We start from the raw sequence: 121,568 nt of genomic DNA on the forward strand, positions 1-121,568 counted from the left end.
AGAAAAATAATATGACTGTAAAAATGAAACCTACTGACTTATGATGGCGGTAAATGCACAGTCCTGGTGGTTTGGTTATGTTTTAGTGCATAGCATAGTAAAACTGTTACAAAACAGGATGGACAAATAGACAGGTAGTTGTAAAGGTAATCCTGCTGTCTGTACCTGGTTTACTTGGGGTGTAGAAATACGGACAAAGCTCTTGATTGAGGATGTCTTGAACACTCTGTAGTAGAAATGCATGTGAAAATCTCATTAACATACTGAATCCTATGTATGTGTGATTGGCTTAACCAATGAATTAATTCCATCTACTTGGAACAAAGGGTTGCATATTGCAAAGACTTCTGATATGACAGATTCTGTTCTGTCAAGGGGGTGGTGAGGATTTATTTGCCAGCGATAAAGTTGGTTACATTGCTCATTTGCAGTGTGAGGTTTTACCATTGTGGTTTGGGCAAGGTCAAGTCTAGGATCACAATACTGCTGCTGAAAGAAGTCTTTAGGTAGGGCATCTGGGGCATACGCCTCTGGGGGCAACTTCCAGAACTCCGAAGGGCATTTTTTAACACAGACCTGCAAGCCAATGCACAAACACACAGAGTGAAGGAGATCTTATTTGAGCAGCTAAACACAGTGTTGCTTTTCATATTTATATCTACACTTCATTGTTCATTGCATGATACAGAAAAAGGCTCCTAAGCCAAGCAACAAAAAGATACCCAAGCCCCCAGACTTACAAACTTGCATTCACATACTACATAATAAACTGTTTTGTAATAAATGAGTCTCATGTGCAGATTTCTAATAGGCTACATTCAAACGTGTTCAGCCTCTGTACAATTTCAACAGGAAATCTTTGTGGAAATCTCACTTGAGTGGTTGGACACTGGAGACCCTCTAGAGTGGCATCCATTTCTGTGGTTGCTCTGGCACACTTCAGAACGTCAAAGTAGAGGACATTTGGTTTGTCACTGAAACACAAGAGGATGCTGGAAACAAATGCAGCTTGACACATGAATATTAGCCAATTAAAGAAACTATTTTTATTCAGTTTTTTGAGCATGTGTATCAGGCTTCAGTGGTGTAGTCACACCATTACTCCCCTAAATGTTCTTTCTTCTAGGGTGAGTTTGATTGGGGTAAACAATAAACTCCGTAGTGTTGTGACACTCCTAGACCTGAGTTTGGACCCTTTGTTTTAGAGGCAATCATTAAACATGTGTGATTTGATTGGGTCCACTTGTTGCTGTGAATTGCCAATCATGAAAATATTTAACCTAAAATCTAACCCATCTTGCACTGTTGCTCTTTAATGTATCCACATGATTTGAACCTGCACAGCTCCACTGTAATGCTAGTTCTACTCATTTGAGAGAATATTGACAGTGTTCCTTACATACTGAGTGTGCTGTTTTGGTATTCCTGTGAAGACATAAATACTAATCCAGTATGTGAGGGACTTACAAATTGACTCCAGATCCACAGAACATCCCAGTGGAATTCCGGGGCAACAGGACATGACGAGGGTCTCCATACAACAAAGCTGTGTTAGAACCTCTGTTAGAAGGATATCTCACAAGCCATACATGTGTAAAAGACCTTTCTTATAAGCCCAGAATAATCATTTTTCCATGAAAGTGTAGTTGGAAATGTTTCTTACCCAGGATGCCAATAAGCATATAGCTGACAATGGCAGCCACAAAAGCCATACAGCAGATAATGTCTGTACAACTCCTGAAGAAAAACAAGAAGTATTGCTACACACTTGTATCATTTCAATTATGTAATAAAGTTATTTAGCTAAGTCAAATGACTTTCAAATAAGTTTTAGTAGATCTATGGCCTTCATATATTTCTTGTATAGAGCTAATAACAGACATTCTGTGATCCATGATGTGTGTGCTTTAAATAGTTTACTAAAGTCAACTGATATGAAGGAGTAAATGGGAGGAACATTGAGAGATTTAAGGACTCACCTCTTGCTAACTGGTCCCCTGAAAAAAGGCTCATATGGGAAAGGTTCCCCTGAGAACATAGAATATAATGAGTTTAAACCTATGAAAAACATACATTCAGTCAGGTGTGTCTGAACTTTTGACTGGTACTCTATATTTTGTCTAACACATTTTATATACAGTTACATATTTTTATGACACCTTCTGTACACATATGCTTTTGATCTGATACATAGTTACAGATCGTACACTACATGAATGTTTTTAATATGAAATAGACCTAGCAAGTATGTAAGAGCTATTATAATTTTAACATGAAATGTACATGATAGTTTTGTACAATGTTTATTTGTTAACCATTGCATATGGCGTATGGGATTCTCATAAAATCTTTGGCATATGGATGGATATATCTGAAAAAACAAACAAACAAACAAAAAAAAAACACCTCACCATTATAATGCGGTTTCCTGACCATCGTACTCTTCCTCCTTGCACTTTCGATCACACAGAGTCCGCAATGTGTAATGTTACAGTAAAAAATATTCTTACATATGATACTCTGTTCTTATGACGCACACATTCCAGGTTATGGACACATTGTGACGTGTGAAGTCACAGCACGTTCTCATTCTCAGCTCATCAACAAAGGCATCTTGGTCGCGAGCACCTGCCTTCCATGCTGTGCGATGCTCACACTCTGCTTGCTATGTCATGCGTCGGATATTTAGGCCTATACGCTTAAACTGTCCAAGGTTACTGTGCTTTTAACGTACTAAAAAAAGCTAAACAAATAATAAAATAATCTTTACATAATAATGTAACCTTAGGCTTGTCACCAAGATATAACCTGAGGCTAAATGACACGCACCCCGTCCCCTCCCAAAACTACGTCTATGCGACTGACAAATAATTTTTTGACAATTCTGAAAAAAACTTTAAAGTCTGTAATGTATGCCAGAATAAATGAATGCTCCCAACTCCAATTTTTATCAGGAAGGACATGGACCCTGATTGATTGTTTATTTGAGATAAATAAAAGTCTGCAGTCAGTCTGCGCTTAAAAGAAGACTCTCCCGCCCCCAATCGAGTAACACTTTTAGTACATTTTACCGTCATTCATCGTCGAATCACAGGACGATCGCCGTGTGATTCGTCTGTTCGTCTGTCACTCAGAGCTGATCCATTTCTACGTGTGTTATTGATGAATTTGTGTGTCAATCTGTGTGAAACTAAACAATAAACAATCATGAAATCATTACGGCGTTCCCTTCACGTCGGATACATTTCCAAAAATGTTGTAAAACAAGTTTACAGCTGCTGAAGTTGCAGCAGTTTTGGAAAATAGCGGCGAAGGTAACGGAGCTTTAGAGCCTGAGGGTTTGATCCCTTTGATGAAGAAGAATACAAAAATAAAAGATATCGATGGCTAAATTTATATGATTTTACAATGTTGCTAACGAAACAACAGTGGATTAAGATAGCTACTATATATACTGCTTCTGTGAAAAATTAATGAAATTGATTTCTGATACACTTAGCACAGTAAAAATAATACAGTAAAGTACAGTGGGAAAACAAATCACACACACACACACACACACACACACACACACACACACACACACACACACATATATATATATATATATATATATATATATATATATATATATATATATATATATAATTATTGTCAAAGGCAACAAAGAAAGTAATGCTTTCTGAAATTAACTTAAATTTCTTCTTTCATTCCAACAGATGAGAGGTTATTTTAGCCTTTGACTGAAGATAAGGCACATGCACTACACAAATTTTACTTCCTCAGCTCTAGTATATTTGTAGAGAAAGACAAAGAGAGAGTGTGTGTTTGTGTGTATGCATGTGTGTATCTGTCTCACATCTGTGGCCCTTTCATGCTCGGCAATCGGGCCTTCTACCAGAGGTCTGGAAGTTTTAGCTTTGCTGCTCCCAGGTTTGCACTCTTGTGGACTGAGATTGACAATGTCATTCTTGAGATCTGTTGAAGCTACTCCTCGAGCTTAGGAGTCACTGCCCCAGGTTCCCCTATCACCACTGGGACAACCTTGATGCTAACCCTCCACATTCTCTCTTCTTTCAGTCCCTGGTATTTTTGCAATTTCTCATATTGCTTCCTTTAGATGTTTCTATCACCACTACTGTTTTCTCTATCTTGTCCACTGTCTCAAGCATGACTACTGCAACAGCATATACCAGTTTCTTGGTTCCAGTTACACTGGTTACTGGTAATGTGCATATTGCAGCTTCATATCTGTTAGCACACTGTCTGATGACAACCAGTGACATCACTCGTCAACTTTCTGGAATTTCCAGAGCGACATTTTTGGGGTTTTTCCTTCAATTTACTTCAGTGAACATGTTATTTTAGTTTTAATTTACATGTGCTTTTATTGTAGTATCTAAGATAATGTGAACTCTTTAGGGAGGTCTATTAGGTGGTGCTTGGCCTTTAAACCTATGACAACAAAGGAGACATTCTTATTTTTGTGACATGCTTTAAGATCTCGCCTATGGTAACTTTACCCTGGTAGAAGTATTCTTTCGACTTTTTCAGCCATCAGCAGTAAGTCGTAGTCAGTGTCTCATTGACAGTCTTTGTGCTGCCTGTACAGGATGAAGCCCAATGACTTGCTAGAAGAGGTGCAGCTGCCTGTCCAACATTTTTCCTTCCGGAGCCCCGTCCTAAGCTCCGCCCCCACACTTCCAGAGGTGGCTGCAGAGCACAGCCAATCCAAGGACAGTTCCAAGTCCAATGTGTGAACAGCACACGCTTACACAGTGCCACTTTCGTACCCGTCCCGTTTGCTTCCATCTGGGACGACCGCAAATATTTAGCCAAATCACTTGAACCACTCTTCATTAAAAACATCAAATATAAAAGACAAATGCTCAGTACTGTCCAGACCCAACAAGTGCCTGACATATTCATTATCTAAAAATCCAGTGGACAAGCAAAAAAATTAGAATGCCAAATCTGAAGTGCCAAAATGTGCCTCTTACCTGCTGTCACATACTGTCAGTATGTATTAGGACCAGAAATCTTGTATACTGTTTGCTTAATTGAATCTCATGTGAAGTCCCTTGTAGCCAAACTAACATTTGGACACAGCAAATTCAACACTAACTGCCCTGATTCTTTTATACGTTTAGATTTTTTAATTATTATTATTATTTTTTTGACATGTTTCAGTTAAAGACATGTTTCATTGAAAGAAAAAAAAATAATGTAGAAAGCAACTACGTTGGAACTACATCTCAAGAATTCGAAGATGTCTACACAAAGTCCTACTCAAATGCTTTACAGTGTTGCCAAATATACACTGCTTTGATTTTCACTGATATTTTGAACATCAGTGACCAAAGGCAGTTACTGTGGGACCAAAATCATACTGTGTACTGTGGCATTTTATGTATGTTGTCCATAATCTGTATTTAATTTTGTTTTGGTGTCAGTTATGGCCAGAGAAATCCAAAACCCAGTTCCTTTCACTGACCTCTGCAGAATACCTCTGTGTGTAAGTCTGGTGAAGAGATGTTGAAATGAGGTGTGGTGTAATCCAGATAGTAAATGGAGAATCTAGAAAAGCACAATAGTTGGTTAGGTAGCACATTTTAGCACATTTTTTCTTGTAAATATTGATGAAGTATCACTGGAAAGGTCTTCAAACTGGAACAGAGCCCTAGCATTCCCCAATTCAGTTTCAGTGGTTCAAGGGAACAACCAACCGGCTCTTGTTATTTAGTTCTACACCTTGTTTACATCTGAAATTTACATCAAGGTTCTTAAACGTGGCTCTCTATTTTGGATTCTGTTCATTTTAGGTGAACTGATCAGAAGGGAAACACCTTTATGCTGGGTAAAATTTTAAAATTGTGTTACATGCTGGAAATTAAAGTTCACATCCATATCCAAGTTATAAATACAATTCACAAGCTGAAGCTAACTATATCTTAGTGCACAGTATAACTAGCCACAGTGATATTAACTATTTTAATTCTTTCAAAACAGATGAATATATGGCTTTGTTCTTATAATTCAGTTTCTACCTTATTGTCATTTAAAATAACCATTGATATTGCTGACAATTTGTTTTTTTTTGCAGCATTGAAATTGTTTTATATATATAATGACTATCAATTACAGACCACAAGGTTCCTTTTTTTTTTAAATAAGAAGATACAATTAACCACTGGTAGAGACTGAGGATCAAACTTGTCCAAACAGGATTGTAATATTAGCATTCACAAGGTGTTTTGTCACAATGTCCTTCACCATAGTATTTTTGCATTTTTCTCATTGCTGTTTTATGTTACATTAATAAATTAAACATATATTTACATTTCTACTATGAATCTTTTAAAGGTGGGCTGGCCATTGTAATGTCTCGTTTGTTTGGCCTAGGCCAAAAACTATTTTTCTGTTGGTTTTACTCTCATTGAACATTTTCAGCATTGGAAACAAAATGGCTCTGTTGCATTTGGTGTTGATATCATTATGGTAGGCTTTAGTGGATGTACTAGTGTATATGTTAACAAATAGATGCACACCACCAGCTGTCCTAAATCTTTGTGTTAAATATTTTACACTGATACAAATGAGCTAGATCCCTTCTAAAGTTCCAGTTATTACTGGCAACTATACCTTTGTCTTTAATTGCAAACCTGTCTTAATTGATTGGTATTAATCCTTATGAGAGAAAATCCAACCAGAAATGAAATATATTGGTTTAAAGTGAAAGTAATGAATGATGTACTGTACATTTTTAGTGCTGAGAACCAGTCTGTATAAATCATTTGAACTGGACATTTTTTCAAGGCATTGTCTTCTGTAAAAATTGCATTGTGTGAAAATCAAAATTACTCTAAGCCTGTTCAGAATGGTGCATGTATTGGTCATAACGGGCCATGTGGATGAGCTTATGACTTCATACGTGTGAAAAAAGAAAGGAAAACAGATTTCTGGGATTTTATATTCTTATTGTTTTTTTATCAACTGTTGTATCACATCATAAATGTATTCTATATGTTGTAAACGTTCACATATTTCATATATAAAATAGTATTCAGTTAATAAAGTAAGAACATTTGCATTTAGCTCAGTCATTCTTACTAGTTTGTATACTCTCTATTATACTCAGAAATAAAAAAATAATATCGTAGCATACCATGGAATGTGATCTTTTATGCATAATCAGGAGTTAGCAAAGAACTAAAACTTCTCATATACCCCAAATTTAGGCACAAGCGTACTCCTACTCAGTGTTTGCCAGAACATCCAGTGTGTGTCTGCTGTTTGGTCAAAACCAAATCAGTCCTGATAGAGGCCCCGTCAGCTGTCTTCTGAATATTACAGTAGCGATCAGAATGCTGAGCAGTTTTACAGCAACAAACAAAAAAAGACTAACATAAATGCTTGTTTGGTTTATTTATGAAAAGTATGGAAAAGGATGTGGTCGAAAGCTGTCTTTTTTTTAAGGCTCTTTAGGACTTATTGAGGATTCGCCACAGAGACCCGGACATGTAGTATGGTCTCAGCATGGTGCCCTCATTACGCTCCAGATCCTCCACTAGAGGAGACAAAAACATTACAGTGGAAGTGAAAACAATGTAGTCCTGTTGATTGGAATATATAGTAGCTTAAGACTGAAATGTGAGCTAATAATATTTTTTATAATTCTACTCTCTCTGAAGTAAAGGGACTGGACCATGCAAGCTTTCAACTGTGTGTGCCCAGTGTCATGAACTGGTGGAATGAGTAGGTGTGTGTGTGTGTGTGTGTGTGTGTGTGTGTGTGTGTGTGTGTGTGTGTAGCTTACAGAAGCAGAGAAAAAGGGTGTCCACACACATGCTGTACACACTGAAGAAGCCCTGAGCGACCAAGTAAGCTCCCGCCATCACCGTCTAAAAAAACAACAGTAGTAGATTTACACGCTGGGCCGTCAGTACTATAACAGGCACTGCTCTACAGAATAAATGTGTAAATCCTGGTTATTGACAAAGTGACTTTACAAATGCTGTCATTAAACCCTTTGGTATCTAAAGAAAGAACCATTTATTCAGTGTACTGAATATGCTGATGTTTTGATCTCACACAGAAGCAAGTGTCAGCACTTGAGTTTGTTCTGAGGTTATCCGACAGTGGAGGCAATACATACGATAACGGGCAACCAGTAGTAATGCAGCAGCTGAATCTGGAAATTGTCATCTGGCAGCCTGATTCTCCCAGAGAAGAAGAAGAAAGCCAGCAGACCTTACAGGGAATGTAGAAAACCCCCAGAGTTACCTTTTAAAGTGTGTTGTACTTTTTAAATGTGATGAAGTGTAGTATGGGTAACATACACATGACTTCACACTGTATTTCTCACCCACTAATCCGACCACCAGCACCATGCTGAAAAACAGCAGTGTGTCTGTAACACATTCCAACACCACCACCCTGTGGACAGAGGGGCATGGTCAAGGACAGTGTGCTAAACTTGAGCTAGAACAATGAAACACATAAAAATGACTGATCAAAGTAGCCCTTTCTTGGCACTCATATTAAAAATATGTATACAAATTATTTTCACATAAGTATGTACTATTAAATTCCTCCATTTAATGTTTTTATATCCAAATATAATTAGTCAAAATATAACCAGTCAAAATATAATTAGAGATGTCTTGAATTAGCATTATGTCTACTCAATCTAATTAGCGATATCTTGAATTAGCATTATGTCTACTCATACTTTAATTAGAGATATATTGAATTTGCATTATGTCTACTCAAACTGTATTTAGCGATATTTTGAATTAGCATTATGTCTACTCAAACTGTAATTTCAGATGTCTTGAATTAGCATTATGTCTACTCAAACTGTATTTAGAGATATCTTGAATTAGCATTATGTCAAATCACTTGAACCACTCTTCATGAAAAACATCAAATATAAAAGAAAAATGCTCAGTTCTGTCCAGACCCAACAAGTGCCTCACATATTCATTACTTAAAAATCCAGTGGACAAGCAAAAAAATTAAAATGCCAAATCTGAAGTGCCAAAATGTGCCTCTTACCTGCTGTCACATACTGTCAGTATGTAATAGCACCAGAAATCTTGTATACTGTTGGCTTAAGATGCTTGGTAACTGAGGACATGCTATTCTCTTCTGCACATGCCAAGTAACTTATTGGTGTGGTAGTTAAGTAATTTAAAAATGTTTTAGCTTCAAACATGTAATGGAAAGTCTGCGCAGGCCTTTGACATGTTACACAGAGAAATGACAATGATTAATTTGGGAAAATATCAGGAAATATAATTAATATATTACAAAATATAGTAATTTCTATATCCTGAAGTGTGTGGTATCATCTAATTGAATCTAATGTGAAGTCCCTTGTAGCCAAACTAACATATTTGGACACAGCAAATTCAACACTAAGTGCCCTGATTCTTCAATACGTTTAGTTTTTTTTTATTATTATTTTTTTTTACATGTTTCAGTTAAAGACATGTTTCAGTGAAAGAAAAAAAAATAATGTAGAGAGCAACTACGTCAGAACCACATCTCAAGAATTCGAAGCTGTCTACACAAAGTCCTACTCAAATGCTTTACAGTGTTGCCAAATATACACTGCTTTGATTTTCACTGATATTTTGAACATCAGTGACCAATGGCATTTACTGTGGGACCAAAATCAGACTGTGTACTGTGGCATTTTATGTATGTTGTCCATAATCAGTATTTAATTTTGTTTTGGTGTCAGTTATGGCCAGAGAAATCCAAAACCCAGTTCCTTTCACTGACATCTGCAGAATACCTCTGTGTGTAAGTCTGGTGAAGAGATGTTGAAATGAGGTGTGGTGTGATCCAGATAGTAAATGGAGAATCTAGAAAAGCACAATAGTTGGTTAGGTAGCACATTTTAGCACATTTGGATTCTGTTCATTTTAGGTGAACTGATCAGAAGGGAAACACCTTTATGCTGGGTAAAATTTTAAAATTGTGTTACATGCTGGAAATTAAAGTTCACGTCCATATCCAAGTTGTAAATACAATTCACAAGCTGAAGCTAACTATATCTTAGTGCACAGTACAACTAGCCACAGTGATATTAACTATTTGAATTCTTTCAAAACTGATGAATATATGGCTTTCTTCTTATAATTCAGTTTCTACCTTATTGTCATTTAAATTAGCCATTGATATTGCTGACAATTTGTTTTTTTTGCAGCATTGTAATTGTTTTATATATATAATGACTATCCATTACAGACCATAAGGTTCCTTTCTTTTTGTAAGAAGATACAATTAACCACTGGTAGAGACTGAGGATCAAACTTGTCCAAACAGGATTGTAATATAAGCATTCACATGGGGTTTTGTCACAATGTCCTTCACCATAGTATTTTTGCATTTTTCTTATTGCTGTTTTATGTTACATTAATAAATTATACATATATTTACATTTCTACTGTGAATCTTTTAAAGGGGGGCATGCCCATTGTAATGTCTCGTTTGTTTGGCCTAGGCCAAAAACTATTTTTCTGTTGGTTTTACTCTCATTTACCATTTTCAGCATTGGAAACAAAATGACTTTGTTGCATTTGGTGTTGATATCATTATGGTAGGCTTTAGTGGATGTACTAGTGTATATGTTAACAATTAGATGCACACCACCAGCTGTCCTAAATCTTTGTGTTAAATATTTTACAGTGATACAAATGACCTAGATCCCTTCTAAAGTTCCAGTTATTACTGGCAACTATACCTTTGTCTTTAATTGCAAACCTGTCTTAATTGATTGGTATTAATCCTTATGAGAGAAAATCCAACCAGAAATGAAATATATTGGTTTAAAGTGAAAGTAATGAATGATGTACTGTACATTTTTAGTGCTGAGAACCAGTCTGTATAAACCATTTGAACTGGACATTTTTTCAAGGCATTGTCTTCTGTAAAAATTGCATTGTGTGAAAATCAAAATTACTCTAAGCCTTTTCAGAATAGTGCATGTATTGGTCATAACGGGCCATGTGGATAAGCTTATGACTTCATACGTGTGAAAAAAGAATGGAAAATAGATTTCTGGGATTTTATATTCTTATTCTTTTTTTATGAACTGTTGTATCACATCATAAATGTATTCTATATGTTGTAAACGTTCACATATTTCATATATAAAATAGTATTCAGTTAATAAAGTAAGAAAATTTGCATTTAGCTCAGTCATTCTTACTAGTTTGTATACTCTCTATTATACTCAGAAATAAAAAAATAATATCGTAGCATACCATGGAATGTGATCTTTTATGCATAATCAGGAGTTAGCAAAGAACTAAAACTTCTCATATACCCCAAATTTAGGCACAAGCTTACTCCTACTCAGTGTTTGCCAGAACATCCAGTGTGTGTCTGCTGTTTGGTCAAAACCAAATCAGTCCTGATAGAGGTCCCGTCAGCTGTCTTCTGAACATTACAGTAGTGATCAGAATGCTGAGCAGTTTTACAGCAACAAACAAAAAAAGACTAACATAAATGCTTGTTTGGTTTATTTATGAAAAGTATGGAAAAGGATGTGGTCGAAAGCTGTCTTTTTTTTAAGGCTCTTTAGGACTTATTGAGGATTCGCCACAGAGACCCGGACATGTAGTATGGTCTCAGCATGGTGCCCTCATTACGCTCCAGATCCTCCACTAGAGGAGACAAAAACATTACAGTGGAAGTGAAAACAATATAGTCCTGTTGATTGGAATATATAGTAGCTTAAGACTGAAATGTGAGCTAATAATGTTTTTTAAAATTCTACTCTCTCTGAAGTAAAGGGACTGGACCATGCAAGCTTTCAACTGTGTGCCCAGTGTCATGAACTGGTGGAATGAGTGTATGTGTGTGTGTGTGTGTGTGTGTGTGTGTGTGTGTGTGTGTGTGAGTGTGTGTGGCTTACAGAAGCAGAGAAAAAGGGTGTCCACACACATGCTGTACACACTGAAGAAGCCCTGAGCGATCAAGTAAGCTCCTGCCATCACCGTCTAAAAAAACAGCAGTAGTAGATATATACGCTGGGCCGTCAGTACTATAACAGGCACTGCTCTACAGAATAAATGTGTAAATCCTGGTTATTTATAAAGTGACTTTACAGTTGCTGTCATTAAACCCATTTATACAGTGTACTGAATATGCTGATGTTTTGATCTCACACAGAAGCAAGTGTCAGCACTTGAGTTTGTTCTGAGGTTATCCGACAGTGGAGGCAATACATACGATAACGGGCAACCAGTAGTAATGCAGCAGCTGAATCTGGAAATTGTCATCTGGCAGCCTGATTCTCCCAGAGAAGAAGAAGAAAGCCAGCAGACCTTACAGGGAATGTAGAAAACCCCCAGAGTTACCTTTTAAAGTGTGTTGTACCTTTTAAATGTGATGAAGTGTAGTATGGGTAACATACACATGACTTCACACTGTATTTCTCACCCACTAATCCGACCACCAGCACCTTGCCGGAAAACAGCAGTGTGTCTGTAACACAGTTCAACACCACCACCCTGTGGACAGAGGGACATGGTCAAGGACAGCGTGCTAAACTTGAGCTAGAACAATTGGTACTCATATTAAAAATATGTATACAAATTATTTTCACATGAGTATGTACTGATAAATTCCTCCAGTTAATATTTTTGCCTTCAAAACAAGGAAATGGAAGTAATTTGTTCCACAACAGCAACATTAAATCATTCACATTCACACACAACCCCATACGTTCAATAATATGTACGAAACATCTCCTCTGTCTGAGGACTTACCGGTTAATATTTCTCCTCAAGAGCATATAAGCATTCTTGCCAGACACATGGAAATTGTTTCCATGTATAGCAATCTGTATATTATCAACCACAAACAGCATGTTGAGTCAGATTGTACACTCAGTAAATTTCACTAGTCATATGGACACAATTACATACTTTGATGCTATTACCACAAAGTGAAAAAAAACCATATCATACTAATATACACCATACAGTTTTTCATTTAGTTTTTATCTAATACTCATACTAACGCTAGACAACCGATCACTGAAGACACATAAAAACAGTTATTTCAGCATCGATCATTTTTTTGTGTGCAGCTAGATATGAGACACACCATGATATAGGTGTTTCTGTGGAAGAATTTGAGGAATTTATCCAGGAACCAAAAGCAGCATTTGAGGGACATCATCACAAACTGACAACAGAAATTCCGGCAGTCTGTGGAGTAGACAATTGTGTCACATTACAGTTACAGACAGGAGAAAGCAGGACTAAGGTCATGAAGGTTTTATATATATTGTTACCTCTGAACCTATGGTCAAGATATTCCAGTAACATCCGAGGGACCTGGAATATGGTAAGGATGACAGCACCCAATGCTAAAGAGCCAACATGACACCTTGAAAAAAAGCAGTTTAGTAGACTTTAGAGGTGGGGAGCAGTTAGGACTCTGTACTAGGTTAGTAGTCACCAAACCAAGGGAATGTACTTTCGGGTGTGGCTGATATCAAAGCAATCGGAGCGGAGCAGGGATGAAACACGAGTGCTATGTACCCTAGTGTCCGGATGAAGGCTTGTAAGAGAGGGTACGGGGGAATGTCTGCTGGTTTACTGAAGGCCCAGTAGAAGGATGCGAAGGTACCGGCTAGTGTACACTGGCCCAGGGCGATGATGAAGTTCACGCACCAGAGGAAAGCCAGCAAATTATAGATCTGCAGGTAGGGTGCGATCCTTGAGAACAAGTCCGTGTCATCGTATTTAAAAAACACACAGCGCACAGATGGACAATCAGGATGGAGAGAAGCACTGAATTCCTGAAAAGAAACAAGAAGAAGACAACAACAACAGTATAAATAAAAGGAAAGAGATGTGAAATGAATCATTACCAGGCTATTGGAACATGTCAGTAATCTGAATGCATCTAAAATAAGTCATTGTGAAGTATGAATATCATATGAATATCATATACATTCACCATATTATGTCTGTATGAAGCTGCAAATAGCAAAATGTGAATGTTATACTATATATTTGAAAGGGAACAATATTACAGTTTGGGTTTATAGTGTGTGGGTGTATGTAGGCGACTGACCTTGGGAATGCAAATCTCTGAGCCTGTGATAGAACTACAGTTGGCTATGGAGGAGTTGAGAGCAGCGACATGGTATACAGGAGCACCTGATGTGGCCAAATACCTGAGGGCAGTAATGGTCAAGGACACAGCCTAACACACACACTCTACACACAAAATACTGACACAAGCACATTTTCAACAACAAACTACCAATACAATCCAAGCTACAGCACTAATTCAGTGGCGAGGACAGATATACAGTTACTGCCTTGCTTTGTTAGCAGGAAGTGAAGGTAGGTGAGAAGAGGAAGTGGCAGAGGATACAGGCTAGTGATTCCCCAGTAGGCCATGCTTATCACCACCAGCAGGAACGTCACCAAGGGGTAAGCCAGTGTGGTCGTCACACAACTCACCGCCCTACACACAGCACAGAGCACAAAAGGCCTCATGTAGCCTTAAGAGCACAAGAGAGCCTTTATACAGGCTGCCCCCGCGAAGTGGCTTTATATGAGTAATAATGTAGGAATGCCAAGACTGCACTGATTTGAAGAAAAATGTTAATGGGTTTCTTGTATCCAAGGTGATTTTCTGTTTATAAACAACAGCAACAACAACAAAAACAAGCAGGACATAGCAGATGGCTGACATTTGTTTAAAGAAATGCTGGCAATGGATATATTTACTACCGCCTATGTGTCTGAAGGCCTAAAAAGCTCTACCTGTTGGACTCTTTGATCAGTGCCAATGCAACAGATATTCTCCTCCCCCGATGTGTCAGGAAGAGTAAAATTACGAATTCCAAAAGACACAGGCTCACCACTGCCACATAAACACAAACACACAAAAATCATTCACATACAGCAACAGTATAAACCAAAGCCATGCATCCATTCTTAGAAAAATTCCTTTCTTTACAACATGTTTGTTTCTACTTTATATACTGTCAATACATGTCTTGTGAGAAAATCTGATAGCCCTTACAGAAGAACAGCCACGTCTCTTTCACTTGAAGGTAGACAGAGAATTCTGAATTATAATATAACAAACATTGGTTTTTATAATGTTTTGTACATTTATTTAAAATAAAAGTCTGAAATACTGCATTAACATACATATTGAGGTCTGTTGTTAAGACACTTTTTATTGAGCTCTGTTGAATCCTACTTCTATCAATGGTCGCTGTAATTTTTTTTTTAACTTCATTAGGGTTCACCTGTGCTTCACTGAATTGACTGAACATAATCAGGGAAGGCAGAAATCTGTCTGTTTATGGACTCACAGTTCATAGTGTCTGAGTGAAAGCCAAGTCATGAAGTTCAGAGAATTGTGTCAAGAATTGTGTCAAGACACAGATCAGGGGAAGGTTACAAGAAATATTCTGCAGCTTGGAAACTGCCCAAGATCACAGTAGCTTCCATCATTCTCCAATAGAAGAAGTTTGAAACCACAAACAGTCTCCCTAGATCTCGCTGGCCAGTATTATATGTAGTATTGTATTGCATATAGTATTGTATTCTATGCAGATTGATGAAGGAAGATCAACTGAAATCTTTCTGTATATATATATATATATAGACACACACACACACACACACACACACACACACACACACACACACAAACACACACACACAGACACACACACACACACACACACACTATACAATGTCTGGGTGTAATACAATCTTGTATAAAACTAACTTACATTAATATCCAATACCATGATGTAGCAAAATCCTCAAAAATCCGTAACCCCACTGACTTAAAGTTGAATCCTGAAACAAGAGAGCTGCAAGCAAAAAATACTGGTCAGCAAAAGCAGCTTATAGATCAACACCAACCATCCATGCATATGTGTGTGTGAGTGTGTGTGAAGGATTACTCCATAGCACTCTTTATGTGCTTGACTGTTTCATCTACGGAAGCGAATCCAGGGAGAGAGAAGTCTGGAGGAACGTCCTGTAGTTCAAAGCTAGGCAGGCATTTCCCTAGTGCTGAGGGGAGAGAGACACAGAGAAACAGAAAAATAATATGACTGTAAAAATGAAACCTACTGACTTATGATGGCGGTAAATGCACAGTCCTGGTGGTTTGGTTATGTTTTAGTGCATAGCATAGTCAAACTGTTACAAAACAGGATGGACAAATAGACAGGTAGTTGTAAAGGTAATCCTGCTGTCTGTACCTGGTTTACTTGGGGTGTAGAAATACGGACAAAGCTCTTGATTGAGGATGTCTTGAACACTCTGTAGTAGAAATGCATGTGAAAATCTCATTAACATACTGAATCCTATGTATGTGTGATTGGCTTAACCAATGAATTAATTTTATCTACTTGGAACAAAGGGTTGCATATTGCAAAGACTTCTGATATGACAGATTCTGTTCTGTCAAGAGGGTGGTGAGGATTTATTTGCCAGCGATAAAGTTGGTTACATTGCTCATTTGCAGTGTGAGGTTTTACCAATGTGGTTTGGGCAAGGTCAAGTCTAGGATCACAATACTGCTGCTGAAAGAAGTCTTTAGGTAGGGCATCTGGGGCATACGCCTCTGGGGGCAACTTCCAGAACTCCGAAGGGCATTTTTTAACACAGACCTGCAAGCCAATGCACAAACACACAGAGTGAAGGAGATCTTATTTGAGCAGCTAAACACAGTGTTGCTTTTCATATTTATATCTACACTTCATTGTTCATTGCATGATACAGCAAAAGGCTCCTAAACCAAGCAACAAAAAGATACCCAAGCCCCCAGACTTACAAACTTGCATTCACATACTACATAATAAACTGTTTTGTAATAAATGAGTCTCATGTGCAGATTTCTAATAGGCTACATTCAAACGTGTTCAGCCTCTGTACAATTTCAACAGGAAATCTTTGTGGAAATCTCACTTGAGTGGTTGGACACTGGAGACCCTCTAGAGTGGCATCCATTTCTGTGGTTGCTCTGGCACACTTCAGAACGTCAAAGTAGAGGACATTTGGTTTGTCACTGAAACACAAGAGGATGCTGGAAACAAATGCAGCTTGACACATGAATATTAGCCAATTAAAGAAACTATTTTTATTCAGTTTTTTGAGGATGTGCATCAGGCTTCAGTGGTGTAGTCACACCATTACTCCCCTAAGTGTTCTTTCTTCTAGGGTGAGTTTGATTGGGGTAAACAATAAACTCCGTAGTGTTGTGACACTCCTAGACCTGAGTTTGGACCCTTTGTTTTAGAGGCAATCATTAAACATGTGTGATTTGATTGGGTCCACTTGTTGCTGTGAATTGCCAATCATGAAAATATTTAACCTAAAATCTAACCCATCTTGCACTGTTGCTCTTTAATGTATCCACATGATTTGAACCTGCACAGCTCCACTGTAATGCTAGTTCTACTCATTTGAGAGAATATTGACAGTGTTCCTTACATACTGAGTGTGCTGTTTTGGTATTCCTGTGAAGACATAAATACTAATCCAGTATGTGAGGGACTTACAAATTGACTCCAGATCCACAGAACATCCCAGTGGAATTCCGGGGCAACAGGACATGACGAGGGTCTCCATACAACAAAGCTGTGTTAGAACCTCTGTTAGAAGGATATCTCACAAGCCATACATGTGTAAAAGACCTTTCTTATAAGCCCAGAATAATCATTTTTCCATGAAAGTGTAGTTGGAAATGTTTCTTACCCAGGATGCCAATAAGCATATAGCTGACAATGGCAGCCACAAAAGTCATACAGCAGATAATGTCTGTACAACTCCTGAAGAAAAACAAGAAGTATTGCTACACACTTGTATCATTTCAATTATGTAATAAAGTTATTTAGCTAAGTCAAATGAGTTTCAAATAAGTCTTAGTAGATCTATGGCCTTCATATATTTCTTGTATAGAGCTAATAACAGACATTCTGTGATCCATGATGTGTGTGCTTTAAATAGTTTACTAAAGTCAACTGATATGAAGGAGTAAATGGGAGGAACATTGAGAGATTTAAGGACTCACCTCTTGCTAACTGGTCCCCTGAAAAAAGGCTCATATGGGAAAGGTTCCCCTGAGAACATAGAATATAATGAGTTTAAACCTATGAAAAACATACATTCAGTCAGGTGTGTCTGAACTTTTGACTGGTACTCTATATTTTGTCTAACACATTTTATATACAGTTACATATTTTTATGACACCTTCTGTACACATATGCTTTTGATCTGATACATAGTTACAGATCGTACACTACATGAATGTTTTTAATATGAAATAGACCTAGCAAGTATGTAAGAGCTATTATAATTTTAACATGAAATGTACATGATAGTTTTGTACAATGTTTATTTGTTAACCATTGCATATGGCGTATGGGATTCTCATAAAATCTTTGGCATATGGATGGATATATCTGAAAAAACAAACAAACAAACAAACAAAAAACACCTCACCATTATAATGCGGTTTCCTGACCATCGTACTCTTCCTCCTTGCACTTTCGATCACAGAGAGTCCGCAATGTGTAATGTTACAGTAAAAAATATTCTTACATATGATACTCTGTTCTTATGACGCACACATTCCAGGTTATGGACACATTGTGACGTGTCACAGCACGTTCTCATTCTCAGCTCATCAACAAAGGCATCTTGGTGCGAGCACCTGCCTTCCATGCTGTGCGATGCTCACACTCTGCTTGCTATGTCATGCGTCGGATATTTAGGCCTATACGCTTAAACTGTCCAAGGTTACTGTGCTTTTAACGTACTAAAAAAAGCTAAACAAATAATAAAATAATCTTTACATAATAATGTAACCTTAGGCTTGTCACCAAGATATAACCTGAGGCTAAATGACACGTCCCCCGTCCCCTCCCAAAACTACGTCTATGCGACTGACAAATAATTTTTTGACAATTCTGAAAAAAAACTTTAAAGTCTGTAATGTATGCCAGAATAAATGAATGCTCCCAACTCCAATTTTTATCAGGAAGGACATGGACCCTGATTGATTGTTTATTTGAGATAAATAAAAGTCTGCAGTCAGTCTGCGCTTAAAAGAAGACTCTCCCGCCCCCAATCGAGTAACACTTTTAGTACATTTTACCGTCATTCATCGTCGAATCACAGGACGATCGCCGTGTGATTCGTCTGTTCGTCTGTCACTCAGAGCTGATCCATTTCTACGTGTGTTATTGATGAATTTGTGTGTCAATCTGTGTGAAACTAAACAATAAACAATCATGAAATCATTACGGCGTTCCCTTCACGTCGGATACATTTCCAAAAATGTTGTAAAACAAGTTTACAGCTGCTGAAGTTGCAGCAGTTTTGGAAAATAGCGGCGAAGGTAACGGAGCTTTAGAGCCTGAGGGTTTGATTCCTTTGATGAAGAATACAAAAATAAAAGATATCGATGGCTAAATTTATATGATTTTACAATGTTGCTAACGAAACAACAGTGGATTAAGATAGCTACTATATATACTGCTTCTGTGAAAAATTAATGAAATTGATTTCTGATACACTTAGCACAGTAAAAATAATACAGTAAAGTACAGTGGGAAAACAAATCACACACACGCACACACACACACACACACACACATATATATATATATATATATATATATATATATATATATATATATATATATATATATATATATATATAATTATTGTCAAAGGTTTGTTTTTAAGCATGACAACAAAGAAAGTAATGCTTTCTGAAATTAACTTAAATTTCTTCTTTCATTCCAACAGATGAGAGGTTATTTTAGCCTTTGACTGAAGATAAGGCACATGCACTACACAAATTTTACTTCCTCAGCTCTAGTATATTTGTAGAGAAAGACAAAGAGAGAGTGTGTGTTTGTGTGTATGCATGTGTGTATCTGTCTCACATCTGTGGCCCTTTCATGCTCGGCAATCGGGCCTTCTACCAGAGGTCTGGAAGTTTTAGCTTTGCTGCTCCCAGGTTTGCACGCTTGTGGACTGAGATTGACAATGTCATTCTTGAGATCTGTTGAAGCTACTCCTCGAGCTTAGGAGTCACTGCCCCAGGTTCCCCTATCACCACTGGGACAACCTTGATGCTAACCCTCCACATTCTCTCTTCTTTCAGTCCCTGCTATTTTTGCAATTTCTCATATTGCTTCCTTTAGATGTTTCTATCACCACTACTGTTTTCTCTATCTTGTCCACTGTCTCAAGCATGACTACTGCAACAGCATATACCAGTTTCTTGGTTCCAGTTACACTGGTTACTGGTAATGTGCATATTGCAGCTTCATATCTGTTAGCACACTGTCTGATGACAACCAGTGACATCACTCGTCAACTTTCTGGAATTTCCAGAGCGACATTTTTTGGTTTTTTCCTTCAATTTACTACATTTTCCTTCAATTTACTACATTCCCCTTACAGGGAATGTAGAAAACCCCCAGAGTTACCTTTTAAAGTGTGTTGTACCTTTTAAATGTGATGAAGTGTAGTATGGGTAACATACACATGACTTCACACTGTATTTCTCACCCACTAATCCGACCACCAGCACCTTGCCGGAAAACAGCAGTGTGTCTGTAACACAGTCCAACACCACCACCCTGTGGACAGAGGGACATGGTCAAGGACAGCGTGCTAAACTTGAGCTAGAACAATGAAACACATAAAAATGACTGATCAAAGTAGCCCTTTCTTGGCACTCATATTAAAAATATGTATACAAATTATTTTCACATAAGTATGTACTATTAAATTCCTCCATTTAATATTTTTTAAATCAAAATATAAGTAGTCAAAATATAATTACAGATGTCTTGAATTAGCATTATGTCTACTCAAACTGTAATTAGAGATGTACTGAATTAGCATTATGTCTACTCAAACTGTATTTAGCGATATTTTGAATTAGCATTATGTCTACTCAAACTGTAATTAGAGATGTCTTGAATTAGCATTATGTCTACTCAAACTGTATTTAGAGATATCTTGAATTAGCAGTATGTCAAATCACTTGAACCACTCTTCATGAAAAACATCAAATATAAAAGAAAAATGCTCAGTTCTGTCCAGACCCAACAAGTGCCTGACATATTCATTACTTAAAAATCCAGTGGACAAGCAAAAAAATTAAAATGCCAAATCTGAAGTGCCAAAAATGTGCCTCTTACCTGCTGTCACATACTGTCAGTATGTATTAGCACCAGAAATCTTGTATACTGTTTGCTTAAGATGTTTGGTAACTGAACACATGCTATTCTCTTCTGAGCATGCCAAGTAACTTATTGGTGTGGTAGTTAAGAAATTTAAAAATGTTTTAGCTTCAAACATGTAATGGAAAGTCTGCGCAGGCCTTTGACATGTTACACAGAGAAATGACAATGATTAATTTGGGAAAATGTCAGGAAATATAATTAATATATTACAAAATATAGTAATTTCTATATCCTGAAGTGTGTGGTATCATCTAATTGAATCTCATGTGAAGTCCCTTGTAGCCAAACTAACATATTTGGACACAGCAAATTCAACACTAAGTGCCCTGATTCTTCAATACGTTTAGTTTTTTTCATTATTATTTTTTTTGACATGTTTCAGTTAAAGACATGTTTCAGTGAAAGAAAAAAAAATAATGTAGAGAGCAACTACGTCAGAACTACATCTCAAGAATTCGAAGCTGTCTACACAAAGTCCTACTCAAATGCTTTACAGTGTTGCCAAATATACACTGCTTTGATTTTCACTGATATTTTGAACATCAGTGACCAATGGCATTTACTGTGGGACCAAAATCAGACTGTGTACTGTGGCATTTTATGTATGTTGTCCATAATCAGTATTTAATTTTGTTTTGGTGTCAGTTATGGCCAGAGAAATCCAAAACCCAGTTCCTTTCACTGACATCTGCAGAATACCTCTGTGTGTAAGTCTGGTGAAGAGATGTTGAAATGAGGTGTGGTGTGATCCAGATAGTAAATGGAGAATCTAGAAAAGCACAATAGTTGATTAGGTAGCACATTTTCGCACATTTGGATTCTGTTCATTTTAGGTGAACTGATCAGAAGGGAAACACCTTTATGCTGGGTAAAATTTTAAAATTGTGTTACATGCTGGAAATTAAAGTTCACATCCATATCCAAGTTATAAATACAATTCACAAGCTGAAGCTAACTATATCTTAGTGCACAGTATAACTAGCCACAGTGATATTTACTATTTTAATTCTTTCAAAACAGATGAATATATGGCTTTGTTCTTATAATTCAGTTTGTACCTTATTGTCATGTAAAATAACCATTGATATTGCTGACAATTTTTTTTTTTTTTGCAGCATTGAAATTGTTTTATATATATATAATGACTATCAATTACAGACCACAAGGTTCCTTTTTTTTTAATAAGAAGATACAAATAACCACTGGTAGAGACTGAGGATCAAACTTGTCCAAACAGGATTGTAATATTAGCATTCACAAGGTGTTTTGTCACAATGTCCTTCACCATAGTATTTTTGCATTTTTCTCATTGCTGTTTTATGTTACATTAATAAATTAAACATATATTTACATTTCTACTATGAATCTTTTAAAGGTGGGCTGGCCATTGTAATGTCTCGTTTGTTTGGCCTAGGCCAAAAACTATTTTTCTGTTGGTTTCACTCTCATTTAACATTTTCAGCATTGGAAACAAAATTACTTTGTTGCATTTGGTGTTGATATCATTATGGTAGGCTTTAGTGGATGTATTAGTGTATATGTTAACAATTAGATGCACACCACCAGCTGTCCTAAATCTGTGTTAAATATTTTACACTGATACAAATGACCTAGATCCCTTCTAAAGTTCCAGTTATTACTGGCAACTATACCTTTGTCTTTAATTGAAAACCTGTCTTAATTAATTGGTATTAATCCTTATGAGAGAAAATCCAACCAGAAATGAAATATATTGGTTTAAAGTGAAAGTAATGAATGATGTACTGTACATTTTTAGTGCTGAGAACCAGTCTGTATAAACCATTTGAACTGGACATTTTTTCAAGGCATTGTCTTCTGTAAAAATTGCATTGTGTGAAAATCAAAATTTCTCTAAGCCTTTTCAGAATAGTGCATGTATTGGTCATAACGGGCCATGTGGATAAGCTTATGACTTCATACGTGTGAAAAAAGAATGGAAAATAGATTTCTGGGATTTTATATTCTTATTGTTTTTTTATCAACTGTTGTATCACATCATAAATGTATTCTATATGTTGTAAACGTTCACATATTTCATATATAAAATAGTATTCAGTTAATAAAGTAAGAAAATTTGCAATTAGCTCAGTCATTCTTACTAGTTCGTATACTCTCTATTATACGCAGAAATAAAAAAATAATATCATATCATACCATGGAATGTGATCTTTTATGCATAATCAGGAGTTGGCAAAGAACTAAAACTTCTCATATACCCCACATTTAGGCACAAGCTTACTCCTACTCAATGTTTGCCAGAACATCCAGTGTGTGTCTGCTGTTTGGTCAAAACCAAATCAGTCCTGAAAGAGGCCCCGTCAGCTGTCTTCTGAACATTACAGCAGCGATCAGAATGCTGAGCAGTTTTACAGTAACAAAGAAAAAAATACTAACATAAATGCTTGTTTGGTTTATTTATGAAAAGTTTGGAAAAGGATGTGGTCGAAAGCTGTCTTTTTTAAGGCTCTTTAGGACTTATTGAGGATTCGCCACAGAGACCCGGACATGTAGTATGGTCTCAGCATGGTGCCCTCATTACGCTCCAGATCCTCCACTAGAGGAGACAAAAACATTACAGTGGAAGTGAAAACAATGTAGTCCTGTTGATTGGAATATATAGTAGCTTAAGACTGAAATGTGAGCTAATAATGTTTTTTATAATTCTACTCTCTCTGAAGTAAAGGGACTGGACCATGCAAGCTTTCAACTGTGTGTGCCCAGTGTCATGAACTGGTGGAATGAGTGTGTGTGTGTGTGTGTGTGTGTGTGTGTGTGTGTGTGTGGCTTAGAGAAGCAGAGAAAAAGGGTGTCCACACACATGCTGTACACACTGAAGAAGCCCTGAGCGATCAAGTAAGCTCCTGCCATCACCGTCTAAAAAAACAGCAGTAGTAGATATATACGCTGGGCCGTCAGTACTATAACAGGCACTGCTCTACAGAATAAATGTGTAAATCCTGGTTATTTATAAAGTGACTTTACAGTTGCTGTCATTAAACCCATTTATACAGTGTACTGAATATGCTGATGTTTTGATCTCACACAGAAGCAAGTGTCAGCACTTGAGTTTGTTCTGAGGTTATCCGACAGTGGAGGCAATACATACGATAACGGGCAACCAGTAGTAATGCAGCAGCTGAATCTGGAAATTGTCATCTGGCAGCCTGATTCTCCCAGAGAAGAAGAAGAAAGCCAGCAGACCTTACAGGGAATGTAGAAAACCCCCAGAGTTACCTTTTAAAGTGTGTTGTACCTTTTAAATGTGATGAAGTGTAGTATGGGTAACATACACATGACTTCACACTATATTTCTCACCCACTAATCCGACCACCAGCACCTTGCCGGAAAACAGCAGTGTGTCTGTAACACAGTCCAACACCACCACCCTGTGGACAGAGGGACATGGTCAAGGACAGCGTGCTAAACTTGAGCTAGAACAATTGGTACTCATATTAAAAATATGTATACAAATTATTTTCACATGAGTATGTACTGATAAATTCCTCCAGTTAATATTTTTGCCTTCAAAACAAGGAAATGGAAGTAATTTGTTCCACAACAGCAACATTAAATCATTCACATTCACACACAACCCCATACGTTCAATAATATGTACGAAACATCTCCTCTGTCTGAGGACTTACCGGTTAATATTTCTCCTCAAGAGCATATAAGCATTCTTGCCAGACACATGGAAATTGTTTCCATGTATAGCAATCTGTATATTATCAACCACAAACAGCATGTTGAGTCAGATTGTACACTCAGTAAATTTCACTAGTCATATGGACAAAATTACATACTTTGATGCTATTACCACAAAGTGAAAAAAAACCCATATCATACTAATATACACCATACAGTTTTTCATTTAGTTTTTATCTAATACTCATACTAACGCTAGACAACCGATCACTGAAGACACATAAAAACAGTTATTTCAGCATCGATCATTTTTTTGTGTGCAGCTGGATATGAGACACACCATGATATAGGTGTTTCTGTGGAAGAACTTGAGGAATTTATCCAGGAACCAAAAGCAGCATTTGAGGGACATCATCACAAACTGACAACAGAAATTCCGGCAGTCTGTGGAGTAGACAATTGTGTCACATTACAGTTACAGACAGGAGAAAGCAGGACTAAGGTCATGAAGGTTTTATATATATTGTTACCTCTGAACCTATGGTCAAGATATTCCAGTAATATCCGAGGGACCTGGAATATGGTAAGGATGACAGCACCCAATGCTAAAGAGCCGACATGACACCTTGAAAAAAAGCAGTTTAGTAGACTTTAGAGGTGGGGAGCAGTTAGGACTCTGTACTAGGTTAGTAGTCACCAAACCAAGGGAATGTACTTTCGGGTGTGGCTGATATCAAAGCAATCGGAGCGGAGCAGGGATGAAACACGAGTGCTATGTACCCTAGTGTCCGGATGAAGGCTTGTAAGAGAGGGTACGGGGGAATGTCTGCTGGTTTACTGAAGGCCCAGTAGAAGGATGCGAAGGTACCGGCTAGTGTACACTGGCCCAGGGCGATGATGAAGTTCACGCACCAGAGGAAAGCCAGCAAATTATAGATCTGCAGGTAGGGTGCGATCCTTGAGAACAAGTCCGTGTCATCGTATTTAAAAAACACACAGCGCACAGATGGACAATCAGGATGGAGAGAAGCACTGAATTCCTGAAAAGAAACAAGAAGAAGACAACAACAACAGTATAAATAAAAGGAAAGAGATGTGAAATGAATCATTACCAAGCTATTGGAACATGTCAGTAATCTGAATGCATCTAAAATAAGTCATTGTGAAGTATGAATATCATATGAATATCATATACATTCACCATATTATGTCTGTATGAAGCTGCAAATAGCAAAATGTGAATGTTATACTATATATTTGAAAGGGAACAATATTACAGTTTGGGTTTATAGTGTGTGGGTGTATGTAGGCGACTGACCTTGGGAATGCAAATCTCTGAGCCTGTGATAGAACTACAGTTGGCTATGGAGGAGTTGAGAGCAGCGACATGGTATACAGGAGCACCTGATGTGGCTAAATACCTGAGGGCAGTAATGGTCAAGGACACAGCCTAACACACACACTCTACACACAAAATACTGACACAAGCACATTTTCAACAACAAACTACCAATACAATCCAAGCTACAGCACTAATTCAGTGGCGAGGACAGATATACAGTTACTGCCTTGCTTTGTTAGCAGGAAGTGAAGGTAGGTGAGAAGAGGAAGTGGCAGAGGATACAGGCTAGTGATTCCCCAGTAGGCCATGCTTATCACCACCAGCAGGAACGTCACCAAGGGGTAAGCCAGTGTGGTCGTCACACAACTCACCGCCCTACACACAGCACAGAGCACAAAAGGCCTCATGTAGCCTTAAGAGCACAAGAGAGCCTTTATACAGGCTGCCCCCGCGAAGTGGCTTTATATGAGTAATAATGTAGGAATGCCGAGACTGCACTGATTTGAAGAAAAATGTTAATGGGTTTCTTGTATCCAAGGTGATTTTCTGTTTATAAACAACAGCAACAACAACAAAAACAAGAAGGACATAGCAGATGGCTGACATTTGTTTAAAGAAATGCTGGCAATGGATATATTTACTACCGCCTATGTGTCTGAAGGCCTAAAAAGCTCTACCTGTTGGACTCTTTGATCAGTGCCAATGCAACAGATATTCTCCTCCCCCGATGTGTCAGGAAGAGTAAAATTACGAATTCCAAAAGACACAGGCTCACCACTGCCACATAAACACAAACACACAAAAATCATTCACATACAGCAACAGTATAAACCAAAGCCATGCATCCATTCTTAGAAAAATTCCTTTCTTTACAACATGTTTGTTTCTACTTTATATACTGTCAATACATGTCTTGTGAGAAAATCTGATAGCCCTTACAGAAGAACAGCCACGTCTCTTTCACTTGAAGGTAGACAGAGAATTCTGAATTATAAGTAATGTCACCGAGGGTGAGTTTGGAGTGTCTGTAGTGGTTATATTCCCGGTAACAGTAGTAGATACCTGAGAAAGACAGAGTAGACAGCTTACATCCTCATTCACTAATCTAACCCCCTGCAATTTGTCTTTAAAATTAAGGGTCCCATGCAGAGTTCATACACTATAGGGCAGCAAATCAGTGCCAGTCATAGAACCATCCACAGTAATTTGGTATTTTCCTTGTTTCAGTGCAGCAGGAGACCATTCATGAAGGGCTTAATTATTACCCAGTGAGCTGGTCGCTAATGGCAGGTATGTTAAAACATGTATTGTACAGGCTTACCATACGCTGCAGCTACGAGCACTCCCACGATGAGAGCCAACAGTAGCACGAACATCAGATATCTCATAAGCAGGAGGAACATGAGGCTAACAACCATAGCAACCACCAGACCTCTGAGAGAGAGAGAGAGAGAGAGAGAGAGAGAGAGAGAAATATTTACTTAAAATGCATACAGAAAGTTTCAAATTTGTTGTGTATTACTCATCTTAAAATTGATTTAACTATTTTTCCTCATCAATCTAGATAAAATACTCCTCAACAAGAAAACAAACATTGGTTTTTATAATGTTTTGTACATTTATTTAAAATAAAAGTCTGAAATACTGCATTAACATACATATTGAGGTCTGTTGTTAAGACACTTTTTATTGAGCTCTGTTGAATCCTACTTCTATCAATGGTCCCTGTAATTTTTTTTAAACTTCATTAGGGTTCACCTGTGCTTCACTGAATTGACTGAACATAATCAGGGAAGGCAGAAATCTGTCTGTTTATGGACTCACAGTTCATAGTGTCTGAGTGAAAGCCAAGTCATGAAGTTCAGAGAATTGTGTCAAGAATTGTGTCAAGACACAGATCAGGGGAAGGTTACAAGAAATATTCTGCAGCTTGGAAACTGCCCAAGATCACAGTAGCTTCCATCATTCTCCAATAGAAGAAGTTTGAAACCACAAACAGTCTCCCTAGATCTCGCTGGCCAGTATTATATGTAGTATTGTATTGCATATAGTATTGTATTCTATGCAGATTGATGAAGGAAAATCAACTGAAATCTTTCTGTATATATATATATACACACACACACACACACACACACACACACACACACACACACACACAGACACACACACACACACACACACTATACAATGTCTGGGTGTAATACAATCTTGTATAAAACTAACTTACATTAATATCCAATACCATGATGTAGCAAAATCCTCAAAAATCCGTAACCCCACTGACTTAAAGTTGAATCCTGAAACAAGAGAGCTGCAAGCAAAAAATACTGGTCAGCAAAAGCAGCTTATAGATCAACACCAACCATCAATGCATATGTGTGTGTGAGTGTGTGTGAAGGATTACTCCATAGCACTCTTTATGTGCTTGACTGTTTCATCTACGGAAGCGAATCCAGGGAGAGAGAAGTCTGGAGGAACGTCCTGTAGTTCAAAGCTAGGCAGGCATTTCCCTAGTGCTGAGGGGAGAGAGACACAGAGAAACAGAAAAATAATATGACTTTAAAAATGAAACCTACTGACTTATGATGGCGGTAAATGCACAGTCCTGGTGGTTTGGTTATGTTTTAGTGCATAGCATAGTCAAACTGTTACAAAACAGGATGGACAAATAGACAGGTAGTTGTAAAGGTAATCCTGCTGTCTGTACCTGGTTTACTTGGGGTGTAGAAATACGGACAAAGCTCTTGATTGAGGATGTCTTGAACACTCTGTAGTAGAAATGCATGTGAAAATCTCATTAACATACTGAATCCTATGTATGTGTGATTGGCTTAACCAATGAATTAATTCCATCTACTTGGAACAAAGGGTTGCATATTGCAAAGACTTCTGATATGACAGATTCTGTTCTGTCAAGAGGGTGGTGAGGATTTATTTGCCAGCGATAAAGTTGGTTACATTGCTCATTTGCAGTGTGAGGTTTTACCAATGTGGTTTGGGCAAGGTCAAGTCTAGGATCACAATACTGCTGCTGAAAGAAGTCTTTAGGTAGGGCATCTGGGGCATACGCCTCTGGGGGCAACTTCCAGAACTCCGAAGGGCATTTTTTAACACAGACCTGCAAGCCAATGCACAAACACACAGAGTGAAGGAGATCTTATTTGAGCAGCTAAACACAGTGTTGCTTTTCATATTTATATCTACACTTCATTGTTCATTGCATGATACAGCAAAAGGCTCCTAAACCAAGCAACAAAAAGATACCCAAGCCCCCAGACTTACAAACTTGCATTCACATACTACATAATAAACTGTTTTGTAATAAATGAGTCTCATGTGCAGATTTCTAATAGGCTACATTCAAACGTGTTCAGCCTCTGTACAATTTCAACAGGAAATCTTTGTGGAAATCTCACTTGAGTGGTTGGACACTGGAGACCCTCTAGAGTGGCATCCATTTCTGTGGTTGCTCTGGCACACTTCAGAACGTCAAAGTAGAGGACATTTGGTTTGTCACTGAAACACAAGAGGATGCTGGAAACAAATGCAGCTTGACACATGAATATTAGCCAATTAAAGAAACAATTTTTATTCAGTTTTTTGAGGATGTGCATCAGGCTTCAGTGGTGTAGTCACACCATTACTCCCCTAAGTGTTCTTTCTTCTAGGGTGAGTTTGATTGGGGTAAACAATAAACTCCGTAGTGTTGTGACACTCCTAGACCTGAGTTTGGACCCTTTGTTTTAGAGGCAATCATTAAACATGTGTGATTTGATTGGGTCCACTTGTTGCTGTGAATTGCCAATCATGAAAATATTTAACCTAAAATCTAACCCATCTTGCACTGTTGCTCTTTAATGTATCCACATGATTTGAACCTGCACAGCTCCACTGTAATGCTAGTTCTACTCATTTGAGAGAATATTGACAGTGTTCCTTACATACTGAGTGTGCTGTTTTGGTATTCCTGTGAAGACATAAATACTAATCCAGTATGTGAGGGACTTACAAATTGACTCCAGATCCACAGAACATCCCAGTGGAATTCCGGGGCAACAGGACATGACGAGGGTCTCCATACAACAAAGCTGTGTTAGAACCTCTGTTAGAAGGATATCTCACAAGCCATACATGTGTAAAAGACCTTTCTTATAAGCCCAGAATAATCATTTTTCCAAGAAAGTGTAGTTGGAAATGTTTCTTACCCAGGATGCCAATAAGCATATAGCTGACAATGGCAGCCACAAAAGTCATACAGCAGATAATGTCTGTACAACTCCTGAAGAAAAACAAGAAGTATTGCTACACACTTGTATCATTTCAATTATGTAATAAAGTTATTTAGCTAAGTCAAAAGAGTTTCAAATAAGTCTTAGTAGATCTATGGCCTTCATATATTTCTTGTATAGAGCTAATAACAGACATTCTGTGATCCATGATGTGTGTGCTTTAAATAGTTTACTAAAGTCAACTGATATGAAGGAGTAAATGGGAGGAACATTGAGAGATTTAAGGACTCACCTCTTGCTAACTGGTCCCCTGAAAAAAGGCTCATATGGGAAAGGTTCCCCTGAAAACATAGAATATAATGAGTTTAAACCTATGAAAAACATACATTCAGTCAGGTGTGTCTGAACTTTTGACTGGTACTCTATATTTTGTCTAACACATTTTATATACAGTTACATATTTTATGACACCTTCTGTACACATATGCTTTTGATCTGATACATAGTTACAGATCGTACACTACATGAATGTTTTTAATATGAAGTAGACCTAGCAAGTATGTAAGAGCTATTATAATTTTAACATGAAATGTACATGATAGTTTTGTACAATGTTTTTTTGTTAACCATTGCATATGGCGTATGGGATTCTCATAAAATCTTTGGCATATGGATGGATATATCTGAAAAAACAAACAAACAAACAAAAAAAAAAACACCTCACCATTATAATCCGGTTTCCTGACCATCGTACTCTTCCTCCTTGCACTTTCGATCACACAGAGTCCTCAATGTGTAATGTTACAGTAAAAAATATTCTTACATATGATACTCTGTTCTTATGACGCACACATTCCAGGTTATGGACACATTGTGACGTGTCACAGCACGTTCTCATTCTCAGCTCATCAACAAAGGCATCTTGGTCGCGAGCACCTGCCTTCCATGCTGTGCGATGCTCACACTCTGCTTGCTATGTCATGCGTCGGATATTTAGGCCTATACGCTTAAACTGTCCAAGGTTACTGTGCTTTTAACGTACTAAAAAAAGCTAAACAAATAATAAAATCATCTTTACATAATAATGTAACCTTAGGCTTGTCACCAAGATATAACATGAGGCTAAATGACACGTCCCCCGTCCCCTCCCAAAACTACGTCTATGCGACTGACAAATAATTTTTTGACAATTCTGAAAAAAAACTTTAAAGTCTGTAATGTATGCCAGAATAAATGAATGCTCCCAACTCCAATTTTTATCAGGAAGGACATGGACCCTGATTGATTGTTTATTTGAGATAAATAAAAGTCTGCAGTCAGTCTGCGCTTAAAAGAAGACTCTCCCGCCCCCAATCGAGTAACACTTTTAGTACATTTTACCGTCATTCATCGTCGAATCACAGGACGATCGCCGTGTGATTCGTCTGTTCGTCTGTCACTCAGAGCTGATCCATTTCTACGTGTGTTATTGATGAATTTGTGTGTCAATCTGTGTGAAACTAAACAATAAACAATCATGAAATCATTACGGCGTTCCCTTCACGTCGGATACATTTCCAAAAATGTTGTAAAACAAGTTTACAGCTGCTGAAGTTGCAGCAGTTTTGGAAAATAGCGGCGAAGGTAACGGAGCTTTAGAGCCTGAGGGTTTGATTCCTTTGATGAAGAATACAAAAATAAAAGATATCGATGGCTAAATTTATATGATTTTACAATGTTGCTAACGAAACAACAGTGGATTAAGATAGCTACTATATATACTGCTTCTGTGAAAAATTAATGAAATTGATTTCTGATACACTTAGCACAGTAAAAATAATACAGTAAAGTACAGTGGGAAAACAAATCACACGCACACACACACACACACACACACACACACACACACACACATATATATATATATATATATATATATATATATATATATATATATATATATATATATATATATATATATATAATTATTGTCAAAGGTTTGTTTTTAAGCATGACAACAAAGAAAGTAATGCTTTCTGAAATTAACTTAAATTTCTTCTTTCATTCCAACAGATGAGAGGTTATTTTAGCCTTTGACTGAAGATAAGGCACATGCACTACACAAATTTTACTTCCTCAGCTCTAGTATATTTGTAGAGAAAGACAAAGAGAGAGTGTGTGTTTGTGTGTATGCATGTGTGTATCTGTCTCACATCTGTGGCCCTTTCATGCTCGGCAATCGGGCCTTCTACCAGAGGTCTGGAAGTTTTAGCTTTGCTGCTCCCAGGTTTGCACTCTTGTGGACTGAGATTGACAATGTCATTCTTGAGATCTGTTGAAGCTACTCCTCGAGCTTAGGAGTCACTGCCCCAGGTTCCCCTATCACCACTGGGACAACCTTGATGCTAACCCTCCACATTCTCTCTTCTTTCAGTCCCTGGTATTTTTGCAATTTCTCATATTGCTTCCTTTAGATGTTTCTATCACCACTACTGTTTTCTCTATCTTGTCCACTGTCTCAAGCATGACTACTGCAACAGCATATACCAGTTTCTTGGTTCCAGTTACACTGGTTACTGGTAATGTGCATATTGCAGCTTCATATCTGTTAGCACACTGTCTGATGACAACCAGTGACATCACTCGTCAACTTTCTGGAATTTCCAGAGCGACATTTTTGGGGTTTTTCCTTCAATTTACTTCAGTGAACATGTTATTTTAGTTTTAATTTACATGTGCATTTATTGTAGTATCTAAGATAATGTGAACTCTTTAGGGACGTCTATTAGGTGGTGCTTGGCCTTTAAACCTATGACAACAAAGGAGACATTCTTATTTTTGTGACATGCTTTAAGATCTCGCCTATGGTAACTTTACCCTGGTAGAAGTATTCTATCGACTTTTTCAGCCATCAGCAGTAAGTCGTAGTCAGTGTCTCATTGACAGTCTTTGTGCTGCCTGTACAGGATGAAGCCCAATGACTTGCTAGAAGAGGTGCAGCTGCCTGTCCAACATTTTTCCTTCCGGAGCCCCGTCCTAAGCTCCGCCCCCACACTTCCAGAGGTGGCTGCAGAGCACAGCCAATCCAAGGACAGTTCCAAGTCCAATGTGTGAACAGCACACGCTTACACAGTGCCACTTTCGTACCCGTCCCGTTTGCTTCCATCTGGGATGACCGCAAATATTTAGCCAAATCACTTGAACCACTCTTCATTAAAAACATCAAATATAAAAGACAAATGCTCAGTACTGTCCAGACCCAACAAGTGCCTGACATATTCATTATCTAAAAATCCAGTGGACAAGCAAAAAAATTAGAATGCCAAATCTGAAGTGCCAAAATGTGCCTCTTACCTGCTGTCACATACTGTCAGTATGTATTAGGACCAGAAATCTTGTATACTGTTTGCTTAATTGAATCTCATGTGAAGTCCCTTGTAGCCAAACTAACATTTGGACACAGCAAATTCAACACTAACTGCCCTGATTCTTTTATACGTTTAGATTTTTTAATTATTATTATTATTTTTTTGACATGTTTCAGTTAAAGACATGTTTCATTGAAAGAAAAAAAAATAATGTAGAAAGCAACTACGTTGGAACTACATCTCAAGAATTCGAAGATGTCTACACAAAGTCCTACTCAAATGCTTTACAGTGTTGCCAAATATACACTGCTTTGATTTTCACTGATATTTTGAACATCAGTGACCAAAGGCAGTTACTGTGGGACCAAAATCATACTGTGTACTGTGGCATTTTATGTATGTTGTCCATAATCTGTATTTAATTTTGTTTTGGTGTCAGTTATGGCCAGAGAAATCCAAAACCCAGTTCCTTTCACTGACCTCTGCAGAATACCTCTGTGTGTAAGTCTGGTGAAGAGATATTGAAATGAGGTGTGGTGTGATCCAGATAGTAAATGGAGAATCTAGAAAAGCACAATAGTTGGTTCGGTAGCACATTTTAGCACATTTTTTCTTGTAAATATTGATGAAGTATCACTGGAAAGGTCTTCAAACTGGAACAGAGCCCTAGCATTCCCCAATTCAGTTTCAGTGGTTCAAGGGAACAACCAAGCGGCTCTTGTTATTTAGTGCTACACCTTGTTTACATCTGAAATTTACATCAAGGTTCTTAAACGTGGCTCTCTATTTTGGATTCTGTTCATTTTAGGTGAACTGATCAGAAGGGAAACACCTTTATGCTGGGTAAAACTTTAAAATTGTGTTACATGCTGGAAATTAAAGTTCACATCCATATCCAAGTTATAAATACAATTCACAAGCTGAAGCTAACTATATCTTAGTGCACAGTATAACTAGCCACAGTGATATTAACTATTTTTAATTCTTTCAAAACAGATGAATATATGGCTTTGTTCTTATAATTCAGTTTCTACCTTATTGTCATATAAAATAGCCATTGATATTGCTGACAATTTCTTTTTTTTTTTTTGCAGCATTGTAATTGTTTTATATATATAATGACTATCCATTACAGACCACAAGGTTCCTTTTTTTTTATAAGAAGATACAATTAACCACTGGTAGAGACTGAGGATCAAACTTGTCCAAACAGGATTGTAATATTAGCATTCACAAGGTGTTTTGTCACAATGTCCTTCACCATAGTATTTTTGCATTTTTCTCATTGCTGTTTTATGTTACATTAATAAATTAAACATATATTTACATTTCTACTATGAATCTTTTAAAGGGGGGCTGGCCATTGTAATGTCTCGTTTGTTTGGCCTAGGCCAAAAACTATTTTTCTGTTGGTTTTACTCTCATTTAACATTTTCAGCATTGGAAACAAAATGGCTCTGTTGCATTTGGTGTTGATATCATTATGGTAGGCTTTAGTGGATGTACTAGTGTATATGTTAACAAATAGATGCACACCACCAGCTGTCCTAAATATTTGTGTTAAATATTTTACACTGATACAAATGAGCTAGATCCCTTCTAAAGTTCCAGTTATTACTGGCAACTATACCTTTGTCTTTAATTGAAAACCTGTCTTAATTGATTGGTATTAATCCTTATGAGAGAAAATCCAACCAGAAATGAAATATATTGGTTTAAAGTGAAAGTAATGAATGATGTACTGTACATTTTTAGTGCTGAGAACCAGTCTGTATAAATCATTTGAACTGGACATTTTTTCAAGGCATTGTCTTCTGTAAAAATTGCATTGTGTGAAAATCAAAATTACTCTAAGCCTTTTCAGAATAGTGCATGTATTGGTCATAACGGGCCATGTGGATAAGTTTATGCCTTCATACGTGTGAAAAAAGAATGGAAAATAGATTTCTGGGATTTTATATTCTTATTGTTTTTTTATGAACTGTTGTATCACATCATAAATGTATTCTATATGTTGTAAACGTTCACATATTTCATATATAAAATAGTATTCAGTTAATAAAGTAAGAACATTTGCATTTAGCTCAGTCATTCTTACTAGTTCGTATACTCTCTATTATACTCAGAAATAAAAAAAATAATATCATAGCATACCATGGAATGTGATCTTTTATGCATAATCAGGAGTTGGCAAAGAACTAAAACTTCTCATATACCCCACATTTAGGCACAAGCTTACTCCTACTCAATGTTTGCCAGAACATCCAGTGTGTGTCTGCTGTTTGGTCAAAACCAAATCAGTCCTGAAAGAGGCCCCGTCAGCTGTCTTCTGAACATTACAGTAGCGATCAGAATGCTGAGCAGTTTTACAGTAACAAACAAAAAAAGACTAACATAAATGCTTGTTTGGTTTATTTATGAAAAGTGTGGAAAAGGATGTGGTCGAAAGCTGTCTTTTTTTAAGGCTCTTTAGGACTTATTGAGGATTCGCCACAGAGACCCGGACATGTAGTATGGTCTCAGCATGGTGCCCTCATTACGCTCCAGATCCTCCACTAGAGGAGACAAAAACATTACAGAGGAAGTGAAAACAATGTAGTCCTGTTGATTGGAATATATAGTAGCTTAAGACTGAAGTGTGAGCTAATAATGTTTTTTTTAATTCTACTCTCTCTGCAGTAAAGGGACTGGACCATGCAAGCTTTCAACTGTGTGCCCAGTGTCATGAACTGGTGGAATGAGTAGGTGTGTGTGTGTGTGTGTGTGTGTGTGTGTGTGTGTGTGTGTGTGTGTGTGTGTAGCTTACAGAAGCAGAGAAAAAGGGTGTCCACACACATGCTGTACACACTGAAGAAGCCCTGAGCGACCAAGTAAGCTCCCGCCATCACCGTCTAAAAAAACAACAGTAGTAGATTTACACGCTGGGCCGTCAGTACTATAACAGGCACTGCTCTACAGAATAAATGTGTAAATCCTGGTTATTGACAAAGTGACTTTACAATTGCTGTCATTAAACCCTTTGGTATCTAAAGAAAGTACCATTTATTCAGTGTACTGAATATGCTGATGTTTTGATCTCACACAGAAGCAAGTGTCAGCACTTGAGTTTGTTCTGAGGTTATCCGACAGTGGATATACGATAACGGGCAACCAGTAGTAATGCAGCAGCTGAATCTGGAAATTGTCATCTGGCAGCCTGATTCTCCCAGAGAAGAAGAAGAAAGCCAGCAGACCTTACAGGGAATGTAGAAAACCCCCAGAGTTACCTTTTAAAGTGTGTTGTACCTTTTAAATGTGATGAAGTGTAGTATGGGTAACATACACATGACTTCACACTGTATTTCTCACCCATTAATCCGACCACCAGCACCTTGCCGGAAAACAGCAGTGTGTCTGTAACACAGTCCAACACCACCACCCTGTGGACAGAGGGACATGGTCAAGGACAGCGTGCTAAACTTGAGCTAGAACAATTGGTACACATATTAAAAATATGTATACAAATTATTTTCACATGAGTTTGTACTGATAAATTCCTCCATTTAATATTTTTGCCTTCAAAACAAGGAAATGGAAGTAATTTGTTCCACAACAGCAACATTAAATCATTCATATTCACACACAACCCCATACGTTCAATTATATGTACGAAACATCTCCTCTGTCTGAGGACTTACCGGTTAATATTTCTCCTCAAGAGCATATAAGCATTCTTGCCAGACACATGGAAATTGTTTCCATGTATAGCAATCTGTATATTATCAACCACAAACAGCATGTTGAGTCAGATTGTACACTCAGTAAATTTCACTAGTCATATGGACACAATTACATACTTTGATGCTATTACCACAAAGTGAAAAAAAAACATATCATACTAATATACACCATACAGTTTTTCATTTAGTTTTTATCTAATACTCATACTAACGCTAGACAACCGATCACTGAAGACACATAAAAACAGTTATTTCAGCATCGATCATTTTTTTGTGTGCAGCTGGATATGAGACACACCATGATATAGGTGTTTCTGTGGAAGAACTTGAGGAATTTATCCAGGAACCAAAAGCAGCATTTGAGGGACATCATCACAAACTGACAACAGAAATTCCGGCAGTCTGTGGAGTAGACAATTGTGTCACACTACAGTTACAGACAGGAGAAAGCAGGACTAAGGTCATGAAGGTTTTATATATATTGTTACCTCTGAACCTATGGTCAAGATATTCCAGAAACATCCGAGGGACCTGGAATATGGTAAGGATGACAGCACCCAATGCTAAAGAGCTGACATGACACCTTGAAAAAAAGCAGTTTAGTAGACTTTAGAGGTGGGGAGCAGTTAGGACTCTGTACTAGGTTAGTAGTCACCAAACCAAGGGAATGTACTTTCGGGTGTGGCTGATATCAGAGCAATCAGAGCGGAGCAGGGATGAAACACGAGTGCTATGTACCCTAGTGTCCGGATGAAGGCTTGTAAGAAAGGGTACGGGGGAATGTCTGCTGGTTTACTGAAGGCCCAGTAGAAGGATGCGAAGGTACCGGCTAGTGTACACTGGCCCAGGGCGATGATGAAGTTCACGCACCAGAGGAAAGCCAGCAAATTATAGATCTGCAGGTAGGGTGCGATCATTGAGAACAAGTCCGTGTCATCGTATTTAAAAAACACACAGCGCACAGATGGACAATCAGGATGGAGAGAAGCACTGAATTCCTGAAAAGAAACAAGAAGAAGACAACAACAACAGTATAAATAAAAGGAAAGAGATGTGAAATGAATCATTACCAGGCTATTGGAACATGTCAGTAATCTGAATGCGTCTAAAATAAGTCATTGTGAAGTATGAATATCATATGAATATCATATACATTCACCATATTATGTCTGTATGAAGCTGCAAATAGCAAAATGTGAATGTTATACTATATATTTGAAAGGGAACAATATTACAGTTTGGATTTATAGTGTGTGGGTGTATGTAGGCGACTGACCTTGGGAATGCAAATCTCTGAGCCTGTGATAGAACTACAGTTGGCTATGGAGGAGTTGAGAGCAGCGACATGGTATACAGGAGCACCTGATGTGGCCAAATACCTGAGGGCAGTAATGGTCAAGGACACAGCCTAACACACACACTCTACACACAAAATACTGACACAAGCACATTTTCAACAACAAACTACCAATACAATCCAAGCTACAGCACTAATTCAGTGGCGAGGACAGATATACAGTTACTGCCTTGCTTTGTTAGCAGGAAGTGAAGGTAGGTGAGAAGAGGAAGTGGCAGAGGATACAGGCTAGTGATTCCCCAGTAGGCCATGCTTATCACCACCAGCAGGAACGTCACCAAGGGGTAAGCCAGTGTGGTCGTCACACAACTCACCGCCCTACACACAGCACAGAGCACAAAAGGCCTCATGTAGCCTTAAGAGCACAAGAGAGCCTTTATACAGGCTGCCCCCGCGAAGTGGCTTTATATGAGTAATAATGTAGGAATGCCGAGACTGCACTGATTTGAAGAAAAATGTTAATGGGTTTCTTGTATCCAAGGTGATTTTCTGTTTATAAACAACAGCAACAACAACAAAAACAAGAAGGACATAGCAGATGGCTGACATTTGTTTAAAGAAATGCTGGCAATGGATATATTTACTACCGCCTATGTATCTGAAGGCCTAAAAAGCTCTACCTGTTGGACTCTTTGATCAGTGCCAATGCAACAGATATTCTCCTCCCCCGATGTGTCAGGAAGAGTAAAATTACGAATTCCAAAAGACACAGGCTCACCACTGCCACATAAACACAAACACACAAAAATCATTCACATACAGCAACAGTATAAACCAAAGCCATGCATCCATTCTTAGAAAAATTCCTTTCTTTACAACATGTTTGTTTCTACTTTATATACTGTCAATACATGTCTTGTGAGAAAATCTGATAGCCCTTACAGAAGAACAGCCAAGTCTCTTTCACTTGAAGGTAGACAGAGAATTCTGAATTATAAGTAATGTCACCGAGGGTGAGTTTGGAGTGTCTGTAGTGGTTATATTCCCGGTAACAGTAGTAGATACCTGAGAAAGACAGAGTAGACAGCTTACATCCTCATTCACTAATCTAACCCCCTGCAATTTGTCTTTAAAATTAAGGGTCCCATGCAGAATTCATACACTATAGGGCAGCAAATCAGTGCCAGTCATAGAACCATCCACAGTAATTTGGTATTTTCCTTGTTTCAGTGCAGCAGGAGACCATTCATGAAGGGCTTAATTATTACCCAGTGAGCTGGTCGCTAATGGCAGGTATGTTAAAACATGTATCGTAGAGGCTTACCATACGCTCCAGCTACGAGCACTCCCACGATGAGAGCCAACAGTAGCACGAACATCAGATATCTCATAAGCAGGAGGAACATGAGGCTAACAACCACAGCAACCACCAGACCTCTGAGAGAGAGAGAGAGAGAGAGAGAGAGAGAGAGAGAGAGAGAGAGAGAGAAAGAAATATTTACTTAAAATGCTTACAGAAAGTTTCAAATTTGTTGTGTATTACTCATCTTAAAATTGATTTAACTATTTTTCCTCATCAATCTAGATAAAATACTCCTCAACAAGAAAACAAACATTGGTTTTTATAATGTTTTGTACATTTATTTAAAATAAAAGTCTGAAATACTGCATTAACATACATATTGAGGTCTGTTGTTAAGACACTTTTTATTGAGCTCTGTTGAATCCTACTTCTATCAATGGTCCCTGTAATTTTTTTTAAACTTCATTAGGGTTCACCTGTGCTTCACTGAATTGACTGAACATAATCAGGGAAGGCAGAAATCTCTGTTTATGGACTCACAGTTCATAGTGTCTGAGTGAAAGCCAAGTCATGAAGTTCAGAGAATTGTGTCAAGAATTGTGTCAAGACACAGATCAGGGGAAGGTTACAAGAAATATTCTGCAGCTTGGAAACTGCCCAAGATCACAGTAGCTTCCATCATTCTCCAATAGAAGAAGTTTGAAACCACAAACAGTCTCCCTAGATCTCGCTGGCCAGTATTATATGTAGTATTGTATTGCATATAGTATTGTATTCTATGCAGATTGATGAAGGAAAATCAACTGAAATCTTTCTGTATATATACACACACACACACACACACACACACACACACACACACACACACACACACACACAGACACACACAGACACACACAGACACACACACACACACACACACACACACACACACAGACACTATACAATGTCTGGGTGTAATACAATCTTGTATAAAACTACCTTACATTAATATCCAATACCATGATGTAGCAAAATCCTCAAAAATCCGTAACCCCACTGACTTAAAGTTGAATCCTGAAACAAGAGAGCTGCAAGCAAAAAATACTGGTCAGCAAAAACAGCTTATAGATCAACACCAACCATCCATGCATATGTGTGTGTGAGTCTGTGTGAAGGATTACTCCATAGCACTCTTTAAGTGCTCCACTGTTTCATCTACGGAAGCGAATCCAGGGAGAGAGAAGTCTGGAGGAACGTCCTGTAGTTCAAAGCTAGGCAGGCATTTCCCTAGTGCTGAGGGGAGAGAGACACAGAGAAACAGAAAAATAATATGACTGTAAAAATGAAACCTACTGACTTATGATGGCGGTAAATGCACAGTCCTGGTGGTTTGGTTGTTTTAGTGCATAGCAAAGTCAAACTGTTACAAAACAGGATGGACAAATAGACAGGTAGTTGTAAAGCTAATCCTGCTGTCTGTACCTGGTTTACTTGGGGTGTAGAAATATGGACAAAGCTCTTGATTGAGGATGTCTTGAACACTCTGTAGTAGAAATGCATGTGAAAATCTCATTAACATACTGAATCCTATGTATGTGTGATTGGCTTAACCAATGAATTAATTCCATCTACTTGGAACAAAGGGTTGCATATTGCAAAGACTTCTGATACGACAGATTCTGTTCTGTCAAGAGGGTGGTGAGGATTTATTTGCCAGCGATAAAGTTGGTTACATTGCTCATTTGCAGTGTGAGGTTTTACCAATGTGGTTTGGGCAAGGTCAAGTCTAGGATCACAGTACTGCTGCTGAAAGAAGTCTTTAGGTAGGCCATCTGGGGCATACGCCTCTGGGGGCAACTTCCAGAACTCCGAAGGGCATTTTTTAACACAGACCTGCAAGCCAATGCACAAACACACAGAGTGAAGGAGATCTTATTTGAGCAGCTAAACACAGTGTTGCTTTTCATATTTATATCTACACTTCATTGTTCATTGCATGATACAGCAAAAGGCTCCTTAAACCAAGCAACAAAAAGATACCCAAGCCCCCAGACTTACAAACTTGCATTCACATACTACATAATAAACTGTTTTGTAATAAATGAGTCTCATGTGCAGATTTCTAATAGGCTACATTCAAACGTGTTCAGCCTCTGTACAATTTCAACAGGAAATCTTTGTGGAAATCTCACTTGAGTGGTTGGACACTGGAGACCCTCTAGAGTGGCATCCATTTCTGTGGTTGCTCTGGCACACTTCAGAACGTCAAAGTAGAGGACATTTGGTTTGTCACTGAAACACAAGAGGATGCTGGAAACAAATGCAGCTTGACACATGAATATTAGCCAATTAAAGAAACTATTTTTATTCAGTTTTTTGAGGATGTGCATCAGGCTTCAGTGGTGTAGTCACACCATTACTCCCCTAAGTGTTCTTTCTTCTAGGGTGAGTTTGATTGGGGTAAACAATAAACTCTGTAGTATTGTGACACTCCTAGACCTGAGTTTGGACCCTTTGTTTTAGAGGCAATCATTAAACGTGTGATTTGATTGGGTCCACTTGTTGCTGTGAATTGCCAATCATGAAAATATTTAACCTAAAATCTAACCCATCTTGCACTGTTGCTCTTTAATGTATCCACATGATTTGAACCTGCACAGCTCCACTGTAATGCTAGTTCTACTCATTTGAGAGAATATTGACAGTGTTCCTTACATACTGAGTGTGCTGTTTTGGTATTCCTGTGAAGACATAAATACTAATCCAGCATGTGAGGGACTTACAAATTGACTCCAGATCCACAGAACATCCCAGTGGAATTCCGGGGCAACAGGACATGACGAGGGTCTCCATACAACAAAGCTGTGTTAGAACCTCTGTTAGAAGGATATCTCACAAGCCATACATGTGTAAAAGACATTTCTTATAAGCCCAGAATAATCATTTTTCCATGAAAGTGTAGTTGGAAATGTTTCTTACCCAGGATGCCAATAAGCATATAGCTGACAATGGCAGCCACAAAAGTCATACAGCAGATAATGTCTGTACAACTCCTGAAGAAAAACAAGAAGTATTGCTACACACTTGTATCATTTCAATTATGTAATAAAGTTATTTAGCTAAGTCAAAAGAGTTTCAAATAAGTCTTAGTAGATCTATGGCCTTCATATATTTCTTGTATAGAGCTAATAACAGACATTCTGTGATCCATGATGTGTGTGCTTTAAATAGTTTACTAAAGTCAACTGATATGAAGGAGTAAATGGGAGGAACATTGAGAGATTTAAGGACTCACCTCTTGCTAACTGGTCCCCTGAAAAAAGGCTCATATGGGAAAGGTTCCCCTGAAAACAGAATATAATGAGTTTAAACCTATGAAAAACATACATTCAGTCAGGTGTGTCTGAACTTTTGACTGGTACTCTATATTTTGTCTAACACATTTTATATACAGTTACATATTTTTATGACACCTTCTGTACACATATGCTTTTGATCTGATACATAGTTACAGATCGTACACTACATGAATGTTTTTAATATGAAGTAGACCTAGCAAGTATGTAAGAGCTATTATAATTTTAACATGAAATGTACATGATAGTTTTGTACAATGTTTTTTTTTGGTTAACCCTTGCATATGGCGTATGGGATTCTCATAAAATCTTTGGCATATGGATGGATATATCTGAAAAAACAAATAAACAAACAAAAAAAAACCACCTCACCATTATAATCCGGTTTCCTGACCATCGTACACTTCCTCCTTGCACTTTCGACCACACAGAGTCCGCAATGTGTAATGTTACAGTAAAAAATATTCTTACATATGATACTCTATTCTTATGACACACACATTCCAGGTTATGGACACATTGTGACATGTGAAATCACAGCACGTTCTCATTCTCAGCTCATCAACAAAGGTAGCTTGGTCGCGAGCTAAACAAATAATAAAATAATCTTTAAATAATAATGTAACCTTAGGCTTGTCACCAAGATATAACCTGAGGCTAAATGACACGTCCCCCGTCCCCTCCCAAAACTACGTCTATGCGACTGACAAATAATTTTTTGACAATTCTGAAAAAAACTTTAAAGTCTGTAATGTATGCCAGAATAAATGAATGCTCCCAACTCCAATTTTTATCAGGAAGGACATGGACCCTGATTGATTGTTTATTTGAGATAAATAAAAGTCTGCAGTCAGTCTGCGCTTAAAAGAAGACTCTCCCGCCCCCAATCGAGTGACACTTTTAGTACGTTTTACCGTCATTCATCGTCCAATCACAGGACGATCGCCGTGTGATTCGTCTGGCACTCAGAGCTGATCCATTTCTACGTGTGTTATTGATGAATTTGTGTGTCAATCTGTATGAAACTAAACAATAAACAATCATGAAATCATTACGGCGTTCCCTTCACGTCGGATACATTTCCAAAAATGTTGTAAAACAAGTTTACAGCTGCTGAAGTTGCAGCAGTTTTGGAAAATAGCGGTGAAGGTAATGGAGCTTTAGAGCCTGAGGGTTTGATTCCTTTGATGAAGAAGAATACAAAAATAAAAGATATCGATGGCTAAATTTATATGATTTTACAATGTTGCTAACGAAACAACAGTGGATTAAGATAGCTACTATATATACTGCTTCTGTGAAAAATTAATGAAATTGATTTCTGATACACTTAGCACAGTAAAAATAATACAGTAAAGTACAGTGGGAAAACAAATCACACACACACACACACACAAACACACACACACACACACACACACACAAACACACACACACACACACACACACACACACACACACACACACACACACACACACACACACACATATATATATATATATATATATATATATATATATATATATAATTATTGTCAAAGGTTTGTTTTTAAGCATGACAACAAAGAACATAATGCTTTCTGAAATTAACTTAAATTTCTTCTTTCATTCCAACAGATGAGAGGTTATTTTAGTCTTTGACTGAAGATAAGGCACATGCACTACACAAATTTTACTTCCTCAGCTCTAGTATATTTGTAGAGAAAGACAAAGAGAGAGTGTGTGTTTGTGTGTATGCATGTGTGTATCTGTCTCACATCTGTGGCCCTTTCATGCTCGGCAATCGGGCCTTCTACCAGAGGTCTGGAAGTTTTAGCTTTGCTGCTCCCAGGTTTGCACTCTTGTGGACTGAGATTGACAATGTCATTCTTGAGATCTGTTGAAGCTACTCCTCGAGCTTAGGAGTCACTGCCCCCAGGTTCCCCTATCACCACTGGGACAACCTTGATGCTAACCCTCCACATTCTCTCTTCTTTCAGTCCCTGGTATTTTTGCAATTTCTCATATTGCTTCCTTTAGATGTTTCTATCACCACTACTGTTTTCTCTATCTTGTCCACTGTCTCAAGCATGACTACTGCAACAGCATATACCAGTTTCTTGGTTCCAGTTACACTGGTTACTGGTAATGTGCATATTGCAGCTTCATATCTGTTAGCACACTGTCTGATGACAACCAGTGACATCACTCGTCAACTTTCTGGAATTTCCAGAGCGACATTTTTTGTTTTTTTCCTTCAATTTACTACATTTTCCTTCAATTTACTACATTCCCCTTACAGGGAATGTAGAAAACCCCCAGAGTTACCTTTTAAAGTGTGTTGTACCTTTTAAATGTGATGAAGTGTAGTATGGGTAACATACACATGACTTCACACTGTATTTCTCACCCACTAATCCGACCACCAGCACCTTGCCGGAAAACAGCAGTGTGTCTGTAACACAGTCCAACACCACCACCCTGTGGACAGAGGGACATGGTCAAGGACAGCGTGCTAAACTTGAGCTAGAACAATGAAACACATAAAAATGACTGATCAAAGTAGCCCTTTCTTGGCACTCATATTAAAAATATGTATACAAATTATTTTCACATAAGTATGTACTATTAAATTCCTCCATTTAATATTTTTTAAATCAAAATATAATTAGTCAAAATATAACTAGTCAAAGTATAATTACAGATGTCTTGAATTAGCATTATGTCTACTCAAAGTGTAATTAGAGATGTACTGAATTAGCATTATGTCTACTCAAACTGTATTTAGCCATATCTGGAATTAGCATTATGTCTACTCAAACTGTATTTAGCCATATCTGGAATTAGCATTATGTCTACTCAAACTGTATTTAGCCATATCTGGAATTAGCATTATGTCTACTCAAACTGTATTTAGAGATATCTTGAATTAGCATTATGTCTACTCAATCTAATTAGCGATATCTTGAATTAGCATTATATCTACTCAAACTGTAATTAGAGATGTATTGAATTTGCATTATGTCTACTCAAACTGTATTTAGCGATATTTTGAATTAGCATTATGTCTACTCAAACTGTATTTAGCGATATTTTGAATTAGCATTATGTCTACTCAAACTGTATTTAGAGATATCTTGAATTAGCATTATGTCAAATCACTTGAACCACTCTTCATGAAAAACATCAAATATAAAAGAAAAATGCTCAGTTCTGTCCAGACGCAACAAGTGCCTGACATATTCATTACTTAAAAATCCAGTGGACAAGCAAAAAAATTAAAATGCCAAATCTGAAGTGCCAAAAATGTGCCTCTTACCTGCTGTCACATACTGTCAGTATGTATTAGCACCAGAAATCTTGTATACTGTTTGCTTAAGATGTTTGGTAACTGAGCACATGCTATTCTCTTCTGAGCATGCCAAGTAACTTATTGGTGTGGTAGTTAAGTAATTTAAAAATGTTTTAGCTTCATACATGTAATGGAAAGTCTGCGCAGGCCTTTGACATGTTACACAGAGAAATGACAATGATTAATTTGGGAAAATGTCAGGAAATATAATTAATATATTACAAAATATAGTAATTTCTATATCCTGAAGTGTGTGGTATCATCTAATTGAATCTCATGTGAAGTCCCTTGTAGCCAAACTAACATATTTGGACACAGCAAATTCAACACTAAGTGCCCTGATTCTTCAATACGTTTAGTTTTTTTTTATTATTATTTTTTTTTACATGTTTCAGTTAAAGACATGTTTCAGTGAAAGAAAAAAAAATAATGTAGAGAGCAACTACGTCAGAACTACATCTCAAGAATTCGAAGCTGTCTACACAAAGTCCTACTCAAATGCTTTACAGTGTTGCCAAATATACACTGCTTTGATTTTCACTGATATTTTGAACATCAGTGACCAATGGCATTTACTGTGGGACCAAAATCAGACTGTGTACTGTGGCATTTTATGTATGTTGTCCATAATCAGTATTTAATTTTGTTTTGGTGTCAGTTATGGCCAGAGAAATCCAAAACCCAGTTCCTTTCACTGACATCTGCAGAATACCTCTGTGTGTAAGTCTGGTGAAGAGATGTTGAAATGAGGTGTGGTGTGATCCAGATAGTAAATGGAGAATCTAGAAAAGCACAATAGTTGGTTAGGTAGCACATTTTAGCACATTTGGATTCTGTTCATTTTAGGTGAACTGATCAGAAGGGAAACACCTTTATGCTGGGTAAAATTTTAAAATTGTGTTACATGCTGGAAATTAAAGTTCACATCCATATCCAAGTTGTAAATACAATTCACAAGCTGAAGCTAACTATATCTTAGTGCACAGTACAACTAGCCACAGTGATATTAACTATTTGAATTCTTTCAAAACAGATGAATATATGGCTTTGTTCTTATAATTCAGTTTCTACCTTATTGTCATTTAAATTAGCCATTGATATTGCTGACAATTTGTTTTTTTTGCAGCATTGTAATTGTTTTATATATATAATGACTATCCATTACAGACCATAAGGTTCCTTTTTTTTGTAAGAAGATACAATTAACCACTGGTAGAGACTGAGGATCAAACTTGTCCAAACAGGATTGTAATATAAGCATTCACATGGGGTTTTGTCACAATGTCCTTCACCATAGTATTTTTGCATTTTTCTTATTGCTATTTTATGTTACATTAATAAATTATACATATATTTACATTTCTACTGTGAATCTTTTAAAGGGGGGAATGCCCATTGTAATGTCTCGTTTGTTTGGCCTAGGCCAAAAACTATTTTTCTGTTGGTTTTACTCTCACTTAACATTTTCAGCATTGGAAACAAAATGGCTCTGTTGCATTTGGTGTTGATATCATTATGGTAGGCTTTAGTGGATGTACTAGTGTATATGTTAACAATTAGATGCACACCACCAGCTGTCCTAAATCTTTGTGTTAAATATTTTACAGTGATACAAATGAGCTAGATCCCTTCTAAAGTTCCAGTTATTACTGGCAACTATACCTTTGTCTTTAATTGAAAACCTGTCTTAATTGATTGGTATTAATCCTTATGAGAGAAAATCCAACCAGAAATGAAATATATTGGTTTAAAGTGAAAGTAATGAATGGTGTACTGTACATTTTTAGTGCTGAGAACCAGTCTGTATAAACCATTTGAACTGGACATTTTTTCAAGGCATTGTCTTCTGTAAAAATTGCATTGTGTGAAAATCAAAATTACTCTAAGCCTGTTCAGAATGGTGCATGTATTGGTCATAACGGGCCATGTGGATGAGCTTATGACTTCATACGTGTGAAAAAAGAAAGGAAAATAGATTTCTGGGATTTTATATTCTTATTGTTTTTTTATCAACTGTTGTATCACATCATAAATGTATTCTATATGTTGTAAACGTTCACATATTTCATATATAAAATAGTATTCAGTTAATAAAGTAAGAAAATTTGCATTTAGCTCAGTCATTCTTACTAGTTTGTATACTCTCTATTATACTCAGAAATAAAAAAATAATATCGTAGCATACCATGGAATGTGATCTTTTATGCATAATCAGGAGTTAGCAAAGAACTAAAACTTCTCATATACCCCAAATTTAGGCACAAGCGTACTCCTACTCAATGTTTGCCAGAACATCCAGTGTGTGTCTGCTGTTTGGTCAAAACCAAATCAGTCCTGAAAGAGGCCCCGTCAGCTGTCTTCTGAACATTACAGTAGCGATGAGAATGCTGAGCAGTTTTACAGCAACAAACAAAAAAAGACTAACATAAATGCTTGTTTGGTTTATTTATGAAAAGTATGGAAAAGGATGTGGTCGAAAGCTGTCTTTTTTTTAAGGCTCTTTAGGACTTATTGAGGATTCGCCACAGAGACCCGGACATGTAGTATGGTCTCAGCATGGTGCCCTCATTACGCTCCAGATCCTCCACTAGAGGAGACAAAAACATTACAGTGGAAGTGAAAACAATGTAGTCCTGTTGATTGGAATATATAGTAGCTTAAGACTGAAATGTGAGCTAATAATGTTTTTTATAATTCTACTCTCTCTGAAGTAAAGGGACTGGACCATGCAAGCTTTCAACTGTGTGCCCAGTGTCATGAACTGGTGGAATGAGTAGGTGTGTGTGTGTGTGTGTGTGTGTGTGTGTGTGTGTGTGTGTGTGTGTGTGTGTGTGTAGCTTACAGAAGCAGAGAAAAAGGGTGTCCACACACATGCTGTACACACTGAAGAAGCCCTGAGCGACCAAGTAAGCTCCCGCCATCACCGTCTAAAAAAACAGCAGTAGTAGATTTACAGGCTGGGCCGTCAGTACTATAACAGGCACTGCTCTACAGAATAAATGTGTAAATCCTGGTTATTTACAAAGTGACTTTACAATTGCTGTCATTAAACCCTTTGGTATCTAAAGAAAGAACCATTTATTCAGTGTACTGAATATGCTGATGTTTTGATCTCACACAGAAGCAAGTGTCAGCACTTGAGTTTGTTCTGAGGTTATCCGACAGTGGAGGCAATACATACGATAACGGGCAACCAGTAGTAATGCAGCAGCTGAATCTGGAAATTGTCATCTGGCAGCCTGATTCTCCCAGAGAAGAAGAAGAAAGCCAGCAGACCTTACAGGGAATGTAGAAAACCCCCAGAGTTACCTTTTAAAGTGTGTTGTACCTTTTAAATGTGATGAAGTGTAGTATGGGTAACATACACATGACTTCACACTGTATTTCTCACCCACTAATCCGACCACCAGCACCTTGCCGGAAAACAGCAGTGTGTCTGTAACACAGTCCAACACCACCACCCTGTGGACAGAGGGACATGGTCAAGGACAGCGTGCTAAACTTGAGCTAGAACAATTGGTACTCATATTAAAAATATGTATACAAATTATTTTCACATGAGTATGTACTGATAAATTCCTCCAGTTAATATTTTTGCCTTCAAAACAAGGAAATGGAAGTAATTTGTTCCACAACAGCAACATTAAATCATTCACATTCACACACAACCCCATACGTTCAATAATATGTACGAAACATCTCCTCTGTCTGAGGACTTACCGGTTAATATTTCTCCTCAAGAGCATATAAGCATTCTTGCCAGACACATGGAAATTGTTTCCATGTATAGCAATCTGTATATTATCAACCACAAACAGCATGTTGAGTCAGATTGTACACTCAGTAAATTTCACTAGTCATATGGACACAATTACATACTTTGATGCTATTACCACAAAGTGAAAAAAAAACCATATCATACTAATATACACCATACAGTTTTTCATTTAGTTTTTATCTAATACTCATACTAACGCTAGACAACCGATCACTGAAGACACATAAAAACAGTTATTTCAGCATCGATCATTTTTTTGTGTGCAGCTGGATATGAGACACACCATGATATAGGTGTTTCTGTGGAAGAACTTGAGGAATTTATCCAGGAACCAAAAGCAGCATTTGAGGGACATCATCACAAACTGACAACAGAAATTCCGGCAGTCTGTGGAGTAGACAATTGTGTCACATTACAGTTACAGACAGGAGAAAGCAGGACTAAGGTCATGAAGGTTTTATATATATTGTTACCTCTGAACCTATGGTCAAGATATTCCAGTAACATCCGAGGGACCTGGAATATGGTAAGGATGACAGCACCCAATGCTAAAGAGCCGACATGACACCTTGAAAAAAAGCAGTTTAGTAGACTTTAGAGGTGGGGAGCAGTTAGGACTCTGTACTAGGTTAGTAGTCACCAAACCAAGGGAATGTACTTTCGGGTGTGGCTGATATCAAAGCAATCGGAGCGGAGCAGGGATGAAACACGAGTGCTATGTACCCTAGTGTCCGGATGAAGGCTTGTAAGAGAGGGTACGGGGGAATGTCTGCTGGTTTACTGAAGGCCCAGTAGAAGGATGCGAAGGTACCGGCTAGTGTACACTGGCCCAGGGCGATGATGAAGTTCACGCACCAGAGGAAAGCCAGCAAATTATAGATCTGCAGGTAGGGTGCGATCCTTGAGAACAAGTCCGTGTCATCGTATTTAAAAAACACACAGCGCACAGATGGACAATCAGGATGGAGAGAAGCACTGAATTCCTGAAAAGAAACAAGAAGAAGACAACAACAACAGTATAAATAAAAGGAAAGAGATGTGAAATGAATCATTACCAGGCTATTGGAACATGTCAGTAATCTGAATGCATCTAAAATAAGTCATTGTGAAGTATGAATATCATATGAATATCATATACATTCACCATATTATGTCTGTATGAAGCTGCAAATAGCAAAATGTGAATGTTATACTATATATTTGAAAGGGAACAATATTACAGTTTGGGTTTATAGTGTGTGGGTGTATGTAGGCGACTGACCTTGGGAATGCAAATCTCTGAGCCTGTGATAGAACTACAGTTGGCTATGGAGGAGTTGAGAGCAGCGACATGGTATACAGGAGCACCTGATGTGGCCAAATACCTGAGGGCAGTAATGGTCAAGGACACAGCCTAACACACACACTCTACACACAAAATACTGACACAAGCACATTTTCAACAACAAACTACCAATACAATCCAAGCTACAGCACTAATTCAGTGGCGAGGACAGATATACAGTTACTGCCTTGCTTTGTTAGCAGGAAGTGAAGGTAGGTGAGAAGAGGAAGTGGCAGAGGATACAGGCTAGTGATTCCCCAGTAGGCCATGCTTATCACCACCAGCAGGAACGTCACCAAGGGGTAAGCCAGTGTGGTCGTCACACAACTCACCGCCCTACACACAGCACAGAGCACAAAAGGCCTCATGTAGCCTTAAGAGCACAAGAGAGCCTTTATACAGGCTGCCCCCGCGAAGTGGCTTTATATGAGTAATAATGTAGGAATGCCGAGACTGCACTGATTTGAAGAAAAATGTTAATGGGTTTCTTGTATCCAAGGTGATTTTCTGTTTATAAACAACAGCAACAACAACAAAAACAAGAAGGACATAGCAGATGGCTGACATTTGTTTAAAGAAATGCTGGCAATGGATATATTTACTACCGCCTATGTGTCTGAAGGCCTAAAAAGCTCTACCTGTTGGACTCTTTGATCAGTGCCAATGCAACAGATATTCTCCTCCCCCGATGTGTCAGGAAGAGTAAAATTACGAATTCCAAAAGACACAGGCTCACCACTGCCACATAAACACAAACACACAAAAATCATTCACATACAGCAACAGTATAAACCAAAGCCATGCATCCATTCTTAGAAAAATTCCTTTCTTTACAACATGTTTGTTTCTACTTTATATACTGTCAATACATGTCTTGTGAGAAAATCTGATAGCCCTTACAGAAGAACAGCCACGTCTCTTTCACTTGAAGGTAGACAGAGAATTCTGAATTATAAGTAATGTCACCGAGGGTGAGTTTGGAGTGTCTGTAGTGGTTATATTCCCGGTAACAGTAGTAGATACCTGAGAAAGACAGAGTAGACAGCTTACATCCTCATTCACTAATCTAACCCCCTGCAATTTGTCTTTAAAATTAAGGGTCCCATGCAGAGTTCATACACTATAGGGTAGCAAATCAGTGCCAGTCATAGAACCATCCACAGTAATTTGGTATTTTCCTTGTTTCAGTGCAGCAGGAGACCATTCATGAAGGGCTTAATTATTACCCAGTGAGCTGGTCGCTAATGGCAGGTATGTTAAAACATGTATTGTACAGGCTTACCATACGCTGCAGCTACGAGCACTCCCACGATGAGAGCCAACAGTAGCACGAAAATCAGATATCTCATAAGCAGGAGGAACATGAGGCTAACAACCATAGCAACCACCAGACCTCTGAGAGAGAGAGAGAGAGAGAGAGAGAGAGAGAGAGAGAGAGAGAGAGAGAGAAAAAAATATTTACTTAAAATGCATACAGAAAGTTTCAAATTTGTTGTGTATTACTCATCTTAAAATTGATTTAACTATTTTTCCTCATCAATCTAGATAAAATACTCCTCAACAAGAAAACAAACATTGGTTTTTATAATGTTTTGTACATTTATTTAAAATAAAAGTCTGAAATACTGCATTAACATACATATTGAGGTCTTTTGTTAAGACAGTTTTTATTGAGCTCTGTTGAATCCTACTTCTATCAATGGTCCCTGTAATTTTTTTTTTAACTTCATTAGGGTTCACCTGTGCTTCACTGAATTGACTGAACATAATCAGGGAAGGCAGAAATCTGTCTGTTTATGGACTCACAGTTCATAGTGTCTGAGTGAAAGCCAAGTCATGAAGTTCAGAGAATTGTGTCAAGAATTGTGTCAAGACACAGATCAGGGGAAGGTTACAAGAAATATTCTGCAGCTTGGAAACTGCCCAAGATCACAGTAGCTTCCATCATTCTCCAATAGAAGAAGTTTGAAACCACAAACAGTCTCCCTAGATCTCGCTGGCCAGTATTATATGTAGTATTGTATTGCATATAGTATTGTATTCTATGCAGATTGATGAAGGAAAATCAAATGAAATCTTTCTGTATATATATATATACACACACACACACACACACACACACACACACACACACACACACACACACAGAGACACACACACACACACACACACTATACAATGTCTGGGTGTAATACAATCTTGTATAAAACTAACTTACATTAATATCCAATACCATGATGTAGCAAAATCCTCAAAAATCCGTAACCCCACTGACTTAAAGTTGAATCCTGAAACAAGAGAGCTGCAAGCAAAAAATACTGGTCAGCAAAAGCAGCTTATAGATCAACACCAACCATCCATGCATATGTGTGTGTGAGTGTGTGTGAAGAATTACTCCATAGCACTCTTTATGTGCTTGACTGTTTCATCTACGGAAGCGAATCCAGGGAGAGAGAAGTCTGGAGGAACGTCCTGTAGTTCAAAGCTAGGCAGGCATTTCCCTAGTGCTGAGGGGAGAGAGACACAGAGAAACAGAAAAATAATATGACTGTAAAAATGAAACCTACTGACTTATGATGGCGGTAAATGCACAGTCCTGGTGGTTTGGTTATGTTTTAGTGCATAGCATAGTCAAACTGTTACAAAACAGGATGGACAAATAGACAGGTAGTTGTAAAGGTAATCCTGCTGTCTGTACCTGGTTTACTTGGGGTGTAGAAATACGGACAAAGCTCTTGATTGAGGATGTCTTGAACACTCTGTAGTAGAAATGCATGTGAAAATCTCATTAACATACTGAATCCTATGTATGTGTGATTGGCTTAACCAATGAATTAATTCCATCTACTTGGAACAAAGGGTTGCATATTGCAAAGACTTCTGATATGACAGATTCTGTTCTGTCAAGAGGGTGGTGAGGATTTATTTGCCAGCGATAAAGTTGGTTACATTGCTCATTTGCAGTGTGAGGTTTTACCATTGTGGTTTGGGCAAGGTCAAGTCTAGGATCACAATACTGCTGCTGAAAGAAGTCTTTAGGTAGGGCATCTGGGGCATACGCCTCTGCGGGCAACTTCCAGAACTCCGAAGGGCATTTTTTAACACAGACCTGCAAGCCAATGCACAAACACACAGAGTGAAGGAGATCTTATTTGAGCAGCTAAACACAGTGTTGCTTTTCATATTTATATCTACACTTCATTGTTCATTGCATGATACAGAAAAAGGCTCCTAAGCCAAGCAACAAAAAGATACCCAAGCCCCCAGACTTACAAACTTGCATTCACATACTACATAATAAACTGTTTTGTAATAAATGAGTCTCATGTGCAGATTTCTAATAGGCTACATTCAAACGTGTTCAGCCTCTGTACAATTTCAACAGGAAATCTTTGTGGAAATCTCACTTGAGTGGTTGGACACTGGAGACCCTCTAGAGTGGCATCCATTTCTGTGGTTGCTCTGACACACTTCAGAACGTCAAAGTAGAGGACATTTGGTTTGTCACTGAAACACAAGAGGATGCTGGAAACAAATGCAGCTTGACACATGAATATTAGCCAATTAAAGAAACAATTTTTATTCAGTTTTTTGAGCATGTGTATCAGGCTTCAGTGGTGTAGTCACACCATTACTCCCCTAAATGTTCTTTCTTCTAGGGTGAGTATGATTGGGGTAAACAATAAACTCCGTAGTGTTGTGACACTCCTAGACCTGAGTTTGGACCCTTTGTTTTAGAGGCAATCATTAAACATGTGTGATTTGATTGGGTCCACTTGTTGCTGTGAATTGCCAATCATGAAAATATTTAACCTAAAATCTAATCCATCTTGCACTGTTGCTCTTTAATGTATCCACATGATTTGAACCTGCACAGCTCCACTGTAATGCTAGTTCTACTCATTTGAGAGAATATTGACAGTGTTCCTTACATGCTGAGTGTGCTGTTTTGGTATTCCTGTGAAGACATAAATACTAATCCAGTATGTGAGGGACTTACAAATTGACTCCAGATCCACAGAACATCCCAGTGGAATTCCGGGGCAACAGGACATGACGAGGGTCTCCATACAACAAAGCTGTGTTAGAACCTCTGTTAGAAGGATATCTCACAAGCCATACATGTGTAAAAGACCTTTCTTATAAGCCCAGAATAATCATTTTTCCATGAAAGTGTAGTTGGAAATGTTTCTTACCCAGGATGCCAATAAGCATATAGCTGACAATGGCAGCCACAAAAGCCATACAGCAGATAATGTCTGTACAACTCCTGAAGAAAAACAAGAAGTATTGCTACACACTTGTATCATTTCAATTATGTAATAAAGTTATTTAGCTAAGTCAAATGACTTTCAAATAAGTTTTAGTAGATCTATGGCCTTCATATATTTCTTGTATAGAGCTAATAACAGACATTCTGTGATCCATGATGTGTGTGCTTTAAATAGTTTACTAAAGTCAACTGATATGAAGGAGTAAATGGGAGGAACATTGAGAGATTTAAGGACTCACCTCTTGCTAACTGGTCCCCTGAAAAAAGGCTCATATGGGAAAGGTTCCCCTGAGAACATAGAATATAATGAGTTTAAACCTATGAAAAACATACATTCAGTCAGGTGTGTCTGAACTTTTGACTGGTACTCTATATTTTGTCTAACACATTTTATATACAGTTACATATTTTTATGACACCTTCTGTACACATATGCTTTTGATCTGATACATAGTTACAGATCGTACACTACATGAATGTTTTTAATATGAAATAGACCTAGCAAGTATGTAAGAGCTATTATAATTTTAACATGAAATGTACATGATAGTTTTGTACAATGTTTATTTGTTAACCATTGCATATGGCGTATGGGATTCTCATAAAATCTTTGGCATATGGATGGATATATCTGAAAAAACAAACAAACAAACAAAAAAAAAACACCTCACCATTATAATCCGGTTTCCTGACCATCGTACTCTTCCTCCTTGCACTTTCGATCACACAGAGTCCGCAATGTGTAATGTTACAGTAAAAAATATTCTTACATATGATACTCTGTTCTTATGACGCACACATTCCAGGTTATGGACACATTGTGACGTGTCACAGCACGTTCTCATTCTCAGCTCATCAACAAAGGCATCTTGGTCGCGAGCACCTGCCTTCCATGCTGTGCGATGCTCACACTCTGCTTGCTATGTCCTGCGTCGGATATTTAGGCCTATACGCTTAAACTGTCCAAGGTTACTGTGCTTTTAACGTACTAAAAAAAGCTAAACAAATAATAAAATCATCTTTACATAATAATGTAACCTTAGGCTTGTCACCAAGATATAACCTGAGGCTAAATGACACGCACCCCGTCCCCTCCCAAAACTACGTCTATGCGACTGACAAATAATTTTTTGACAATTCTGAAAAAAACTTTAAAGTCTGTAATGTATGCCAGAATAAATGAATGCTCCCAACTCCAATTTTTATCAGGAAGGACATGGACCCTGATTGATTGTTTATTTGAGATAAATAAAAGTCTGCAGTCAGTCTGCGCTTAAAAGAAGACTCTCCCGCCCCCAATCGAGTAACACTTATAGTACATTTTACCGTCATTCATCGTCGAATCACAGGACGATCGCCGTGTGATTCGTCTGTTCGTCTGTCACTCAGAGCTGATCCATTTCTTCGTGTGTTATTGATGAATTTGTGTGTCAATCTGTGTGAAACTAAACAATAAACAATCATGAAATCATTACGGCGTTCCCTTCACGTCGGATACATTTCCAAAAATGTTGTAAAACAAGTTTACAGCTGCTGAAGTTGCAGCAGTTTTGGAAAATAGCGGCGAAGGTAACGGAGCTTTAGAGCCTGAGGGTTTGATTCCTTTGATGAAGAAGAATACAAAAATAAAAGATATCAATGGCTAAATTTATATGATTTTACAATGTTGCTAACGAAACAACAGTGGATTAAGATAGCTACTATATATACTGCTTCTGTGAAAAATTAATGAAATTGATTTCTGATACACTTAGCACAGTAAAAATAATACAGTAAAGTACAGTGGGAAAACAAATCACACACACACACACACACACACACACACACACACACACACACACACACACACATATATATATATAATTATTGTCAAAGGTTTGTTTTTAAGCATGACAACAAAGAAAGTAATGCTTTCTGAAATTAACTTAAATTTCTTCTTTCATTCCAACAGATGAGAGGTTATTTTAGCCTTTGACTGAAGATAAGGCACATGCACTACACAAATTTTACTTCCTCAGCTCTAGTATATTTGTAGAGAAAGACAGAGTGTGTGTTTGTGTGTATGCATGTGTGTATCTGTCTCACATCTGTGGCCCTTTCATGCTCGGCAATCGGGCCTTCTACCAGAGGTCTGGCAGTTTTAGCTTTGCTGCTCCCAGGTTTGCACTCTTGTGGACTGAGATTGACAATGTCATTCTTGAGATCTGTTGAAGCTACTCCTCGAGCTTAGGAGTCACTGCCCCAGGTTCCCCTATCACCACTGGGACAACCTTGATGCTAACCCTCCACATTCTCTCTTCTTTCAGTCCCTGGTATTTTTGCAATTTCTCATATTGCTTCCTTTAGATGTTTCTATCACCACTACTGTTTTCTCTATCTTGTCCACTGTCTCAAGCATGACTACTGCAACAGCATATACCAGTTTCTTGGTTCCAGTTACACTGGTTACTGGTAATGTGCATATTGCAGCTTCATATCTGTTAGCACACTGTCTGATGACAACCAGTGACATCACTCGTCAACTTTCTGGAATTTCCAGAGCGACATTTTTGGGGTTTTTCCTTCAATTTACTTCAGTGAACATGTTATTTTAGTTTTAATTTACATGTGCATTTATTGTAGTATCTAAGATAATGTGAACTCTTTAGGGAGGTCTATTAGGTGGTGCTTGGCCTTTAAACCTATGACAACAAAGGAGACATTCTTATTTTTGTGACATGCTTTAAGATCTCGCCTATGGTAACTTTACCCTGGTAGAAGTATTCTATTGACTTTTTCAGCCATCAGCAGTAAGTCGTAGTCAGTGTCTCATTGACAGTCTTTGTGCTGCCTGTACAGGATGAAGCCCAATGACTTGCTAGAAGAGGTGCAGCTGCCTGTCCAACATTTTTCCTTCCGGAGCCCCGTCCTAAGCTCCGCCCCCACACTTCCAGAGGTGGCTGCAGAGCACAGCCAATCCAAGGACAGTTCCAAGTCCAATGTGTGAACAGCACACGCTTACACAGTGCCACTTTCGTACCCGTCCCGTTTGCTTCCATCTGGGATGACCGCAAATATTTAGCCAAATCACTTGAACCACTCTTCATTAAAAACATCAAATATAAAAGACAAATGCTCAGTACTGTCCAGACCCAACAAGTGCCTGACATATTCATTATCTAAAAATCCAGTGGACAAGCAAAAAAATTAGAATGCCAAATCTGAAGTGCCAAAATGTGCCTCTTACCTGCTGTCACATACTGTCAGTATGTATTAGGACCAGAAATCTTGTATACTGTTTGCTTAATTGAATCTCATGTGAAGTCCCTTGTAGCCAAACTAACATTTGGACACAGCAAATTCAACACTAACTGCCCTGATTCTTTTATACGTTTAGATTTTTTAATTATTATTATTATTTTTTTGACATGTTTCAGTTAAAGACATGTTTCATTGAAAGAAAAAAAAATAATGTAGAAAGCAACTACGTTGGAACTACATCTCAAGAATTCGAAGATGTCTACACAAAGTCCTACTCAAATGCTTTACAGTGTTGCCAAATATACACTGCTTTGATTTTCACTGATATTTTGAACATCAGTGACCAAAGGCAGTTACTGTGGGACCAAAATCATACTGTGTACTGTGGCATTTTATGTATGTTGTCCATAATCTGTATTTAATTTTGTTTTGGTGTCAGTTATGGCCAGAGAAATCCAAAACCCAGTTCCTTTCACTGACCTCTGCAGAATACCTCTGTGTGTAAGTCTGGTGAAGAGATGTTGAAATGAGGTGTGGTGTGATACAGATAGTAAATGGAGAATCTAGAAAAGCACAATAGTTGGTTAGGTAGCACATTTTAGCACATTTTTTCTTGTAAATATTGATGAAGTATCACTGGAAAGGTCTTCGAACTGGAACAGAGCCCTAGCATTCCCCAATTCAGTTTCAGTGGTTCAAGGGAACAACCAAGCGGCTCTTGTTATTTAGTGCTACACCTTGTTTACATCTGAAATTTACATCAAGGTTCTTAAACGTGGCTCTCTATTTTGGATTCTGTTCATTTTAGGTGAACTGATCAGAAGGGAAACACCTTTATGCTGGGTAAAATTTTAAAATTGTGTTACATGCTGGAAATTAAAGTTCACATCCATATCCAAGTTGTAAATACAATTCACAAGCTGAAGCCAGCTATATCTTAGTGCACAGTACAACTAGCCACAGTGATATTAACTATTTGAATTCTTTCAAAACAGATGAATATATGGCTTTGTTCTTATAATTCAGTTTCTACCTTATTGTCATTTAAATTAGCCATTGATATTGCTGACAATTTGTTTTTTTTGCAGCATTGTAATTGTTTTATATATATAATGACTATCCATTACAGACCATAAGGTTCCTTTTTTTTGTAAGAAGATACAATTAACGACTGGTAGAGACTGAGGATCAAACTTGTCCAAACAGGATTGTAATATAAGCATTCACATGGGGTTTTGTCACAATGTCCTTCACCATAGTATTTTTGCATTTTTCTTATTGCTGTTTTATGTTACATTAATAAATTATACATATATTTACATTTCTACTGTGAATCTTTTAAAGGTGGGCTGGCCATTGTAATGTCTCGTTTGTTTGGCCTAGGCCAAAAACTATTTTTGTGTTGGTTTTACTCTCATTTAACATTTTCAGCATTGGAAACAAAATGACTTTGTTGCATTTGGTGTTGATATCATTATGGTAGGCTTCAGTGGATGTACTAGTGTATATGTTAACAATTAGATGCACACCACCAGCTGTCCTAAATCTTTGTGTTAAATATTTTACAGTGATACAAATGACCTAGATCCCTTCTAGAGTTCCAGTTATTACTGGCAACTATACCTTTGTCTTTAATTGCAAACCTGTCTTAATTGATTGGTATTAATCCTTATGAGAGAAAATCCAACCAGAAATGAAATATATTGGTTTAAAGTGAAAGTAATGAATGATGTACTGTACATTTTTAGTGCTGAGAACCAGTCTGTATAAACCATTTGAACTGGATATTTTTTCAAGGCATTGTCTTCTGTAAAAATTGCATTATGTGAAAATCAAAATTACTCTAAGCCTGTTCAGAATGGTGCATGTATTGGTCATAACGGGCCATGTGGATGAGCTTATGACTTCATACGTGTGAAAAAAGAAAGGAAAATAGATTTCTGGGATTTTATATTCTTATTGTTTTTTTATGAACTGTTGTATCACATCATAAATGTATTCTATATGTTGTAAACGTTCACATATTTCATATATAAAATAGTATTCAGTTAATAAAGTAAGAACATTTGCATTTAGCTCAGTCATTCTTACTAGTTTGTATACTCTCTATTATACTCAGAAATAAAAAAATAATATCGTAGCATACCATGGAATGTGATCTTTTATGCATAATCAGGAGTTAGCAAAGAACTAAAACTTCTCATATACCCCAAATTTAGGCACAAGCGTACTCCTACTCAGTGTTTGCCAGAACATCCAGTGTGTGTCTGCTGTTTGGTCAAAACCAAATCAGTCCTGATAGAGGCCCCGTCAGCTGTCTTCTGAACATTACAGTAGCGATCAGAATGCTGAGCAGTTTTACAGCAACAAACAAAAAAAGACTAACATAAATGCTTGTTTGGTTTATTTATGAAAAGTATGGAAAAGGATGTGGTCGAAAGCTGTCTTTTTTTTAAGGCTCTTTAGGACTTATTGAGGATTCGCCACAGAGACCCGGACATGTAGTATGGTCTCAGCATGGTGCCCTCATTACGCTCCAGATCCTCCACTAGAGGAGACAAAAACATTACAGTGGAAGTGAAAACAATATAGTCCTGTTGATTGGAAAATATAGTAGCTTAAGACTGAAATGTGAGCTAATATTGTTTTTTAAAATTCTACTCTCTCTGAAGTAAAGGGACTGGACCATGCAAGCTTTCAACTGTGTGCCCAGTGTCATGAACTGGTGGAATGAGTGTATGTGTGTGTGTGTGTGTGTGTGTGTGTGTGTGTGTCTGTGTGTGTGTGTGTGTGAGTGTGTGTGTGGCTTACAGAAGCAGAGAAAAAGGGTGTCCACACACATGCTGTACACACTGAAGAAGCCCTGAGCGATCAAGTAAGCTCCCGCCATCACCGTCTAAAAAACAGCAGTAGTAGATATACACGCTGGGCCGTCAGTACTATAACAGGCACTGCTCTACAGAATAAATGTGTAAATCCTGGTTATTTACAAAGTGACTTTACAGTTGCTGTCATTAAACCCATTTATACAGTGTACTGAATATGCTGATGTTTTGATCTCACACAGAAGCAAGTGTCAGCACTTGAGTTTGTTCTGAGGTTATCCGACAGTGGAGGCAATACATACGATAACGGGCAACCAGTAGTAATGCAGCAGCTGAATCTGGAAATTGTCATCTGGCAGCCTGATTCTCCCAGAGAAGAAGAAAGCCAGCAGACCTTACAGGGAATGTAGAAAACCCCCAGAGTTACCTTTCAAAGTGTGTTGTACCTTTTAAATGTGATGAAGTGTAGTATGGGTAACATACACATGACTTCACACTGTATTTCTCACCCACTAATCCGACCACCAGCACCATGCTGAAAAACAGCAGTGTGTCTGTAACACATTCCAACACCACCACCCTGTGGACAGAGGGACATGGTTAAAGACAGCGTGCTAAACTTGAGCTAGAACAATGAAACACATAAAAATGACTGATCAAAGTAGCCCTTTCTTGGCACTCATATTAAAAATATGTATATAAATTATTTTCACATAAGTATGTACTATTAAATTCCTCCATTTAATATTTTTTATATCAAAATATAATTAGTCAAAATATAACTAGTCAAAATATAATTAGAGATGTCTTGAATTAGCATTATGTCTACTCAAACTGTAATTAGAGATGTCTTGAATTAGCATTATGTCAACTCAAACTGTAATTAACAATATCTTGAATTAGCATTATGTCTACTCAAACTGTAATTAGAGATGTCTTGAATTAGCATTATGTCTACTCAAACTTTATTTAGAGATATCTTGAATTAGTATTATGTCAAATCACTTGAACCACTCTTCATGAAAAACATCAAATATAAAAGAAAAATGCTCAGTTCTGTCCAGACCCAACAAGTGCCTGACATATTCATTATCTAAAAATCCAGTGGACAAGCAAAAAAATTAGAATGCCAAATCTGAAGTGCCAAAATGTGCCTCTTACCTGCTGTCACATACTGTCAGTATGTATTAGCACCAGAAATCTTGTATACTGTTTGCTTAAGATGCTTGGTAACTGAGCACATGCTATTCTTATCTGAGCATGCCAAGTAACTTATTGGTGTGGTAGTTAAGTAATTTAAAAATGTTTTAGCTTCAAACATGTAATGGAAAGTCTGCGCAGCCCTTTGACATGTTAGACAGAGAAATGACAATGATTAATTTGGGAAAATATCAGGAAATATAATTAATATATTACAAAATATAGTAATTTCTATATCCTGAAGTGTGTGGTATCATCTAATTGAATCTCATGTGAAGTCCCTTGTAGCCAAACTAACATTTGGACACAGCAAATTCAACACTAACTGCCCTGATTCTTTCATACGTTTAGTTTTTTTTATTATTATTATTTTTTTTTGACGTTTCAGTTAAAGACATGTTTCAGTGAAAGAAAAAAAAATAATGTAGAGAGCAACTACGTCGGAAGTACATCTCAAGATTTCGAAGCTGTCTACACAAAGTCCTACTCAAATGCTTTACAGTGTTGCCAAATATACACTGCTTTGATTTTCAATGATATTTTGAACAACAGTGACCAAAGGCAGTTACTGTGGGACCAAAATCATACTGTGTACTGTTGCATTTTATGTATGTTGTCCATAATCAGTATTTAATTTTGTTTTGGTGTCAGTTATGGCCAGAGAAATCCAAAACCCAGTTCCTTTCACTGACCTCTGCAGAATACCTCTGTGTGTAAGTCTGGTGAAGAGATGTTGAAATGAGGTTTGGTGTGATCCAGATAGTAAATGGAGAATCTAGAAAAGCACAATAGTTGGTTAGGTAGCACATTTTAGCACATTTTTTCTTGTAAATATTGATGAAGTATCACTGGAAAGGTCTTCACACTGGAACAGAGCCCTAGCATTCCCCAATTCAGTTTCAGTGGTTCAAGGGAACAACCAAGCGGCTCTTGTTATTTAGTGCTACACCTTGTTTACATCTGAAATTTACATCAAGGTTCTTAAATGTGGCTCTCTATTTTGGATTCTGTTCATTTTAAGTGAACTGATCAGTGGGGAAACACCTTTATGCTGGGTAAAATTTTAAAATTGTGTTACATACTGGAAATTAAAGTTCACATCCATATCCAAGTTAGAAATACAATTCACAAGCTGAAGCTAACTATATCTTAGTGCACAGTATAACTAGCCACAGTGATATTAACTATTTTTAATTCTTTCAAAACAGATGAATATATGGCTTTGTTCTTATAATTCAGTTTCTACCTTATTGTCATATAAAATAGCCATTGATATTGCTGACAATTTCTTTTTTTTTTTTTGCAGCATTGTAATTGCTTTATATATATAATGACTATCCATTACAGACCACAAGGTTCCTTTTTTTTTTATAAGAAGATACAATTAACCACTGGTAGAGACTGAGGATCAAACTTGTCCAAACAGGATTGTAATATTAGCATTCACAAGGTGTTTTGTCACAATGTCCTTCACCATAGTATTTTTGCATTTTTCTCATTGCTGTTTTATGTTACATTAATAAATTAAACATATATTTACATTTCTACTATGAATCTTTTAAAGGGGGGCTGGCCATTGTAATGTCTCGTTTGTTTGGCCTAGGCCAAAAACTATTTTTCTGTTGGTTTTACTCTCATTTAACATTTTCAGCATTGGAAACAAAATGGCTCTGTTGCATTTGGTGTTGATATCATTATGGTAGGCTTTAGTGGATGTACTAGTGTATATGTTAACAAATAGATGCACACCACCAGCTGTCCTAAATATTTGTGTTAAATATTTTACACTGATACAAATGAGCTAGATCCCTTCTAAAGTTCCAGTTATTACTGGCAACTATACCTTTGTCTTTAATTGAAAACCTGTCTTAATTGATTGGTATTAATCCTTATGAGAGAAAATCCAACCAGAAATGAAATATATTGGTTTAAAGTGAAAGTAATGAATGATGTACTGTACATTTTTAGTGCTGAGAACCAGTCTGTATAAATCATTTGAACTGGACATTTTTTCAAGGCATTGTCTTCTATAAAAATTGCATTGTGTGAAAATCAAAATTACTCTAAGCCTTTTCAGAATAGTGCATGTACTGGTCATAACGGGCCATGTGGATAAGTTTATGCCTTCATACGTGTGAAAAAAGAATGGAAAATAGATTTCTGGGATTTTATATTCTTATTGTTTTTTTATCAACTGTTGTATCACATCATAAATGTATTCTATATGTTGTAAACGTTCACATATTTCATATATAAAATAGTATTCAGTTAATAAAGTAAGAACATTTGCATTTAGCTCAGTCATTCTTATTAGTTCGTATACTCTCTATTATACTCAGAAATAAAAAAAATAATATCATAGCATACCATGGAATGTGATCTTTTATGCATAATCAGGAGTTGGCAAAGAACTAAAACTTCTCATATACCCCACATTTAGGCACAAGCTTACTCCTACTCAATGTTTGCCAGAACATCCAGTGTGTGTCTGCTGTTTGGTCAAAACCAAATCAGTCCTGAAAGAGGCCCCGTCAGCTGTCTTCTGAACATTACAGTAGCGATCAGAATGCTGAGCAGTTTTACAGTAACAAACAAAAAAAGACTAACATAAATGCTTGTTTGGTTTATTTATGAAAAGTGTGGAAAAGGATGTGGTCGAAAGCTGTCTTTTTTTAAGGCTCTTTAGGACTTATTGAGGATTCGCCACAGAGACCCGGACATGTAGTATGGTCTCAGCATGGTGCCCTCATTACGCTCCAGATCCTCCACTAGAGGAGACAAAAACATTACAGAGGAAGTGAAAACAATGTAGTCCTGTTGATTGGAATATATAGTAGCTTAAGACTGAAGTGTGAGCTAATAATGTTTTTTTTAATTCTACTCTCTCTGCAGTAAAGGGACTGGACCATGCAAGCTTTCAACTGTGTGTGCCCAGTGTCATGAACTGGTGGAATGAGTGTGTGTGTGTTTGTGTGTGTGTGTGTGTGTGTGTTTGTGTATGTGTGTGTGTGTGTGTGTGTGTGTGTGTGTGTGTGTGTGTGTGTGTAGCTTACAGAAGCAGAGAAAAAGGCTGTCCACACACATGCTGTACACACTGAAGAAGCCCTGAGCGATCAAGTAAGCTCCCGCCATAACCGTCTAAAAAAACAGCAGTAGTAGATATACACGTTGGGCCGTCAGTACTATAACAGGCACTGCTCTACAGAATAAATGTGTAAATCCTGGTTATTTACAAAGTGACTTTACAATTGCTGTCATTAAATCCTTTGATATCTAAAGAAAGAACCATTTATACAGTGTACTGAATATGCTGATGTTTTGATCTCACACAGAAGCAAGTGTCAGCACTTGAGTTTGTTCTGAGGTTATCCGACAGTGGAGGCAATACATACGATAACGGGCAACCAGTAGTAATGCAGCAGCTGAATCTGGAAATTGTCATCTGGCAGCCTGATTCTCCCAGAGAAGAAGAAGAAAGCCAGCAGACCTTACAGGGAATGTAGAAAACCCCCAGAGTTACCTTTCAAAGTGTGTTGTACCTTTTAAATGTGATGAAGTGTAGTATGGGTAACATACACATGACTTCACACTGTATTTCTCACCCACTAATCCGACCACCAGCACCATGCTGAAAAACAGCAGTGTGTCTGTAACACATTCCAACACCACCACCCTGTGGACAGAGGGGCATGGTCAAAGACAGCGTGCTAAACTTGAGCTAGAACAATGAAACACATAAAAATGACTGATCAAAGTAGCCCTTTCTTGGCACTCATATTAAAAAATATGTATACAAATTATTTTCACATAAGTATGTACTATTAAATTCCTCCACTTAATATTTTTTAAATCAAAATATAATTGTCAAAATATAACTAGTCAAAATATAATTAGAGATGTCTTGAATTAGCATTATGTCTACTCAAACTAATTAGAGATGTCTTGAATTAGCATTATGTCTACTCAAACTGTAATTAACAATATCTTGAATTAGCATTATGTCTACTCAAACTGTAATTAGAGATGTCTTGAATTAGCATTATGTCTACTCAAACTGTATTTAGAGATATCTTGAATTAGCATTATGTCAAATCACTTGAACCACTCTTCATGAAAAACATCAAATATAAAAGAAAAATGCTCAGTTCTGTCCAGACCCAACAAGTGCCTGACATATTCATTATCTAAAAATCCAGTGGACAAGCAAAAAAATTAGAATGCCAAATCTGAAGTGCCAAAATGTGCCTCTTACCTGCTGTCACATACTGTCAGTATGTATTAGCACCAGAAATCTTGTATACTGTTTGCTTAAGATGCTTGGTAACTGAGCACATGCTATTCTTATCTGAGCATGCCAAGTAACTTATTGGTATGGTAGTTAAGTAATTTAAAAATGTTTTAGCTTCAAACATGTAATGGAAAGTCTGCGCAGGCCTTTGACATGTTACACAGAGAAATGACAATGATTAATTTGGGAAAATATCAGGAAATATAATTAATATATTACAAAATATAGTAATTTCTATATCCTGAAGTGTGTGGTATCATCTAATTGAATCTCATGTGCAGTCCCTTGTAGCCAAACTAACATTTGGACACAGCAAATTCAACACTAACTGACCTGATTCTTTCATACGTTTAGTTTTTTTCATTATTATTATTATTTTTTTTGACGTTTCAGTTAAAGACATGTTTCAGTGAAAGAAACAAAAATAATGTAGAGAGCAACTACGTCGGAAGTACATCTCAAGATTTCGAAGCTGTCTACACAAAGTCCTACTCAAATGCTTTACAGTGTTACCAGATATACACTGCTTTGATTTTCAATGATATTTTGAACAACAGTGACCAAAGGCAGTTACTGTGGGACCAAAATCATACTGTGTACTGTGGCATTTTATGTATGTTGTCCATAATCAGTATTTAATTTTGTTTTGGTGTCAGTTATGGCCAGAGAAATCCAAAACCCAGTTCCTTTCACTGACCTCTGCAGAATACCTCTGTGTGTAAGTCTGGTGAAGAGATGTTGAAATGAGGTGTGGTGTGATCCAGATAGTAAATGGAGAATCTAGAAAAGCACAATAGTTGGTTAGGTAGCACATTTTAGCACATTTTTTTTTGTAAATATTGATGAAGTATCACTGGAAAGGTCTTCACACTGGAACAGAGCCCTAGCATTCCCCAATTCAGTTTCAGTGGTTCAAGGGAACAACCAAGCGGCTCTTGTTATTTAGTGCTACACCTTGTTTACATCTGAAATTTACATCAAGGTTCTTAAACGTGGCTCTCTATTTTGGATTCTGTTCATTTTAGGTGAACTGATCAGAAGGGAAACACCTTTATGCTGAGTAAAATTTTAAAATTGTGTTACATGCTGGAAATTAAAGTTCACATCCATATACAAGTTATAAATACAATTCACAAGCTGAAGCTAACTATATCTTAGTGCACAGTATAACTAGCCACAGTGATATTAACTATTTTAATTCTTTCAAAACAGATGAATATATGGCTTTGTTCTTATAATTCAGTTTCTACCTTATTGTCATTTAAAATAACCATTGATATTGCTGACAATTTGTTTTTTTTTTGCAGCATTGTAATTGTTTTTTATATATAATGACTATCAATTACAGACCACAAGGTTCCTTTTTTTTTGAATAAGAAGATACAATTAACCACTGGTAGAGACTGAGGATCAAACTTGTCCAAACAGGATTGTAATATTAGCATTCACAAGGTGTTTTGTCACAATGTCCTTCACCATAGTATTTTTGCATTTTTCTCATTGCTGTTTTATGTTACATTAATAAATTAAACATATATTTACATTTCTACTATGAATCTTTTAAAGGTGGGCTGGCCATTGTAATGTCTCGTTTGTTTGGCCTAGGCCAAAAACTATTTTTCTGTTGGTTTCACTCTCATTTAACATTTTCAGCATTGGAAACAAAATTACTTTGTTGCATTTGGTGTTGATATCATTATGGTAGGCTTTAGTGGATGTACTAGTGTAAATGTTAACAAATAGATGCACACCACCAGCTGTCCTAAATCTGTGTTAAATATTTTACAGTGATACAAATGAGCTAGATCCCTTCTAAAGTTCCAGTTATTACTGGCAACTATACCTTTGTCTTTAATTGAAAACCTGTCTTAATTAATTGGTATTAATCCTTATGAGAGAAAATCCAACCAGAAATGAAATATATTGGTTTAAAGTGAAAGTAATGAATGATGTACTGTACATTTTTAGTGCTGAGAACCAGTCTGTATAAACCATTTGAACTGGACATTTTTTCAAGGCATTGTCTTCTGTAAAAATTGCATTGTGTGAAAATCAAAATTACTCTAAGCCTGTTCAGAATAGTGCATGTATTGGTCATAACGGGCCATGTGGATAAGCTTATGACTTCATACGTGTGAAAAAAGAAAGGAAAACAGATTTCTGGGATTTTATATTCTTATTGTTTTTTTATGAACTGTTGTATCACATCATAAATGTATTCTATATGTTGTAAACGTTCACATATTTCATATATAAAATAGTATTCAGTTAATAAAGTAAGAACATTTGCATTTAGCTCAGTCATTCTTACTAGTTTGTATACTCTCTATTATACTCTGAAATAAAAAAATAATATCGTAGCATACCATGGAATGTGATCTTTTATGCATAATCAGGAGTTGGCAAAGAACTAAAACTTCTCATATACCCCAAATTTAGGCACAAGCGTCCTCCTACTCAGTGTTTGCCAGAACATCCAGTGTGTGTCTGCTGTTTGGTCAAAACCAAATCAGTCCTGATAGAGGCCCCGTCAGCTGTCTTCTGAACATTACAGTAGCGATCAGAATGCTGAGCAGTTTTACAGCAACAAACAAAAAAAGACTAACATAAATGCTTGTTTGGTTTATTTATGAAAAGTATGGAAAAGGATGTGGTCGAAAGCTGTCTTTTTTTTAAGGCTCTTTAGGACTTATTGAGGATTCGCCACAGAGACCCGGACATGTAGTATGGTCTCAGCATGGTGCCCTCATTACGCTCCAGATCCTCCACTAGAGGAGACAAAAACATTACAGTGGAAGTGAAAACAATGTAGTCCTGTTGATTGGAATATATAGTAGCTTAAGACTGAAATGTGAGCTAATAATGTTTTTTAAAATTCTACTCTCTCTGAAGTAAAGGGACTGGACCATGCAAGCTTTCAACTGTGTGCCCAGTGTCATGAACTAGTGGAATGAGTGTATGTGTGTGTGTATGTGTATGTGTGTGTGTGTGTGTGTGTGTGTGTGTGTGTGTGTGTGAGTGTGTGTGTGGCTTACAGAAGCAGAGAACAAGGGTGTCCACACACATGCTGTACACACTGAAGAAGCCCTGAGCGATCAAGTAAGCTCCTGCCATCACCGTCTAAAAAAACAGCAGTAGTAGATATACACGTTGGGCCGTCAGTACTATAACAGGCACTGCTCTACAGAATAAATGTGTAAATCCTGGTTATTTATAAAGTGACTTTACAGTTGCTGTCATTAAACCCATTTATACAGTGTACTGAATATGCTGATGTTTTGATCTCACACAGAAGCAAGTGTCAGCACTTGAGTTTGTTCTGAGGTTATCCGACAGTGGAGGCAATACATACGATAACGGGCAACCAGTAGTAATGCAGCAGCTGAATCTGGAAATTGTCATCTGGCAGCCTGATTCTCCCAGAGAAGAAGAAGAAAGCCAGCAGACCTTACAGGGAATGTAGAAAACCCCCAGAGTTACCTTTTAAAGTGTGTTGTACCTTTTAAATGTGATGAAGTGTAGTATGGGTAACATACACATGACTTCACACTGTATTTCTCACCCACTAATCCGACCACCAGCACCTTGCCGGAAAACAGCAGTGTGTCTGTAACACAGTCCAACACCACCACCCTGTGGACAGAGGGACATGGTCAAGGACAGCGTGCTAAACTTGAGCTAGAACAATTGGTACTCATATTAAAAATATGTATACAAATTATTTTCACATGAGTATGTACTGATAAATTCCTCCAGTTAATATTTTTGCCTTCAAAACAAGGAAATGGAAGTAATTTGTTCCACAACAGCAACATTAAATCATTCACATTCACACACAACCCCATACGTTCAATAATATGTACGAAACATCTCCTCTGTCTGAGGACTTACCGGTTAATATTTCTCCTCAAGAGCATATAAGCATTCTTGCCAGACACATGGAAATTGTTTCCATGTATAGCAATCTGTATATTATCAACCACAAACAGCATGTTGAGTCAGATTGTACACTCCGTAAATTTCACTAGTCATATGGACACAATTACATACTTTGATGCTATTACCACAAAGTGAAAAAAAAACCATATCATACTAATATACACCATACAGTTTTTCATTTAGTTTTTATCTAATACTCATACTAACGCTAGACAACCGATCACTGAAGACACATAAAAACAGTTATTTCAGCATCGATCATTTTTTTGTGTGCAGCTGGATATGAGACACACCATGATATAGGTGTTTCTGTGGAAGAACTTGAGGAATTTATCCAGGAACCAAAAGCAGCATTTGAGGGACATCATCACAAACTGACAACAGAAATTCCGGCAGTCTGTGGAGTAGACAATTGTGTCACATTACAGTTACAGACAGGAGAAAGCAGGACTAAGGTCATGAAGGTTTTATATATATTGTTACCTCTGAACCTATGGTCAAGATATTCCAGTAACATCCGAGGGACCTGGAATATGGTAAGGATGACAGCACCCAATGCTAAAGAGCCGACATGACACCTTGAAAAAAAGCAGTTTAGTAGACTTTAGAGGTGGGGAGCAGTTAGGACTCTGTACTAGGTTAGTAGTCACCAAACCAAGGGAATGTACTTTCGGGTGTGGCTGATATCAAAGCAATCGGAGCGGAGCAGGGATGAAACACGAGTGCTATGTACCCTAGTGTCCGGATGAAGGCTTGTAAGAGAGGGTACGGGGGAATGTCTGCTGGTTTACTGAAGGCCCAGTAGAAGGATGCGAAGGTACCGGCTAGTGTACACTGGCCCAGGGCGATGATGAAGTTCACGCACCAGAGGAAAGCCAGCAAATTATAGATCTGCAGGTAGGGTGCGATCCTTGAGAACAAGTCCGTGTCATCGTATTTAAAAAACACACAGCGCACAGATGGACAATCAGGATGGAGAGAAGCACTGAATTCCTGAAAAGAAACAAGAAGAAGACAACAACAACAGTATAAATAAAAGGAAAGAGATGTGAAATGAATCATTACCAGGCTATTGGAACATGTCAGTAATCTGAATGCATCTAAAATAAGTCATTGTGAAGTATGAATATCATATGAATATCATATACATTCACCATATTATGTCTGTATGAAGCTGCAAATAGCAAAATGTGAATGTTATACTATATATTTGAAAGGGAACAATATTACAGTTTGGGTTTATAGTGTGTGGGTGTATGTAGGCGACTGACCTTGGGAATGCAAATCTCTGAGCCTGTGATAGAACTACAGTTGGCTATGGAGGAGTTGAGAGCAGCGACATGGTATACAGGAGCACCTGATGTGGCCAAATACCTGAGGGCAGTAATGGTCAAGGACACAGCCTAACACACACACTCTACACACAAAATACTGACACAAGCACATTTTCAACAACAAACTACCAATACAATCCAAGCTACAGCACTAATTCAGTGGCGAGGACAGATATACAGTTACTGCCTTGCTTTGTTAGCAGGAAGTGAAGGTAGGTGAGAAGAGGAAGTGGCAGAGGATACAGGCTAGTGATTCCCCAGTAGGCCATGCTTATCACCACCAGCAGGAACGTCACCAAGGGGTAAGCCAGTGTGGTCGTCACACAACTCACCGCCCTACACACAGCACAGAGCACAAAAGGCCTCATGTAGCCTTAAGAGCACAAGAGAGCCTTTATACAGGCTGCCCCCGCGAAGTGGCTTTATATGAGTAATAATGTAGGAATGCCGAGTGCACTGATTTAAAGAAAAATGTTAATGGGTTTCTTGTATCCAAGGTGATTTTCTGTTTATAAACAACAGCAACAACAACAAAAACAAGAAGGACATAGCAGATGGCTGACATTTGTTTAAAGAAATGCTGGCAATGGATATATTTACTACCGCCTATGTGTCTGAAGGCCTAAAAAGCTCTACCTGTTGGACTCTTTGATCAGTGCCAATGCAACAGATATTCTCCTCCCCCGATGTGTCAGGAAGAGTAAAATTACGAATTCCAAAAGACACAGGCTCACCACTGCCACATAAACACAAACACACAAAAATCATTCACATACAGCAACAGTATAAACCAAAGCCATGCATCCATTCTTAGAAAAATTCCTTTCTTTACAACATGTTTGTTTCTACTTTATATACTGTCAATACATGTCTTGTGAGAAAATCTGATAGCCCTTACAGAAGAACAGCCACGTCTCTTTCACTTGAAGGTAGACAGAGAATTCTGAATTATAAGTAATGTCACCGAGGGTGAGTTTGGAGTGTCTGTAGTGGTTATATTCCCGGTAACAGTAGTAGATACCTGAGAAAGACAGAGTAGACAGCTTACATCCTCATTCACTAATCTAACCCCCTGCAATTTGTCTTTAAAATTAAGGGTCCCATGCAGAGTTCATACACTATAGGGCAGCAAATCAGTGCCAGTCATAGAACCATCCACAGTAATTTGGTATTTTCCTTGTTTCAGTGCAGCAGGAGACCATTCATGAAGGGCTTAATTATTACCCAGTGAGCTGGTCGCTAATGGCAGGTATGTTAAAACATGTATTGTACAGGCTTACCATACGCTGCAGCTACGAGCACTCCCACGATGAGAGCCAACAGTAGCACGAACATCAGATATCTCATAAGCAGGAGGAACATGAGGCTAACAACCATAGCAACCACCAGACCTCTGAGAGAGAGAGAGAGAGAGAGAGAGAGAGAGAGAGAGAGAGAGAGAGAGAAAAATATTTACTTAAAATGCATACAGAAAGTTTCAAATTTGTTGTGTATTACTCATCTTAAAATTGATTTAACTATTTTTCCTCATCAATCTAGATAAAATACTCCTCAACAAGAAAACAAACATTGGTTTTTATAATGTTTTGTACATTTATTTAAAATAAAAGTCTGAAATACTGCATTAACATACATATTGAGGTCTGTTGTTAAGACACTTTTTATTGAGCTCTGTTGAATCCTACTTCTATCAATGGTCCCTGTAATTTTTTTTAAACTTCATTAGGGTTCACCTGTGCTTCACTGAATTGACTGAACATAATCAGGGAAGGCAGAAATCTGTCTGTTTATGGACTCACAGTTCATAGTGTCTGAGTGAAAGCCAAGTCATGAAGTTCAGAGAATTGTGTCAAGAATTGTGTCAAGACACAGATCAGGGGAAGGTTACAAGAAATATTCTGCAGCTTGGAAACTGCCCAAGATCACAGTAGCTTCCATCATTCTCCAATAGAAGAAGTTTGAAACCACAAACAGTCTCCCTAGATCTCGCTGGCCAGTATTATATGTAGTATTGTATTGCATATAGTATTGTATTCTATGCAGATTGATGAAGGAAAATCAACTGAAATCTTTCTGTATATATATATATATACACACACACACACACACACACACACACACACACACACACACACACACACACACAGAGACACACACACACACACACACACTATACAATGTCTGGGTGTAATACAATCTTGTATAAAACTAACTTACATTAATATCCAATACCATGATGTAGCAAAATCCTCAAAAATCCGTAACCCCACTGACTTAAAGTTGAATCCTGAAACAAGAGAGCTGCAAGCAAAAAATACTGGTCAGCAAAAGCAGCTTATAGATCAACACCAACCATCCATGCATATGTGTGTGTGAGTGTGTGTGAAGGATTACTCCATAGCACTCTTTATGTGCTTGACTGTTTCATCTACGGAAGCGAATCCAGGGAGAGAGAAGTCTGGAGGAACGTCCTGTAGTTCAAAGCTAGGCAGGCATTTCCCTAGTGCTGAGGGGAGAGAGACACAGAGAAACAGAAAAATAATATGACTTTAAAAATGAAACCTACTGACTTATGATGGCGGTAAATGCACAGTCCTGGTGGTTTGGTTATGTTTTAGTGCATAGCATAGTCAAACTGTTACAAAACAGGATGGACAAATAGACAGGTAGTTGTAAAGGTAATCCTGCTGTCTGTACCTGGTTTACTTGGGGTGTAGAAATACGGACAAAGCTCTTGATTGAGGATGTCTTGAACACTCTGTAGTAGAAATGCATGTGAAAATCTCATTAACATACTGAATCCTATGTATGTGTGATTGGCTTAACCAATGAATTAATTCCATCTACTTGGAACAAAGGGTTGCATATTGCAAAGACTTCTGATATGACAGATTCTGTTCTGTCAAGGGGGTGGTGAGGATTTATTTGCCAGCGATAAAGTTGGTTACATTGCTCATTTGCAGTGTGAGGTTTTACCATTGTGGTTTGGGCAAGGTCAAGTCTAGGATCACAATACTGCTGCTGAAAGAAGTCTTTAGGTAGGGCATCTGGGGCATACGCCTCTGGGGGCAACTTCCAGAACTCCGAAGGGCATTTTTTAACACAGACCTGCAAGCCAATGCACAAACACACAGAGTGAAGGAGATCTTATTTGAGCAGCTAAACACAGTGTTGCTTTTCATATTTATATCTACACTTCATTGTTCATTGCATGATACAGAAAAAGGCTCCTAAGCCAAGCAACAAAAAGATACCCAAGCCCCCAGACTTACAAACTTGCATTCACATACTACATAATAAACTGTTTTGTAATAAATGAGTCTCATGTGCAGATTTCTAATAGGCTACATTCAAACGTGTTCAGCCTCTGTACAATTTCAACAGGAAATCTTTGTGGAAATCTCACTTGAGTGGTTGGACACTGGAGACCCTCTAGAGTGGCATCCATTTCTGTGGTTGCTCTGGCACACTTCAGAACGTCAAAGTAGAGGACATTTGGTTTGTCACTGAAACACAAGAGGATGCTGGAAACAAATGCAGCTTGACACATGAATATTAGCCAATTAAAGAAACAATTTTTATTCAGTTTTTTGAGCATGTGTATCAGGCTTCAGTGGTGTAGTCACACCATTACTCCCCTAAATGTTCTTTCTTCTAGGGTGAGTTTGATTGGGGTAAACAATAAACTCCGTAGTGTTGTGACACTCCTAGACCTGAGTTTGGACCCTTTGTTTTAGAGGCAATCATTAAACATGTGTGATTTGATTGGGTCCACTTGTTGCTGTGAATTGCCAATCATGAAAATATTTAACCTAAAATCTAACCCATCTTGCACTGTTGCTCTTTAATGTATCCACATGATTTGAACCTGCACAGCTCCACTGTAATGCTAGTTCTACTCATTTGAGAGAATATTGACAGTGTTCCTTACATACTGAGTGTGCTGTTTTGGTATTCCTGTGAAGACATAAATACTAATCCAGTATGTGAGGGACTTACAAATTGACTCCAGATCCACAGAACATCCCAGTGGAATTCCGGGGCAACAGGACATGACGAGGGTCTCCATACAACAAAGCTGTGTTACAACCTCTGTTAGAAGGATATCTCACAAGCCATACATGTGTAAAAGACCTTTCTTATAAGCCCAGAATAATCATTTTTCCATGAAAGTGTAGTTGGAAATGTTTCTTACCCAGGATGCCAATAAGCATATAGCTGACAATGGCAGCCACAAAAGCCATACAGCAGATAATGTCTGTACAACTCCTGAAGAAAAACAAGAAGTATTGCTACACACTTGTATCATTTCAATTATGTAATAAAGTTATTTAGCTAAGTCAAATGACTTTCAAATAAGTTTTAGTAGATCTATGGCCTTCATATATTTCTTGTATAGAGCTAATAACAGACATTCTGTGATCCATGATGTGTGTGCTTTAAATAGTTTACTAAAGTCAACTGATATGAAGGAGTAAATGGGAGGAACATTGAGAGATTTAAGGACTCACCTCTTGCTAACTGGTCCCCTGAAAAAAGGCTCATATGGGAAAGGTTCCCCTGAGAACATAGAATATAATGAGTTTAAACCTATGAAAAACATACATTCAGTCAGGTGTGTCTGAACTTTTGACTGGTACTCTATATTTTGTCTAACACATTTTATATACAGTTACATATTTTTATGACACCTTCTGTACACATATGCTTTTGATCTGATACATAGTTACAGATCGTACACTACATGAATGTTTTTAATATGAAATAGACCTAGCAAGTATGTAAGAGCTATTATAATTTTAACATGAAATGTACATGATAGTTTTGTACAATGTTTATTTGTTAACCATTGCATATGGCGTATGGGTTTCTCATAAAATCTTTGGCATATGGATGGATATATCTGAAAAAACAAACAAACAAACAAAAAAAAAACACCTCACCATTATAATGCGGTTTCCTGACCATCGTACTCTTCCTCCTTGCACTTTCGATCACACAGAGTCCGCAATGTGTAATGTTACAGTAAAAAATATTCTTACATATGATACTCTGTTCTTATGACGCACACATTCCAGGTTATGGACACATTGTGACGTGTGAAGTCACAGCACGTTCTCATTCTCAGCTCATCAACAAAGGCATCTTGGTCGCGAGCACCTGCCTTCCATGCTGTGCGATGCTCACACTCTGCTTGCTATGTCATGCGTCGGATATTTAGGCCTATACGCTTAAACTGTCCAAGGTTACTGTGCTTTTAACGTACTAAAAAAAGCTAAACAAATAATAAAATAATCTTTACATAATAATGTAACCTTAGGCTTGTCACCAAGATATAACCTGAGGCTAAATGACACGCACCCCGTCCCCTCCCAAAACTACGTCTATGCGACTGACAAATAATTTTTTGACAATTCTGAAAAAAACTTTAAAGTCTGTAATGTATGCCAGAATAAATGAATGCTCCCAACTCCAATTTTTATCAGGAAGGACATGGACCCTGATTGATTGTTTATTTGAGATAAATAAAAGTCTGCAGTCAGTCTGCGCTTAAAAGAAGACTCTCCCGCCCCCAATCGAGTAACACTTTTAGTACATTTTACCGTCATTCATCGTCGAATCACAGGACGATCGCCGTGTGATTCGTCTGTTCGTCTGTCACTCAGAGCTGATCCATTTCTACGTGTGTTATTGATGAATTTGTGTGTCAATCTGTGTGAAACTAAACAATAAACAATCATGAAATCATTACGGCGTTCCCTTCACGTCGGATACATTTCCAAAAATGTTGTAAAACAAGTTTACAGCTGCTGAAGTTGCAGCAGTTTTGGAAAATAGCGGCGAAGGTAACGGAGCTTTAGAGCCTGAGGGTTTGATTCCTTTGATGAAGAAGAATACAAAAATAAAAGATATCGATGGCTAAATTTATATGATTTTACAATGTTGCTAACGAAACAACAGTGGATTAAGATAGCTACTATATATACTGCTTCTGTGAAAAATTAATGAAATTGATTTCTGATACACTTAGCACAGTAAAAATAATACAGTAAAGTACAGTGGGAAAACAAATCACACACACGCACACACACACACACACACACACACACACACACACACACATATATATATATATATATATATATATATATATATATATATATATATATATATATATATAATAAATAAATTATATATATATATATATATATATATATATATATATATATATATATATATATATATATATATATATATATAATTATTGTCAAAGGTTTGTTTTTAAGCATGACAACAAAGAACGTAATGCTTTCTGAAATTAACTTAAATTTCTTCTTTCATTCCAACAGATGAGAGGTTATTTTAGCCTTTGACTGAAGATAAGGCACATGCACTACACAAATTTTACTTCCTCAGCTCTAGTATATTTGTAGAGAAAGACAAAGAGAGAGTGTGTGTTTGTGTGTATGCATGTGTGTATCTGTCTCACATCTGTGGCCCTTTCATGCTCGCCAATCGGGCCTTCTACCAGAGGTCTGGAAGTTTTAGCTTTGCTGCTCCCAGGATTGCACTCTTGTGGACTGAGATTGACAATGTCATTCTTGAGATCTGTTGAAGCTACTCCTCGAGCTTAGGAGTCACTGCCCCAGGTTCCCCTATCACCACTGGGACAACCTTGATGCTAACCCTCCACATTCTCTCTTCTTTCAGTCCCTGGTATTTTTGCAATTTCTCATATTGCTTCCTTTAGATGTTTCTATCACCACTACTGTTTTCTCTATCTTGTCCACTGTCTCAAGCATGACTACTGCAACAGCATATACCAGTTTCTTGGTTCCAGTTACACTGGTTACTGGTAATGTGCATATTGCAGCTTCATATCTGTTAGCACACTGTCTGATGACAACCAGTGACATCACTCGTCAACTTTCTGGAATTTCCAGAGCGACATTTTTTGGGTTTTTCCTTCAATTTACTTCAGTGAACATGTTATTTTAGTTTTAATTTACATGTGCATTTTTTGTAGTATCTAAGATAATGTGAACTCTTTAGGGAGGTCTATTAGGTGGTGCTTGGCCTTTAAACCTATGACAACAAAGGAGACATTCTTATTATTGTGACATGCTTTAAGATCTCACCTATGGTAACTTTACCCTGGTAGAAGTATGCCATCGACTTTTTCAACCATCAGCAGTAAGTAGTAGTCAGTGTCTCATTGACAGTCTTTGTGCTGCCTGTACAGGATGAAGCCCAATGACTTGCTAGAAGAGGTGCAGCTGCCTGTCCAACATTTTTCCTTCCGGAGCCCCGTCCTAAGCTCCGCCCCCACACTTCCAGAGGTGGCTGCAGAGCACAGCCAATCCAAGGACAGTTCCAAGTCCAATGTGTGAACAGCACACGCTTACACAGTGCCACTTTCGTACCCGTCCCGTTTGCTTCCATCTGGGATGACCGCAAATATTTAGCCAAATCACTTGAACCACTCTTCATTAAAAACATCAAATATAAAAGACAAATGCTCAGTATTGTCCAGACCCAACAAGTGCCTGACATATTCATTATCTAAAAATCCAGTGGACAAGCAAAAAAATTAGAATGCCAAATCTGAAGTGCCAAAATGTGCCTCTTACCTGCTGTCACATACTGTCAGTATGTATTAGGACCAGAAATCTTGTATACTGTTTGCTTAATTGAATCTCATGTGAAGTCCCTTGTAGCCAAACTAACATTTGGACACAGCAAATTCAACACTAAATGCTTTACAGTGTTGCCAGATATACACTCCTTTGATTTTCAATGATATTTTGAACAACAGTGACCAAAGGCAGTTACTGTGGGACCAAAATCATACTGTGTACTGTGGCATTTTATGTATGTTGTCCATAATCAGTATTTAATTTTGTTTTGGTGTCAGTTATGGCCAGAGAAATCCAAAACCCAGTTCCTTTCACTGACCTCTGCAGAATACCTCTGTGTGTAAGTCTGGTGAAGAGATGTTGAAATGAGGTTTGGTGTGATCCAGATAGTAAATTGAGAATCTAGAAAAGCACAATAGTTGGTTAGGTAGCACATTTTAGCACATTTTTTCTTGTAAATATTGATGAAGTATCACTGGAAAGGTCTTCACACTGGAACAGAGCCCTAGCATTCCCCAATTCAGTTTCAGTGGTTCAAGGGAACAACCAAGCGGCTCTTGTTATTTAGTGCTACTCCTTGTTTACATCTGAAATTTACATCAAGGTTCTTAAACGTGGCTCTCTATTTTGGATTCTGTTCATTTTAGGTGAACTGATCAGTGGGGAAACACCTTTATGCTGGGTAAAATTTTAAAATTGTGTTACATGCTGGAAATTAAAGTTCACATCCATATCCAAGTTATAAATACAATTCACAAGCTGAAGCTAACTATATCTTAGTGCACAGTATAACTAGCCACAGTGATATTAACTATTTTTAATTCTTTCAAAACAGATGAATATATGGCTTTGTTCTTATAATTCAGTTTCTACCTTATTGTCATATAAAATAGCCATTGATATTGCTGACAATTTCTTTTTTTTTTTTTGCAGCATTGTAATTGTTTTATATATATAATGACTATCCATTACAGACCACAAGGTTCCTTTTTTTTATAAGAAGATACAATTAACCACTGGTAGAGACTGAGGATCAAACTTGTCCAAACAGGATTGTAATATTAGCATTCACAAGGTGTTTTGTCACAATGTCCTTCACCATAGTATTTTTGCATTTTTCTCATTGCTGTTTTATGTTACATTAATAAATTAAACATATATTTACATTTCTACTATGAATCTTTTAAAGGTGGGCTGGCTATTGTAATGTCTCGTTTGTTTGGCCTAGGCCAAAAACTATTTTTCTGTTGGTTTTACTCTCATTTAACATTTTCAGCATTGGAAACAAAATGGCTCTGTTGCATTTGGTGTTGATATCATTATGGTAGGCTTTAGTAGATGTACTAGTGTATATGTTAACAAATAGATGCACACCACCAGCTGTCCTAAATATTTGTGTTAAATATTTTACACTGATACAAATGACCTAGATCCCTTCTAAAGTTCCAGTTATTACTGGCAACTATACCTTTGTCTTTAATTGAAAACCTGTCTTAATTGATTGGTATTAATCCTTATGAGAGAAAATCCAACCAGAAATGAAATATATTGGTTTAAAGTGAAAGTAATGAATGATGTACTGTACATTTTTAGTGCTGAGACCAGTCTGTATAAACCATTTGAACTGGACATTTTTTCAAGGCATTGTCTTCTGTAAAAATTGCATTGTGTGAAAATCAAAATTACTCTAAGCCTGTTCAGAATGGTGCATGTATTGGTCATAACGGGCCATGTGGATGAGCTTATGACTTCATACGTGTGAAAAAAGAAAGGAAAACAGATTTCTGGGATTTTATATTCTTATTGTTTTTTTATCAACTGTTGTATCACATCATAAATGTATTCTATATGTTGTAAACGTTCACATATTTCATATATAAAATAGTATTCAGTTAATAAACTAAGAACATTTGCATTTAGCTCAGTCATTCTTACTAGTTTGTATACTCTCTATTATACTCAGAAATAAAAAAATAATATCGTAGCATACCATGGAATGTGATCTTTTATGCATAATCAGGAGTTAGCAAAGAACTAAAACTTCTCATATACCCCAAATTTAGGCACAAGCTTACTCCTACTCAGTGTTTGCCAGAACATCCAGTGTGTGTCTGCTGTTTGGTCAAAACCAAATCAGTCCTGATAGAGGTCCCGTCAGCTGTCTTCTGAACATTACAGTAGTGATCAGAATGCTGAGCAGTTTTACAGCAACAAACAAAAAAAGACTAACATAAATGCTTGTTTGGTTTATTTATGAAAAGTATGGAAAAGGATGTGGTCGAAAGCTGTCTTTTTTTTAAGGCTCTTTAGGACTTATTGAGGATTCGCCACAGAGACCCGGACATGTAGTATGGTCTCAGCATGGTGCCCTCATTACGCTCCAGATCCTCCACTAGAGGAGACAAAAACATTACAGTGGAAGTGAAAACAATATAGTCCTGTTGATTGGAAAATATAGTAGCTTAAGACTGAAATGTGAGCTAATATTGTTTTTTAAAATTCTACTCTCTCTGAAGTAAAGGGACTGGACCATGCAACCTTTCAACTGTGTGCCCAGTGTCATGAACTGGTGGAATGAGTGTATGTGTGTGTGTGTGTGTGTGTGTGTGTGTGTGTGTGTGTGTGTGTGAGTGTGTGTGTGGCTTACAGAAGCAGAGAAAAAGGGTGTCCACACACATGCTGTACACACTGAAGAAGCCCTGAGCGATCAAGTAAGCTCCTGCCATCACCGTCTAAAAAAACAGCAGTAGTAGATATATACGCTGGGCCGTCAGTACTATAACAGGCACTGCTCTACAGAATAAATGTGTAAATCCTGGTTATTTATAAAGTGACTTTACAGTTGCTGTCATTAAACCCATTTATACAGTGTACTGAATATGCTGATGTTTTGATCTCACACAGAAGCAAGTGTCAGCACTTGAGTTTGTTCTGAGGTTATCCGACAGTGGAGGCAATACATACGATAACGGGCAACCAGTAGTAATGCAGCAGCTGAATCTGGAAATTGTCATCTGACAGCCTGATTCTCCCAGAGAAGAAGAAGAAAGCCAGCAGACCTTACAGGGAATGTAGAAAACCCCCAGAGTTACCTTTTAAAGTGTGTTGTACCTTTTAAATGTGATGAAGTGTAGTATGGGTAACATACACATGACTTCACACTGTATTTCTCACCCACTAATCCGACCACCAGCACCTTGCCGGAAAACAGCAGTGTGTCTGTAACACAGTCCAACACCACCACCCTGTGGACAGAGGGACATGGTCAAGGACAGCGTGCTAAACTTGAGCTAGAACAATGAAACACATAAAAATGACTGATCAAAGTAGCCCTTTCTTGGCACTCATATTAAAAATATGTATACAAATTATTTTCACATAAGTATGTAATATTAAATTCCTCCATTTAATATTTTTTAAATCAAAATATAATTAGTCAAAATATAACTAGTCAAAATATAATTACAGATGTCTTGAATTAGCATTATGTCTACTCAAACTGTAATTAGAGATGTACTGAATTAGCATTGTGTCTACTCAAACTGTATTTAGCCATATCTGGAATTAGCATTATGTCTACTCAAACTGTATTTAGAGATATCTTGAATTAGCATTATGTCAAATCACTTGAACCACTCTTCATGAAAAACATCAAATATAAAAGAAAAATGCTCAGTTCTGTCCAGACCCAACAAGTGCCTCACATATTCATTACTTAAAAATCCAGTGGACAAGCAAAAAAATTAAAATGCCAAATCTGAAGTGCCAAAATGTGCCTCTTACCTGCTGTCACATACTGTCAGTATGTAATAGCACCAGAAATCTTGTATACTGTTTGCTTAAGATGCTTGGTAACTGAGGACATGCTATTCTCTTCTGCACATGCCAAGTAACTTATTGGTGTGGTAGTTAAGTAATTTAAAAATGTTTTAGCTTCAAACATGTAATGGAAAGTCTGCGCAGGCCTTTGACATGTTACACAGAGAAATGACAATGATTAATTTGGGAAAATATCAGGAAATATAATTAATATATTACAAAATATAATAATTTCTATATCCTGAAGTGTGTGGTATCATCTAATTGAATCTAATGTGAAGTCCCTTGTAGCCAAACTAACATATTTGGACACAGCAAATTCAACACTAAGTGCCCTGATTCTTCAATACTTTTAGTTTTTTTATTATTATTTTTTTTTTACATGTTTCAGTTAAAGACATGTTTCAGTGAAAGAAAAAAAAATAATGTAGAGAGCAACTACGTCAGAACTACATCTCAATAATTCGAAGCTGTCTACACAAAGTCCTACTCAAATGCTTTACAGTGTTGCCAAATATACACTGCTTTGATTTTCACTGATATTTTGAACATCAGTGACCAATGACATTTACTGTGGGACCAAAATCAGACTTTGTACTGTGTCATTTTATGTATGTTGTCCATAATCAGTATTTAATTTTGTTTTGGTGTCAGTTATGGCCAGAGAAATCCAAAACCCAGTTCCTTTCACTGACATCTGCAGAATACCTCTGTGTGTAAGTCTGGTGAAGAGATGTTGAAATGAGGTGTGGTGTGATCCAGATAGTAAATGGAGAATCTAGAAAAGCACAATAGTTGGTTAGGTAGCACATTTTAGCACATTTGGATTCTGTTCATTTTAGGTGAACTGATCAGAAGGGAAACACCTTTATGCTGGGTAAAATTTTAAAATTGTGTTACATGCTGGAAATTAAAGTTCACAGCCATATCCAAGTTGTAAATACAATTCACAAGCTGAAGCTAACTATATCTTAGTGCACAGTACAACTAGCCACAGTGATATTAAATATTTGAATTCTTTCAAAACAGATGAATATATGGCTTTCTTCTTATAATTCAGTTTCTACCTTATTGTCATTTAAATTAGCCATTGATATTGCTGACAATTTGTTTTTTTTGCAGCATTGTAATTGTTTTATATATATAATGACTATCCATTACAGACCTTAAGGTTCCTTTTTTTTGTAAGAAGATACAATTAACCACTGGTAGAGACTGAGGATCAAACTTGTCCAAACAGGATTGTAATATAAGCATTCACATGGGGTTTTGTCACAATGTCCTTCACCATAGTATTTTTGCATTTTTCTTATTGCTGTTTTATGTTACATTAATAAATTATACATATATTTACATTTCTACTGTGAATCTTTTAAAGGGGGGCATGCCCATTGTAATGTCTCGTTTGTTTGGCCTAGGCCAAAAACTATTTTTCTGTTGGTTTTACTCTCATTTACCATTTTCAGCATTGGAAACAAAATGACTTTGTTGCATTTGGTGTTGATATTATTATGGTAGGCTTTAGTGGATGTACTAGTGTATATGTTAACAATTAGATACACACCACCAGCTGTCCTAAATCTTTGTGTTAAATATTTTACAGTGATACAAATGACCTAGATCCCTTCTAAAGTTCCAGTTATTACTGGCAACTATACCTTTGTCTTTAATTGAAAACCTGTCTTAATTGATTGGTATTAATCCTTATGAGAGAAAATCCAACCAGAAATGAAATATATTGGTTTAAAGTGAAAGTAATGAATGATGTACTGTACATTTTTAGTGCTGAGAACCAGTCTGTATAAATCATTTGAACTGGACATTTTTTCAAGGCATTGTCTTCTGTAAAAATTGCATTGTGTGAAAATCAAAATTACTCTAAGCCTGTTCAGAATAGTGCATGTATTGGTCATAACGGGCCATGTGGATGAGCTTATGACTTCATACGTGTGAAAAAAGAAAGGAAAATAGATTTCTGGGATTTTATATTCTTATTGTTTTTTTATCAACTGTTGTATCACATCATAAATGTATTCTATATGTTGTAAACGTTCACATATTTCATATATAAAATAGTATTCAGTTAATAAAGTAAGAAAATTTGCATTTAGCTCAGTCATTCCTACTAGTTTGTATACTCTCTATTATACTCAGAAATAAAAAAATAATATCGTAGCATACCATGGAATGTGATCTTTTATGCATAATCAGGAGTTGGCAAAGAACTAAAACTTCTCATAAACCCCACATTTAGGCACAAGCGTACTCCTACTCAGTGTTTACCAGAACATCCAGTGTGTGTCTGCTGTTTGGTCAAAACCAAATCAGTCCTGATAGAGGCCCCGTCAGCTGTCTTCTGAACATTACAGTAGCGATCAGAATGCTGAGCAGTTTTACAGCAACAAACAAAAAAAGACTAACATAAATGCTTGTTTGGTTTATTTATAAAAAGTATGGAAAAGGATGTGGTCGAAAGCTGTCTTTTTTTTAAGGCTCTTTAGGACTTATTGAGGATTCGCCACAGAGACCCGGACATGTAGTATGGTCTCAGCATGGTGCCCTCATTACGCTCCAGATCCTCCACTAGAGGAGACAAAAACATTACAGTGGAAGTGAAAACAATGTAGTCCTGTTGATTGGAATATATAGTAGCTTAAGACTGAAATGTGAGCTAATAATGTTTTTTATAATTCTACTCTCTCTGAAGTAAAGGGACTGGACCATGCAAGCTTTCAACTGTGTGCCCAGTGTCATGAACTGGTGGAATGAGTGTATGTGTGTGTGTGTGTGTGTGTGTGTGTGTGTGTGTGTGTGTGTGTGTGTGTGTGTGTGTGTGTGTGTGAGTGTGTGTGTGGCTTACAGAAGCAGAGAAAAAGGGTGTCCACACACATGCTGTACACACTGAAGAAGCCCTGAGCGATCAAGTAAGCTCCTGCCATCACCGTCTAAAAAAACAGCAGTAGTAGATATATACGCTGGGCCGTCAGTACTATAACAGGCACTGCTCTACAGAATAAATGTGTAAATCCTGGTTATTTATAAAGTGACTTTACAGTTGCTGTCATTAAACCCATTTATACAGTGTACTGAATATGCTGATGTTTTGATCTCACACAGAAGCAAGTGTCAGCACTTGAGTTTGTTCTGAGGTTATCCGACAGTGGAGGCAATACATACGATAACGGGCAACCAGTAGTAATGCAGCAGCTGAATCTGGAAATTGTCATCTGGCAGCCTGATTCTCCCAGAGAAGAAGAAGAAAGCCAGCAGACCTTACAGGGAATGTAGAAAACCCCCAGAGTTACCTTTTAAAATGTGTTGTACCTTTTAAATGTGATGAAGTGTAGTATGGGTAACATACACATGACTTCACACTGTATTTCTCACCCACTAATCCGACCACCAGCACCTTGCCGGAAAACAGCAGTGTGTCTGTAACACAGTCCAACACCACCACCCTGTGGACAGAGGGACATGGTCAAGGACAGCGTGCTAAACTTGAGCTAGAACAATTGGTACTCATATTAAAAATATGTATACAAATTATTTTCACATGAGTTTGTACTGATAAATTCCTCCATTTAATATTTTTGCCTTCAAAACAAGGAAATGGAAGTAATTTGTTCCACAACAGCAACATTAAATCATTCATATTCACACACAACCCCATACGTTCAATTATATGTACGAAACATCTCCTCTGTCTGAGGACTTACCGGTTAATATTTCTCCTCAAGAGCATATAAGCATTCTTGCCAGACACATGGAAATTGTTTCCATGTATAGCAATCTGTATATTATCAACCACAAACAGCATGTTGAGTCAGATTGTACACTCAGTAAATTTCACTAGTCATATGGACACAATTACATACTTTGATGCTATTACCACAAAGTGAAAAAAAACCCATATCATACTAATATACACCATACAGTTTTTCATTTAGTTTTTATCTAATACTCATACTAACGCTAGACAACCGATCACTGAAGACACATAAAAACAGTTATTTCAGCATCGATCATTTTTTTGTGTGCAGCTGGATATGAGACACACCATGATATAGGTGTTTCTGTGGAAGAACTTGAGGAATTTATCCAGGAACCAAAAGCAGCATTTGAGGGACATCATCACAAACTGACAACAGAAATTCCGGCAGTCTGTGGAGTAGACAATTGTGTCACATTACAGTTACAGACAGGAGAAAGCAGGACTAAGGTCATGAAGGTTTTATATATATTGTTACCTCTGAACCTATGGTCAAGATATTCCAGTAACATCCGAGGGACCTGGAATATGGTAAGGATGACAGCACCCAATGCTAAAGAGCCGACATGACACCTTGAAAAAAAGCAGTTTAGTAGACTTTAGAGGTGGGGAGCAGTTAGGACTCTGTACTAGGTTAGTAGTCACCAAACCAAGGGAATGTACTTTCGGGTGTGGCTGATATCAAAGCAATCGGAGCGGAGCAGGGATGAAACACGAGTGCTATGTACCCTAGTGTCCGGATGAAGGCTTGTAAGAGAGGGTACGGGGGAATGTCTGCTGGTTTACTGAAGGCCCAGTAGAAGGATGCGAAGGTACCGGCTAGTGTACACTGGCCCAGGGCGATGATGAAGTTCACGCACCAGAGGAAAGCCAGCAAATTATAGATCTGCAGGTAGGGTGCGATCCTTGAGAACAAGTCCGTGTCATCGTATTTAAAAAACACACAGCGCACAGATGGACAATCAGGATGGAGAGAAGCACTGAATTCCTGAAAAGAAACAAGAAGAAGACAACAACAACAGTATAAATAAAAGGAAAGAGATGTGAAATGAATCATTACCAGGCTATTGGAACATGTCAGTAATCTGAATGCGTCTAAAATAAGTCATTGTGAAGTATGAATATCATATGAATATCATATACATTCACCATATTATGTCTGTATGAAGCTGCAAATAGCGATATGTGAATGTTATACTATATATTTGAAAGGGAACAATATTACAGCTTGGATATATCGTGTGTGGGTGTGTGTAGGCGACTGACCTTGGGAATGCAAATCTCTGAGCCTGTGATAGAACTACAGTTGGCTATGGAGGAGTTGAGAGCAGCGACATGGTATACAGGAGCACCTGAAGTGGCCAAATACCTGAGGGCAGTAATGGTCAAGGACACAGCCTAACACACACACTCTACACACAAAATACTGACACAAGCACATTTTCAACAACAAACTACCAATACAATCCAAGCTACAGCACTAATTCAGTGGCGAGGACAGATATACAGTTACTGCCTTGCTTTGTTAGCAGGAAGTGAAGGTAGTTGAGAAGAGGAAGTGGCAGAGGATACAGGCTAGTGATTCCCCAGTAGGCCATGCTTATCACCACCAGCAGGAACGTCACCAAGGGGTAAGCCAGTGTGGTCGTCACACAACTCACCGCCCTACACACAGCACAGAGCACAAAAGGCCTCATGTAGCCTTAAGAGCACAAGAGAGCCTTTATACAGGCTGCCCCCGCGAAGTGGCTTTATATGAGTAATAATGTAGGAATGCCGAGACTGCACTGATTTGAAGAAAAATGTTAATGGGTTTCTTGTATCCAAGGTGATTTTCTGTTTATAAACAACAGCAACAACAACAAAAACAAGAAGGACATAGCAGATGGCTGACATTTGTTTAAAGAAATGCTGGCAATGGATATATTTACTACCGCCTATGTGTCTGAAGGCCTAAAAAGCTCTACCTGTTGGACTCTTTGATCAGTGCCAATGCAACAGATATTCTCCTCCCCCGATGTGTCAGGAAGAGTAAAATTACGAATTCCAAAAGACACAGGCTCACCACTGCCACATAAACACAAACACACAAAAATCATTCACATACAGCAACAGTATAAACCAAAGCCATGCGTCCATTCTTAGAAAAATTCCTTTCTTTACAACATGTTTGTTTCTACTTTATATACTGTCAATACATGTCTTGTGAGAAAATCTGATAGCCCTTACAGAAGAACAGCCACGTCTCTTTCACTTGAAGGTAGACAGAGAATTCTGAATTATAAGTAATGTCACCGAGGGTGAGTTTGGAGTGTCTGTAGTGGTTATATTCCCGGTAACAGTAGTAGATACCTGAGAAAGACAGAGTAGACAGCTTACATCCTCATTCACTAATCTAACCCCCTGCAATTTGTCTTTAAAATTAAGGGTCCCATGCAGAGTTCATACACTATAGGGCAGCAAATCAGTGCCAGTCATAGAACCATCCACAGTAATTTGGTATTTTCCTTGTTTCAGTGCAGCAGGAGACCATTCATGAAGGGCTTAATTATTACCCAGTGAGCTGGTCGCTAATGGCAGGTATGTTAAAACATGTATTGTACAGGCTTACCATACGCTGCAGCTACGAGCACTCCCACGATGAGAGCCAACAGTAGCACGAACATCAGATATCTCATAAGCAGGAGGAACATGAGGCTAACAACCATAGCAACCACCAGACCTCTGAGAGAGAGAGAGAGAGAGAGAGAGAGAGAGAGAGAGAGAGAGAGAGAAAAATATTTACTTAAAATGCATACAGAAAGTTTCAAATTTGTTGTGTATTACTCATCTTAAAATTGATTTAACTATTTTTCCTCATCAATCTAGATAAAATACTCCTCAACAAGAAAACAAACATTGGTTTTTATAATGTTTTGTACATTTATTTAAAATAAAAGTCTGAAATACTGCATTAACATACATATTGAGGTCTGTTGTTAAGACAGTTTTTATTGAGCTCTGTTGAATCCTACTTCTATCAATGGTCCCTGTAATTTTTTTTTTAACTTCATTAGGGTTCACCTGTGCTTCACTGAATTGACTGAACATAATCAGGGAAGGCAGAAATCTGTCTGTTTATGGACTCACAGTTCATAGTGTCTGAGTGAAGTTTGAAACCACAAACAGTCTCCCTAGATCTCGCTGGCCAGTATTATATGTAGTATTGTATTGCATATAGTATTGTATTCTATGCAGATTGATGAAGGAAAATCAACTGAAATCTTTCTGTATATATATATATATATATATACACACACACACACACACACACACACACACACACACACACACACACACACACACACACACAGACACACACACACACACACACACTATACAATGTCTGGGTGTAATACAATCTTGTATAAAACTAACTTACATTAATATCCAATACCATGATGTAGCAAAATCCTCAAAAATCCGTAACCCCACTGACTTAAAGTTGAATCCTGAAACAAGAGAGCTGCAAGCAAAAAATACTGGTCAGCAAAAGCAGCTTATAGATCAACACCAACCATCCATGCATATGTGTGTGTGAGTGTGTGTGAAGGATTACTCCATAGCACTCTTTATGTGCTTGACTGTTTCATCTACGGAAGCGAATCCAGGGAGAGAGAAGTCTGGAGGAATGTCCTGTAGTTCAAAGCTAGGCAGGCATTTCCCTAGTGCTGAGGGGAGAGAGACACAGAGAAACAGAAAAATAATATGACTGTAAAAATGAAACCTACTGACTTATGATGGCGGTAAATGCACAGTCCTGGTGGTTTGGTTATGTTTTAGTGCATAGCATAGTCAAACTGTTACAAAACAGGATGGACAAATAGACAGGTAGTTGTAAAGGTAATCCTGCTGTCTGTACCTGGTTTACTTGGGGTGTAGAAATACGGACAAAGCTCTTGATTGAGGATGTCTTGAACACTCTGTAGTAGAAATGCATGTGAAAATCTCATTAACATACTGAATCCTATGTATGTGTGATTGGCTTAACCAATGAATTAATTCCATCTACTTGGAACAAAGGGTTGCATATTGCAAAGACTTCTGATATGACAGATTCTGTTCTGTCAAGAGGGTGGTGAGGATTTATTTGCCAGCGATAAAGTTGGTTACATTGCTCATTTGCAGTGTGAGGTTTTACCAATGTGGTTTGGGCAAGGTCAAGTCTAGGATCACAATACTGCTGCTGAAAGAAGTCTTTAGGTAGGGCATCTGGGGCATACGCCTCTGGGGGCAACTTCCAGAACTCCGAAGGGCATTTTTTAACACAGACCTGCAAGCCAATGCACAAACACACAGAGTGAAGGAGATCTTATTTGAGCAGCTAAACACAGTGTTGCTTTTCATATTTATATCTACACTTCATTGTTCATTGCATGATACAGCAAAAGGCTCCTAAACCAAGCAACAAAAAGATACCCAAGCCCCCAGACTTACAAACTTGCATTCACATACTACATAATAAACTGTTTTGTAATAAATGAGTCTCATGTGCAGATTTCTAATAGGCTACATTCAAACGTGTTCAGCCTCTGTACAATTTCAACAGGAAATCTTTGTGGAAATCTCACTTGAGTGGTTGGACACTGGAGACCCTCTAGAGTGGCATCCATTTCTGTGGTTGCTCTGGCACACTTCAGAACGTCAAAGTAGAGGACATTTGGTTTGTCACTGAAACACAAGAGGATGCTGGAAACAAATGCAGCTTGACACATGAATATTAGCCAATTAAAGAAACTATTTTTATTCAGTTTTTTGAGGATGTGCATCAGGCTTCAGTGGTGTAGTCACACCATTACTCCCCTAAGTGTTCTTTCTTCTAGGGTGAGTTTGATTGGGGTAAACAATAAACTCCGTAGTGTTGTGACACTCCTAGACCTGAGTTTGGACCCTTTGTTTTAGAGGCAATCATTAAACATGTGTGATTTGATTGGGTCCACTTGTTGCTGTGAATTGCCAATCATGAAAATATTTAACCTAAAATCTAACCCATCTTGCACTGTTGCTCTTTAATGTATCCACATGATTTGAACCTGCACAGCTCCACTGTAATGCTAGTTCTACTCATTTGAGAGAATATTGACAGTGTTCCTTACATACTGAGTGTGCTGTTTTGGTATTCCTGTGAAGACATAAATACTAATCCAGTATGTGAGGGACTTACAAATTGACTCCAGATCCACAGAACATCCCAGTGGAATTCCGGGGCAACAGGACATGACGAGGGTCTCCATACAACAAAGCTGTGTTACAACCTCTGTTAGAAGGATATCTCACAAGCCATACATGTGTAAAAGACCTTTCTTATAAGCCCAGAATAATCATTTTTCCATGAAAGTGTAGTTGGAAATGTTTCTTACCCAGGATGCCAATAAGCATATAGCTGACAATGGCAGCCACAAAAGTCATACAGCAGATAATGTCTGTACAACTCCTGAAGAAAAACAAGAAGTATTGCTACACACTTGTATCATTTCAATTATGTAATAAAGTTATTTAGCTAAGTCAAATGAGTTTCAAATAAGTCTTAGTAGATCTATGGCCTTCATATATTTCTTGTATAGAGCTAATAACAGACATTCTGTGATCCATGATCTGTGTGCTTTAAATAGTTTACTAAAGTCAACTGATATGAAGGAGTAAATGGGAGGAACATTGAGAGATTTAAGGACTCACCTCTTGCTAACTGGTCCCCTGAAAAAAGGCTCATATGGGAAAGGTTCCCCTGAGAACATAGAATATAATGAGTTTAAACCTATGAAAAACATACATTCAGTCAGGTGTGTCTGAACTTTTGACTGGTACTCTATATTTTGTCTAACACATTTTATATACAGTTACATATTTTTATGACACCTTCTGTACACATATGCTTTTGATCTGATACATAGTTACAGATCGTACACTACATGAATGTTTTTAATATGAAGTAGACCTAGCAAGTATGTAAGAGCTATTATAATTTTAACATGAAATGTACATGATAGTTTTGTACAATGTTTTTTTGTTAACCATTGCATATGGCGTATGGGATTCTCATAAAATCTTTGGCATATGGATGGATATATCTGAAAAAACAAACAAACAAACAAAAAAAAAACACCTCACCATTATAATCCGGTTTCCTGACCATCGTACTCTTCCTCCTTGCACTTTCGATCACACAGAGTCCTCAATGTGTAATGTTACAGTAAAAAATATTCTTACATATGATACTCTGTTCTTATGACGCACACATTCCAGGTTATGGACACATTGTGACGTGTCACAGCACGTTCTCATTCTCAGCTCATCAACAAAGGCATCTTGGTCGCGAGCACCTGCCTTCCATGCTGTGCGATGCTCACACTCTGCTTGCTATGTCATGCGTCGGATATTTAGGCCTATACGCTTAAACTGTCCAAGGTTACTGTGCTTTTAACGTACTAAAAAAAGCTAAACAAATAATAAAATCATCTTTACATAATAATGTAACCTTAGGCTTGTCACCAAGATATAACCTGAGGCTAAATGACACGTCCCCCGTCCCCTCCCAAAACTACGTCTATGCGGCTGACAAATAATTTTTTGACAATTCTGAAAAAAAACTTTAAAGTCTGTAATGTATGCCAGAATAAATGAATGCTCCCAACTCCAATTTTTATCAGGAAGGACATGGACCCTGATTGATTGTTTATTTGAGATAAATAAAAGTCTGCAGTCAGTCTGCGCTTAAAAGAAGACTCTCCCGCCCCCAATCGAGTAACACTTTTAGTACATTTTACCGTCATTCATCGTCGAATCACAGGACGATCGCCGTGTGATTCGTCTGTTCGTCTGTCACTCAGAGCTGATCCATTTCTACGTGTGTTATTGATGAATTTGTGTGTCAATCTGTGTGAAACTAAACAATAAACAATCATGAAATCATTACGGCGTTCCCTTCACGTCGGATACATTTCCAAAAATGTTGTAAAACAAGTTTACAGCTGCTGAAGTTGCAGCAGTTTTGGAAAATAGCGGCGAAGGTAACGGAGCTTTAGAGCCTGAGGGTTTGATTCCTTTGATGAAGAAGAATACAAAAATAAAAGATATCGATGGCTAAATTTATATGATTTTACAATGTTGCTAACGAAACAACAGTGGATTAAGATAGCTACTATATATACTGCTTCTGTGAAAAATTAATGAAATTGATTTCTGATACACTTAGCACAGTAAAAATAATACAGTAAAGTACAGTGGGAAAACAAATCACACACACACACACACACACACACACACACACACACACACACACACACACACACACATATATATATATATAATTATTGTCAAAGGTTTGTTTTTAAGCATGACAACAAAGAAAGTAATGCTTTCTGAAATTAACTTAAATTTCTTCTTTCATTCCAACAGATGAGAGGTTATTTTAGCCTTTGACTGAAGATAAGGCACATGCACTACACAAATTTTACTTCCTCAGCTCTAGTATATTTGTAGAGAAAGACAAAGAGAGAGTGTGTGTTTGTGTGTATGCATGTGTGTATCTGTCTCACATCTGTGGCCCTTTCATGCTCGGCAATCGGGCCTTCTACCAGAGGTCTGGAAGTTTTAGCTTTGCTGCTCCCAGGTTTGCACTCTTGTGGACTGAGATTGACAATGTCATTCTTGAGATCTGTTGAAGCTACTCCTCGAGCTTAGGAGTCACTGCCCCAGGTTCCCCTATCACCACTGGGACAACCTTGATGCTAACCCTCCACATTCTCTCTTCTTTCAGTCCCTGGTATTTTTGCAATTTCTCATATTGCTTCCTTTAGATGTTTCTATCACCACTACTGTTTTCTCTATCTTGTCCACTGTCTCAAGCATGACTACTGCAACAGCATATACCAGTTTCTTGGTTCCAGTTACACTGGTTACTGGTAATGTGCATATTGCAGCTTCATATCTGTTAGCACACTGTCTGATGACAACCAGTGACATCACTCGTCAACTTTCTGGAATTTCCAGAGCGACATTTTTGGGGTTTTTCCTTCAATTTACTTCAGTGAACATGTTATTTTAGTTTTAATTTACATGTGCATTTATTGTAGTATCTAAGATAATGTGAACTCTTTAGGGAGGTCTATTAGGTGGTGCTTGGCCTTTAAACCTATGACAACAAAGGAGACATTCTTATTTTTGTGACATGCTTTAAGATCTCGCCTATGGTAACTTTACCCTGGTAGAAGTATTCTATCGACTTTTTCAGCCATCAGCAGTAAGTCGTAGTCAGTGTCTCATTGACAGTCTTTGTGCTGCCTGTACAGGATGAAGCCCAATGACTTGCTAGAAGAGGTGCAGCTGCCTGTCCAACATTTTTCCTTCCGGAGCCCCGTCCTAAGCTCCGCCCCCACACTTCCAGAGGTGGCTGCAGAGCACAGCCAATCCAAGGACAGTTCCAAGTCCAATGTGTGAACAGCACACGCTTACACAGTGCCACTTTCGTACCCGTCCCGTTTGCTTCCATCTGGGATGACCGCAAATATTTAGCCAAATCACTTGAACCACTCTTCATTAAAAACATCAAATATAAAAGACAAATGCTCAGTACTGTCCAGACCCAACAAGTGCCTGACATATTCATTATCTAAAAATCCAGTGGACAAGCAAAAAAATTAGAATGCCAAATCTGAAGTGCCAAAATGTGCCTCTTACCTGCTGTCACATACTGTCAGTATGTATTAGGACCAGAAATCTTGTATACTGTTTGCTTAATTGAATCTCATGTGAAGTCCCTTGTAGCCAAACTAACATTTGGACACAGCAAATTCAACACTAACTGCCCTGATTCTTTTATACGTTTAGATTTTTTAATTATTATTATTATTTTTTTGACATGTTTCAGTTAAAGACATGTTTCATTGAAAGAAAAAAAAATAATGTAGAAAGCAACTACGTTGGAACTACATCTCAAGAATTCGAAGATGTCTACACAAAGTCCTACTCAAATGCTTTACAGTGTTGCCAAATATACACTGCTTTGATTTTCACTGATATTTTGAACATCAGTGACCAAAGGCAGTTACTGTGGGACCAAAATCATACTGTGTACTGTGGCATTTTATGTATGTTGTCCATAATCTGTATTTAATTTTGTTTTGGTGTCAGTTATGGCCAGAGAAATCCAAAACCCAGTTCCTTTCACTGACCTCTGCAGAATACCTCTGTGTGTAAGTCTGGTGAAGAGATGTTGAAATGAGGTGTGGTGTGATACAGATAGTAAATGGAGAATCTAGAAAAGCACAATAGTTGGTTAGGTAGCACATTTTAGCACATTTTTTCTTGTAAATATTGATGAAGTATCACTGGAAAGGTCTTCGAACTGGAACAGAGCCCTAGCATTCCCCAATTCAGTTTCAGTGGTTCAAGGGAACAACCAAGCGGCTCTTGTTATTTAGTGCTACACCTTGTTTACATCTGAAATTTACATCAAGGTTCTTAAACGTGGCTCTCTATTTTGGATTCTGTTCATTTTAGGTGAACTGATCAGAAGGGAAACACCTTTATGCTGGGTAAAATTTTAAAATTGTGTTACATGCTGGAAATTAAAGTTCACATCCATATCCAAGTTGTAAATACAATTCACAAGCTGAAGCCAGCTATATCTTAGTGCACAGTACAACTAGCCACAGTGATATTAACTATTTGAATTCTTTCAAAACAGATGAATATATGGCTTTGTTCTTATAATTCAGTTTCTACCTTATTGTCATTTAAATTAGCCATTGATATTGCTGACAATTTGTTTTTTTTGCAGCATTGTAATTGTTTTATATATATAATGACTATCCATTACAGACCATAAGGTTCCTTTTTTTTGTAAGAAGATACAATTAACGACTGGTAGAGACTGAGGATCAAACTTGTCCAAACAGGATTGTAATATAAGCATTCACATGGGGTTTTGTCACAATGTCCTTCACCATAGTATTTTTGCATTTTTCTTATTGCTGTTTTATGTTACATTAATAAATTATACATATATTTACATTTCTACTGTGAATCTTTTAAAGGTGGGCTGGCCATTGTAATGTCTCGTTTGTTTGGCCTAGGCCAAAAACTATTTTTGTGTTGGTTTTACTCTCATTTAACATTTTCAGCATTGGAAACAAAATGACTTTGTTGCATTTGGTGTTGATATCATTATGGTAGGCTTCAGTGGATGTACTAGTGTATATGTTAACAATTAGATGCACACCACCAGCTGTCCTAAATCTTTGTGTTAAATATTTTACAGTGATACAAATGACCTAGATCCCTTCTAGAGTTCCAGTTATTACTGGCAACTATACCTTTGTCTTTAATTGCAAACCTGTCTTAATTGATTGGTATTAATCCTTATGAGAGAAAATCCAACCAGAAATGAAATATATTGGTTTAAAGTGAAAGTAATGAATGATGTACTGTACATTTTTAGTGCTGAGAACCAGTCTGTATAAACCATTTGAACTGGATATTTTTTCAAGGCATTGTCTTCTGTAAAAATTGCATTATGTGAAAATCAAAATTACTCTAAGCCTGTTCAGAATGGTGCATGTATTGGTCATAACGGGCCATGTGGATGAGCTTATGACTTCATACGTGTGAAAAAAGAAAGGAAAATAGATTTCTGGGATTTTATATTCTTATTGTTTTTTTATGAACTGTTGTATCACATCATAAATGTATTCTATATGTTGTAAACGTTCACATATTTCATATATAAAATAGTATTCAGTTAATAAAGTAAGAACATTTGCATTTAGCTCAGTCATTCTTACTAGTTTGTATACTCTCTATTATACTCAGAAATAAAAAAATAATATCGTAGCATACCATGGAATGTGATCTTTTATGCATAATCAGGAGTTAGCAAAGAACTAAAACTTCTCATATACCCCAAATTTAGGCACAAGCGTACTCCTACTCAGTGTTTGCCAGAACATCCAGTGTGTGTCTGCTGTTTGGTCAAAACCAAATCAGTCCTGATAGAGGCCCCGTCAGCTGTCTTCTGAACATTACAGTAGCGATCAGAATGCTGAGCAGTTTTACAGCAACAAACAAAAAAAGACTAACATAAATGCTTGTTTGGTTTATTTATGAAAAGTATGGAAAAGGATGTGGTCGAAAGCTGTCTTTTTTTTAAGGCTCTTTAGGACTTATTGAGGATTCGCCACAGAGACCCGGACATGTAGTATGGTCTCAGCATGGTGCCCTCATTACGCTCCAGATCCTCCACTAGAGGAGACAAAAACATTACAGTGGAAGTGAAAACAATATAGTCCTGTTGATTGGAAAATATAGTAGCTTAAGACTGAAATGTGAGCTAATATTGTTTTTTAAAATTCTACTCTCTCTGAAGTAAAGGGACTGGACCATGCAAGCTTTCAACTGTGTGCCCAGTGTCATGAACTGGTGGAATGAGTGTATGTGTGTGTGTGTGTGTGTGTGTGTGTGTGTGTGTCTGTGTGTGTGTGTGTGTGAGTGTGTGTGTGGCTTACAGAAGCAGAGAAAAAGGGTGTCCACACACATGCTGTACACACTGAAGAAGCCCTGAGCGATCAAGTAAGCTCCCGCCATCACCGTCTAAAAAACAGCAGTAGTAGATATACACGCTGGGCCGTCAGTACTATAACAGGCACTGCTCTACAGAATAAATGTGTAAATCCTGGTTATTTACAAAGTGACTTTACAGTTGCTGTCATTAAACCCATTTATACAGTGTACTGAATATGCTGATGTTTTGATCTCACACAGAAGCAAGTGTCAGCACTTGAGTTTGTTCTGAGGTTATCCGACAGTGGAGGCAATACATACGATAACGGGCAACCAGTAGTAATGCAGCAGCTGAATCTGGAAATTGTCATCTGGCAGCCTGATTCTCCCAGAGAAGAAGAAAGCCAGCAGACCTTACAGGGAATGTAGAAAACCCCCAGAGTTACCTTTCAAAGTGTGTTGTACCTTTTAAATGTGATGAAGTGTAGTATGGGTAACATACACATGACTTCACACTGTATTTCTCACCCACTAATCCGACCACCAGCACCATGCTGAAAAACAGCAGTGTGTCTGTAACACATTCCAACACCACCACCCTGTGGACAGAGGGACATGGTTAAAGACAGCGTGCTAAACTTGAGCTAGAACAATGAAACACATAAAAATGACTGATCAAAGTAGCCCTTTCTTGGCACTCATATTAAAAATATGTATATAAATTATTTTCACATAAGTATGTACTATTAAATTCCTCCATTTAATATTTTTTATATCAAAATATAATTAGTCAAAATATAACTAGTCAAAATATAATTAGAGATGTCTTGAATTAGCATTATGTCTACTCAAACTGTAATTAGAGATGTCTTGAATTAGCATTATGTCAACTCAAACTGTAATTAACAATATCTTGAATTAGCATTATGTCTACTCAAACTGTAATTAGAGATGTCTTGAATTAGCATTATGTCTACTCAAACTTTATTTAGAGATATCTTGAATTAGTATTATGTCAAATCACTTGAACCACTCTTCATGAAAAACATCAAATATAAAAGAAAAATGCTCAGTTCTGTCCAGACCCAACAAGTGCCTGACATATTCATTATCTAAAAATCCAGTGGACAAGCAAAAAAATTAGAATGCCAAATCTGAAGTGCCAAAATGTGCCTCTTACCTGCTGTCACATACTGTCAGTATGTATTAGCACCAGAAATCTTGTATACTGTTTGCTTAAGATGCTTGGTAACTGAGCACATGCTATTCTTATCTGAGCATGCCAAGTAACTTATTGGTGTGGTAGTTAAGTAATTTAAAAATGTTTTAGCTTCAAACATGTAATGGAAAGTCTGCGCAGCCCTTTGACATGTTAGACAGAGAAATGACAATGATTAATTTGGGAAAATATCAGGAAATATAATTAATATATTACAAAATATAGTAATTTCTATATCCTGAAGTGTGTGGTATCATCTAATTGAATCTCATGTGAAGTCCCTTGTAGCCAAACTAACATTTGGACACAGCAAATTCAACACTAACTGCCCTGATTCTTTCATACGTTTAGTTTTTTTTATTATTATTATTTTTTTTTGACGTTTCAGTTAAAGACATGTTTCAGTGAAAGAAAAAAAAATAATGTAGAGAGCAACTACGTCGGAAGTACATCTCAAGATTTCGAAGCTGTCTACACAAAGTCCTACTCAAATGCTTTACAGTGTTGCCAAATATACACTGCTTTGATTTTCAATGATATTTTGAACAACAGTGACCAAAGGCAGTTACTGTGGGACCAAAATCATACTGTGTACTGTTGCATTTTATGTATGTTGTCCATAATCAGTATTTAATTTTGTTTTGGTGTCAGTTATGGCCAGAGAAATCCAAAACCCAGTTCCTTTCACTGACCTCTGCAGAATACCTCTGTGTGTAAGTCTGGTGAAGAGATGTTGAAATGAGGTTTGGTGTGATCCAGATAGTAAATGGAGAATCTAGAAAAGCACAATAGTTGGTTAGGTAGCACATTTTAGCACATTTTTTCTTGTAAATATTGATGAAGTATCACTGGAAAGGTCTTCACACTGGAACAGAGCCCTAGCATTCCCCAATTCAGTTTCAGTGGTTCAAGGGAACAACCAAGCGGCTCTTGTTATTTAGTGCTACTCCTTGTTTACATCTGAAATTTACATCAAGGTTCTTAAATGTGGCTCTCTATTTTGGATTCTGTTCATTTTAAGTGAACTGATCAGTGGGGAAACACCTTTATGCTGGGTAAAATTTTAAAATTGTGTTACATACTGGAAATTAAAGTTCACATCCATATCCAAGTTAGAAATACAATTCACAAGCTGAAGCTAACTATATCTTAGTGCACAGTATAACTAGCCACAGTGATATTAACTATTTTTAATTCTTTCAAAACAGATGAATATATGGCTTTGTTCTTATAATTCAGTTTCTACCTTATTGTCATATAAAATAGCCATTGATATTGCTGACAATTTCTTTTTTTTTTTTTGCAGCATTGTAATTGCTTTATATATATAATGACTATCCATTACAGACCACAAGGTTCCTTTTTTTTTTATAAGAAGATACAATTAACCACTGGTAGAGACTGAGGATCAAACTTGTCCAAACAGGATTGTAATATTAGCATTCACAAGGTGTTTTGTCACAATGTCCTTCACCATAGTATTTTTGCATTTTTCTCATTGCTGTTTTATGTTACATTAATAAATTAAACATATATTTACATTTCTACTATGAATCTTTTAAAGGGGGGCTGGCCATTGTAATGTCTCGTTTGTTTGGCCTAGGCCAAAAACTATTTTTCTGTTGGTTTTACTCTCATTTAACATTTTCAGCATTGGAAACAAAATGGCTCTGTTGCATTTGGTGTTGATATCATTATGGTAGGCTTTAGTGGATGTACTAGTGTATATGTTAACAAATAGATGCACACCACCAGCTGTCCTAAATATTTGTGTTAAATATTTTACACTGATACAAATGAGCTAGATCCCTTCTAAAGTTCCAGTTATTACTGGCAACTATACCTTTGTCTTTAATTGAAAACCTGTCTTAATTGATTGGTATTAATCCTTATGAGAGAAAATCCAACCAGAAATGAAATATATTGGTTTAAAGTGAAAGTAATGAATGATGTACTGTACATTTTTAGTGCTGAGAACCAGTCTGTATAAATCATTTGAACTGGACATTTTTTCAAGGCATTGTCTTCTATAAAAATTGCATTGTGTGAAAATCAAAATTACTCTAAGCCTTTTCAGAATAGTGCATGTACTGGTCATAACGGGCCATGTGGATAAGTTTATGCCTTCATACGTGTGAAAAAAGAATGGAAAATAGATTTCTGGGATTTTATATTCTTATTGTTTTTTTATCAACTGTTGTATCACATCATAAATGTATTCTATATGTTGTAAACGTTCACATATTTCATATATAAAATAGTATTCAGTTAATAAAGTAAGAACATTTGCATTTAGCTCAGTCATTCTTATTAGTTCGTATACTCTCTATTATACTCAGAAATAAAAAAAATAATATCATAGCATACCATGGAATGTGATCTTTTATGCATAATCAGGAGTTGGCAAAGAACTAAAACTTCTCATATACCCCACATTTAGGCACAAGCTTACTCCTACTCAATGTTTGCCAGAACATCCAGTGTGTGTCTGCTGTTTGGTCAAAACCAAATCAGTCCTGAAAGAGGCCCCGTCAGCTGTCTTCTGAACATTACAGTAGCGATCAGAATGCTGAGCAGTTTTACAGTAACAAACAAAAAAAGACTAACATAAATGCTTGTTTGGTTTATTTATGAAAAGTGTGGAAAAGGATGTGGTCGAAAGCTGTCTTTTTTTAAGGCTCTTTAGGACTTATTGAGGATTCGCCACAGAGACCCGGACATGTAGTATGGTCTCAGCATGGTGCCCTCATTACGCTCCAGATCCTCCACTAGAGGAGACAAAAACATTACAGAGGAAGTGAAAACAATGTAGTCCTGTTGATTGGAATATATAGTAGCTTAAGACTGAAGTGTGAGCTAATAATGTTTTTTTTAATTCTACTCTCTCTGCAGTAAAGGGACTGGACCATGCAAGCTTTCAACTGTGTGTGCCCAGTGTCATGAACTGGTGGAATGAGTGTGTGTGTGTTTGTGTGTGTGTGTGTGTGTGTGTTTGTGTATGTGTGTGTGTGTGTGTGTGTGTGTGTGTGTGTGTGTGTGTGTGTGTGTGTGTGTGTAGCTTACAGAAGCAGAGAAAAAGGCTGTCCACACACATGCTGTACACACTGAAGAAGCCCTGAGCGATCAAGTAAGCTCCCGCCATAACCGTCTAAAAAAACAGCAGTAGTAGATATACACGTTGGGCCGTCAGTACTATAACAGGCACTGCTCTACAGAATAAATGTGTAAATCCTGGTTATTTACAAAGTGACTTTACAATTGCTGTCATTAAATCCTTTGATATCTAAAGAAAGAACCATTTATACAGTGTACTGAATATGCTGATGTTTTGATCTCACACAGAAGCAAGTGTCAGCACTTGAGTTTGTTCTGAGGTTATCCGACAGTGGAGGCAATACATACGATAACGGGCAACCAGTAGTAATGCAGCAGCTGAATCTGGAAATTGTCATCTGGCAGCCTGATTCTCCCAGAGAAGAAGAAGAAAGCCAGCAGACCTTACAGGGAATGTAGAAAACCCCCAGAGTTACCTTTCAAAGTGTGTTGTACCTTTTAAATGTGATGAAGTGTAGTATGGGTAACATACACATGACTTCACACTGTATTTCTCACCCACTAATCCGACCACCAGCACCATGCTGAAAAACAGCAGTGTGTCTGTAACACATTCCAACACCACCACCCTGTGGACAGAGGGGCATGGTCAAAGACAGCGTGCTAAACTTGAGCTAGAACAATGAAACACATAAAAATGACTGATCAAAGTAGCCCTTTCTTGGCACTCATATTAAAAAATATGTATACAAATTATTTTCACATAAGTATGTACTATTAAATTCCTCCACTTAATATTTTTTAAATCAAAATATAATTGTCAAAATATAACTAGTCAAAATATAATTAGAGATGTCTTGAATTAGCATTATGTCTACTCAAACTAATTAGAGATGTCTTGAATTAGCATTATGTCTACTCAAACTGTAATTAACAATATCTTGAATTAGCATTATGTCTACTCAAACTGTAATTAGAGATGTCTTGAATTAGCATTATGTCTACTCAAACTGTATTTAGAGATATCTTGAATTAGCATTATGTCAAATCACTTGAACCACTCTTCATGAAAAACATCAAATATAAAAGAAAAATGCTCAGTTCTGTCCAGACCCAACAAGTGCCTGACATATTCATTATCTAAAAATCCAGTGGACAAGCAAAAAAATTAGAATGCCAAATCTGAAGTGCCAAAATGTGCCTCTTACCTGCTGTCACATACTGTCAGTATGTATTAGCACCAGAAATCTTGTATACTGTTTGCTTAAGATGCTTGGTAACTGAGCACATGCTATTCTTATCTGAGCATGCCAAGTAACTTATTGGTATGGTAGTTAAGTAATTTAAAAATGTTTTAGCTTCAAACATGTAATGGAAAGTCTGCGCAGGCCTTTGACATGTTACACAGAGAAATGACAATGATTAATTTGGGAAAATATCAGGAAATATAATTAATATATTACAAAATATAGTAATTTCTATATCCTGAAGTGTGTGGTATCATCTAATTGAATCTCATGTGCAGTCCCTTGTAGCCAAACTAACATTTGGACACAGCAAATTCAACACTAACTGACCTGATTCTTTCATACGTTTAGTTTTTTTCATTATTATTATTATTTTTTTTGACGTTTCAGTTAAAGACATGTTTCAGTGAAAGAAACAAAAATAATGTAGAGAGCAACTACGTCGGAAGTACATCTCAAGATTTCGAAGCTGTCTACACAAAGTCCTACTCAAATGCTTTACAGTGTTACCAGATATACACTGCTTTGATTTTCAATGATATTTTGAACAACAGTGACCAAAGGCAGTTACTGTGGGACCAAAATCATACTGTGTACTGTGGCATTTTATGTATGTTGTCCATAATCAGTATTTAATTTTGTTTTGGTGTCAGTTATGGCCAGAGAAATCCAAAACCCAGTTCCTTTCACTGACCTCTGCAGAATACCTCTGTGTGTAAGTCTGGTGAAGAGATGTTGAAATGAGGTGTGGTGTGATCCAGATAGTAAATGGAGAATCTAGAAAAGCACAATAGTTGGTTAGGTAGCACATTTTAGCACATTTTTTTTTGTAAATATTGATGAAGTATCACTGGAAAGGTCTTCACACTGGAACAGAGCCCTAGCATTCCCCAATTCAGTTTCAGTGGTTCAAGGGAACAACCAAGCGGCTCTTGTTATTTAGTGCTACACCTTGTTTACATCTGAAATTTACATCAAGGTTCTTAAACGTGGCTCTCTATTTTGGATTCTGTTCATTTTAGGTGAACTGATCAGAAGGGAAACACCTTTATGCTGAGTAAAATTTTAAAATTGTGTTACATGCTGGAAATTAAAGTTCACATCCATATACAAGTTATAAATACAATTCACAAGCTGAAGCTAACTATATCTTAGTGCACAGTATAACTAGCCACAGTGATATTAACTATTTTAATTCTTTCAAAACAGATGAATATATGGCTTTGTTCTTATAATTCAGTTTCTACCTTATTGTCATTTAAAATAACCATTGATATTGCTGACAATTTGTTTTTTTTTTGCAGCATTGTAATTGTTTTTTATATATAATGACTATCAATTACAGACCACAAGGTTCCTTTTTTTTTGAATAAGAAGATACAATTAACCACTGGTAGAGACTGAGGATCAAACTTGTCCAAACAGGATTGTAATATTAGCATTCACAAGGTGTTTTGTCACAATGTCCTTCACCATAGTATTTTTGCATTTTTCTCATTGCTGTTTTATGTTACATTAATAAATTAAACATATATTTACATTTCTACTATGAATCTTTTAAAGGTGGGCTGGCCATTGTAATGTCTCGTTTGTTTGGCCTAGGCCAAAAACTATTTTTCTGTTGGTTTCACTCTCATTTAACATTTTCAGCATTGGAAACAAAATTACTTTGTTGCATTTGGTGTTGATATCATTATGGTAGGCTTTAGTGGATGTACTAGTGTAAATGTTAACAAATAGATGCACACCACCAGCTGTCCTAAATCTGTGTTAAATATTTTACAGTGATACAAATGAGCTAGATCCCTTCTAAAGTTCCAGTTATTACTGGCAACTATACCTTTGTCTTTAATTGAAAACCTGTCTTAATTAATTGGTATTAATCCTTATGAGAGAAAATCCAACCAGAAATGAAATATATTGGTTTAAAGTGAAAGTAATGAATGATGTACTGTACATTTTTAGTGCTGAGAACCAGTCTGTATAAACCATTTGAACTGGACATTTTTTCAAGGCATTGTCTTCTGTAAAAATTGCATTGTGTGAAAATCAAAATTACTCTAAGCCTGTTCAGAATAGTGCATGTATTGGTCATAACGGGCCATGTGGATAAGCTTATGACTTCATACGTGTGAAAAAAGAAAGGAAAACAGATTTCTGGGATTTTATATTCTTATTGTTTTTTTATGAACTGTTGTATCACATCATAAATGTATTCTATATGTTGTAAACGTTCACATATTTCATATATAAAATAGTATTCAGTTAATAAAGTAAGAACATTTGCATTTAGCTCAGTCATTCTTACTAGTTTGTATACTCTCTATTATACTCTGAAATAAAAAAATAATATCGTAGCATACCATGGAATGTGATCTTTTATGCATAATCAGGAGTTGGCAAAGAACTAAAACTTCTCATATACCCCAAATTTAGGCACAAGCGTCCTCCTACTCAGTGTTTGCCAGAACATCCAGTGTGTGTCTGCTGTTTGGTCAAAACCAAATCAGTCCTGATAGAGGCCCCGTCAGCTGTCTTCTGAACATTACAGTAGCGATCAGAATGCTGAGCAGTTTTACAGCAACAAACAAAAAAAGACTAACATAAATGCTTGTTTGGTTTATTTATGAAAAGTATGGAAAAGGATGTGGTCGAAAGCTGTCTTTTTTTTAAGGCTCTTTAGGACTTATTGAGGATTCGCCACAGAGACCCGGACATGTAGTATGGTCTCAGCATGGTGCCCTCATTACGCTCCAGATCCTCCACTAGAGGAGACAAAAACATTACAGTGGAAGTGAAAACAATGTAGTCCTGTTGATTGGAATATATAGTAGCTTAAGACTGAAATGTGAGCTAATAATGTTTTTTAAAATTCTACTCTCTCTGAAGTAAAGGGACTGGACCATGCAAGCTTTCAACTGTGTGCCCAGTGTCATGAACTGGTGGAATGAGTGTATGTGTGTGTGTGTGTGTGTGTGTGTGTGTGTGTGTGTGTGTGTGTGTGTGTGTGTGTGAGTGTGTGTGTGGCTTACAGAAGCAGAGAACAAGGGTGTCCACACACATGCTGTACACACTGAAGAAGCCCTGAGCGATCAAGTAAGCTCCTGCCATCACCGTCTAAAAAAACAGCAGTAGTAGATATACACGTTGGGCCGTCAGTACTATAACAGGCACTGCTCTACAGAATAAATGTGTAAATCCTGGTTATTTATAAAGTGACTTTACAGTTGCTGTCATTAAACCCATTTATACAGTGTACTGAATATGCTGATGTTTTGATCTCACACAGAAGCAAGTGTCAGCACTTGAGTTTGTTCTGAGGTTATCCGACAGTGGAGGCAATACATACGATAACGGGCAACCAGTAGTAATGCAGCAGCTGAATCTGGAAATTGTCATCTGGCAGCCTGATTCTCCCAGAGAAGAAGAAGAAAGCCAGCAGACCTTACAGGGAATGTAGAAAACCCCCAGAGTTACCTTTTAAAGTGTGTTGTACCTTTTAAATGTGATGAAGTGTAGTATGGGTAACATACACATGACTTCACACTGTATTTCTCACCCACTAATCCGACCACCAGCACCTTGCCGGAAAACAGCAGTGTGTCTGTAACACAGTCCAACACCACCACCCTGTGGACAGAGGGACATGGTCAAGGACAGCGTGTTAAACTTGAGCTAGAACAATTGGTACTCATATTAAAAATATGTATACAAATTATTTTCACATGAGTATGTACTGATAAATTCCTCCAGTTAATATTTTTGCCTTCAAAACAAGGAAATGGAAGTAATTTGTTCCACAACAGCAACATTAAATCATTCACATTCACACACAACCCCATACGTTCAATAATATGTACGAAACATCTCCTCTGTCTGAGGACTTACCGGTTAATATTTCTCCTCAAGAGCATATAAGCATTCTTGCCAGACACATGGAAATTGTTTCCATGTATAGCAATCTGTATATTATCAACCACAAACAGCATGTTGAGTCAGATTGTACACTCCGTAAATTTCACTAGTCATATGGACACAATTACATACTTTGATGCTATTACCACAAAGTGAAAAAAAAACCATATCATACTAATATACACCATACAGTTTTTCATTTAGTTTTTATCTAATACTCATACTAACGCTAGACAACCGATCACTGAAGACACATAAAAACAGTTATTTCAGCATCGATCATTTTTTTGTGTGCAGCTGGATATGAGACACACCATGATATAGGTGTTTCTGTGGAAGAACTTGAGGAATTTATCCAGGAACCAAAAGCAGCATTTGAGGGACATCATCACAAACTGACAACAGAAATTCCGGCAGTCTGTGGAGTAGACAATTGTGTCACATTACAGTTACAGACAGGAGAAAGCAGGACTAAGGTCATGAAGGTTTTATATATATTGTTACCTCTGAACCTATGGTCAAGATATTCCAGTAACATCCGAGGGACCTGGAATATGGTAAGGATGACAGCACCCAATGCTAAAGAGCCGACATGACACCTTGAAAAAAAGCAGTTTAGTAGACTTTAGAGGTGGGGAGCAGTTAGGACTCTGTACTAGGTTAGTAGTCACCAAACCAAGGGAATGTACTTTCGGGTGTGGCTGATATCAAAGCAATCGGAGCGGAGCAGGGATGAAACACGAGTGCTATGTACCCTAGTGTCCGGATGAAGGCTTGTAAGAGAGGGTACGGGGGAATGTCTGCTGGTTTACTGAAGGCCCAGTAGAAGGATGCGAAGGTACCGGCTAGTGTACACTGGCCCAGGGCGATGATGAAGTTCACGCACCAGAGGAAAGCCAGCAAATTATAGATCTGCAGGTAGGGTGCGATCCTTGAGAACAAGTCCGTGTCATCGTATTTAAAAAACACACAGCGCACAGATGGACAATCAGGATGGAGAGAAGCACTGAATTCCTGAAAAGAAACAAGAAGAAGACAACAACAACAGTATAAATAAAAGGAAAGAGATGTGAAATGAATCATTACCAGGCTATTGGAACATGTCAGTAATCTGAATGCATCTAAAATAAGTCATTGTGAAGTATGAATATCATATGAATATCATATACATTCACCATATTATGTCTGTATGAAGCTGCAAATAGCAAAATGTGAATGTTATACTATATATTTGAAAGGGAACAATATTACAGTTTGGGTTTATAGTGTGTGGGTGTATGTAGGCGACTGACCTTGGGAATGCAAATCTCTGAGCCTGTGATAGAACTACAGTTGGCTATGGAGGAGTTGAGAGCAGCGACATGGTATACAGGAGCACCTGATGTGGCCAAATACCTGAGGGCAGTAATGGTCAAGGACACAGCCTAACACACACACTCTACACACAAAATACTGACACAAGCACATTTTCAACAACAAACTACCAATACAATCCAAGCTACAGCACTAATTCAGTGGCGAGGACAGATATACAGTTACTGCCTTGCTTTGTTAGCAGGAAGTGAAGGTAGGTGAGAAGAGGAAGTGGCAGAGGATACAGGCTAGTGATTCCCCAGTAGGCCATGCTTATCACCACCAGCAGGAACGTCACCAAGGGGTAAGCCAGTGTGGTCGTCACACAACTCACCGCCCTACACACAGCACAGAGCACAAAAGGCCTCATGTAGCCTTAAGAGCACAAGAGAGCCTTTATACAGGCTGCCCCCGCGAAGTGGCTTTATATGAGTAATAATGTAGGAATGCCGAGTGCACTGATTTAAAGAAAAATGTTAATGGGTTTCTTGTATCCAAGGTGATTTTCTGTTTATAAACAACAGCAACAACAACAAAAACAAGAAGGACATAGCAGATGGCTGACATTTGTTTAAAGAAATGCTGGCAATGGATATATTTACTACCGCCTATGTGTCTGAAGGCCTAAAAAGCTCTACCTGTTGGACTCTTTGATCAGTGCCAATGCAACAGATATTCTCCTCCCCCGATGTGTCAGGAAGAGTAAAATTACGAATTCCAAAAGACACAGGCTCACCACTGCCACATAAACACAAACACACAAAAATCATTCACATACAGCAACAGTATAAACCAAAGCCATGCATCCATTCTTAGAAAAATTCCTTTCTTTACAACATGTTTGTTTCTACTTTATATACTGTCAATACATGTCTTGTGAGAAAATCTGATAGCCCTTACAGAAGAACAGCCACGTCTCTTTCACTTGAAGGTAGACAGAGAATTCTGAATTATAAGTAATGTCACCGAGGGTGAGTTTGGAGTGTCTGTAGTGGTTATATTCCCGGTAACAGTAGTAGATACCTGAGAAAGACAGAGTAGACAGCTTACATCCTCATTCACTAATCTAACCCCCTGCAATTTGTCTTTAAAATTAAGGGTCCCATGCAGAGTTCATACACTATAGGGCAGCAAATCAGTGCCAGTCATAGAACCATCCACAGTAATTTGGTATTTTCCTTGTTTCAGTGCAGCAGGAGACCATTCATGAAGGGCTTAATTATTACCCAGTGAGCTGGTCGCTAATGGCAGGTATGTTAAAACATGTATTGTACAGGCTTACCATACGCTGCAGCTACGAGCACTCCCACGATGAGAGCCAACAGTAGCACGAACATCAGATATCTCATAAGCAGGAGGAACATGAGGCTAACAACCATAGCAACCACCAGACCTCTGAGAGAGAGAGAGAGAGAGAGAGAGAGAGAGAGAGAGAGAGAGAGAGAAAAATATTTACTTAAAATGCATACAGAAAGTTTCAAATTTGTTGTGTATTACTCATCTTAAAATTGATTTAACTATTTTTCCTCATCAATCTAGATAAAATACTCCTCAACAAGAAAACAAACATTGGTTTTTATAATGTTTTGTACATTTATTTAAAATAAAAGTCTGAAATACTGCATTAACATACATATTGAGGTCTGTTGTTAAGACACTTTTTATTGAGCTCTGTTGAATCCTACTTCTATCAATGGTCCCTGTAATTTTTTTTAAACTTCATTAGGGTTCACCTGTGCTTCACTGAATTGACTGAACATAATCAGGGAAGGCAGAAATCTGTCTGTTTATGGACTCACAGTTCATAGTGTCTGAGTGAAAGCCAAGTCATGAAGTTCAGAGAATTGTGTCAAGAATTGTGTCAAGACACAGATCAGGGGAAGGTTACAAGAAATATTCTGCAGCTTGGAAACTGCCCAAGATCACAGTAGCTTCCATCATTCTCCAATAGAAGAAGTTTGAAACCACAAACAGTCTCCCTAGATCTCGCTGGCCAGTATTATATGTAGTATTGTATTGCATATAGTATTGTATTCTATGCAGATTGATGAAGGAAAATCAACTGAAATCTTTCTGTATATATATATATATACACACACACACACACACACACACACACACACACACACACACACACACACACACACAGAGACACACACACACACACACACACTATACAATGTCTGGGTGTAATACAATCTTGTATAAAACTAACTTACATTAATATCCAATACCATGATGTAGCAAAATCCTCAAAAATCCGTAACCCCACTGACTTAAAGTTGAATCCTGAAACAAGAGAGCTGCAAGCAAAAAATACTGGTCAGCAAAAGCAGCTTATAGATCAACACCAACCATCCATGCATATGTGTGTGTGAGTGTGTGTGAAGGATTACTCCATAGCACTCTTTATGTGCTTGACTGTTTCATCTACGGAAGCGAATCCAGGGAGAGAGAAGTCTGGAGGAACGTCCTGTAGTTCAAAGCTAGGCAGGCATTTCCCTAGTGCTGAGGGGAGAGAGACACAGAGAAACAGAAAAATAATATGACTTTAAAAATGAAACCTACTGACTTATGATGGCGGTAAATGCACAGTCCTGGTGGTTTGGTTATGTTTTAGTGCATAGCATAGTCAAACTGTTACAAAACAGGATGGACAAATAGACAGGTAGTTGTAAAGGTAATCCTGCTGTCTGTACCTGGTTTACTTGGGGTGTAGAAATACGGACAAAGCTCTTGATTGAGGATGTCTTGAACACTCTGTAGTAGAAATGCATGTGAAAATCTCATTAACATACTGAATCCTATGTATGTGTGATTGGCTTAACCAATGAATTAATTCCATCTACTTGGAACAAAGGGTTGCATATTGCAAAGACTTCTGATATGACAGATTCTGTTCTGTCAAGGGGGTGGTGAGGATTTATTTGCCAGCGATAAAGTTGGTTACATTGCTCATTTGCAGTGTGAGGTTTTACCATTGTGGTTTGGGCAAGGTCAAGTCTAGGATCACAATACTGCTGCTGAAAGAAGTCTTTAGGTAGGGCATCTGGGGCATACGCCTCTGGGGGCAACTTCCAGAACTCCGAAGGGCATTTTTTAACACAGACCTGCAAGCCAATGCACAAACACACAGAGTGAAGGAGATCTTATTTGAGCAGCTAAACACAGTGTTGCTTTTCATATTTATATCTACACTTCATTGTTCATTGCATGATACAGAAAAAGGCTCCTAAGCCAAGCAACAAAAAGATACCCAAGCCCCCAGACTTACAAACTTGCATTCACATACTACATAATAAACTGTTTTGTAATAAATGAGTCTCATGTGCAGATTTCTAATAGGCTACATTCAAACGTGTTCAGCCTCTGTACAATTTCAACAGGAAATCTTTGTGGAAATCTCACTTGAGTGGTTGGACACTGGAGACCCTCTAGAGTGGCATCCATTTCTGTGGTTGCTCTGGCACACTTCAGAACGTCAAAGTAGAGGACATTTGGTTTGTCACTGAAACACAAGAGGATGCTGGAAACAAATGCAGCTTGACACATGAATATTAGCCAATTAAAGAAACAATTTTTATTCAGTTTTTTGAGCATGTGTATCAGGCTTCAGTGGTGTAGTCACACCATTACTCCCCTAAATGTTCTTTCTTCTAGGGTGAGTTTGATTGGGGTAAACAATAAACTCCGTAGTGTTGTGACACTCCTAGACCTGAGTTTGGACCCTTTGTTTTAGAGGCAATCATTAAACATGTGTGATTTGATTGGGTCCACTTGTTGCTGTGAATTGCCAATCATGAAAATATTTAACCTAAAATCTAACCCATCTTGCACTGTTGCTCTTTAATGTATCCACATGATTTGAACCTGCACAGCTCCACTGTAATGCTAGTTCTACTCATTTGAGAGAATATTGACAGTGTTCCTTACATACTGAGTGTGCTGTTTTGGTATTCCTGTGAAGACATAAATACTAATCCAGTATGTGAGGGACTTACAAATTGACTCCAGATCCACAGAACATCCCAGTGGAATTCCGGGGCAACAGGACATGACGAGGGTCTCCATACAACAAAGCTGTGTTACAACCTCTGTTAGAAGGATATCTCACAAGCCATACATGTGTAAAAGACCTTTCTTATAAGCCCAGAATAATCATTTTTCCATGAAAGTGTAGTTGGAAATGTTTCTTACCCAGGATGCCAATAAGCATATAGCTGACAATGGCAGCCACAAAAGCCATACAGCAGATAATGTCTGTACAACTCCTGAAGAAAAACAAGAAGTATTGCTACACACTTGTATCATTTCAATTATGTAATAAAGTTATTTAGCTAAGTCAAATGACTTTCAAATAAGTTTTAGTAGATCTATGGCCTTCATATATTTCTTGTATAGAGCTAATAACAGACATTCTGTGATCCATGATGTGTGTGCTTTAAATAGTTTACTAAAGTCAACTGATATGAAGGAGTAAATGGGAGGAACATTGAGAGATTTAAGGACTCACCTCTTGCTAACTGGTCCCCTGAAAAAAGGCTCATATGGGAAAGGTTCCCCTGAGAACATAGAATATAATGAGTTTAAACCTATGAAAAACATACATTCAGTCAGGTGTGTCTGAACTTTTGACTGGTACTCTATATTTTGTCTAACACATTTTATATACAGTTACATATTTTTATGACACCTTCTGTACACATATGCTTTTGATCTGATACATAGTTACAGATCGTACACTACATGAATGTTTTTAATATGAAATAGACCTAGCAAGTATGTAAGAGCTATTATAATTTTAACATGAAATGTACATGATAGTTTTGTACAATGTTTATTTGTTAACCATTGCATATGGCGTATGGGTTTCTCATAAAATCTTTGGCATATGGATGGATATATCTGAAAAAACAAACAAACAAACAAAAAAAAAACACCTCACCATTATAATGCGGTTTCCTGACCATCGTACTCTTCCTCCTTGCACTTTCGATCACACAGAGTCCGCAATGTGTAATGTTACAGTAAAAAATATTCTTACATATGATACTCTGTTCTTATGACGCACACATTCCAGGTTATGGACACATTGTGACGTGTGAAGTCACAGCACGTTCTCATTCTCAGCTCATCAACAAAGGCATCTTGGTCGCGAGCACCTGCCTTCCATGCTGTGCGATGCTCACACTCTGCTTGCTATGTCATGCGTCGGATATTTAGGCCTATACGCTTAAACTGTCCAAGGTTACTGTGCTTTTAACGTACTAAAAAAAGCTAAACAAATAATAAAATAATCTTTACATAATAATGTAACCTTAGGCTTGTCACCAAGATATAACCTGAGGCTAAATGACACGCACCCCGTCCCCTCCCAAAACTACGTCTATGCGACTGACAAATAATTTTTTGACAATTCTGAAAAAAACTTTAAAGTCTGTAATGTATGCCAGAATAAATGAATGCTCCCAACTCCAATTTTTATCAGGAAGGACATGGACCCTGATTGATTGTTTATTTGAGATAAATAAAAGTCTGCAGTCAGTCTGCGCTTAAAAGAAGACTCTCCCGCCCCCAATCGAGTAACACTTTTAGTACATTTTACCGTCATTCATCGTCGAATCACAGGACGATCGCCGTGTGATTCGTCTGTTCGTCTGTCACTCAGAGCTGATCCATTTCTACGTGTGTTATTGATGAATTTGTGTGTCAATCTGTGTGAAACTAAACAATAAACAATCATGAAATCATTACGGCGTTCCCTTCACGTCGGATACATTTCCAAAAATGTTGTAAAACAAGTTTACAGCTGCTGAAGTTGCAGCAGTTTTGGAAAATAGCGGCGAAGGTAACGGAGCTTTAGAGCCTGAGGGTTTGATTCCTTTGATGAAGAAGAATACAAAAATAAAAGATATCGATGGCTAAATTTATATGATTTTACAATGTTGCTAACGAAACAACAGTGGATTAAGATAGCTACTATATATACTGCTTCTGTGAAAAATTAATGAAATTGATTTCTGATACACTTAGCACAGTAAAAATAATACAGTAAAGTACAGTGGGAAAACAAATCACACACACGCACACACACACACACACACACACACACACACACACATATATATATATATATATATATATATATATATATATATATATATATATATATAATAAATAAATTATATATATATATATATATATATATATATATATATATATATATATATATATATATATATATATATAATTATTGTCAAAGGTTTGTTTTTAAGCATGACAACAAAGAACGTAATGCTTTCTGAAATTAACTTAAATTTCTTCTTTCATTCCAACAGATGAGAGGTTATTTTAGCCTTTGACTGAAGATAAGGCACATGCACTACACAAATTTTACTTCCTCAGCTCTAGTATATTTGTAGAGAAAGACAAAGAGAGAGTGTGTGTTTGTGTGTATGCATGTGTGTATCTGTCTCACATCTGTGGCCCTTTCATGCTCGCCAATCGGGCCTTCTACCAGAGGTCTGGAAGTTTTAGCTTTGCTGCTCCCAGGATTGCACTCTTGTGGACTGAGATTGACAATGTCATTCTTGAGATCTGTTGAAGCTACTCCTCGAGCTTAGGAGTCACTGCCCCAGGTTCCCCTATCACCACTGGGACAACCTTGATGCTAACCCTCCACATTCTCTCTTCTTTCAGTCCCTGGTATTTTTGCAATTTCTCATATTGCTTCCTTTAGATGTTTCTATCACCACTACTGTTTTCTCTATCTTGTCCACTGTCTCAAGCATGACTACTGCAACAGCATATACCAGTTTCTTGGTTCCAGTTACACTGGTTACTGGTAATGTGCATATTGCAGCTTCATATCTGTTAGCACACTGTCTGATGACAACCAGTGACATCACTCGTCAACTTTCTGGAATTTCCAGAGCGACATTTTTTGGGTTTTTCCTTCAATTTACTTCAGTGAACATGTTATTTTAGTTTTAATTTACATGTGCATTTTTTGTAGTATCTAAGATAATGTGAACTCTTTAGGGAGGTCTATTAGGTGGTGCTTGGCCTTTAAACCTATGACAACAAAGGAGACATTCTTATTATTGTGACATGCTTTAAGATCTCACCTATGGTAACTTTACCCTGGTAGAAGTATGCCATCGACTTTTTCAACCATCAGCAGTAAGTAGTAGTCAGTGTCTCATTGACAGTCTTTGTGCTGCCTGTACAGGATGAAGCCCAATGACTTGCTAGAAGAGGTGCAGCTGCCTGTCCAACATTTTTCCTTCCGGAGCCCCGTCCTAAGCTCCGCCCCCACACTTCCAGAGGTGGCTGCAGAGCACAGCCAATCCAAGGACAGTTCCAAGTCCAATGTGTGAACAGCACACGCTTACACAGTGCCACTTTCGTACCCGTCCCGTTTGCTTCCATCTGGGATGACCGCAAATATTTAGCCAAATCACTTGAACCACTCTTCATTAAAAACATCAAATATAAAAGACAAATGCTCAGTATTGTCCAGACCCAACAAGTGCCTGACATATTCATTATCTAAAAATCCAGTGGACAAGCAAAAAAATTAGAATGCCAAATCTGAAGTGCCAAAATGTGCCTCTTACCTGCTGTCACATACTGTCAGTATGTATTAGGACCAGAAATCTTGTATACTGTTTGCTTAATTGAATCTCATGTGAAGTCCCTTGTAGCCAAACTAACATTTGGACACAGCAAATTCAACACTAAATGCTTTACAGTGTTGCCAGATATACACTCCTTTGATTTTCAATGATATTTTGAACAACAGTGACCAAAGGCAGTTACTGTGGGACCAAAATCATACTGTGTACTGTGGCATTTTATGTATGTTGTCCATAATCAGTATTTAATTTTGTTTTGGTGTCAGTTATGGCCAGAGAAATCCAAAACCCAGTTCCTTTCACTGACCTCTGCAGAATACCTCTGTGTGTAAGTCTGGTGAAGAGATGTTGAAATGAGGTTTGGTGTGATCCAGATAGTAAATTGAGAATCTAGAAAAGCACAATAGTTGGTTAGGTAGCACATTTTAGCACATTTTTTCTTGTAAATATTGATGAAGTATCACTGGAAAGGTCTTCACACTGGAACAGAGCCCTAGCATTCCCCAATTCAGTTTCAGTGGTTCAAGGGAACAACCAAGCGGCTCTTGTTATTTAGTGCTACTCCTTGTTTACATCTGAAATTTACATCAAGGTTCTTAAACGTGGCTCTCTATTTTGGATTCTGTTCATTTTAGGTGAACTGATCAGTGGGGAAACACCTTTATGCTGGGTAAAATTTTAAAATTGTGTTACATGCTGGAAATTAAAGTTCACATCCATATCCAAGTTATAAATACAATTCACAAGCTGAAGCTAACTATATCTTAGTGCACAGTATAACTAGCCACAGTGATATTAACTATTTTTAATTCTTTCAAAACAGATGAATATATGGCTTTGTTCTTATAATTCAGTTTCTACCTTATTGTCATATAAAATAGCCATTGATATTGCTGACAATTTCTTTTTTTTTTTTTGCAGCATTGTAATTGTTTTATATATATAATGACTATCCATTACAGACCACAAGGTTCCTTTTTTTTTATAAGAAGATACAATTAACCACTGGTAGAGACTGAGGATCAAACTTGTCCAAACAGGATTGTAATATTAGCATTCACAAGGTGTTTTGTCACAATGTCCTTCACCATAGTATTTTTGCATTTTTCTCATTGCTGTTTTATGTTACATTAATAAATTAAACATATATTTACATTTCTACTATGAATCTTTTAAAGGTGGGCTGGCCATTGTAATGTCTCGTTTGTTTGGCCTAGGCCAAAAACTATTTTTCTGTTGGTTTTACTCTCATTTAACATTTTCAGCATTGGAAACAAAATGGCTCTGTTGCATTTGGTGTTGATATCATTATGGTAGGCTTTAGTGGATGTACTAGTGTATATGTTAACAAATAGATGCACACCACCAGCTGTCCTAAATCTTTGTGTTAAATATTTTACACTGATACAAATGACCTAGATCCCTTCTAAAGTTCCAGTTATTACTGGCAACTATACCTTTGTCTTTAATTGAAAACCTGTCTTAATTGATTGGTATTAATCCTTATGAGAGAAAATCCAACCAGAAATGAAATATATTGGTTTAAAGTGAAAGTAATGAATGATGTACTGTACATTTTTAGTGCTGAGACCAGTCTGTATAAACCATTTGAACTGGACATTTTTTCAAGGCATTGTCTTCTGTAAAAATTGCATTGTGTGAAAATCAAAATTACTCTAAGCCTGTTCAGAATGGTGCATGTATTGGTCATAACGGGCCATGTGGATGAGCTTATGACTTCATACGTGTGAAAAAAGAAAGGAAAACAGATTTCTGGGATTTTATATTCTTATTGTTTTTTTATCAACTGTTGTATCACATCATAAATGTATTCTATATGTTGTAAACGTTCACATATTTCATATATAAAATAGTATTCAGTTAATAAAGTAAGAACATTTGCATTTAGCTCAGTCATTCTTACTAGTTTGTATACTCTCTATTATACTCAGAAATAAAAAAATAATATCGTAGCATACCATGGAATGTGATCTTTTATGCATAATCAGGAGTTAGCAAAGAACTAAAACTTCTCATATACCCCAAATTTAGGCACAAGCTTACTCCTACTCAGTGTTTGCCAGAACATCCAGTGTGTGTCTGCTGTTTGGTCAAAACCAAATCAGTCCTGATAGAGGTCCCGTCAGCTGTCTTCTGAACATTACAGTAGTGATCAGAATGCTGAGCAGTTTTACAGCAACAAACAAAAAAAGACTAACATAAATGCTTGTTTGGTTTATTTATGAAAAGTATGGAAAAGGATGTGGTCGAAAGCTGTCTTTTTTTTAAGGCTCTTTAGGACTTATTGAGGATTCGCCACAGAGACCCGGACATGTAGTATGGTCTCAGCATGGTGCCCTCATTACGCTCCAGATCCTCCACTAGAGGAGACAAAAACATTACAGTGGAAGTGAAAACAATATAGTCCTGTTGATTGGAAAATATAGTAGCTTAAGACTGAAATGTGAGCTAATATTGTTTTTTAAAATTCTACTCTCTCTGAAGTAAAGGGACTGGACCATGCAACCTTTCAACTGTGTGCCCAGTGTCATGAACTGGTGGAATGAGTGTATGTGTGTGTGTGTGTGTGTGTGTGTGTGTGTGTGTGTGTGTGTGAGTGTGTGTGTGGCTTACAGAAGCAGAGAAAAAGGGTGTCCACACACATGCTGTACACACTGAAGAAGCCCTGAGCGATCAAGTAAGCTCCTGCCATCACCGTCTAAAAAAACAGCAGTAGTAGATATATACGCTGGGCCGTCAGTACTATAACAGGCACTGCTCTACAGAATAAATGTGTAAATCCTGGTTATTTATAAAGTGACTTTACAGTTGCTGTCATTAAACCCATTTATACAGTGTACTGAATATGCTGATGTTTTGATCTCACACAGAAGCAAGTGTCAGCACTTGAGTTTGTTCTGAGGTTATCCGACAGTGGAGGCAATACATACGATAACGGGCAACCAGTAGTAATGCAGCAGCTGAATCTGGAAATTGTCATCTGACAGCCTGATTCTCCCAGAGAAGAAGAAGAAAGCCAGCAGACCTTACAGGGAATGTAGAAAACCCCCAGAGTTACCTTTTAAAGTGTGTTGTACCTTTTAAATGTGATGAAGTGTAGTATGGGTAACATACACATGACTTCACACTGTATTTCTCACCCACTAATCCGACCACCAGCACCTTGCCGGAAAACAGCAGTGTGTCTGTAACACAGTCCAACACCACCACCCTGTGGACAGAGGGACATGGTCAAGGACAGCGTGCTAAACTTGAGCTAGAACAATGAAACACATAAAAATGACTGATCAAAGTAGCCCTTTCT

At 37.5% G+C, this 121,568-nt stretch overlaps 8 protein-coding genes across 8 annotated transcripts in view; all 8 read right to left on the bottom strand.

Moving 5' to 3' along the window:
- Positions 1-3,081, bottom strand: part of LOC145659527 (choline transporter-like protein 4) — an 8,190-nt gene extending 5,109 nt beyond the window's left edge. The window contains exons 1-7 of the mRNA XM_081722384.1: positions 3,072-3,081; positions 1,980-2,028; positions 1,664-1,737; positions 1,468-1,546; positions 875-974; positions 445-576; positions 166-226 (exon numbers count right to left, since the gene is read on the bottom strand). Of these exons, the coding sequence (XP_081578510.1) occupies positions 166-226; positions 445-576; positions 875-974; positions 1,468-1,546; positions 1,664-1,737; positions 1,980-2,028; positions 3,072-3,081 (505 nt within the window). The remainder of the gene's footprint in view (positions 1-165; positions 227-444; positions 577-874; positions 975-1,467; positions 1,547-1,663; positions 1,738-1,979; positions 2,029-3,071) is intronic.
- Positions 3,082-11,520: 8,439 nt separating this feature from the next.
- LOC145659540 (choline transporter-like protein 4) lies at positions 11,521-19,181 on the bottom strand. The gene is made up of 19 exons (XM_081722385.1): positions 19,172-19,181; positions 18,085-18,133; positions 17,769-17,842; positions 17,573-17,651; positions 16,980-17,079; positions 16,593-16,681; positions 15,250-15,317; positions 15,067-15,111; positions 14,805-14,904; positions 14,410-14,502; positions 14,104-14,206; positions 13,566-13,825; positions 13,316-13,410; positions 13,126-13,229; positions 12,786-12,859; positions 12,457-12,527; positions 12,247-12,341; positions 11,930-12,014; positions 11,521-11,678 (listed from the first exon to the last, which is right to left on the bottom strand). Exons 1-19 carry the CDS (start codon positions 19,179-19,181, stop codon positions 11,593-11,595), a joined length of 1,680 nt encoding a protein of 559 aa, XP_081578511.1. The 3' UTR covers positions 11,521-11,592.
- Positions 19,182-23,636: 4,455 nt separating this feature from the next.
- Positions 23,637-31,271, bottom strand: LOC118241450 (choline transporter-like protein 4). Its single transcript, XM_081722386.1, has 23 exons — positions 31,247-31,271; positions 30,815-30,863; positions 30,499-30,572; positions 30,303-30,381; positions 29,710-29,809; positions 29,323-29,411; positions 29,151-29,202; positions 29,001-29,061; positions 28,698-28,809; positions 28,521-28,604; positions 27,612-27,724; positions 27,230-27,352; positions 26,968-27,067; positions 26,573-26,665; positions 26,267-26,369; positions 25,729-25,988; positions 25,479-25,573; positions 25,289-25,392; positions 24,948-25,021; positions 24,619-24,689; positions 24,409-24,503; positions 24,092-24,176; positions 23,637-23,856 (listed from the first exon to the last, which is right to left on the bottom strand). Exons 1-23 carry the CDS (start codon positions 31,269-31,271, stop codon positions 23,771-23,773), a joined length of 2,127 nt encoding a protein of 708 aa, XP_081578512.1. The 3' UTR covers positions 23,637-23,770.
- A 4,993-nt stretch (positions 31,272-36,264) lies between these two features.
- On the bottom strand, positions 36,265-43,923 carry LOC118241454 (choline transporter-like protein 4). The gene is made up of 22 exons (XM_081722387.1): positions 43,899-43,923; positions 43,466-43,514; positions 43,150-43,223; positions 42,954-43,032; positions 42,363-42,462; positions 42,010-42,063; positions 41,653-41,713; positions 41,352-41,463; positions 41,175-41,258; positions 40,210-40,322; positions 39,828-39,950; positions 39,566-39,665; positions 39,171-39,263; positions 38,865-38,967; positions 38,327-38,586; positions 38,077-38,171; positions 37,887-37,990; positions 37,547-37,620; positions 37,218-37,288; positions 37,008-37,102; positions 36,676-36,760; positions 36,265-36,424 (listed from the first exon to the last, which is right to left on the bottom strand). Exons 1-22 carry the CDS (start codon positions 43,921-43,923, stop codon positions 36,339-36,341), a joined length of 2,040 nt encoding a protein of 679 aa, XP_081578513.1. The 3' UTR covers positions 36,265-36,338.
- Positions 43,924-49,295: 5,372 nt separating this feature from the next.
- On the bottom strand, positions 49,296-56,928 carry LOC145659571 (choline transporter-like protein 4). Its single transcript, XM_081722388.1, has 18 exons — positions 56,904-56,928; positions 56,472-56,520; positions 56,156-56,229; positions 55,960-56,038; positions 55,430-55,466; positions 55,309-55,327; positions 52,860-52,982; positions 52,598-52,697; positions 52,203-52,295; positions 51,897-51,999; positions 51,359-51,618; positions 51,109-51,203; positions 50,919-51,022; positions 50,578-50,651; positions 50,249-50,319; positions 50,039-50,133; positions 49,700-49,784; positions 49,296-49,444 (listed from the first exon to the last, which is right to left on the bottom strand). Exons 1-18 carry the CDS (start codon positions 56,926-56,928, stop codon positions 49,359-49,361), a joined length of 1,572 nt encoding a protein of 523 aa, XP_081578514.1. The 3' UTR covers positions 49,296-49,358.
- Positions 56,929-59,040: 2,112 nt separating this feature from the next.
- On the bottom strand, positions 59,041-77,302 carry LOC145659587 (choline transporter-like protein 4). The gene is made up of 15 exons (XM_081722389.1): positions 77,254-77,302; positions 75,276-75,345; positions 74,339-74,451; positions 73,957-74,079; positions 73,695-73,794; positions 73,302-73,394; positions 72,996-73,098; positions 72,458-72,717; positions 72,208-72,302; positions 72,018-72,121; positions 71,677-71,750; positions 71,348-71,418; positions 71,138-71,232; positions 70,821-70,905; positions 59,041-59,171 (listed from the first exon to the last, which is right to left on the bottom strand). The coding sequence occupies exons 1-15, from the start codon at positions 77,300-77,302 to the stop codon at positions 59,041-59,043; spliced, it is 1,566 nt and encodes a 521-aa protein (XP_081578515.1).
- A 9,709-nt stretch (positions 77,303-87,011) lies between these two features.
- On the bottom strand, positions 87,012-95,096 carry LOC145659603 (choline transporter-like protein 4). The gene is made up of 19 exons (XM_081722391.1): positions 95,087-95,096; positions 93,999-94,047; positions 93,683-93,756; positions 93,487-93,565; positions 92,894-92,993; positions 92,507-92,595; positions 90,895-90,956; positions 90,513-90,635; positions 90,251-90,350; positions 89,856-89,948; positions 89,550-89,652; positions 89,012-89,271; positions 88,762-88,856; positions 88,572-88,675; positions 88,231-88,304; positions 87,902-87,972; positions 87,692-87,786; positions 87,375-87,459; positions 87,012-87,097 (listed from the first exon to the last, which is right to left on the bottom strand). Exons 1-19 carry the CDS (start codon positions 95,094-95,096, stop codon positions 87,012-87,014), a joined length of 1,752 nt encoding a protein of 583 aa, XP_081578517.1.
- Positions 95,097-96,580: 1,484 nt separating this feature from the next.
- On the bottom strand, positions 96,581-114,852 carry LOC145659619 (choline transporter-like protein 4). Its single transcript, XM_081722392.1, has 15 exons — positions 114,804-114,852; positions 112,826-112,895; positions 111,889-112,001; positions 111,507-111,629; positions 111,245-111,344; positions 110,852-110,944; positions 110,546-110,648; positions 110,008-110,267; positions 109,758-109,852; positions 109,568-109,671; positions 109,227-109,300; positions 108,898-108,968; positions 108,688-108,782; positions 108,371-108,455; positions 96,581-96,711 (listed from the first exon to the last, which is right to left on the bottom strand). Exons 1-15 carry the CDS (start codon positions 114,850-114,852, stop codon positions 96,581-96,583), a joined length of 1,566 nt encoding a protein of 521 aa, XP_081578518.1.
- Between the last annotated feature and the right edge of the window lie 6,716 nt (positions 114,853-121,568).

This window comes from Electrophorus electricus, chromosome 1 (genome assembly GCF_041902795.1).
Source record: "Electrophorus electricus isolate QZ-2024a chromosome 1, ASM4190279v1, whole genome shotgun sequence".
Taxonomy (NCBI): domain Eukaryota; kingdom Metazoa; phylum Chordata; class Actinopteri; order Gymnotiformes; family Gymnotidae; genus Electrophorus; species Electrophorus electricus.

Coding starts and splice junctions, on each gene's coding strand:
- LOC145659540 (XM_081722385.1), bottom strand. Junction 16,682..16,979: donor TCCAGTGTCCAACCACTCAA/GTGAGATTTCCA, acceptor ATTGGCTTGCAG/GTCTGTGTTAAAAAATGCCC. Junction 13,826..14,103: donor CAGAGATTTGCATTCCCAAG/GTCAGTCGCCTA, acceptor GTTTCTTTTCAG/GAATTCAGTGCTTCTCTCCA.
- LOC118241450 (XM_081722386.1), bottom strand. CDS start 31,271: ATGGTCAGGAAACCGGATTATAATG. Junction 29,810..30,302: donor TGTGGATCTGGAGTCAATTT/GTAAGTCCCTCA, acceptor CTTGTGTTTCAG/TGACAAACCAAATGTCCTCT. Junction 25,393..25,478: donor TCTTGACCATAGGTTCAGAG/GTAACAATATAT, acceptor TCTACTCCACAG/ACTGCCGGAATTTCTGTTGT.
- LOC118241454 (XM_081722387.1), bottom strand. CDS start 43,923: ATGGTCAGGAAACCGGATTATAATG. Junction 43,224..43,465: donor AGGGGACCAGTTAGCAAGAG/GTGAGTCCTTAA, acceptor GTTTTTCTTCAG/GAGTTGTACAGACATTATCT. Junction 38,172..38,326: donor GCCTTCATCCGGACACTAGG/GTACATAGCACT, acceptor CTTTTTTTCAAG/GTGTCATGTCAGCTCTTTAG.
- LOC145659571 (XM_081722388.1), bottom strand. CDS start 56,928: ATGGTCAGGAAACCGGATTATAATG. Junction 52,000..52,202: donor TACTGGGGAATCACTAGCCT/GTATCCTCTGCC, acceptor TACTGCCCTCAG/GTATTTGGCCACATCAGGTG. Junction 51,204..51,358: donor GCCTTCATCCGGACACTAGG/GTACATAGCACT, acceptor CTTTTTTTCAAG/GTGTCATGTCGGCTCTTTAG.
- LOC145659587 (XM_081722389.1), bottom strand. CDS start 77,302: ATGGCTTTTGTGGCTGCCATTGTCAGCTATATGCTTATTGGCATCCTG. Junction 74,452..75,275: donor TCATGGTATTGGATATTAAT/GTAAGTTAGTTT, acceptor TCTCTCTCTCAG/AGGTCTGGTGGTTGCTATGG. Junction 71,419..71,676: donor TTGAGGAGAAATATTAACCG/GTAAGTCCTCAG, acceptor CTCTGTCCACAG/GGTGGTGGTGTTGGACTGTG.
- LOC145659603 (XM_081722391.1), bottom strand. Junction 89,653..89,855: donor TACTGGGGAATCACTAGCCT/GTATCCTCTGCC, acceptor TACTGCCCTCAG/GTATTTGGCCACTTCAGGTG. Junction 87,787..87,901: donor GCTGGTGGTCGGATTAGTGG/GTGAGAAATACA, acceptor ATTCCCTGTAAG/GTCTGCTGGCTTTCTTCTTC.
- LOC145659619 (XM_081722392.1), bottom strand. CDS start 114,852: ATGGCTTTTGTGGCTGCCATTGTCAGCTATATGCTTATTGGCATCCTG. Junction 108,969..109,226: donor TTGAGGAGAAATATTAACCG/GTAAGTCCTCAG, acceptor CTCTGTCCACAG/GGTGGTGGTGTTGGACTGTG. Junction 108,783..108,897: donor GCTGGTGGTCGGATTAGTGG/GTGAGAAATACA, acceptor ATTCCCTGTAAG/GTCTGCTGGCTTTCTTCTTC.